This window comes from Canis lupus, chromosome 16 (genome assembly GCF_003254725.2).
Source record: "Canis lupus dingo isolate Sandy chromosome 16, ASM325472v2, whole genome shotgun sequence".
NCBI classification, from domain to species: Eukaryota; Metazoa; Chordata; class Mammalia; order Carnivora; family Canidae; genus Canis; species Canis lupus.
Window position 1 is genome coordinate 44,488,122 of NC_064258.1, and position 144,179 is coordinate 44,632,300.

Consider the following 144,179-nt stretch of genomic DNA (forward strand, 5'->3'; position numbering starts at 1 on the left):
ATCATGCTTAATAGTAAATGTGCAGATGAAATACCTTGTGTGTGGAAAAGAAGAGGTGATTTCTTCTTTGAAGGGGCTAAGAGGTGGTGGGACAGGAGCGGGGGCAGAGCCAGAAGACCTGGGTCAGGATGGCCTATGAAGTGACCAGAGCTGCGGATTTCTACCAGAGACAGACATACAGGAGACAAGCAATTCAAAGTGAGGGAGGGTGATCTTAAGCCATAAGTGCACGGTCAGGATTCAAGATTGGGGGAGGGGAGGTCTCTGAGTTGGGAGTTCAGAGCTGAGCACATCAGACTCAGGACTGAGAGAGGATTAGAACGAGAATGATTTTGGAACAAGTAAAGGTTGATGCCAAAGAGAAAAACCACCAATGCTGAGTGAGTTTTATTGGACACCAGATTTGAGGAGCTTGGCTTGGGCTGGCTCCTTTATGGGGCAGGAGAATCCCATGGTGGAGATGCTATGTGATTAGAGAAAGGTTATACCTAATTTTTTTTCTGGTTGTCTTATGTGCCTGTATGTATATGTGTTGAAGAAGGACTGGATCATTTGTGCTACAGATTATGTGATTACCACCATATTTGTGGGTGGAATATAGCTTTCTGTGATCTAGGAAACAGTTAACAAGTAAATATGTCATTCAGAATCCGAAAATCACGTAAAGCCTAAATTATGCATTTTGGTTAGGTTGAGGTAGTCTACTGGATTACATAATTTTGCAGTCCTAAATTTGACAGTGTAAATGCGATTATAGTGGACATAACTTCTCTAAATATATAAAAGAGACAATGATAAATTTGGCATACATTGGCCCTAGTTCTGTTACTCTATAATTTTTTAAAGAACTTTATTGTGGTATATTTTGTATATTATAAACTTTACCCATTTCAGATATACAATTTGATGATTTTTGGTCACTGACAAGTAGCATTAACATCACCAAAGTCAGTTTTAGGACATTTCTTTATCCCACCTAAAATCCCTCCTGCTAATTTACAGTTAATCCTTCTTCCCACCCTCAACCCCAGGTAATCACTAATATACTATCTATTTTTATAAATTTGCCATTTCTGGACTTTTCATATAAGTGGAATCATAAGTCTTTTAATCTCTTGTCTCTGAGTTCTTTCACATAGCATGTTTTTGAGGTTCATGTATGGGGTAGCATGCATCTGTAGCTCATTCTTTTTTTTATTATTCAGTAATATTCCATCGTGTGGACATTCCGCATTTTGCTTATCCACTCACCAATTGATGGATAGTTAGGTTGTTTCCAGGTTTTGGCAATTATGAATAATGCTACTATGAACCTTTATGTGTAAGTCTTTGTGCGGATATATGTTTCATTTTTCTTGGGTAGATACCTAGAAGTGGAATTAGTGTGTAATATGATAGTTTTATGTTTAATATTTTGAAAAAAAAAAAAAAAAGCCCAACTGCTTTTCAAAGTGGCTGTAGTGATCCTGTTATCTTGATGTTGACGATGAAGACCATATCTGCTATTACTACTTCTACGTGATATTTGTTTCACCAGTGGGTCAAAATCATGTTAAATTACATAGATATAGATATATAGATAATCAGATAATCTATGGATATATATTCATTCTTTCAGTCCTCACAAAAATTCCATGGGTAGGCACCAATATTAATATTTTCATACCTATCTTGAATGCTTTCACTATGTTTATCTATTCAATTGCTCCAATAGTAGTAGCCCAGAATTTAACAGGCACACCTAATACATCACACCTAATACATCAAGAGAAATTAGCTCACACAGTCTAAGAGAGGACAGGGAAGTATCAATATTTGTTGATATTAGGAGGCTAGGTAATTTATGAAGAATCTGAAATCATGTATGGATGAATTGAATGAAATGCAGGAAGAATTGAATGAAATGCATTTCTTTAATAGATGGTCCATTTAAGCAAGAAATGAAAGAGTGTATGTTTGAAGATGAAAAATCACACTGATACCTAAGAAGTATCCCATGATTGACACTGTCCCATGCGGACTGTAACTCACACTTACTTCATGCCAACCCATACATAAGTGGGTGAATTCTTTCAGGGCAGAGACTAGTTCTATTTATTGGTTTATCCTTGATGACTACATCATACTAGAGACACAATGCATCCTTCATTGATCAAATGTGGCAACAAATAAATATATACTTTCCAGAAATATTCTCAGAGGTATTAGAGTTCTACCACAGTGAGCACACAGCAAATAGAAGCAACAATGAGGGGCATCCAAATCACAGGACTTATAGGTTATCATTCCTTATACTAAAGCCATTTCAGCAAGGTGGCTTCATCTCTGAGTTTAAAATTTGCTATTACGAATTTCCTTCCAAGGTCAAGCTAAGACTTTGGGGATACTCTAGTTGTGCATATCACGTGTACTTGGTCTCATAGAAAAAACAATGATAAAGATGGCCCAGTGATGTGGAATTTAGGGTATAGCAAGCTTTTATTGAAGGGAAAAAAGGCTTATCCCTACCTGTGTGTGTTCTATTAACCGAAACAAAATAGTATCTAGATAAAGACAGCAGTTCTCATGCCAGTTAAGATTTAGGCTTAGGTCGAAAGAGCTTCTCCAATATTTATTTATTTATTATATTAAGGAGCTTTAACTTAATAAATACTTAATAATTTTCTCTATTTCTTTCTCTAATTGACTTTGAATGAAGACAGACAAAAGCAGATAAATATTTAAAGCAAAGATGCTGATTAATGCCATTAACTTATTTTGGGATTAAAGCTAGAATAAATCTGATGGTGGTAAGACAGTACATGACTGATATTTTCATACACTGCCTCAGAACTGACTCAGAAAACAATTGGCAGCAACCATCAAAAGCCTTAAAAATGCTTGCCTGTGACTAAGTAATCCCTCTTCTTGAAATTTACCATATGAATTTAAAGATAAATTTAGGAAATATGAAAATATTTCGAAAAAGCTATCTGCAGAAAAATATTAATCACTGGCTCTACTTTCTGTTTTTAGACCCTGGAAACAACTTATATAAACAATTGGGAGTGATTAGGTATTTCTAAAATGACCCATTTAGTGGCTTATAAAGTAGCCATTAATAATATTGGTGATGACAACTTTGTAGCACACGAGAAGATGCTCATGATAAAGCTGTACATAAAACTGATACAAAATCTTACATGCATTTTGATGTATGTATTCATTTATTTTTTAAAATGCATGGAGGAAAAATATTCTGCTGAAAAAATTTTTAATAAAATCAGGCTCCTATGTTAAGCATACTTTGTTTTATTTTTGTTTCTGTACGTGCTTGTGTTATATCCAGGATAAGAAAAAAATGACAACGAAATTACTCATTAAGCTTTTAGTTAAATAATAAATCTTCCCTTTTTTTTTTTTTTTTTTTTTAGTGTAAGTAAAATCTATTGACTGCTAATCCTGGGCTGTATCAGAGGCTTCTATATATCATATTATTTATTTTGATTACTATTTCATAGTATAGACACTAGTCTTCATATCATTGAGTGGGAAATTCTAGCTTATAGAATTAATCGTGTTAAGTGAGGTAAAGTAAGAGTATTAAGTGTAGCATTGAGTGAAATCCTAATCCTGACCATTTCCCTTCAGAGCATAACCTCTTAACCAATACACTGTCTACCTCAAAAAATGGGAACTGGGGATTGGGAGATATACTTGAGACTTTACAGATTAAGTGTCTGAAAAGAAAGGAAAGGTATGCTCCTTCTAGATTTTGATTTTGTATGAAAAGAATTTTCATGTCTGAATTTTTCACTTACGAGTCTGGACAGTTGGCAACATGAGCTCAGATGCGAGGGATCGAAAGTCAGAACAAGCAAAAGGCTTTGGCATGTTTCCTCGCGACAGGTTTTACTACTTTTCCACCTGACTCAACTCCAAACTGCCATCAGAGTCCTGCTTAATCTCAGGGATCACTCAGGTTTTGGGGGGGACAGGAGCAACTGCTGGCCATATTTGGTACTCCTGGACACCTTGTCTTCTAAAAAGGAAAATCTGGGAGGACATGCAGTCTGGACTGAGGAAACAGGAGTAATATTTCCTGCCCAGTAAATGTAAAGACAAAGATCTGCTGTGGCCCCCACCCTGATTCAAGGGCCAGAGAGAGCAACCTTTCATATGAGACTTTCTAGGAGTCAGTGGGTGGTATTTCCTTTCTCTTTTCCTTGAGATTATCTGACTCACCCTGTCTGATCAGCTGAGACAATCCTCTGAGAGCAACTCTGAATGAGAATTACAGTAACAGCCTTTGTCTGACAGCAAAGAGATTTCCCTGAGCCACTGTGTTTGGCCTGGAGATGAGCCCAAAGCAGTTTTACACTAGAGCAGTTGAATGTGTCTCGAAAAAATATTTGTTTGCACTGACTGTTTGGAATTTGAATGGGGAGTGGGAGGATCCAGCTGGTGGCTGCGAAGTGTGACAGTGTTTATTCGAATTAGATGGCTAAAAAGGGAGTATCTATTCAAGGGAAGAACTCCTTTCTCTGTGAAATGTCCCTGCATCCAATCTCTGTGTGACTCTCCCACTCTCGCAGTTAGAATGGATTTGACACTCTTGTTTGGGTTTAAACAAAAACAAAAACAAATGCAGAGAGGAAGCCACTATCACATCTCCCACTCTCCTCCTATCACATCAGCACAGTAGCCAGGAGTGCCTTATGGGATTACAGAAAGGGAACAGCTCAGTTTCTATGTTGTTTGGAACAGTTTATGCAAGAGCCCAAAGGCACATAATTTAGAAAAATTAGGAACTGGGTAGATTTGGGTGATATAATGTCCAGAACTGGTACCATCAGATCACAACATTGGACTGTGTGATGAGTAAAAGCACTGCCTTCGGTTTGTGCCTGTGCCTCACTCAACCTTCTCCTTAAGTTGCTAGAATTTCACCCAGTAAAGGAGATTCAGCCTTAATCTCCAAGTTCATATATCCATGTTCTTCTTGCCCCAAAGTGAGCAATTTGTAATAATTTACCCAGTAATAAATAAATGATCGCATTGTGATGAAACAAATGGCCTTTAATCACAGAATGTTTGTTGTGGCCTTAATAAATATTGATTACCATCTTGATTATAATGATGTGATCTGTTACAATAAATTTTTAAGTAAATACTACTACACCTGCACGCAACCGGAGGAAGGCTTGATATCAGTCCAGCAACAAGAGTTCTCTTTCCAACCTTCCGCATTCTCAACTGCCATTTGTTTTGAAAGGGATTTTAAAGGAACATTAAACATTTCGCAAACTTGCTTTTTGTGCTCAGTGATTTATTTCTTGTTAGAACAGTTTTTCAAGCTAATTAAGATAAATTGTTTGTAATGAACAGAAACCTGGCATTCACCGACTAGCTTGAAGTCTGAGTTCTCAATGAGTGAAAGAAGAGGAACCTTGAAATTAAGTAGTGATTACTTATTCTGTAATTTGCTGGTCAAAAAGAGTACATATTCACCATTCAGTTTACTGTCCACAGGACCTTGTGTTTTCTAAAGCAGTGCCAATATGTAAAACAAGACTTGCTGGCTAATTCATGGGTTAAAAATCTTTTTACAAGGTCAGAAGTCCAATCTGAGTGCAACTGGAAAGAGTAGGACTTTTCTCTGAAATGGGTCAGTTGACTTTCTTCAGAGATGTTTCTTTGTGCTTCCTACTTTCAGATTGTCTTCATTTCCTCGAAATGCCTCAGCTAAATGTCATTTTAGAAGGAAAAGGATGCTCAACAGACTGAACTTTGTGACCCTTATGAAATGACACATTTTTTCCTCTTATATAAAGGTATGGGATTGAACTAGATGATCTTTTCAGACCCTGGCAACCCCGAAATTCCGTAATTCTAACTAGTTTTTCTTCATTTTCACGTATTCTCATTGCATTCTGAGTAACTTCCCATGCCTACATTTGCAGTACAGGAGGATCTAAGCCAGTGGTTCTTGGACCAAATTATAGCCAACAAAGGAGCACAAGTGGTGTTAACATTCAAATTTCTTGCTTCTCTCCCTAGTGCTTAGGTTTAATAGATCTAGGGTGGGCTTAAGAATTAGTGTGTTGAGAGAATACCTATGTCAGTTCTGCAGCATATATCTTGTGGACCCTTCCTTATGAAAAGAAAAATAGTTTGGTAGCTTATTTATCAGTTTTATTTAATACCAAACCATTCAATTGCAGGCTGTGTGAACACCAGCTAACATCATGCTGATCATCATCTATTATAAGCACACAAAGCTTACTACTTAATATCAAGAAAGCCAATTTTTATAGAACTTTGCTGTATTAAGATGTCTCTTTTTCTTTAAATAGCTTTTTATAAAGGGATATAAAAGGGAGAGGATATTGAGACAAAGATAAAAACTTCATTCTAACTACAAGAAAATCATTTCTCAGTCTTTGTGTGGAGAAAAATATGGTTCAAGATCTAGGATTCCATGTAGCTTGGCCAGGTATAAATTAAGACGGCTGATGAATTGAATGCATGGTTATTTTAAGCCATAAAAAAAAAAAAAAGAGCTGGGTTATTTTGTTTACATTTTATCACATTACATTCCAAAGTACTTTAAGACATCTGGAGTGGAGCTCCTTGAGTTTACTGCATGTCAGCACAACCCTTCTTGCTGCCCCTTGGACAACTAAATGAATTTGGCAGCCTGTGAATCAGAGGCTCCCAGCACAGATTCTTCTGTGCCTTGTCCATACAGGTTGTCTCCATGGCCACTTGTGTGTTGGTCTGTCCTTTGCTGTTTTTCTAGGAAACCCACTATCTTCGACATTTTCCTGATTTTAAAGACTTTTACTGAATATTTGAAGATACCAGGGAAAGGCATGTGACATGCATTCATTGACTTCTTTACCCACCTCTCCACTGTTGTCTCTCACCTTTTTAAGTCTGTAAAGTAGAAACTGCCCTGTTTCAGAAATTGCCCTGTTTCAGTAGATACACAATTCACAATTCAGGGATACACAATTTCCTTTTGTCATGACATGTTTTCTAGAAAACTGTGTCAGATGAATATTTCTCCTTGCCTACCCGGTTACCTATGGGACCTCTGCCATGTTAATACATATTTCATATAAAAAGTTTAGAATGCTAGTTTATTATTTGTTTGATTCTAAAACTTTTCAAACCTTTAATGGCCTGTTGGATTCTGTATTTTTCCATGGATGAGGAAGTGAGAACTATAATAATCTACTTGGCCAAACACATGATTATTTTTTCCCCCCATGGAACCCTTAATGACATCTCATAGTGCATTAGTGTCCTGTGGAGCAGTTTTAGAAACTTACTCTCAGGAAAGATGGTGTTGATTTTCCATTGTGTGCTGGTGAGGAATGTGAACCAGGGAGAAGACAGCAGCCTGTTGGGCTGCACTTGAATTTCAGGCAAAGGAACAGGGTATAGCCAGAAGGTAAAATGGCACGTTTTTACACATGTACTTCAAAATATCCAATTTTCCCATCAGGATCCTCTTTTAAGTGGTTCTCAACTCAACCTTTGTGAATATCAGGACCCTTCTTTCATGTCAAAATCTTGAGTTTTCCCACATGATTAAGTTATTATGCTTTGGTTCTATGATTCAGAAAATATATAATATTAAGAGCTACTAAGATAAAGCAAGATAAACCTATTCAGCTATAAGAAAGTTAAAATCCAGAACACTGATGACGCCAAATGCCAGTAGGGATATAGAACAACCAGAACTTTCTCATTGCTGGTGGGAATGCAAAATGGTATAGCCACTCTGGAAGTACTTACAAAATTAAACAATTTCTTACAAAATTAAACAGACTCTTACCATATGACCCAGTTGTCACCCTCCTTGATACTTACCCGAACAAACTTAAAACATATCCACACAAAGACCTGCACACTAATGGCTATAGTAGCTTTATTCATAATTGCCAAAACTTTGAAGGCATCTTGACTGCTTTAGGTGAATGGATACATAAACTGTGGTGAAGGCAGACAATGGGGTATTATTCAGCAATAAAAAGAAAGAGACTGTCAAGCTATGAAACCTTGGCACATAGTCCTAAATTAAAGAAGGCAATCTGTAAAGGCTACATACTACTGTATGATTCCAGCTATATGACATGCTAGAAAAGGCAAATCTATGGAATCAGTGAAAAGGTCAGTGGTTGTCAGGTGTTCAGGGGGAGGCAGAGATGCATAGACAGAGCACGGAGGATTTTTAGGGCAGTAAAACTACTCTGTATGATACTACAAATGGTGGGTACATATCATTATACATCGATCAAAGCTCAAAGACTGTACCAAAGCAAGAGTGAACCCTAATGTAAATTATAGACTTTAGGGGGTAATGCTATGTCAGTGTACATTCATTGTTTGGAACTCTGGTTCAGGATATTGATAGTGAAGAAAACTGTGCATGTGTGGGAGTAGAGGGGAAATGGGAACTCTCCATACTTGTTGTGAACCAAAAACTGCTCCAAAAAAAAAAAAAGTCTATTAAAAATTAAATCATTACAAAATACAGTTACTGTTTGATCTAGCAAATACATCCTTGGGCATTTATCCCAGAGAAATAAAAACTTATGTACACAACATGCACACACACACATAAGCTATAAGCTATAAGTTACTTTACAGTCTATTATTCAGAATAGCAGCTTGCGATTCTTTTGAAAAAGAGTACCTGGTGCAGTGTCGAATGAGGGACGTCTTGAAGGTTGTTGGGGACTGGCAGGTTAGGTACCACTGCCTTCTGGTGAAGTGGCAAAATTTGGAGCTTTTGTGATTCTAGCATCAAAGTCTCCATCTTACACAGGTTATTTGCATCATATAAGCATCATTTTGAGTTTCTGCACACATGTGCTACTTGTATATTGATATTTTCAGCCAAACTCTTCAATGTAGAAGAATGGTCACTGCAGTTCAGCGTAAATGTCAGCACCAAGCACATATTGAACATCTTTCTTGGACTCCCCCTATTGTCATATTCAGGATATGAAGTTGGAACCCAGGCCTCTCTTAGCACATCAGTTGCTGTTCACTTAATCCCATGTGCTCTACAATAGCAAAGCCCTTCACCTAATGGGCAGTTTTTTAAAATGACCTAACAAGTTGTTTGGAATATTTCGTTGAGATATTTATTACTTTGCATTTACATCGTTTGTTTGTGGTCAGACTGTACCTGCTTAACCACTTGGTGGATATTTAATTTAGTGTATATTAGCATGTGTTTATTGGTCTCACTGTCATGCTTATAATATGGATATGCTTTGTAGAGTATCTTCTGTGGGCTGGGAAACTATGTTGGTGGGTTTTCTTTGTAACTAACATATACTGACAATCTCATAATAATCTTGCAAAATAGATGTACCATTTTACAGATTAAAATACTACAAGGCCCAACAAGGTGAAGAAATTTGGGAATGGTGACTGAGCTCATAAGTAGCAGAACTATGATTTGAGCCCAAATTACCTAGAATTTAAATGATAGTAGATTTGATGGTGTGAGGATTAACTTCTATAGCATTAGACAAGGACTAATTTTTCATGGCATGTTTCTTTGTCATAACACCTGGTGGTTAAGAGCCTTGGCTCTAAACTGCCAGGATTAGAATCCTGGTTACATCCTATGATTGTGAGCAAGCTACTAATTTCTTTGTGCTTGCATTACCCATCTTACTATGGAATAACAATAAACTTGTATTATAAAATTGCTATGAAAATCAAATGAACCGACATATGTAAATCTGTTTAAAATAGTGACTAGTACATAGTAAGCAATCAATTTATATTAGTTATTATTATTATTAAATATTTTAAAAATAAACATTTTAGGTGATATTATCACATTATCATTGTAGAGTGTGTACAAGCTTTCAGTGCCAATGACCAATGCGTGAGACTCTGATTACTCAATTTTCTCCTTTCACCATGGAATGCACTGGAACCAACAAGGTCCCTGACCCAAACTGGACTGTTGGATTTGTCCCCGAACATCTCTATTAGCAGCCTCAGATTGTTGGCCTGTCACCATCTCTCTGATTGTAGAAATGGCACATATTTGGAAGATGCTTAAAATGAAGGCTGTGAGACCAGAATTTTCTATTTTGGAAAATGCTATGAAGCATAAACTATATAGCATCCTTTTATTGCAGGGAATATGATATTATTTTTATTTCTTTATTCATAATTTGGTACCTGGGATAACTTAGTGTCAGGGTTGATAAGGACTCAAGGTATTACAAAGTAGGTTTAGAAATGCATTTGCAAGTCCTGATGTTCTGTAAGAAAAATGTCTTAAAACATCAAGGTTGTTCTATGTTAGGTTACATAGTTTAAAATTACATTAGTTGTAGAAACATCAACTTTGCTGACATCAGATACATTTCTCCCTGAGAGGAAGATTGAAAACAGCCTTATGAGACAGTTAACCAGGGCAGGAGGCTGTATTTTTGACACAACTTGATGTTCATTCATTGGGCTAATATGATTATATTCAGCATCTCACACAAAGGAAACACTTATTCATACACATTAAAAATATATATGAACTTGTTTGTCGTAGAATCCAGTACACAAACTCTTTCCTTCACTGGTCTTTTAAGGTCAGAATTCGTATTTCTACGATATGCATTCAAACCATGACTGTTTACCATGGGGTTGACTTTTCTTCGATCTTAAAAAGATTTTTTTTTTCCCAACAGTGACATGAGAACACTCAAATACAATTGAGCTCCAACTCTGTATCCCAAGACGATGATTTTACATAGGCTAGATCTAATGCTACCAGGGTAAATAGTATAAGGAAGTGGTTCTTTTTGTGTCAGGTCATTAGTAACCATGTATATGAAAGAAATTAGGATCTTTTAAGTTAGGACCCAGTATACTATTTTATAATTAACCTATAATTTATTTCAAAAGTAGAAGTTTACAGAGTAATTTGGATAAAACATTCCAGATATTTAGGTAAACAGTTGCCATGAATAGGCGTTAGTTATTTCATCTTCCATATGGTGGACAAAACACATATGCCATGCGAGTTATATTTAATGAGGAAAACAATAACAAAGACCAAGAATCCCTAAAATGAAAAACACTCCACAAGGACTTATCAGGTGAGAACTTGGAAGAGATGCAGACAGAATGCTTTTCCTGTTGCTTCCAAAAGCCTGAGGTGAGGAGAGGTAAGATTTAAGTCAGAAACAGAATGCAGGGGATCCCTGGGTGGCTCAGCGGTTTGGTGCCTGCCTTCGGCCCAGGGTGTGATACTGGAGTCCCCGGGTCGAGTCCCGGTATCAGGCTCCCTGCATGGAGCCTGCTTCTCCCTCTGCCTGTGTCTCTGCCTCTCTCCCTCTCTGTGTCTCTCATGAATAAATAAATAAAAGAAAGAAAGAAAGAAAGAAAGAAAGAAAGAAAGAAAGAAAGAAAGAAACAGAATGCACATCTCATTAAAAAAATGGTCTTAAACAGTTGAAAGTCTTTAATTTCCAGCTTATGAATGTGCTCCTCTTGTAGCTGGCAGAGAAAGAGAAAAGAAACATGGTTTTTCTTCCTTTCTTAAGGTAATTAAAGGTCTGGTGTATCTTTAAACTGTTTTATTCTTACAAAGAAAGAAAATGATGGAAACTGTGTTTAAAAAATGTAATAGATGCTTCTCAAAGAAATGAACATAATACATTTGGGGATAAGATCACAGCAAAATGAATGAAAATTTTAGCTCTCACATTTTAAACTTGCATAGCCAGAGGAGCGTGGCTAGAGAATATGAACTTAAATAATTTTCTGTTAGTACCTGCAGCATTTGTGGAAATTTCTGAATACATTAAGCGAATCATTTAGATAGAGTGTTGAAAAAAATAGAGGGTTGAAGCATAATATTTCTATTTGATTGGACTCTGAGTTGGTTAAATCGAAATGGAGCATTATGATAAAAATGAACCTGAGGACCCTTAGTAGGTATATGTCATCAGTAAAAAATGCCATTTACAGCAACAAAATACTACAAGACAATTACTACAAAATAATGAGTAATGAATTCAGGAAATGGTGGTTGGGCTCCATGAAAAGAATTGATGGACTCAATCTGGTTCTTACTGCTTTTTCTAAGGGTGTCCACCATATGAAAAACTCACAAAGGAAGCACCAAAGAGGCCAGAACAGAACCATTGGTTGATTTATCTACTTTTTTTCTCACTCCCTCTAGAAAATCTGTAAAAGTCTTGCCAATTAGGCCTGAAGGAAACAAACACATGTGTGGTCCAATTGGAGGAGCGAGAAAGCATTGGTGGCAAAGAAGAGCACATTCCACATGTTTGCTAAGTGCCATGTCTGTTAGTAATTATATTACAATCCATTTGGAACATATTAAAAAAAAATCCAGAATAACGCCTAAACTACTTAGTACCAGCCCCCAAAACTCTTTAGTATGTTTTACCACTAGATAAACATAAAAACTAAAAGTAGTCTTGAGAAAATTTCCTTGATTTAACAGGATAATTTTATGTTTATTGATTATAATAATACAGAAATTAGGGGTTGTGTTTTGCGTGTTTTTTAAATTTCAGTTTTCTAGTGATCCAGTTTTTATTCTATTTAACGAAATATTGATTCTGCAACAAACTGGAAAAAAACAAACAAACAAACAAACAAAAAAAAACCCTGATTCTTTACCGTAGATAGTTGAGAAATCCAGGTTTGGATTGTAGCTAAATGAAAGAGCCAAATAGAAAAACTACAATGTGCACTCCTGAGCCTGTCCACTGCCTGTTCTGGATTTTGTTTTGGTTTGTTTTGTATTTAATTGCCCCAAAAACAAACCTGCCTTCATGTATGAAAGTTTGCAATTGATCTGATGATAGGGAGTACTAACTTTGAACCTCAACTGGGCAAAATATTACCAGCTCTTCAAAAAAAAAAAAAATTCCATTCTTCTCATAGTAGGTTTTCTTTTTTTTCCATGAGTGGATTTATATTATAAAAATGTGTACTCAATTTTTATTATATTCTGAATTTCAACAATAAAAATTTGTGGAAATTTGTTTTCTCCCTTATTATATATGTACCTACTTGGTGTCCTTGAATTTTTTCATATTGACCCACAAAGCCTAAAATATTTTACAACCTGGTCTTTTAAGGAAAAACTTTGTCAACCACTGAGATAGAGACAGGTTTCAACTCATAAGCATTCTTGCAAATGCAAAAATGTGCATGTTCTTTAAGCTCAAACAGTAAATATTTTATATATATCTGCATGTGATATAATTCAAATACATACAGATACAATTATAAACAAATTCAAATTAAGTTTTATAAATGTGTAACTTTTTAATTAGGCATTTTATTTTTGTGTATTTATATATACATTTGTATCATAAAGTAATGCATGAAACTTATTTTTTTTTAAAAATAGGGAAGGATATCAAATGAAAGCCAGAAGATTCACTTTGATTTCTTTCCAAACTCAATCTAGCTCTCTAGATAAAGCTTTGAACCATTTCTTTTTAAAAATTCTGCTGAAGGTTAGTACTATAATTATAAATAATATGCTTCTTTACAATTTCTAGTTTTAGATATTACTTCTTAACTCCCTTCCATGGAGGAGGAAGGATTCAGCTTATTTAATATGACTTCTGCTTTCCCTCTTCTTGTAGACTAAGGAAAGCTAATATTTTAGTTCTTCCACTGATATCACTAGACTTTTAAATAATTTACATAAATGTTTCATTTTCTCCCCCAACAAGTTTTAAACCTCTCTTGATGCCCCAATGTATTAAGGCCCCTATCTCTTGCTGCATACCCCCTTCCCCAATTTTTTTTCTCATCTTCTATTAGCTGTGCTTTCATATAGGCAAAACTGGTAACATTTGCTTTCAGATCTGCAAGTATTAGATCTTTTTTTTTTTTAAGCCAGTCTTAATATTTGAAAATAAATACATGGCCTTGTATTTTTTTTTCCTCCATATCCTCAGTTTGGTAATTGCTTCCAAGATTGGCTTAAAATGCAAGTTATTCCAATAATTAAAGGATTTTTGTTTTAACTATTGTACAAGAGATACTTTTCAATAGTCCCACTCCTTTCCTTCAAAAATTCCCATTCGATGTTTACTGGACTATTTTCATCTAGCCTTAATTTCTTTGGCTTTTTCCCTCATGCTCTATCTTTGCCTTTTTATTTTATATTCTGGAAAATTTCCCGTACTTTTTTTTTTTTCCATCTGACTCATGATCTTTAGCTCAGTGCATAATTACCTGACAATCTGAGCTTTAATTTCTAATATCTATGTCTTATTTTCTTATGTTCTTTTCTCATAGCAACCTCTTCTTATTTTATGTCTATACATGTTCTCGAACCCCCTAAGAAATTAGAATTGTTTGAAGTTCTTTCCTTATTTTTTGCAGTATCATTTTTGTTGCCCCCAGGATCAGTTATCCTCATTGTTTATGGTGGTGTTTCTCTTTCATAATCCTATTTTACCACAAATGTGTGGTGTCCTTGCAGCCTGGATATGTGATGTCTCCTACAGTGCCTTCTACCTTCTTCCTGGCCAATGGCACATCATAGATAGGATTTTGGAGCTGGAGTAGAGGCTATATGGGACATGGAGAGATAACAAAGTGAAAGCTCCTTTAAAGCACCCACAAGTCAGAGGGCATTTCTGAGACAGTGGAAATAAAGAAATTCCTCACTCTCACACTTCACCTAGACAGTGGTCTTCATTTGGATGTATTCCAGAAAGAAGAAGGTACATAGAAAATACAAAACTATAATAAACATCCTAATTGCCTAAAATATAATGACCATTTAGACAGACTAACCTTCTAGATAGATAGTTTATAGACCAACATGTTCAGATGCAATGAAATATTTGGGCTCTACTGATCAACTTTACATAATAACAGAATAAGGATACTGGTTATTCTAGATGGGATGCTTTAAATCTACCAAGAGACTCTGTAACCTCAACCCTTAATACAAAATGTCACTTCTTAACACAAAAAGAAAGACCACTCTAGACTTACTGTGCACATTCTAAAACCTGTGGAGTTCCCTGCCTACACTTCCCTGGCTATTTTCATAGGGGGAGAGGTTGGACTGAGACCATTGGACTCTATAGACCACCTTTTATTTCCTCCATTTATAAAATATTTAGAAATACTTCCCTAAGTTCCAGCTTGGCAAGGATTTCACTTGTTCATGCAAGCCAATGTGCATTTAAGCATTCATTGCTCAGAAGAAAACCATGCCAATTTAGGAATGTTGGCAATGACAGACAAAAGGTCAATAATGATTTCAAGTATACGGGGTTTACTTAGTCTTTTGAAATTAATCTAACAATTTCTACCAGCATGCAAGTTTTTAACATCAGTCATGATTTTGATCCTAAGAAGGCATTTAATAACAATTTTATAACCCTTATTCTCAGTCTGCATAACCCTTATTCTCAGGCTACTTCAGCAATATTTGCTGGTTTCTTCTAAAACTATTTTAGTCATTGACTTAATCTTACTCACCAAATATTATATTGAAAGAACAAAATGGTTAATCAGATTACAAATAAAATATGTGAATAATTATATTAATATTGTGTTAATAATAAATATTGGATAAAACTAACATCCATAAAGGTCTAATGACTGACCTGATTAAAGCAGCTGAAATTACTTTACTTCACATGGCAGATAGTGAGAATCTGTTAGAAATGATTAATTTTTATGAACAAAATATTATAGATTCCAAGTCATACTATTAAAAATTGTATTTAATAAAACAAACATTGGAAAGGAACAATATTTTTAAGGCAATATGTATATCATCTAAAATGAAGTTAAAAAGAGTAAGTTGAATAAACCATTCATTGTATTTGTTTTTATTTCTTCACATTTAAAATGATTAGAATTTCAGTTGAGGCCTTAAATACTTACTGTGTTAGTAAACATATGTAACCAAATGACTTTTGGTATGAAAAAGCATGGATGGATATACAACTCAACAAAAATGCATTTTATGCTTCTCATTTCATATATGAACCTGACACTCTTATGGTATCTATTTCCCATGTTCTTCTATATCTCTAGCATCTGTCCCAATTCCAAAACCTTCAGCTTCTCTCTTTTTTTTTTTATTTAAAAGATCTGTGTAAGATAAATTCTCAATACCCTCATTCATTCAACACAATGCCTACTATGTACCAAATACATTGGAATTTGGAATTTCCAAAAAGTTCTAATTTGTGTTGGTTTGTTTGGTTGGTTTGCTTTGTGAAAATTCTCTTTGATATTGCTTAAACTTGTGAGCTTCTAAAAAGAAAAGAAATATATTTTTCATATTGTTTAATGGAATGCTTTGCATGAGGAAGATAAAGTAAAGGTTTACAGATTTAACTAAATATGCTACAGCCATCTATTCAAGACTTGTTTGTGAAACAGATAGATTCTCCATTCCCTGGAATCTTATTTTCTTTCTAATCACCTCTCTTGGGGTCATACTTCTCCAAGTATCACCTTTACCTTTAATTTTACTGAAATCTCCTTCTCTCCTGAGAACTTCTTCCCCTGAAGTCCTTTCAGGCATTTTTTCCACAACCCAATTATATTGGTCCCTGTTGGGGGTGGTTGTTATCCTTCTCCTTTCTTATTGCCATATTCTCACTGGGAGGGTAGTAGGAGATGAGGACAGAGAAGTAACTCCTGGTCTTTTTCTCCAACCCCTGTTATCATTCTTGGAGATTTCAGTATCCATTAATCTTAGCTTCTCAGTTCCATTATTTAGATTTTTTTCCCCAATAATTGCATCCTCCTCTCCACTCCCATGATCCTAATCTAGACCATAACGTTTCCAAATTAAAACATCAAGCTTCAAAGTCTCTGATGACCACCTGGCATCTTTCCAAGTTACTCCATTAATGCTTCAAGCCCACCTCACCAGGACCTCAAATCCATGTCCCCTTTTTATGGTTCATTGTTCTTCTCACATTCTCACTTCCCTTCTTACTTAGCTTAGAATTGATAGCTCAAAAAGACAGGACCACAATCCCTTTTGTAAAATCCTTGGAAACAAATGTGCATCAGAATTCAAGATTTCTTTTACAAAATGTGAGAAAATATGCATAAAATTTATCCTTGTAACCTTATTTAAGTATTCAGTTAATTTGTATTAAATACATTCACATGGTAGCACAATCATTCTCCAGAACTCTTTTCATCTTGCAAAAATCAAATATTATACCCATAAGGCAAGAACTGTCCACCCCTCAGCTCGTCTTAGCCCCTGGCAACAACCCGTATAGTTTCCGTTTATTTGAATTTGATTATTCTAGGTACCTAATATAAGTGGAATCATACAGTATTTGTCTTTTCGTGACTGGTTTATTTTACTTAACATAATGTCCTCAAAATTTATCCATATTGCAGCATGTGTCAGAGTTTTCTATCTTTTTAAGGTTGAATAATTTTCCATTATAGGTGTAAACCACATTTTTTTTTTATCCATTCACCTGTTCATAGACCCTTGGGTTGCTAACAGGTTTTCGCTATTGTGAATAATGCTGCTATGAACAGGAGTATAATATATTTCTTCAATAGTCTGCTTCAGTTCTTTTGGGTGTGTCCTCAAAAATGGAATTGCTGGGTCATATGGTAATTCTAATTTTAATGTTTTGAGGAACTGCAATATTGTTTTCCACAGCAGCTACACCATTTTACATTCCAACTAACAATGCCCCAAGGTTCCAATTTCTTCACATTTTCACAGACATTTGTTTTCTGGGTTTTTGTTTGTTTGTTTTTTTATAGTAATCATCCCATTGTGTGAGGTGGTATCTCCTTGTGTTTTTGATTTGCATTTCCTAATAGTTAGAGATATGGAGCATCTTTTTACATTCTTATCCATTTTCTGTTTAATCATTTCCATGATGCCTTACAATCTCTATAATCACTTAAAACTATACTTGTGAATCCAGCTATTATTGTATACAACTTACTACTCTTATTAAACTAAACCACAATACTATGGATGATTATTTGAAATTACATATGTATAATGTTATCTGGGACTGAATGACTTACTTTCATGGTATTAAAATTGTTGTAATCTAAGTTTTAAAGGAAAGGAAATGTTCTAATGACTAGTTTTATTTATTTTTGACAGATTGTCAAATTTTTAGGAGCCACATGATGACTATAAGTATATAGCAGTCAAGAATTACAGAAATGCTTTCATTTTAAATATGTAATTTGTTTGGTTTCATTACAAAATTTATCTAGACAACTAAAAAAGAAAGTAAAATCAATACAATTTTCAACATTTGTGAACTCTTTAAGTTGAATGAATATTTTCATTTTGTAATGTATAAAATCAAATAAAATATAAAAATAATAAGCTCATGATGCAACATAATCTTAAAATTCCACTAGTGCAAAATTACACAAGTCATATATTTTTCAATGAGAGCTTAAAAACAATAAATCCTTAGTAGGTCAGAAATTTATCCCCAAAGATATTAAAAAGAAAACTATTAATAAAGAACTCTTGTTTAATTAGATTTTAGCTTAATTTGAAATTAGGGAGATACCTAATATGCAATATTTCTGACATAATTTTACTTTGAAAACCAGTATTTTCATTACATTTCCAAAGTCTAAAATGTGACTTCCTATAATGTTTATGTTGAACAAAACAAAGTTGTTTGGGAATTTACATGTAAGGTTGTTTGGGAATTTACATGTAAGTAAGTATATGTAAGATACTTATATTTATTTATTTATTTTTATTTTTAAATTTTTTAGATACTTATATTTATATGTAAGTATAAATAGCCTGAAAGAATTATACAAGATAAAACAGGATGTAAAATGCTCTACATTACCAACTTATTTTTTCACACACCACTTATAAATATAGTTGGACCTTTCTTTTTTTTAAAGATTTTATTTATTTATTCATGAAGACACAAAGAGAGAGAGAGACAGAGACAAAGGCAGAGGGAGAAGCAGGCTCCAAGCAGGCTCCATGCTGATGTGGGACTTGACCCCAGGACTCCAGGTTCACACCCTGGGCTGAAGGCAGGCGCTAAACCGCTGAGCCACCCAGAGATTTCTGAGTTGGGCCTTTTATAAGGAACAAAATTCTCAAACAATACAGCAGTGTTCATGAAGACTTGAATAAAAAGGAGACTCAGTCACATGGTAGGAAGAAATAGACTGACTAAAAATCAAATAACATATTATTATAAGATCTAGGATTATAAAGAGCAGACCTTAAATTTCCAAAGAGTTATTTAGGTCCTGCTCACACTATCCCATATATCTGGAGGTAGCTCTATTAGTAGGCAGGCAACAGATACTGACTCTGATTACATTAAGCAGAAAATAAGAAAGTGGCAGACTATTGGAGAGTTCACAGAATCAAGGTGCAGTCTGGAAATTCAGGCTCTATAACCAGAGAAAAACCAAAGGATTAGCAAACTCAGCAAAGGTCAACACATGAGAACACTGTGGTTAAGACGGCTGTCTAGGACACTTGATGCTCTTGCTTGCCAGTAGACTCAGGACTCCAGGGCTAGTGCTGAAATTTTTTTTTTAATCTACTTTATCGTCTAATGCATGCAATTTTAGATAAGTTTTGATGACTGTGTATACCTCTGAAATTACCATCTTGATCAAGACAGAACATTTTCATGTCCCAGAACGTTCCCTTCATAGTCAACCTCCATTCTCACATCTGAATCAAAAATTGATTTATTTTTATCATTTTTGATTAATTTTGCCTGTTCTAGAAGGTCATTTAAATGCAAGGAATACACTATGCCGTCTTTTGCATGTGGCTCTTTTTCACTTGGCATAGTGTTTTGGGATTTGTCCATATTGTTGTGTTTATTATTGTCAATTGTTTCATTTTAGGGCTTAGTTGTAGTCCTTGTAAATAATAATAATACATAAAAGTTAATCTCATATAAAAATAAAATAAATAAATATATCACTATTAACGTATGCATTCTTCAGTTGATGGGATTTGGGTTGAAATATTATTAACTATGCTGCTATCAACATTCTTGTAAAAGCCTTTGTATAGATATGTTTTCATTTCTCTTGAACAAATATGTAAAAGTAGAATTTCTGCATCATATTGTAAATGTGTGCTTTACATGAAATTGACAAAGTGTTCTCAAAGGCCACTGTATCATTTCACAGTTTTGCTGGCAATGTTTCAAATTCCATTTTCACCAGCATTTCATACCATCACTCTTTTTAAATTTTATCCATCCTAATGACTGCTAAGTAATATATTATTAGGGTTTTAGTTTGTATTTCATTGATAACTGAGATGGAACATATTTTCACATGTTTCATGTGCTCGTGTTCATTGGCCTTTGTCCATCTTTTTTGGTGTGTCTGTTTAAGCCTCTTGGTTATCTTCTATTTGGGTTGGTTGGTTTCATGACTGGGTTGTAAGAGTTTTCTTAGTATTCTGGACACTAACACTTTGTCAGATATATGATTGTAGATATTTCTCCTAGTCTGGCTAGAATTTTTATTCTCTTTATGGTGATTTTTAAAGAGTGGAGTTAATTTGAAGTCCATTTTATCATTAAAAAAATGTTTAGTGTTTTTTGTGTAGTCTCTACAAGAAACTGTTGCCTATGTCAAGGTCACGACATTTTTTTTTCTATTTCCTTTTTAAAATTTTGTTGTTTAGGATTCACACTTAGGTCTATGATCCATTTTGAATTGATGTTTGTATTGGTATGAGATAGTGTCAGGGTTTTATTTTTGTTTTTATTTTTGTTTCTTATTTGGATATTTCATTTTTCCACTATTGCTGAAAATAGCTTATTTTTTGTTCTTACTAAATTACTTTGATATCTTTATTTAAAAAAAATCAGTTGCTCATGTGTATAGGCCCATGTTGGACTCCATGGTGTATTTCAGTGATCGTTATGCCAACACAAAATTCTCTTGCTTACTGTAGCCATCTAATGAGTCCTGAAATCAGGTAGGCTAAATCTTAATTTTATTGTTCTTATTCTTCATCTTCCTTTTTTTCATTTTAATAGGAAATTTGGGTTTACTAGATTCTTTGATTTTATCTGAAATTTAAAATCAGTTTACCAATTTAAAAAATAAATTAATAAGAGCCTGGCTGATTTTTGATTGACATTGCATTGAATTTCTAGACATGAAAGAATGGGCATCTTGTTAATATTAAGTCTCTCCAGTACTTTGCCCTGCAGATACCAGATGCTTCAGCAGTCTCAGACTCTGATCTGCACTTCTCAGTTCAATGAGATGCACTCCTTGCATGGACTCTAGCTACTTGTGTTTTGGTCAGAAAATTGTTCCCGGCTGAAAGCTGGGGCAAGAGGTGGTAACCAGGTTTCATCTCCTGGACATCCCCTTGTCTCAGGGATCACTTTCTTTTGCTCCTGTTATCCAATGCGTGGAAACCATTTTATTGTGTATTCTATCCACTTTTAGAATTGTTCATAGAGACCGTTACTTTAGCATGGCTGGCAGCAGGAATGAACTGATGCTCAAATCTTAGTGCCTAGCTTGTCAGTGGACTTTCAAAGTTGATTGCCAAGGGCACCTGGGTGACTCAGTGGGGGAGCATCAGCTTTTGGCTCAAGTTGTGATCCTTGGGTCTGGGATGGAGTCCCACGTCGGGCTCCCTGCATGGAGCCTGCTTCTCCCTCTGCCTGTGTCTCTGCCTCTTTCTCTGTATCTCTCATGAATAAATAATAAAATGTAAAAAAAAAAAAGTTGACTGCCATTAATACTAAACCAACTGGGCTTTTGTCTTTGGGCTTCCATTTCTGTAGTCTGCAAAATGTGGAAAATAAGTCTCTACTTCATAAAGTTGTAAAGATTAAATGAGTAAAACTTTTAAAACATGGTCTGAAACATAAAAAGTATGTGAATATTAGCTATCTTATTATTTTTGAATCACTCCCTTAAGACTCAAAAGTCTAGAATAGAACCATGCAATTGGCAGACTCTAGTTTATGTGTTCCGCTGGTTCCTTTGATGCTAAGAGGGTAGGATAGCTAGTGCTTTTAACCTCGTAATCAGGAAATCTCTTGAGAAAGAAAGGGCTTGAGATGTTGAGTAGCAGAAAATTTAAAAAAATATCCTCTAGTACATTGAGTCAGGGGTTTGGACATTGAACCATGGAAAGGTAAAATCAATGAAGGTGCCTATGAAGGTTCTATTTAGCATAGTTTATGATCTAGCCATAAAAATATAATGAAACATGTATAGAATACAGTAACATGTATAATAAAAAAACCTCAAAGGCATTTTGCCATAATCTACCAATCTATCTTTTGTATGTCTTGCAAATTCCTTTTAAAAATGATATGTGTGCATGTATGTGTCTGTGTTTTTTTTTAACACAAAGCAGAGTTCTTATGCTTTATAAACAAAAATGTCCCTCATAGAACAAATAATCATGTTAATGTTTACTAAATGAATAAGATTTTTTTAGAATTCATGTAATTCAAAGCACTTTTCTCATTAAATATATATCACATTAATGCATGTATTTATCCATTAATCTTCTCAACCCCAAAATGTTTAAAAGCTATTTTGAAAGAATCCTAAGATACTCAATTTTTCAAAATACTGCAAATTAGTGGAAGATACAGAAGAACAAAGACATGATCAGACACTAGAGATAGCAGACAAGGAAGAAAATATGAAAAAGAATAATCAAAACAATTGAGTAGATTCAGAGGAACCATATTAGTTATTTCTATACTTTTGGTTTGTGATTCTATTATTTGAAGGTGTGTATGTACTGAAAGTGAGGATTGAGTGGGAAAGGAACAGAGAGGGAGAGGAACATGAACTTAGCTTTAAAGATATCAGATTCCTTTATCATTAGTAGATAAAGCTCACCATTCCCTCTCAAGTTCAGGTAGACAGCTTTCTCTGAAAGACCTCAGTCACAGAATTTGCCCTGTTCTAAGTGAGCTCCCAGTGACAATGGCAAAAACCAGGATAAATCCCATTGTCTTTTGCAAAAGTAAAAAAAACCTCCCACAGGCAAATATTTGCCACAATGGATTTCTCAGGATCCTTTCATCTTTCATCTTGTTCACTATATCCCAATTGTTTGTATCCCCTTGTCCATGAAGCACAAGTACTTTGTGGAAACTGACTGCCTTGCCTTCCTCCATTGGAATCAGAACACAATTTGGGCAAATGCAAATTATGACATTTTGTGCAGATTTCTTGGAAAGAAGTTGGATTGTTTTTCTAAGAAATATACTGGAAGAAACTATCTTTTTTCCTACTGAGTATAATTAAGTAAGCATGTCTCTCCTGTTAGCAGCTGGTCTCCATCTTTTGACCAGAAGGAGAGGTTTAGATTAAAGTTAGAGCCAATTTTGAATTGAAATAATACCACTGAAGACAGAGAAAGAAGAGATTGAAGAAGTTTGTCTTTGGTAATATCATTGTGCCACTTGACCAAGTCTTCTGAGCCAGTGATTCAATGATAATTTGAGTTTCATTTATCACTGCATACAAAAGGTTCCTAAATAATACACTCCCGTAGAATGACAACTTCTAGTCATTCTCTACCTGAAAATATTTATCTACAGAGAATTCTTATTCCCTTTTGTCTAACATTAAAAAAAAAAAACACCATAATTTGAAATCATAGCTCTGTCTACTCAGCCATTTTCTCACCAGATAATGTAATTTCAGTTATTTGAACTGGATCCCATATGTCTATTTTTTAATTTAAATTGCCTTCTTTGTTTTTCATATTTCCCTTATATAACCAGATATTTCTGAGTCAACATTGGTCATTCCTTCTCCAATTATCTTAGTACATATGGATTTTCCCTTGCATACTCTTCATTCATCAATGTTACAATCTCAAATACCAGAGGGAATCAGAGAGCTTACCAAAGATACCATTTATCTTAAAAGGATGAGTGACCTAATGTCTAGTGAAAGTAAGTATACATGATGGAGGAAATTAATATTAGAAAATTAACATTAAGGAGTTCTCTTAAGTAGAAAATAAAAATAATCACTTTAATGACATTTATCATAGAGATTGGAGGTACTACTTACTCCCTTTTGGTTACTAAAGAAATTATTTTTGGACTTTTTCTCCAAACCTTTTCAAGTCTTTCTTAATATCTTAGATTTTCATTATCTAAAATTGGGGTATACAATTGGAATACAAAACTTGCTGGTTTTGTGCATTTTCATTAAAAATATGTTTTGAAAAAGTTGTGATTAAAAAGCTAGACTAAAACCTTTGGCATTAGGCAGAGGAATAAACAATGACAAATTAATAGGAAACAAAACTACTAGTAATAGCTTCCATAAGGCAATGATTCATGAATTCATAGGGACTCATGAGAGTCTTCTTGGTTTTAGAAACTGATCACTTAATTTATTAACTTTATAGCAGTTTATCCTTACATTTCTATTGTGAATATTTACTTTGTGATATTATGAAAACAAGCATCTTTATCTATATTTCATCAAAGGTAATTTTATTCCTTATCGAAAGTATCCCTACTCTTCATCTAATTCAGATTTTTTCTTTTCTCAATAGAATCAGAGCTAAGTGGAAATAGGTGGTCTACAGATTCATCTGTTGGAATAAAATATAACACTAGTTGGAGAAAGTTGAAGATCCTTTGTATTAGAGACAGCTAATGCCTGTCCAAATAAATGCAAAGTGAGAACAAAATTAAGGAGGCAGCAGCATGCTTCTATGATTCGGTGTTTATGTGTTTGTGAGTATGAGTTTAAGTATAGCTTCGTTTAGAGAAAGGGATAATTTTTTAAATGCATAAGAAGGTCTTTTTTTTTTTTTTTTTAGAAGGTCTTTTTTTTTAAGATTTTATTTATTTATTCATGAGAGACACACACACACAGAGGCAGAGACACAGGCAGAGGGAGGAAAAGCAGGCTCCATGCAAGGAGCCCCATAAGGGACTTAACCCCAGGACTCTAGGATCAGGCCCTGAGCCAGAAGCTCAAAGGCTGAGCCACCCAGGGGTCCCTCATAAGAAGGTCTTAAATACCTGAGGAAATAAAAGAAAATATTTGCTTTAGGTCTATATTTATGACTTTTTCTCATTATTAAGTTTCCTGGTACATGGAAAAATATTAAAAGATGAGATATATTCTCAAATTTTTTTAGGTATACTTTATGCAGAGCATCAGACATTTTAGCAATAATAATGAAGAGCCATCTATTGTAGATGGAAAAAGTCTAAATTCAATAGAAAATATAGACTAAGTGCTTTTGCAGTCATATGGATGGATTTGTGTTAAACAACTGTAGTTTCTCACCTCTTGGTCCCTGACTGATACATTACACATATTTCAAGTAGATGGTCAGGATGGAAGAAGGCTCTAGAAACAAGTGACCCAAAGACCAACAGAATTACCTTGGTGAGCTGAAGTAAATGAAACACATGGGCACCTCTTTTGGATGCAGGTATAGAAAAATGCATGCAAATACAGTGAGACATTCTCCAGAAAAGAAATGTCTTCTGGGAAGGCATTATTCTTTTCCAATATAGGGTATTGGGTCCCCTTGCTCTCTTTTCTTTCTTCAATTTCTGGATTTTGCAATTAAAATAAAGAGATTAGCCACGACAGATAGGAGTTCTTTTTAATAAGAGTAAGATATATTATTATAAAATCACACAACCCCTCATATACTAGCAGACTTTTGAAAAAAGAACAGTACTTTTTCAATCAAGTCAAAATATTTCTTAATTAAAATATGCTTGTGATAAATGCCCTTTTCCGTTCGTGTGTATGCACCCAATCCTGGTTGATCTTCTATTTATTGCCAGTCGTAAAACTTCCTGCATATTTGGGAGGAATTCTTAATGCTGGCAAGTCTTTGCAAAAGAATGCATTAGTGTTTGACAGGGACAGCCGAGCTGACCTTGGGAGGCCACTGAAAAATGTTTCACTAAACCAAATAGGAGTCCAAAGAGCAATTGAAGGGTAGAGATTGAATGATGAGAAAATGGGGAAAGTAAGTAAGGTGAAAACAGGGAAGAGTTTGGGAGAGAGCCTATTAGCAGAAACAAATTAAAATAAATCATTAGGCACCCAGTGTGATTGTAAAGAAATGAGATAAATGTTCCTGCGTGGCTTATGGAAATGTCTTCTTCCTTCAGAATCACACCATGCTCTTAAATCTGCTCACATTTGTCTCCTGCTGATCCCCATAGCAACGAATTTCCCATTAAGCGAACTTTGAAAATATGAAAAGTCTTAATTTATGAACTTCTCAAGGGCAAAAAATCATGTCCTTCATAATTGCATAGCCAGTCCTTAACACAGTGTGTGGCACGTTGGGTACATACAGGAAATATTTAGTGAGCAAATATATTAATAAAAAGAATTACACTTTAAATAGAAATTTAAATGTAATTAAAGTCTTAATTACACTTAAAACTTAATATTTATAAGTTCTCTCAACTTTCCATTTTTCCCTGAGTTTGAGCTAATTTATTTCACGTAGTTAATTTATCTTTGAAACTGTTTATTAAAGATTAGCAAATTTTAATTAGTTTTTTAGAAAATATAAATAAAACATTTTCTTTTTTAAAAATTAATTAATTTATTTATTCATGAGAGACACAGAGAGAAACGGAGAGGCAGAGACACAGGCAGAGGGAGAAGCAGGCTCCACACAGGAAGCCTGATGTGAGACTCGATCGCGGGTCTCCAGGATCATGCCCTGGGCTGAAGGCAGATGCTAAACCACTGAGCCACCCAGGGATCCCAATAAAACATTTTCAAAAATTATTGAGCACTACTATTTCCCCTAACACTAAATATTGTAGCAAAAAAAGGCCTTGACTTTGAATTCCTCTTTCCAGGTTCAGATTTCCACTCATGTCATCTGGGGCAAATCATTCAACATTTCTGAACCTTTAAATCCATACAAAATTATCTATAATATTGCTATTGTTAGGCTCAAATGAGATCATGGGTGAGATGATATTTAAGTATCAATTCTTCTCTTCTGAATTTTGAGTGAATTGATTGACTTAGAGGTAAGAACTGACCTCATAATATTCTGAACAGGAATTAGTTTATATTTAGGTGAAAGCTATATTTCTTTACTTCCTTGAGGATGTGTCAGAAATGAGTTCTCCTCTCTTCAGTGAATCTCCATTGATCAAATTTCTATTACTATTCTTTTTAAATTCAAATGTGTATTTATTTGAAGAATATAGATTTATCTAGTGGAAAAGAGTGGTTTGGATTTATATTCCTGTGGAAATGTATTTAAATAGCTTTCTAGAAGTAAAAAAGCAAAGTTTTGAAAACCAGATGTTATAATATATTGTCTTTCCTTGTCATTACCTATTTGCCCTTCAACACCCAACTCAAGTACATCATTTCCCACAAAGAAGCCCTCATCTACCTGGCCAAGATTTCCTTGATTTCCCACTCAGTTTGTCTTCAGCCATATGTGATAATATTTTAATTTAATTAACACATGCAAAGACAAACAATGAGGCTAGGAATACAGAGGTAAATAAAACAGGGGAGAGACAAGTCTAACCATTCTAGAATATGATATTTACAAGGAAGCTGCATGTATTTTAGTCCTTCTTTATCATTTACCACCTTACCTTTACTACACACTTTTATGTGTAAGACTTTGATATGCAATTTTCCCTTTATATTTCACAATTTAAAAAAATTTTAATGTTATAGACAATAGTACTTATGATTAAATTTCCTTCTGAATCAGATTTGTTGGCTGTCTAGCAGTTGTATAGAATTGAGGCCAAATTTTCAGTCTTAGAACTTAATCTTACCAAGGTCAAAAGTAAAATGCTCAAAAACACATCAGATGATTATCAACCTTATTCTGTTCTTTTCAGATGCAATTAATTATTCTGTTACTCTTCCTCTCTGTTCATATAGAATGAATTCTCAAATTCAAAATTGAAACCAGTATTATACTGCACGCATTGTATTCTAGCAGAGTCTTTCATTTGCCCTAACAGACTTTGAGAATCTTTTAAAATTCTTTAAATTAGTTTGAAGTCAACCCCCTCCTCATTCCAGCCTGAATCTCAATATTATCCCCTTTAAGTCAAATGCAACAGATTAATGCACATTCTATCCATTCTTCAAAAGTAGATTCTCTACTATATGATTATTCATTTATACTTGTGCTTTTTGTAAACGCAAAATACATCTCTTTCATGTTCATCACTCCCAAAGTCATAATGAATATAGAATGACTGTTAGTAGCTATTGATAATGAAGGGTCCATTAGTTCCTTGGTCATGCTTGCCTGATGTAGTTACTTTAAAATGTTTACTATGTAAATAATGCACTGTCTTCATTTAATATAGCTTTTAAAAAATCCTTTTAAAAATATACTACCAAAAAAAAAATAAAAAAAATAAAAATAAAAATAGACTACCTTAACTCATTACACTCCCAGTCTGGTTCTGCTCTAATAGTAGAAAATGAGTGGCCACTAAATCTTCCTTTCGTGCAAGTTTCCATGCAACTCTCTTTATTTTCTTTAATAATTAAAAATGACAATGTAACTATTAAATGATGCAGTTCAGATAAGCAGATAAAGACACTGGAGATATTAGAAACAAAATTGGAATTTACATGAAGGGACACGACTGACAGTGTCACACATTTCCTCTGGAATTTGTTCCATGATAAAAGAAATGTGGTCAAGAAGCATCATCTTAAGTGAAGTCCAGTGGAAAATGTATTGAAATCAACTATTTTGCGGAACAGTAAATGGAAATCTGATTAATGAATTTATGGATTACTTAAACACAGACCTTAATCCTTTGTCACCAGCTTTTAAGTGAAATTCATATATTAAGTTCTAGGTTATTAGAATATATTGATTATTGATTTGTTCAAGGAGAAGATTTGCAGGCTAATCTACAATATTTGCAATATCCAAATCAATATTAGGGAGAGACAGAAATAGGCAAATATTTTTCTTTTCTTCACAAAGGTAGAGACAAATAGTCAGTGTTGAGCTACTTTCAATGCAAAAGGCCTATGCAATGTTTTCTAGGCCTAAGATAATCTTTTAAGAAAGTTACATGTGGGTACATCTACATCATCATAATAACAGTTTCCTTTTTAATAGACTTGCAGAGACCTGTTGGTGCTTCTGTAATTCACACTCCTCCAAAATGATAAAAAAAAAAGAGAGAAAGTACTAATTTTTGCCTTATTTAAATATATAATTATTATTGCTACTAAAGCTTGATTGTTATAGGCAAAAAAAATCCCAAGTTTATCATTAACAAAGTAGTTATATATGTATGTGTGTGTGAATTGTTTTAGTGCACCAGCATCACCCTCTGTAGAATTTGTGACATTCTTCCAACAGTTGTCACCCTATTACAACAGACTGAGAAAGGAAGAAAATAAGCCTCTGCATTGCAAAACATCAGTACAGAAATATTTAACAAGTGGAAACTAACTGTGGCATAGGGGGATTCTTCAAATGGCTTTCAAAGTGGTGTCCATGCAGAATCTTCCTGGGCATTATCATCTGCCCCGAGTAATTAAACCTTTCTCTTCCAGCAGTAACTGGAAGAGAAACGGTCTAAAGCAGAACACTTTAATTGCTGATTGGTCCCAGGAAAGGTCTGAGCCAGAAAAGTAAAGAGATAAGGAAATTCTGCTCCAGGCTCCTGTTTCTCATCAGTATGTTAAGTGATGCATCTTATTTTCAGGGGTGAATCCTGAGAAAGGATGGAATACTGAAGAGAAGGAGACAGGTCTGATGGAAGAGGCATCCTTTCAGCTCTTCCCAATAAATCTTTCACAGTTTGCTTTTGTCATTTACATAGAATAGCTAAACATCAACCATGCTTACATTCAAATGTAAATATTAAAGTGTATTCCCAAGTGAAATGTAAAATGCATTTTAGTCCATTTGGTAACTTAATTATCTGCTCAATTGCTTCCATCCATTAGTGTGGATAAGACAGAATGGATCAAACATCTCTATGCAAGAACAGTCTTACTAGGCCTTCCATCTACAAAGGTGACTATCACAATTACTGAATGTGCATATTGCCCACCAAAAATCCTTCCTGAAAGTAGGTAAAGAATAAATAATAACTCTTTGAGGAATTTAATAGCTGGGAAAAAGGGAAATGAAATACCATTATTGCTCAAAATTATAAGAAAAAAAAATGTGGTCTACCCAAACTAGGAGAACTACAGGTTTGCTTTACTAAGTAAACCATAGGTTAGAGTTTCCAAACCATAGTAAACTTAACTTTTAAATATTTATAAAATTTTATAAGAGAGTAAGATAAATGTAGTCCACCCCAAACAAATTCTTTACAAAAATTCTACTCTAGAAAACCCTCGTAGCATATTCTCGAAAGATCATCTTTTTATTAGGACCTATAAAGTTTCCATGACCAGTAAAGGCATAGTAATCCAATCTCTACAACACACATGGTTGTACTTGAAGACAACTCCTCTGGGGGTGGGGGGGAAGATTTGAATAAAATTAAAAATTAACTATAGTTTCTGGTTAGCCTTCTCTCTCTCTGTGGGTGTCTAAGATTATATTTGACATCTGTGTTAAAAATACAGCAAGGACTAAGATATGGAGGTGGTTTAAGTATTTCTTTCATATCTACAGATTAATATTTAAAAGACAAGTAAGTTATGTATTAAATATGTCATAGTAAAATTCTCCAATGGCCTGACTTCCACAGTCCTATAGTATATTTGACCCCACTCTTTGTTTTATAAAAGGTGGAGAATTCAAGGTTCATAGAGAAGATTCACTTTGAGTCATTCAAAGTGAATGATAGAAAGCTAGATGATAGAAAAGCCCAGCTTAGAATACAAAGTCTGAGCTCTGTCAAAATTATTTTAGGGAACATCTTAAAACACTGGGAAAACAAATGTCTTGATCAAAAACCTACTTATTCTATTTTGTTGTTTAATCATTTACTGGCTATGCACTTTTTTGGGGGGGGGTGGCGTCCCATCTTGAGTCTCCTAATCAATTGATGCATGTGTAATTTACTTTATATATCCTGACCTTCTACTATATCCGTACCTACCATATCCATCTTATCCTTTCTACCATATTTACCATACCCAAACTCATATGCGATAAGGAACATTATACTTGCCAACTCCACAAACCTCCAGATATCCAGGGCAAAGTGTCAATACCAATGCCCTGGAATGTGATAGTTCAGAGGGTCAAGGTTGCATTTTGTTGCTATTTGTATCCTAGCCACTTAGCCAATTTGGCTATTTAAATATAAGCTTAAGTTAATTAAAATCGAATAGTTAAAATTCATTTTATTAGTGACACAAGCCACATTTGAAGTATTCCATAGCTTGCCAGAGCTCAACAGCTCCAGTGTGGCTAGAGGTTATTGGACTGGATAGGGCAGATATGGAACACTGCTAGCCTTGAAGAAAGTTCTATTGGACATGGACAGTGCTGGTACAGATGAGTACTAAAGATGGCAACAATATGTTAGGGAAAGATTAGAGAGAGATAAACATAGAGGGAGATGGTTGACAGATTAGATAGATGGCAGATAAAGATGGAGGGAAGGAGGGAGGGTGAAAGAAAGAAAGGGAGAGAAGGAAGAAAAGAGGGAGGAAAGGAGGAACATGACAAAGGCAAGAGAGATAACAAGCTGAGATTCTGAAGTATTCTAGATATGTTCTGCTGCCAGGTAATTGTGGAGGAAGTTGGCTCGACAACACTTTTCTAAGCCTTATAAACTGTGAATCAAATCCTCAATACACAGTGCAGAGGACCCATGACTTATTACAGGCACCCTTCACTTCAATTAATTCAGTATACCCACCATGAGGTAGGTGCTTTGAAGCAGAGCAAAACATAGCAGCTTTCAAATTCTTAAGGCAAAAAAGAGACAAAAACAGCAGTAATAATAATTTAGGACATGGAGCCTCTGACATTTATATTAGTGGCATAGGGATGCAAAGATGATAAAAACGTCTGTATATCTGTGGTTTAAATCCATATTTATAATGTTTCCTTGAAGATTGTATACTACATTCCCATTGCACCCATCTTCCTATCATTTTCTACTTGTTTTAAATTCACATTATTATATCATCCATAGAATTAACATCTTACAAGCCATTTACCAGAGCTAATATGCATCTGTCATTAAGTATCACATATTACCAATGAAGATTATGATCCTTGTCTAATGACTACATGCAGGATTTTTTTTATTTCTTAGAAATATGTAAAATGAAAATTTTATATATGAATGAATCGCTCTCCAAAGAATAGTCCCAGTGGTTTATTGTCAGCCCTGTTTTGAATGGCCCATATGTTGGGATGGCTGCTTCTTTCCTGGGGAAGCCATAGTATCTAGAATTCAAGCTCAAGTCACCATAGAATCCTGGGAATTCGAGTGGGGTTTTCCCATTATGCAATAAAAAAGGAACATGAACTACCTACAAGCAAAACACATTTAAAAAGCTTTTATTAAATATTCCACTAGATCTATATTTACTTTTTGCCCTGAACTTATAATTTTTTTTTTATTTTAATTCAAAGTGTTAAGTCATTCGAACAGGAAAGCATCTTACCTTTTCTTCAGGAATGGTGGCACTCACATGAAACTATAGCCAATTTAAGAAAGACATTTTCCATTTAGATAGGTCAGTATACTGAAATATTTTCAAAAGTCAACAATATGACCCACAAAGCAACTTACACCGATATTAATGGGCTACTATCCAGACTCAAGATCAATTTCCCTTCATAGGAAAGGATGCTCTCAATCCAAGGAAAACTTCCAACTGATCTCTTTCTGTAAGTAGGCAAAATTTATTTTAGTTTCCAAAAAACACAAGTTTTTTCTTTTTTTCTGTATGACTTGTATGTTACTTTATTTATTTATTTATTTATTTATTATTTATTTATTTATTTATTTATTTATTTATAGCATATGTGTGTGTAGGGGATGAGGGGCAGAGGGAGAGAAAGAATCTTAAGCAAGCTCCACACTGAGCGTGGAGCCTGACATGTGCTGGATCTCACAACCCTGACAGCATAAGATGAGCTGAAATCAAGAGTTGAATGCTTAACCTACTGATGCCCCTAGAATTTTTTTTGTCTTTCAATTAACAAATATTTTGGCATGCTGACTATATGCTAATTCTGTGGTAGTGAATAAAAATCATAGTTTCTCATTCTATAGAGCTTAGAATTTAGTTGTGAATATAAAGATGAAATATATAATATATCCTACAATATACTATATATGATATAGCCTACTATATACAATATATATTTATATTTTATACATATATATTTTTTTAAATGAGGAAAGATTACCGGCTGCCAGGAGATTATTTAAAGGTGGATCTAAATAAAAATAAATAAATAAAGGTGGATCTAACTAGTTGAGGGGTCAGACGGGGCCTCCTGAGCAAGTAGTGTTTAAGCTGAGTAGATATATCTGTATGAAAGACTAGGGAAGAGCATTCCAAAGAGAAGGAACAACATGCGAAAAAGAGTCTCGAATATTCTAGGAACTGAAAGGACATGTGCCTAGAATGAAAGAGAAAGTGTACATTGTGAGGCTGGAGAGGGAGGCCAAGGCTGGCAATGGAAATTGAGGAGATAGCAGACCTGGGGAGGAAGGAAAGAAGCCTAATGTGCTATGGTGGAGCACGGAGAAAATGCTTCTGAGAGGCTCAGGGGGGAAGGACTCAGAGATGCCATGTGGAAAATGGCATGTGCCATCTGCAGATGCAGTTTTGGTGCAGGTGGATGAACGTGGTGAGCCAAAATGAAATGGATTGTTGGTGAACGGGAGGTAGAGAAGAGGAGATGCAAACTATAATTGAGGCTTTTGAAAAAACTTGGCTTTGAAAAGCAGAGATAAAACAACAGTTGCAGGGAGTAGTTTTGTTTTTATTTTTTAAAATGACAGATAGTAAATTTGACTTACATGATGTTGGAAAAGGTCCAGTAGACAGGGGAGAAAAATGGAGATAGACAAGAGAGGATAGTCACTGGCATAAGGAAATACGGGAACCATGAGATTTTGAATAGTTGTTTCTGTACAATACTATATATATATCAATCTGGGGAAAGTAGTCTACTCTGTGCTAGCCCATGGAAAATCTTTTTGTAGTTATCTCTCTTAAATTAATTAAATTCATTTTAATATTTAATCATTTGTCATTGAATTATTTACTATGCTTTGTCCTGAAACTATTCATTATACTTTTTACTAGTAATCTCTTATATTAAATTAACATTCTCCTATTACTAATAAATTTAAGTCATATCAGCTCGTATGACCAATACAATTTTGACTTCATTGACAACTTTGAATAGTAGGTATCTATCTATTCTCAGCTGGAACCTTGTTCTTGGGACTGAAGGATACACAGTATGCATGCATCTCTTGATCCTCTGAATAGAGAGGAAAAAGAAAGAGTAGAGGCAGAGGGAAGGAAGATATGGCAGGTCAGGCCAATCACCAGGTGTGGCTAGCGGGGCCACAGAGAAACTCGGGAGGGAGCAAGGAGCAGAAAAGGCCAAGGGCTCCTCTGGGTACAGTTGTAACAAGATTTTCCCTTTGAGCTAAAGCAAACCAAAGAAACAGTGTCTAAGAGCTCTGGGTGACAGTCCTAGCGAGAGCTCAACAAGGAGCTTTTCTGATCCATGGGAAGCAAAGATGGTGTCTGCTCATTTGAGGAAGGTCATGTTAATCTTCCAGAAACATGAAGAAGTCACAGGATCAGAAGAGATAATCAGAGTCCTGTCTACCCTTGACATCAGAACATCAGAAGATGTTCAGGATGTTCACCTTTGAATCTGAAATATTAAAGCAAAAAAGAAAAAAAATCAATTGAATTTTTAGGTAACAGCAATGAATATGAATAATATATAACTTAAAAATATCCCATTGGCTAAAGCAGAAGCAAGAGAAGAGCAATGGGAGGAGGAAGGAGAGAAAGGATGTGGGAGGGAATAGGGGAAAAACTTAATTCCATTCTTAATGATGAATTAAACCCCACCACTCAATGGAAGAATCCATAAAACTTGTAGGATCTTATTTGGAATTGACATTCCTTATTGTAATTTCGTTTCTCTTTATTTTCAAATTTTCTTTTTGTTTCCCTGGAAAGGAAAGATGATGTTCACTTTTAAACATGTAAAGTGTACAAGTTGCTTTGTTGAACCAGTACTAAGTATGTACACACACGCAGAAATTTATAACAAATTTATCTTAAAACTTTATTAAAATAGATTAAAGAAGACCCAAATAGATGGTAAGCTAAAATATATCTTGGATAGGAAAACTCTGGTGAATATTTTGAAAAGAAAAGTTGAATTTATACAAATCCTGTGATGCACCAATTCAGTTTCTAGTTATACAGGTCAGAGAAACTCTTATACACATCTACACAAAGAGATACCCTCAATATAATCATCATCATTACTATCAGCACAGTTAACATTACTGAATATTTATTGTATAGTTACAATATAAAACATGTGTATTAACTCATTTATTAGTTTGTACCATATGAAAATGCTGATAGCTGACTGTCTTTGGCCTATAGCAATCACAATTACTTATGCTTCAATCTAATGTTCATCTCAATATTCTTATGAAGTAGATTTTATCTCTATTTTAAAATGGGAAACTGGGACACCTGGGTGGCTCAGCAGTTGGGCGTGTGCCTTCGGCTCAGGGTGTGATCCCAGGATCTGAGATCAAGTCCCATATCAGGCTCCTTGCAGGAAGTCTGCTTCTGCCTCTGCCTGTCTCTGCCTCTCTGTGTCGCTCATGAATAAATAAATAAAAACTTTATAAAAAAAATAAAAAATAAAATAAAATGGGAAACTGAGACATGAAAAGATTAAATAACTTTTTCAAGGCTTTTTAGCTATTAAATGGACTGTCATGTGTCAAATTCATGCAGCCGGAGTCCATGTTCAAACTGCTGTGCTATACTGCCTCTTGACTTGAAAAGAATATTCAGGGCAACGTGTCTCAGGATAGCAAAAAAAAAAAAAAAAAAAAAAAGGCTGAAAATAATACCAATGTCCATTAACAGGGGAATAGATAAACAACAGGCACATTTATAGACTAGAATGCTACAAAATGGCAAACATAAATAAGCTAGAGTTACTCCTATCTAATTGAGTGACAAAAAGAGAAGTTCCAGAAAAATATATATAAAGTATGATCATTTGTATGAAGGTGAAAAAACATATGAAATGGTTACATATTGTTTTTTTGTTTTTTTTTTATAATTTTTATTTATTTATGATAGTCATACAGAGAGAGAGAGAGAGGCAGAGACATAGGCAGAGGGAGAAGCAGGCTCCATGCACCGGGAGCCCGACGTGGGATTCGATCCCGGGTATCCAGGATCGCGCCCTGGGCCAAAGGCAGGCGCTAAACCGCTGCGCCACCCAGGGATCCCAGGTTACATGTTGTTGAGGGACAAAGATGTATATGACCCACGGTTGAAGATATTCATGAGAGGGACAAATACCAAATCATGATGGTGGTTAACACATGGGAGAAGGAGAGGAGGAGATATAAGATGTGTGGTGATATTTTAGTTTTAGTGAGATGTTGGGTACATGGATGTTTGTGGTCTCCTTCTTAAGACAATTCTGCAGTCAGAGAAAGAGAAAGAAATTCAATAAGCAGCTCTAGCCAAACAATATGAACGATAAAAAAAATAAGAGGACTTACAAGGAGCATGATAAAAAAAGTCAACATTAAAAATTTCCAAGATGCAAACAGGAAGTGTGATATGATCCCATTTGTGTAAATATAGTCTGCATTTGCATATATGTTCAAAAGAGGGACATGAAATAGGGATGACAACATCTTAACAGTGGTTGTCTCAGTGTGATAAGATTTCAGAGTGATTTATACATGTGCAATTTTCAAATGTTTTACAGAGTGCTTGCACGCAGTCAGAAAAATATACGGCACTGCAGACAAATGATAAAAACAAGGTCTAGTCCACACTTAACTTCCCTTCTAGCTAAGCAAATGCAGGTTTTGCTCTCATTCAGGGTGATAAAGACGTAATCAGTATCTCCCACCAAGTTCATGCATCAGGTTCAAGTTCTGGGTCTGGCAGGTCAATCTGATTATTTAATATGGCCCCTAGGAATAGTTGGGTGGGATCCCTATCTTCTTCTAAGATATGCTTATATCTTTATCAACAGTGGAAACCATTTTTTTTTTTTTTAACTAGAATGATTGGAGGAGGGAGAAGCAGTTTTGGTAACTGGGAGAAAGAAAGAATTTTAAATTCCAAATTGGTAATATAGTTAAGGAAGATGAATAGCATGAGAAATGGATTATTGGGAAGACAGCATGGGAGAAGAGAATTGACATTCTACATGAGAGCACAATTTAGGGGGACAACAGGAGGCTCTATCCCTCTCTCATGGAAAGGCATCCGTTCCACACATGCCCCTTGAACCATGAGTGAGACTTAGGCTACCCCAGAGAGGACCAGAACATGGCAATGCCCTTTTTCATGAAGAATTGAGATAAGCATAGATGCAAAACCACCCCATTGCCCTGATAATGAAGTAGAGCATTTGTTAGAGAAATAGCCATTGTCCCTACCTTTACTGGGAATCTAGAGATCCTTTTTCACCACAAGGCTGGGATTTCACCAGCATCTGGAGTCAGCGTCTTGCAGGGTCAGCGACCTTCTCTAGAAGGGCAGATGAGAGGCAAAGCTGACCAGATGGCTTCCCGGGGAGCCAGAGCCAAAGTGCAAGTGAAGTGACTGGGAGGCTTGGGGTCTCCTGCTGACAGACCAGGTTGTGAGCAATTGCTTTGAGACCTCCTAAAAATTCCTGGAAGACTTGAGGAAGCTAACTTTTGATAACAGGAAGATGGATCATCTGTTCGTTACTAGCGAATATATCTCATTGTAAAAGACCATGATTCCAAAGAGAATATGGGTTATTCTAACTTTGTTAAGTTCATAACTGTGTATTGTATACTAAAGCCCGGGAGCAGTGCTTTTAATTTTGTGAAGGATGACGTTTTAGACAGTTAGTACAAGTTTCTGATTTGGTTTATTTTATTTAATTTTATTTGTAATCATGGAGTGAGAGAGAGCGAGAGAGCAATAGAATATGAGGGATGACAGCTAGAGAGAGAGGCAGCGGAAGAAGGGGAGAGGGAAAAGACTAACTTGACTTAGACCCAGAAGCAGAGAGGATGGGAAGAGGGACGGAGATCCGTAATAGCTCTTCAATCTGTTTTTATAGAAGTAAACAGTCCTTCACAGTGAAAACACAGAGCTGAAACTTGAAAGCTGAAAGGAACTTTAGATTTCATAAATTCCAGAAAGCTCATTATACTGATTAGGAGACACATCTAAAGACTTCCTCAGAAGAAGTGTATGAGTGAACAGATTCCTGTCGAGTGTCATGTGTTAACGAAAGCCTTAAAATATATATATTGTGAGCATTTTCTGAATTGAGTTTCCAGCAAATTAGTAGCAAATGAATCATCCATAATTACCCGTGTTGGATTAAAGGAGAATGTTTTCCTACTTAAAAGGTAAGCTGGGGTCAGTTTTATGGCAGCATTATTTATGTTTATGCATAAAGACACCTGGTGGCCTGAAATTTCCATTTCCACTTCCATTCCTTTAATGTTTTCACAGGTTTGTACATGTTGAACCGAAATGTCTGCTTCCTGCTAAATCCATTAGAAACTGATACAAGGGTGAGAAGAAAGGATGTAATGGAACAGGTAAGGCATTAGAATTTAAAAGAATGTAGAACAGCAGACCAGACTGTGGCAAACATGGGTGAAGAGAATTCTCATCCTCGGAATGGAAAAACTAAGGCACAGAGAGTTAAATCGGTTACACATTCTACTATTCAGTAAGGCAGACCCCTCAGGTCGATGTGAAATACTGGCTTACTCCACTTCCACCCGGCATTCTTGTGATTGCTGTAGAGGTGCAGCAAGTTTTCATATGTTATGCATCAGTTGTGCTTCATTCACTGATAAATTCCTACTCATATCTTTTGCCAATTGGTATGTAATTTGGTATTTTTTAATTTATTTGTAAGAATTCTTTATATGTGCTTCCTACAAAACCTTTGCTGGTGTACCTTTGTTTTGCAAACACAGTCTTCCTACTTGTCCGCTCATTTTATTTTCTTCTTGAGATGTGAGACCCAAAATTCACATACAAGTTCAGAACTGACTCAAAGTTCTTATTTTTATTATTCATATATTTACATAAATGAAACTACCTATTCCCTCCCATGGATAGAGAGCAGTTCTTCCAGCCTGGGGGGCTGTGGTTGGCTGACCTCGGAGTATGTCCACCAGGTTCCCTGTTCAGTAAGGATGATGAGTAGACACAGGGCTGTGGGCTGTGTGGCGGAGTTGATTGCCCTGAAGGGGTCCCTGCCCAGGTGAATGCAGGGAAGGACAATGCAGTTGGGAAGAGAATTGGACCTTCCCTCACACGGTGGACAAAACCTGAGCTCTCTTATACATCAGACGGGCAGAAAATAAAAGTCAGCCCCCAGTATGATTGCTTGGGAATGGAAAGAGAAAGAGTAGAAGGACTTCAAGCTTATCTTGAGGGGAAAGTTACCACTCCTCTTACTGAAATGGAGTCCAGAACAACTCTGGTGCTCTGAGGGGAAGAGAAAATAAGGGGAGGGAGTGAAAACAGGGCTGAAGTTCTTGGCCTCAAAACCACCTGCTCAGGAACCCTGCATCTAGGTTAAACTAAGTCTTTCTTCCTTGAGCTGATCTGAAATTACCTGCCATACCCAGAGGGTATGACAACATTTGCTAGTTTATATTTGTGTCAGTCCTTCTCATGGCTACTTGTGCAGCAGCCATAACTTTCAGTTTGCATTGTAATCATCGTTACGTGTCTTATCTGCTCTAGTAGAGTGAACATTCTCTAAGGATGTGGTTCATGCCTCATACGTGTTTCTTCCCCTGCACATAAACCACTGCAGTATCTTGTGAAGAACCATGGTCAAAAGTCATATTGACCTCAAAGGGCCCCCTGCACAGAAGTCCACATGCAAGTCTATGGACTAACGCATCCTAATGAAAGTGAGGTTATGGCAAACAAAAACCATATATATATATATTTAGCATCACCATTCTAAAAGAGCAAGGGTAGATATGAGGGTCTAGTTCTGATTGTTCTCCAATTTAGTATACATGAAATTTACAGACAGGATAAGGCTATGGGAAAAATTAAAAAATAAAAATTAACAAAGCAAATGGAACTGAGGTGGACACAAGTATATCTCTGTGGTGTAAAGGGTATAGGATATTCTGTCTGTCATGGAATACTAAGTGCTTTCACCGAAGGGGGTGGTTCAGAGGTTGCAGCATGGTTTCATCCAGCAAATTCAGAGTCCTGGTGCTTCTATGACTGGAGGCACACCAATTATCGGAGAGACCACCATCACCTGAGTCAATACCTTGAGTATAAGGTGACCCCATTCTTGGCACCGATGTCAAATCCATGACCAGTTTCAAATGCTAACTGAACTCAGGAGATGCTTTGTATGTTTTTTTTTTTTTTCTTTGTATGTTCTTATATAGAAATTGCCTCAGGCATTAGAAGAAACTAAGAAAATTACTCATGCACTTACTTGAAACATTTATGCTTCTAGATGTAGGATATTTTAAAGAGATCTCAGGACTGGAGATCCACAGTGGTGGAGGTCTCTGCCTCTCTCTGTGTGTGCCTCTCATGAATAAATAAAATCTTTAAGAGGAAACACTGCCCATGGGATTGTAGTACATGGGTGTAGTAGCTAGAGGAAAACTCGCTTACTTGTGCAAAGTAGAGGCACAACAAATATTTGTTGAATAATAGCCAACCTCCAAAATTTTATTTCTGTAGGAAACCAATTCAGAATTTTCAGAAAAACCATTGAAAAACATAGAGTTATAAAGAAATGGAGAGAGTTTTATTTCTTACATTATGTTTTCTTTACCTCTTGACTGTCTTCATCAGCTTCGAATTTGGATTTCCAGAATTTGATTTATGGAAGCTCATTTTTTCCTTCTGATTTTATAGCTACAATCTATCCAACAAGCATAAACCTTGGATTATGACTCTATGATTCCACTATGTATCTGTGGCTAGAATTGCTAGACCTGAGAACTTTTATCTTGTATTTAATTCAGCTTTTTCTATGAAATATCATTATTTACTAAGGTAGTAAATATGAAATGCTTATCATTCTTAAATTATATGCTATAAACAAGTGCACAGAACATAGGATAAATTTAAGTTAATGACATCTTTTGCAGTGAATACGAAATGATTTCTTTCACTACTTCATCCAACTCTAACATTCCTTAAAAATTAAAGAAAACAGGATGCCTGGGTGGCTCAGTGGTTGAGTGTCTGCCTTTGGCTCAGGTCATGATCCTGGGGTCCTGGGGTCAAGTTCCACATTGGGCTCCCCACAAGGAGCCTGCTTCTCCCTCTGCCTGTGTCTCTGCTTCTCTCTCTGTGTGTCTCTCATGAATAAATAAAATCTTTAAAAAGTTAAAGAACACTATTTAACTTTTTCTCACTCTTCAGGCAACAACAATACCAGAGATTTGGGATATAATAAAACTTCTTGAGTGCTCATGAATTTTGCCTTCTTCAAATAAGTGAGATTTCACAGCAGTTTAATGGTATTTCATGGCCTTGTTAGATTTATCTGAAAGATGATTTTGATTTGCTCAAGTGATATTCCCATTTAGCTCTGGCATGTTCTGTTTACTCCATTTCAGCAAAAAGACCAAAACCTACCCTTTCCTCTTTTCATGCTTATTGCATTATTTGGCTGCTTCCTTTCATCTCAGAACAAAACTAGGAAAATAAAAACAAAAACAAAGCAAACACACACCAAAAAAAACCCCATAAAATCCCAACTGTTCAAGCATATTCCTAAATCATAGACCTTTATTAATTTTTTTTTCATCACAATCAGGAGACTTTTATTCCTGACACCCAAAGTACCTTATTACTTACTCTAATTAAGGGCTTAGGACTTTCTTTCTTTCTTTCTTTTCTTTTCTTTTTTTTTTTTTTTTTTTGGCTTAGGACTTTCATATGCTCCACTTCAATAATTAAGATTATGAAACAACCAGTCTAAGAGATTCATAACATATCTTTAAGCTTCATTCTTAACAGAGCTCTGCATTTTTCTCTCTCTGGCCATTGTAAAATTCAATCAAACAGAAGTATTTGTAAATGTTATACTCGGAAAGTTTCCTCTGCTTTCTCACTATGCTTTAGGACCTCACTTGATATACCTAATTTTGGTCAAAATTGGATAGAAAAAATAGCTAACTTCTGTGTAGGCCAGAAAATATTAATTGTGCTTTTTACAGGTTAAATGATAGCCACACAGAATTATAAATTACAGATAGGTGTTTGTGATGTAACTGAGCAGATTATTTCGAGAAAGGACTTTGGCTTTAACATTATGTCAATTGCTAAAATAGAACAAAATAGTTTTTGGCTTTAGTTGTAGAAAAACAATTATACATGAACCACTATTACTTCTTAAGAAAACATTTGTCTACGACAAATCAACAGCACAAATACAACATATGGAAGCACTATCTCTATTTTAGCAAAATACACATTTCAAAATCTAATGTTTATGTTGCTTTTTTTATTTTAATGATAATGAAGTGGCTCTTAGGCCTTGTAAGAAACTCTCTTTAAATGGTCTATATCTTTAGAAATGCTTTAAAACATCAGTATTCTCTGCAGAAATCTGATCTTTGAAAACTGAAAATTGGAAAGGCATACAAATGTGATGGTCAAACTTTAGGAAACATGAAAATCTTTTTTTTTTAATAATAAATTTATTTTTTAATGGTGTTCAATTTACCAACATACAGAATAACACCCAGTGCTCATCCCGTCAAGTGCCCCCCTCAGGGCCCGTCACCCAGTCACCCCCACCCCCCGCCCTCCTCCGCTTCCACCACCCCTAGTTCGTTTCCCAGAGTTAGGAGTCTTTATGTTCTGTCTCCCTTTCTGATATTTCCCACACATTTCTCATCCCTTCCCTTATATTCCCTTTCACTATTATTTATATTCCCCAAATGAATGAGAACATACACTGTTTGTCCTTCTCCGATTGACTCACTTCACTCAGCATAATACCCTCCAGTTCCATCCACGTTGAAGCAAATGGTGGGTATTTGTCGTTTCTAATGGCTGAGGAATATTCCATTGTACACATAAACCACATCTTCTTTATCCACTCATCTTTTGATGGACACCGAGGCTCCTTCCACAGTGTGGCTATTGTGGACATTGCTGCTATAAACATTGGGGTGCAGGTGTCCCGGCGTTTCATTGCATCTGAATCTTTGGGGTAAATCCCCAACAGTGCAATTGCTGGGTCAGAGGGCAGATCTATTTTTAACTCTTTGAGGAACCTCCACACAGTTTTCCAGAGTGGCTGCACCAGGTCACATTCCCACCAACAGTGTAAGAGGGTTCCCTTTTTCTCTGCATTTGTGGTTTCCTGCCTTGTTAATTTTCCCCATTCTCACTGGTGTGAGGTGGGATCTCATTGTGGTTTTGATTTGTATTTCCCTGATGGCAAGTGATGCAGAGCATTTTCTCATGTGTATGTTGGCCGCGTCTATGTCTTCCTCTGTGAGATTTCTGTTCATGTCTTTTGCCCATTTCATGATTGGATTGTTTGTTTCTTTGATGTTGAGTTTAATAAGTTCTTTATAGATCTTGGAAACTAGCCCTTTATCTGATACATCATTTGCAAATATCTTCTCCCATTCTGTAGGTTGTCTTTTAGTTTTGTTGACTGTATCCTTTGCTGTGCAAAAGCTTCTTATCTTGATGAAGTCCCAAATAGTTCATTTTTGCTTTTGTTTCTTTTGCCTTCGTGGATGTATCCTGCAAGAAGTTACTGTGGCTGAGTTCAAAAAGGGTGTTGCCTGTGTTCTCCTCTAGGATTTTGATGGAATCTTGTCTCACATTGAGATCTTTCATCCATTTTGAGTTTATCTTTGTGTATGGTGCAAGAGAGTGGTCTAGTTTCATTCTTCTGCATGTGGATGTCCAATTTTCCCAGCACCATTTATTGAAGAGACTGTCTTTCTTCCAGTGGATAGTCTTTCCTCCTTTATCGAATATTAGTTGACCATAAAGTTTAGGGTCCACTTCTGGGTTCTCTATTCTGTTCCATTGATCTATGTGTCTGTTTTTGTGCCAGTACCACACTGTCTTGATGACCACAGATTTGTAGTACAACCTGAAATCTGGCATTGTGATGCCCCCAGATATGGTTTTCTTTTTTAAAATTCCCCTGGCTAGTCGGGGTCCTTTCTGATTCTACACAAATCTTAAAATAATTTGTTCTAACTCTCTGAAGAAAGTCCATGGTATTTTGATAGGGATTGCATTAAACGTGTAAAATGCCCTGGGTAACATTGACATTTTCACAATATTAATTCTGCCAATCCATGAGCATGGAATATTTTTCCATCTCTTTGTGTCTTCCTCAATTTCTTTCAGAAGTGTTCTATAGTTTTTAGTGTATATAGATCCTTTACCTCTTTGGTTAGGTTTATTCCTAGGTATCATATGCTTTTTGGGTGCAATTGTAAATGGGATTGGCTCCTTAATTTCTCTTTTTTCAGTCTCATTGTTAGTGTATAGAAATGCCATTGATTTCTGGGCATTGATTTTGTATCCTGCCACGCTACCAAATTGCTGTATGAGTTCTAGCAATCTTGGGGAGGAGGCTTTTGGGTTTTCTATGTAGAGTATCATGTCATCGGCGAAGAGGGAGAGTTTGACTTCTTCTTTGCCAATTTGAATGCCTTTAATGTCTTTTTGTTGTCTGATTGCTGAGGCTAGGGCTTCCAGTACTATGTTGAATAGCAGTGGTGAGAGTGGACATCCCTGTCGTGTTCCTGATCTTAGGGGAAAGGCTCCCAGTGCTTCCCCATTGAGAATGATATTTGCTGTGGGCTTTTCGTAGATGGCTTTTAAGATGTCGAGGAAAGTTCCCTCTATCCCTACACTCTGAAGAGTTTTGATCAGAAATGGATGCTGTATTTTGTCAAATGCTTTCTTTGCATCTAATGAGAGGATCATATGGTTCTTGGTTTTTCTCTTGCTGATATGATGAATCACATTGATTGTTTTACGAGTGTTGAACCAGCCTTGTGTCCCGGGGATAAATCCTACTTGGTCATGGTGAATAATTTTCTTAATGTACTGTTGGATCCTATTGGCTAGTATCTTGTTGAGAATTTTTGCATCCATGTTCATCAGGGATATTGGTCTGTAATTCTCCTTTTTGGTGGGGTCTTAAAAATGAAAATCTTAAGGTAAGTATATTGTAGTACTAATCCAACAGTGATGTTTTTAATCCTTATATTCCATATATACAACTCTTTTTAAAGGCTAAAAGATATATTATTTCGATTAGAAATAAAGTTCTTAGGCAGATATTTATCTTTCCCACAGGGAGATATTGTGGAAATAAGAAAGAAAATATTCATGAATTCAGTCTAGCACTGAACTAAACCCATCACTTGGTCTCAACAGTCAAGAGATATTTAATAGTACAATATCCTTGTTGTTTGTTTTTTCTCATTAGCTGCATCATTGTTTTTTAAAAAGTGAAATCACCTGAGTCCAGAATGTCTTCCCTCAACCCTTTAGAACTCCAACAGTTTCAGCAATTTATGAATGCAGGACACATGATATGCCTTCTTATGACCAATCTTTTCTTTCATATGACCAATCTTTTTGTGATGGCAAAATCGGGAGTTGTCTTTTGTATTTTGGTTTCCTCCTCTAAGTAGCTTCAGTCTGGATGCCTAGAGACCATCATGTTGCCCACCACCTCTACCTGTTATTCTGATCTTTCTAGGGAAGACTGCCTCCCACCATGCCAGTGCTGATGGAGAGTGGGAAAACTGTACTGTCCGGGAAATAGGAGGCTCTTTATTCCACTATTATTCAAGATAAACATTGAGTGCCCTACTATTTCTCATTATATACTTACCTTTTAGAGGGATAATTTTATGGCCCATTCCTAACTCTCTGGAGACCAAACATCTTGGTTTGTCCAGGACTGTTCCAACATAACTATTAATACTGCCCCTTCCACTTTCCGAAGTGTGCCCATTTAGAAGATAATTTATATAGCTGCCTTAGCTATGGATGTATACTTATCTTCAACTTTTGCAAAAGAGCAAGTGGGTTGAGGCCTGAAAAGAGAACATTGGTTTAGTGACTGGAATAATTTTGTCCATTTTTGAAAAAGCCATTTATTTATCTGGGGATTTGTGGGGCTTGAAATTAAAGAGTGTGAAACTGAATAAAGGAAATCTCATTTTAAATGGAGATGGGAAGCCCAAAGGAGGCGGTCTCCTGCACCACCACTCCGGCAGCCCTGGGCAGAACAATAGGAAGGAGCCTATCCTTTACTACCACAGTAGGGGGAAGAAATCTCTTCTCTTTTCCTGTAACAGTCCAGCCAATGAGCCCATCACAACTCAGCCAATGAGAAGTGACTACACTTTGAACTCCCAGTTTACTCTTTTTGTTTGTTTGCAACAGCCCCTCCCAACCCCCTACTCCCCAACCTTCCTCTATAAAACATTGTTCCTCTCCTTTATTCTCTGGACTTTCCTATGGTTTTGCCTTAACTTTCATACACAGAATTGCAGTTCTCCACTATTCCTGAATAAACCCATTTTGCTGGTTTAATAACTGGCAGTTTTATTAAGGTTGACAAGAGTGAATGAGATGTGAGGAGAGGATCATAGCTGAAGAGGAAAGTAGGATCTTTCACAATGAATCAAAGCAATTCAGACTCGACATTTCCAAAATAAACCCCATCATTTCTTCCCCACCATATCCTATCAGGGGCTCAAAACAGTTTTCTTTGTTGAATCTCATTTCTTTTTGCAATCATCCTTTAACCCATCCCCACCAATTTCTACCCAGGCTGTGCCTAGATCTGCAGCATCCTCCTTCATTTTTCCACCACTTATAATTACTCTTCCATTTCTGTCTGTTCCAACACTGTCATAAGATCTGAATCAAAGATTCTCATTGGTTTTGGCACCGTTTGGACTATTATCACAACCTTATAACCAACTGGTTTCTCTTCCCTTCTCATCTTCCACACAATCGATAGACTCCTGGAAAAATATTTATCCTGTCCTAGCCTACTTTAAAACTTCTGTCTGCTTTCTAATGACAATAAGATAAAGATCAAATTGCTTAACATAGCTTGGGAGATCTTTCAAAATCAATCTCAGTGTAAGTTTTCCATTGTAGTCCTTGCCCTTTGTTCATTGAACTGAAATTCTGACAATGCTAACATCTCTTAGTTCCCAAACACACAGATCCTTTCTTTTCTCTGTTTCTCTACTGTTCCCTTTGTTAGAATGTTCTCTTCTTTTTCATTCCACCCCACCCTCTTCTATGCCTCGTAAATATCCCTATATCCTTCAAGGCCCAACTCAAATGCCAACTTCTATCCAAAGCGTTTTCCAACTTTTTTAAAGAAGAAATTTGTGTTACCTTCCTTCTGTCCCATTGCACTTTAAAAAATGCCTCTATTCCACCACTTAGGGCATAGGCCCTCCTGGGTAAGTGACTACCTTACTTTGAGTTGTTAAGCCTTTCAGGGCAGTGGCCAAGCTTTTTATTTGTCACTACAGTGAGAAAACTTAACAATAATTAGCAGTGAGTCTGTGTTTATTGGTAAAGATGAAGACTTGCCATAAATTTCGGACCTGATAGTTCTCTGTATCTATTTTCTACCTTCTGTTGGAAAACATGTATGTTGTCCAGAAATTCTCTGAAAAAAAATATCCATTACAGGAAAAAAACAAACAAACAAAAATCAGACCACGTATTCTGTTTAGTGTTCTACAGAAATTTGTTAGTAAAGACTGATTTCTTTTTTAGCTATCTATAATCTTCAGAGGTATGAGAAATTGAGGCTGTGACCCATAACAACAGCTACAACAAATATAATAATATATAACATTTGTTAGAAGCTTCAGTGCTGTGGGGGGATGTTCTGCTTATTTCACATATATGAAATCACTTAGCCCATAAAATTACCTTATGAATTAGATGCTATTGTAAGTATCATTTTAGAGATGGGGAAACTGCCAAACATCACATCTATTGATTTTGCCATTATATTCATCCAGTCTTCTTTTCAAGAAAGCCTCTGTTTGTGAATAGGGCTAAAAGTGAGGACAAAATGATGCAGAAGAAACACATCTCTACAGTTAGAAGTAAATTTTAAGCAAATGCCCAATGGAATATGAATATTTTTAATCAATTTGATTATAAAAATTTTTGAAAAAAAACATTCATTCAGTGTAAATGTGTTAAGCTCAAACTTATAGGCATGGAGCTGGGAGCTGAGAATAGATGTGATATAAATAAAAATTGAGAAATATATGTGAAGACATCTTATATATGGAAAGCAATCTCTTTTCAGGAGTAAGATTTTATGCATAAAACTTTCAGGACCATGCCATTTGCTAAGCTTTTAGTCTATTCTTTCTAGCCCCACCAAAGAATGTACCAAGCAAAAGCATTTTTACTTCAAAATAGGTTCCTTGTACTCCTTTGTGTCTGAAGAGCAAAATTATTGCCTGCCCTTTAATAGAATTGACCAGAGAATGTTGCACTGTATTTATTTACTTATTAATTTTAAAGAGTTTATTTTATTTATTTGAGAAAGAGTACAAGCATGTGCACCTGTGTGTCCAGGGGAGGGATTGGTGGGGGGGCAGGGGAGGAGCAGAACGAGAGGGAGAGGAATAGAGAGAGAATCTCCAGCAGACTCTACACTGAGCCAGAAGCCTTACACAGGGCTCATCCCTCCACCTGAGCCCAAATCCAAAAGTTGGCTGTTTAACCAACTGAGCCACCCAGGTGCTCCTGCATTATATTTAGATAAGACTTTCACTTTTACACTCGAAAATTTTTGTTGAGCATCTACTCTCTGCTGGGCACTGATAGGTGCTATTTAAGACAGCAGTGAACAAAACAGAAATGGTTCTGAGTCTCATGGACTTTACTGCCTAATGTGGGCTTCGGTGGGCGACAGCTAAGTGAAAAAACATCTGCTATAAATCAACAAAGTTATTTATTCAAATTGCCAGCAGTGGGGTGGCACACCTCCAGTGATTTATTGTGCAGGAATCCCCCTTGCTGTGCATGTTCCTGCAAAGTCTCATTAAGACCTTTAAACTAAAAATATCTGATCCAGCTAAATTTTGGAAAAGGAAACTATTATTTGAGGAATTCATTTTCAGCAGCTGAGTGCCTCAGGAAGTTAGTAATGCCCTATGGAGCTTTATGCCTCTGGTCCTCTCATTTGAAACCAGCAGAGGTTGGAACAGTTCTTAGTTATTAACATCTAATGGCTGTTTTGTGACTTCTCAAGTGCGTTGGGCTCCTCCTTCCAAGTCCCAGGGAATGGAAAGATACTTATTTGAATTTAATTAACTCAGAGGAGATTCAGCCTAAAGGATAGCAATTGAGTATACTTAGTATTGAATGTTCCTACATCTTTCCTAAAACTTTATGATGGATTTGTTGGACTACTAATTGCCAGGAGTTTGTGGAATAAAAACCCCACCTAGAAGTAAAGCCCAGGGTAGGAAGTGACTGTCACCACTGCTCTCCCTTGGTGCCTACATTATGTTCTCACCTCCGGCTCCATGCGTCTTACTGCAGAACTCCTCTTGCAGAAAGCCTCCTTGCGGGCCAGGAAAAAGCTCTGCCAAACACAGGTGAACAGCAACAAATGAGACTTCCAATCTCTGCTTTTACTTTGGTGCAAACTCTCAGTATATCTTTCTCTCTCAAATGTGTGTACACAAATGTCACTCTGTTGACCTGAAAAGAAACTTCCATTTTGATGAGTCTTTGAAAGCTTCCTTCTGCCACCCAAGTTCATAGTTAGACTGAAGAGTTGTTCTAGGTAGACACACTGTAATTTTGGAGATGCTGTGAAAACCCGTAAAAGCAATTCATTTTCATATTAATTCGTTCACAAATATTCTCGAATATTTATTGCCCACATGCTGTGTATCAGATATTGTGTTAGGTATTGTAGACCTAACACAGAGCAAGAAAGATATAATTACAGCTCTTGGGGGTTTTACAAATTCAGACATATATTTATTTACTCAACCTATTTAACTAGTATGTATCATGTTCTAAGTGCTGTTTAAGGGATCATGGAAAATTCCAAAGTAAAGTAGAAATCATTCTAAGGAAGAAGGGCAGGTTCTCCAGACTAGGAGAATAGCAGTGGGATCAGAAAAGGGGAGATGAGTCTGCGGAGATAGTTTGGAGGTAGAATCAGCATGGGATGAATTCTGGGGAACGGAGGAAGTATGAGTGTTTAGTCGGGGGAGGAATTGAAATTATTTCATGTTTTCTACCAAAGATGTTTGGGAGAATTGCTGAGATTGTTAAACCAAGTTAGAAGGAGGATGAGGAGCAGGTGAAGGGTAGGTTTTGGGGGAAGGGGGGAGAAAAGAGTAACAATAGTGGAGAATAAAGAAAGCATTGAGCATGACTGAATTTGAGACAATGTACCCATCATGTCCTTTTACACTCAACAAGAGACTACAAGCTACTCTTATCTCAAGAAAGACCAGAACTATTTCACCAAATACACATGTTAGGTTTATTTGTTTGTTTATTCTAGATCTTGCTTCCCAGGGATTTTTAGTAGCTTAACAAGCCACATAGAATAAAGTAGGATAACATGGAAAAGAGAGCATCAGGGCTGTGGTGGATACTTCTATAAAATAAATCCCCCTGACAAAATAAAAATCTTTAGTTTTTGCTGTTTCAATATCTGGAGCTTCCTAGATCTCATCCTATCCAGAGTTTGGTTGTTTAACTTTTCCTTCAGTTCTGTGAAGTAGTCTAGATCTTTTTTGATTTTTGTCCCCTTCAGCCAGCCAGAGAGGGTTTTTCTGGTTTTCAACCAAGGAACCCTAACCTGATGTTTAAAAAGTTCCTAGAGGGGCAGCTGGGTGGCTCAGTGGTTGAACAGCTGCCTTTGGCTCATGTCATGATCCCAGGGTCCTGGGATCGAGTTCTGCATGGGGCTCCCTGCATGGAGCCTCTTTCTCCCTCTGTCTATTTCTCTGCCTCTCTCCCTCTCTGTCTTTCATGAATAAATAAATAAAATCTTAAAAAATATATATATATTTTTAAAAAGTTCCTAGAAGAGAGCTGAAGTAACATGAAGTGCAATGAGAATTCCTCTCCTGTACTGGAAAGCTGGAAATTCTGTGACATAGCCAAGTGGTTGGTTAACTACCATGTCTTGTACCTTGGCAATTGGCCCATACACTTCCTAGGCAGGAGATTAGTGATGTGGTAGGAAAAGAACAGAGTCTGGCATGCGTTGACTAATTTTCAAAGATTCTATTAATGAGACCACCTTTACTTTAGCTACAACCTGATTGCAGAAAAGTGAAAAGAAAAAGTAAAAATATTTTTGTTTTGTTTTATTTTGTCTATTAATGATCTCTTTCTGGTTAGTGCCTGGAAATCTGTGAGAGCTAAGAGATTAGAGTCTTGGAAGATACAAAGCTCGGCCTGATGAGCTAAACTAGGTCAGTGCCCAAAAAGGAGTAAGATAATAAATAGGGTGGAGGATAGATAGGAAGATAAATATGGCAGGCCCACCCAAGCACCTCCTAGCAAAGGTCTTCCTTGTAAGAAGCCAAGACTAAAAATGAAGCCTGAGGGCAAAGGACACGTCACTTTTTACTCCTTTTCTGAGGCTTCTGCTTTAACATTCTGCTGGAGGCCCAGATGAGCTCCATACTAGCTCATACGGTAGCCCCAATGGAGAATTCTATTCAGGCCATCGCAGATGTGCCAATAGAAATAAATAAAGAACATCCTCACAGAAGGAAGAATTGGAAAAGACAGGTTGGTGAACCAGGAAACTCATTCTGCTTGGAGAGCTCTAGTTCTTATTTGCTATGGATCCATTACCATTCTGCTGTTTTCCATTGGCTTCTTTTCAAAAGAGGAAGAGGAATTTGTTTTGTTTTATAATTATTCTTTTTATTTCCACCACTGTATATTATGTGTATTGGGGATGGCTAAATATATCATTTAAATACATTTAATTTATCATTTAACTATAGATTCCTCCACCAGTAAAAGTTCATCTGGATCTGACCTAGAGACATTCCCATCACTCAAAAATCCTGATCTTGAATCTGGAGGCAGATCCTTGTCTGGAGGACAAGATTTTATGATCTCTTTCCCTGGGGAAGATTGAGTGGATTTCAGATGAATATTTAATATGTGCATTAAATTTGGTGTGGGTATTTTTTTTTAAATTTATATTTGAAAAGAAGAATTGACGTGCATTTTGGAATGAGATGAGTAGTTATTGTGAACATCTGTTGTTTTGCCTATTTCATCAGTCAGTTTAGGCTAAGAATTACTTTTTGTTCAACCCAGTTATCAGTGGCTTAAAACAATAAAGGCTTCTTACATTGCATGTTCTTACACCGAGACCCAAACTGATGGAGCTGCTCTTATTTGGAACACTGCAGTGGGATGAGAGAACATGACAGAGCACACTCAGGTTCTTAAAACTTCCACTTAGAAATGACACATATCACTTCTGCTCACAGGTCATTTGCCAAAGCAAATGCTGACAACAATGAGGTAGGGACGGATAATCTTCTCAAGAGAAAAGGCATTATAAGGAAGGATTCTCAATATTTTTCCTGTTTCTGGTAATAGTCACCCAATTTTCTCATGAAGAATAATCCCTAACTCTCAGCCAATGTGGGTTCGACACAGTTGACCCTGGTCCAGAGAGAGCATGAGAACTTGGGTTAGCTAACCAGAGCTTTCCATTCTTCTGGCCAAAGCAAATCCAATGAAATTCAGTTCCTGGATGGAGACATTCTTTTTGTGTTGGAGTTGCTAAGAAGATAGCCTGTAATCCTAGAGCTACAAGGAATCATCTAAGTGGAGAGAGAATCTACCTAAGAATAAAATTACAGAGGCAAACAAAACTGAGAGAATGGATAAACTGAGGCCTGATGTCAGTGTTTGAGTTCCTATATCCACCCACACCATAGGACAAGGTCTAAATCTGGAATTACTAATTATGTAAGTCTATTTTTTCTTAAGCCAGTCAATTTAGGTTTTTGTTTCTTGTGACTTAAAGATTCCTTACTTACAAAGGAAGGAGGGGAAGTTAGTGCCTAAACTATGTTCCTTGTAAATTGTTCTATATACTTTGTTATGGGAGTGGGGCACAATTTTGCATACAGGCTTCCTGGCTCTCGACTCAAAAAGAAAAATCTGAAGGGGCACCTGGATGACTGAGTCAGTTAGATGTTTGCCTTCAGCTCAGGTCATGATCTCAGGCTCCTGGGATCAAGCCCCATATCGGGCTCCCAGCTCAATGGGGAGTGTGCTTCCCCCCCCCTTTTGCCCCTATTTGTGCTTGTTATCTCTCTCTCAAATAAATAAATGAAACCTTTTTTAAAAAAAGAGAAAAATCTATTATAGAATACCATTTCTATACTATATTATTACAAGAAATTGTCCCATATATGTCAAAAAAAAAAAGATTAAACATTGGTAATTTCATATGGTCCAACCCAGTACAATTCACAGTACTACATAATGAAAAAAAAAAAAAAAACAATATTTGCCAGCAATTGCAGCTTTTCTGAAAGTAAATTTCCACCATGGGACATAGATACAGCTTGCTGTACAAAGTGTGGTCCAAAGACCAGAAACATTGTTATCCATAGGAATTTGCTATAAATCTAGAATCACAGATCCCACACAGACTTACTAAATCAGAATGTGCACCTTTACAATGTCCCCAGGTGATTTTTTGGACATTAAAATCTGAGAAGCATCTATAAATAAAACTCTTTGTGATGTGCTAAATATTTCAAGAGCACCCCTACAATAAATGTACTTAAATATTTATAAGATAGTACAACATTTTTCATTATAACTTAATGGAATAATGTCAAGTAATTCTAGGAGAGTTGAAAAAAAATCATAGGAGAGTGTCTTTGGAAGCAGTTCGGATTATATGATCCAGGTACTTATTATTGTTGCGTTTCCAAAAACCAAAGCTATGATCACCAATTAGTGACCTCTCTAATCTCTCCCATACCCAATGAAGGGAATCCAAAAATTTAATTGATTCAGGTAAAATGTGGGTCACCTAAGGCATGGTCCATTCTCCCCTTCAAATCCATTCCAAATCAGTGGTTGCTGATTTCACCTGATGGATTTATCTACTTGTATTTGAATACAGCTAGATATTCTGGGTTTGTGGCTCACTGGGATTCCCAGGGCAGCAATAGTGACATTAGCTGGTGGCCCTAGTCCATCAGTCTGTAGGTCTTATCCCAGGACAATTCAGCTGGACAGGCAGGGACCGACTCCTCCTACATGCTTCCCTGATAAAGTTACTGGCCATGTCACAGTCCGTCCACTTGGCCCTCCTACATTCCTCCACCATCACAAGATAAGAATTTGTATCTTCCAGGTTAAAGAATCGTCCAGGCAGAGGACAGAGCCAATCGCATTATGTTCAAATTCGGTTATCGCTGGGAAGTATAATTGTTCTTATTTCAATATAGAAAGAATAATTTCACTAAGGAGAAAGCAATTAAGAGAGGGGTAGTTGACTTTATTAGGGCTGAGTTCTCAATATGCAGTGGTCGTTGCTGTGAACATCAGTGTATCAGATTACACACTGCAAATGTTTTGCTTTTCCATTAATCAGAAGTTGGATTATGCTGCTAACCCAAGGAAAGCAGTATATGTGAGACAGCTAACCTGCCTTCATATGGGGTTCCCAGGCACCAGGCACCAAACAGAGGTATAAAGCATCTGGTGAAAATCATTTAAAAAAATAAGTAGATTTTTAAATCTCTCCGCTTCAGCTCCTGGGATAAATTTGCAGTGCAGGGATCTTTATATGCAGACTTAAGCTTCTAATTAGTGAAGGTAACGTTTGGGTGTATTTTATCCAGCATGGGTAAACATTCTGAGCTCTTTCATTTGAAAACAACAAAAATAATATTTCTTCCTTTCTGTTGTTGCTTCTGACTTTTTTTTAAGGGAATTTACTCCAATATCTCTGCCATATGAACAAAAGATGGCACTAGAGAAACTTAGTTTTTGTTTTAAATTAGACTCTGTTTATTTGGAACTAAACAAAAGAATGAAAATTGATAATATAGATATTTTCCTCACCTTCAATATGAATGAGTATTTTGAACACGTACTTAGATTCTTCTACGAATACAGCAGCTTAAAATCAAAAGGACCAAATATCAAGAGCTTGGCAAGTGTATGTGTCTCCTTTTCTATTCCTTCTGTACTTAAATACAGATGTGTTCATGGATGCTAAATCAGGTGATGTGATGCTGTTTATTCCAAAGTATCCCAGGAGCAAATGTGGATGAACATGGTGGCCAAAAATAGATCATATCTGGGTGATATCAATGGAATATTTTAAAATTATATTTTAAAAATAATTTTATCTCTACTTATATAATGAAGTAAGATTTTTCTGTGTGATTAGTTTTAACCAATGTTTCTTCCAAACAACTGTAAATTCTTTGACCAAGGGATTGGTTTGAGGAAAATTTACGCAAATTTTCAACTAATTAATGTAGTCATTTTGGTAAGAATACTGAAAGAAACAAGACTTTATGACTCTAAAAGAAAAGAGGGAATATCGAAATAGGAAGAGAAGCTTATGAGAAACACTTTATTGAAATATAAGTATAGTAATCCTATGTTTTAGAAATCAAATATACATTGATTTTAACAGTATTTATCCTTCTTATTTTTCTTTCTATAAGTTTTGTTCTTTATCATTTTTTTTCCTAGAGAATACTGGTAAATTAGTCTTTTAAAAAAACTTGAAATGTCCAAAACTCAGTGTTCTGGGATATACCCTTAAATTTAAAGAAATAATTATTTTGATGGGACCAATATATTAAAAGAAACAAACAGACACCATTATGAATTCAGTTATACCCATGCTCATTTTTAAAGATGAAGGATACTAATCCTTTGTGGATGTTTTCCTGAGCACTTACTTTGTGTCATATCTCTGCTACACGTACTTCTTCCATTGACTCAGTTACGTTTTATAGTTTTATACCAACCTCTAGGAATTACTTCTCTGAAGTCAGAGGGTCTTGAGACGAAGGTTCCCCTGGGCAGGTAACCATGGCAGTATTCCTTTATTTGCCAGATGGGGTAAGTGAACAAATGTTCTCAAGCAGCAGATTAAGAAAGTGAAATACAGAGTTTTCAAGTAGGAAAGTAGAGATTTAAATGGAGGACTCTCTGCTACTGAAGCCTATATTCCTACTGAGTACCTTTTAGTTTCTTGAAAGCAAAGGATTGTGTGTACTTGACTTTACTAGTTCATGTTAGCACTGTACCTGTAAGTATTCAATAAATCCTGTAAATTCTTTTAACCATATTTCCTTACTATTCCCTCAGCTCCTTTCATACCTGAATTATGACACATTAGATCATTCCTTCATGCGGACAATTGCAATAAACTCTGAAGTAGTTTGCTTGTCTCTTGTTTTTTATCTTCAGTCAATCTTCCATATGATTCAGGCTCTGCCTATTTGCCTAGTACCTCCTCAGATTACCATACACACTCTACAATGGGCTCACGAAGCTATTTATTGTTTTCCAAACATCCACTGCAAATCTTATGACAATATTCCTCCATAACAATACTCCTTTTTCTCTTTGCTGGATGGCCTTGTCTACCTGAAGAAACCTGACTTATTCTTCAAGGCTCATTCTAAAGTTTCCTCTATGGGATTCTTTTGAATCTACCCAAAACTAGCAGCTCTATTCTTTTTGTTTGCTCGGGTCTTGTGCAAACACTGTTACAGCCGATATTATACTGTGTTGCAATGATTTGGCCTATGTTTGTTTCTTCAACCAAACTGGAAATTCTTGGAGTCAAGAACCTCTCATTTTCCACTATATCCTTAGGACACATGCACTTGTATTAAATAAACGTTATTTAATGAGTTTTCATTGACCAAATGGATAGATAATTCTGTGCTTGAGTAATAAGACATTAACATGTGCCATAAGGACATGATTTTCCTTATTAGAGTTAATAATCTCTGACAAAGAAACATATCTATAGACAGAGCATGAATTCACAGAACTCTGAGTCTCTTGGAATGCTGGGAATAACAGTATGACACCAAGTATCTTGGGAAATTTTGAGCAGGATGACATTTTGACCTTGTACACTACCTAGAAATCCACACGGATTACCACTGCATTGTCTAAAATCAACATCAGTCTTCGAGCAAGAGTATTGCTCAGTGGAATGGCATGGTTAGGTCAAGAAAACAGAGTTCACATGGAAAAAGTCTAAAAATAATGGCCTGAGAAGTTAAAGTGCTCCTCTCTAAAATATAATTGATTCGGAAGGATATTTCTTATTATTGGCAAGTTGAATAATTTCAGAATCAACAGATCATAGTTGGGTAAAAACATTTGTACCCATTGATACCAAATTCCTATTTCTGGAAAGATCCTGATCCAGATTCAATTGGAGTACTTCCACTGTGATGGGAATCTCATTGTTTTGGAGGCAACTGTTGAATTTTGCATTATTTGTGTTATTTTGTCCTTTTATAATGTCTTCCACTGATTTTGTTTTTTTTTTTTAATTTTTTTTAAAATTTATTTATGATAGTCACACAGAGAGAGAGAGAGAGAGAGAGAGGCAGAGACATAGGCAGAGGGAGAAGCAGGCTCCATGCACCAGGAGCCCGATGTGGGACTCGATCCCGGGTCTCCAGGATTGTGCCCTGGGCCAAAGGCAGGTGCCAAACCGCCTGCCACCCAGGGATCCCTGATTTTGGTTCTTTTCCTTGAAGCTATATCTAATTATTTTTCCATATGAAAACTTTACACTTATTTGAACACAGCTATTATTTCTTCCAAAGTTTCCTTTCTCCAAGATTAGAAACACTCCATTTTATGTGATAATTTTTTATATGGTATTAGTTTAAAGACTTTTAGTTCTCTTTGGTTATTCTCCAGTAGGCAAACAGCAGTGGGTGCTCAAATATGAAGACGGAACTACAGACTACAGACATAGCCTAAGCACTGCAACCTGTAAGGAGACATTCTTCATTTCCTGTATGTAATATACAACTTTATGGTAATCAAATAATGTGTTAGATTCAATGAATAAATAGATCAAAATACTATTTGCCAAGAACTGTTATTGGAGCTGGATTAAAAAGGTGAGTCAATAGTATCTTTGCTTTGAGAGGGCCTCAGGCTGACACAAACTAAAAATACCCTCTAAATAAATTCTGATATTATCTAAGAACTATGATTGAGGTATTAGCAAGTGACAATATGATTGTCAAGTGAACTCATATATTAGGTTTTTAGACATTGAATATCTGTCTTTGTTTGTTTGTTTCAGATGACTTGATAATCTTCAAGATCACTCTAATTCCAAACTTGTGCTGATGATTTTTTAAAAAATCTAGATGTCAGGGGTGCCTGAGAGGTGCAGTTGGTTAAGTGTCCTACTCTCAGTTTCAGCTCCTGTCATGAAATCAGTGTCCAGGGATCAAGGCCCAAGTAGGGCACTGTACTCAGCATGGAGTTCGCTTGAAATTCTCTCTCTTGCTGTCCCTCTGGGCCTGCTGTGCTGTCTCTCACTCTCTTTCTCTCTCTGAAATAAACGAAAAAAAAATCTTTTTCAAAAAAATCTAAATGTTAGACTTTATACATATCTTTCCTAATTTTATCTTGTTGATTTTGTTAGAATTCCAGCATGTCAAGGTCTTTTGAATCTTTATCCTGTCAACAAGTACATTAGTTTTTCTTTTTAAAATTTGTGTCACCTCTAAGTCTGATAGCAACAGAGAAATTGGCTGCTTTTTACATGAACAGAATGGTTGGTGTTCTATTTTCCCAGCAGAAATATGTGTTTGGGAATTTGGTTAATGGGAAGTGGTAAGGCATATATTTAGAAAAGGCAGTTTATTCACCCTAGACAAATATAGACACTTGGAATTCTATCTGCCATGACTCATTGAAAGCACAGAGGTTTCTCGTCCTCTGACTGTTGCATGGTGTTGGCTGTTGGCATACAGTGAAGTCAGGGCCTGAGAAGCAGACAAAAGAATGGCTGTGGTTGATTGTTTTTCACACCAATTTCTGACCAAAATGCAAGTTGAATGATCACCTCAATTCCAGCCTCAATGTAGCTTACAATGTGCTTATAATAATCAAACTTTCTTTACATCTCCATTGGAATGACATCTTGCTAGGGAGTCCTCTCATGATGATGCTATATAAATTGTAAGGTTTCTGCTTCTGCACTCCTTGTCCCCTGTCCTGCTTCATTGTTTCCCATGTCTCTTAGCACTATCTGGCATACTACGTATGTCTTTCTTGTGTCTTACCTGGTTCTTTTCATTCTCCCTTGCTTGTATGCACTAGAATATAAATTCTATGAATAAATATTCTATGGTTTACTTATTGCAGTGTCTTCACTGCTTTGAACAGTTCCTGGCACTAGCACATGGCCCCTGGTATATGCTCAATAAATATTTGTTGAAGAAATGAATGACTATGGCTGTAAATTGTTCATGTATTTGTCTGGTAAAATAATAAAAAAAAATAATGACTGATAGAAACATGAGAAGGTCAAGTTTACTTGATCCTTGGAAAGAAAAGATGAATTACACAAAGAATTTTGAGCTTCTCTATATAAAAGATCTTCATATATACTTTTAGTGTCAGAAGCAGTGATTTAGTGATATGTACAAAAGGGTTTATGAAATAGTAATAATAGATACTCATTTACCAAATACCAAGCAACATTCATTTTGTGATTAAATATCAAGATATTCTCATAAAGTGCGTTTATTGTGCATTTTGTTTACACAGAAATGGAGGCTCCAAGAAACTTCGTCACTTATCAATGACCCACTTTTCAAAGTGTCAGGGATCCAAACTGTGTCTATTAACACTTCCCCTTCCTTGCAACATTTACTCACAAGTATTAAGCAAAGAAACAAAGTCACTTTCTTTTATGAAACTTCTTATTACAGCTGCGGCAGGAACTGGGGGCTTTATATGCAGGTGAGGTCTTTGTGATACAGCTGATCAGAGTTCTGCAATGAGTATAACCGCATAATCAAGATGGCTATGCTTGGGAAAGTGACCACCAAAATGACACCTGGATATTTTCTACTCCCAGCTTTTCTTACAAATTGAATTTGCCAAGAAAATCAGGTAAAGTAATGTTTTTGAGGCTGTCAGCATTCTTTACATCTGAAACAAGTTATGTGTTTTCTATCACATTCATCACCCCCTCAACAAAGATTTTATAATCCAAATGGGAGAGCTATGTGAAGAAAAGTTCGCACTTCTCTCTTGCTGGCAATTTTGTTAGGTAAGATAAACTACAAAGTTTGCTCTTCAGGCCCTATCTGAATTTTGAAACTCTCAGAGAAGCAATTTTCACCCAGGGGTTACCAGAAGGAGGTAAAAGGGTTGCTCATAAACCAGAGAAATATTACCAGGAAGGGACAGAATACAGGAGAGTGGTGTGACATGGGCCCTTTGCAGAGCTATTCTTTCAGCTTCACCCATGCCAAATTGCCTAATATCAGCAATGACCTTGGATATCTGAGCTTCTGGAAACCATTAAAGGGAGATCCTCCAGATTTTGCACCTCTGGAGCATGGCATAATTATTGATCCCACTCTCCTACACTTTGTTGAAATGTATGTAGTCTGCACTTATATTGAGGTCACATCTTTCCCATTTGGAAAACTCCCTCTTTCCTCACATGTCCAGGTGTCATGTGTTTCCTGTCAGCATCACTTATACAGATAATTAAAATAGATGAGAAGGAAGAAGGGAAACATTGACACTCAGCAAAGACTATACCAAGGTGCAATTCCTAACACAATTTCTTCAGCACTGCTTTGGAGGTCTCTTCTCTATCCACAGTTCTGGGATGGATGAGTGGATTCTCAGAGCAGCTGCTATGCCTTCCTCATCTCTTTCAGCCCACTTAAAACTATCTTATTTAAGAAGTGTTGGGTTTTATTCCAACAGGCACCTGAGGTCTTGGTCTTAATTATGACAGGGAATAGATATAAGCTACCTTCCAACAAGATTCCTAGTTTGAGCTAGTGCATTAGAAGAGTATATAACAAAAGATGGTGAGCTTATTAGCCTATTCCCTATTACCATTACCTATATGGTAGAGCAGAAACAAGAACAAGACCGAGTCCCTTATAAGATGTCATCCTCAGATCTCAGTCTGGTTTGGAAGTAGCCCTTTCAAGGAAATGTAGACCAATCATAGACCCAGTTTTCCTAATCTAGCCAGAAGTATAGAGAAAGGGACCAAGAAACTCTATTTCCTAAACAGACATTGTCTCTTGACAGCTGAGCAGTAGATCACAATCATGCATCAGGACTCCAGAGCTTTGATCACCAGGCAGGGTCATTTCAGAACACTGGATTTCTCTCTTGCAAGGTTGGTGGGAGAGCTATTCATAGTCACCTTTACTAAACACTCCTTTCCTTTCTTCATTGGAAGATTAAAAGTAATAATAATAACAACAGATCTAGTGAACAAATTATTTAAACATAATAACTTAAAAACTCTATTCATAAAGCAAAGCAATATTAAGTATCTCCAATGTATGGGACATTGCATACATTTCTGGAGTGATATAAATACAAAGTAAACACAGTACCGCCATCTTCTTGGAAATCTTGAATTTGGTGGTGGTGGGGGGGTGGTTACAGGTGGTGGTGGTGCATGGAAGGCAGACATTGAAACCAGAATTGCGAAGTTTTCTGTTGTCATGTCATTTCCCATCTATATCTGTGAAAGTTGTCCCTGCATCCACAATTTCCTCTGTGACAAGTCAAATTCTTTGTCTTGGCAAACAAGATCATCCTTTCTAGTCCTGTCTACTTCTCCAGCCTCATCTTTCTCTTCATCCTACTTGGCATCCTCTATTCCAGCATCAATAATCTGCCTGCACTTTCCTCAATTTTTCAAAGTTTTTCATGCCTGTTGCCTCATCCCCCACCTAATTTGCCTTTCCCTCATTAATCTTGAATACCCTCACGTTTTTTTAAAGACTCGATTTTAGCCTCCTTCTAGAAGTCTTTTCTACATTCCTTGCATAGACTTGAACATATCCTATGAGCCATTACTTCTATCAGTTTGCAAGAAACTTATTGCAAGTCACTGTTTTTGTACTAGAATGTTTGCTTCTTTTTTTTAAAGATTTATTTATTTATTCATGAGAGAGAGTAGCAGAGACATAGACAGGGGGAGAAATAGGCTCCCCACAGGGAGCCCGATGTGGGACTCGATCCCGGATCCTGGGATCACGCCCTGAGCCAAAGGTCAACGCTCAACCATTGAGCCACCCAGGCATCCTTAGAATGTTTGCTTCTTGAGAATGAGCAGTGTCTATTGCCTTTGTTTCTCTAGCACAAATCCCAGTGTCAACTACCACATAGCCTTTAAAAATGTTGAATAGATTAATAGTGAAAAAAGTAAAGATGATGCAGATTATTTAACAAAGCAGAAAAAAAAATACTATAAGAGAAGAGCAAAGTTGGTGTTCAAAGTAGGTGGGAAAAAGGAGAGTCCATAATGTGCTGGTGATTAGTGAGGCTTGGGTTCGAGAGGTGGATTTCAATAATGCCTTGAAGAACAAGTAGCATTCAGGAAGGGAGGAAAATTTTTAAAATGAAGATTCAACATGAAAGGAAGCAGAGATGTCTGAAACATTCAGCTGAATAAAAGCCTCTAAAACAAGACAAGAGAAACAAAGTGCGGTTGTTTGTGGAGAGTTAAGCATATGGTATCATTTAGAGGGTAGGGATCCCTGGGTGGCGCAGCGGTTTGGCGCCTGCCTTTGGCCCAGGGCGCGATCCTGGAGACCCAGGATCGAATCCCACATCGGGCTCCCGGGGCATGGAGCCTGCTTCTCCCTCTGCCTGTGTCTCTGCCTCTCTTTCTCTCTCTGTGACTATCATAAATAAATAAAACTTAAAAAAAGAAAAAAAGAAAAAAAATAGAGGGTAACTGGGAGCCACTGATGGTTCATGAGAAAGAGAATCACATGGTATAATATTTGATTTGGGAAAGATGGTTTAAAATTCAGGATCTAAAAAAATCCAGGAGAGCACATATTTCAAGAGGAATGTTGCCTCTGTGAAACCGGATGAGAACTGAGTAAAGGCCACTTGTAGACTTAGGACCAGTCAGGGGTGGAGAAGAAGAAGAAGCTACCACCAGGCGAAACTAGGGAGACCAGGGAGATAGAGATTGCAGGCAAAGTGGAAGAATGAACTTTGGAAATTGGTGTAGATTGTTTCCTCTAAGACAGGAGAGTAAGAGGAGAACATGAGTGAAGACACCGGACTCTGAGGTAAAGCAGGGTAGAAAAGGTTAATACGGATAATTCAATATCAGACAAAGACACCGTTTATATTTTCATTTAGGGAAAGGCGGGTCTTGCGATGATTGTAAGGGGAGTGAAGGATGTGTTTTGAGTTTGAATAGAATAGGAAAGGTCCAGAACAATGGTGTTGGAAATAAGAGGAGTCAATTAGTGTTCAGTAAAGAATGGGCAGCAGCACTGAGTTCTTGCCTGAAATGACAAAGCATGATTTTTGTTCCCTTTCTGAGGACCACCATGGGTCCAGTCACGTACTGCTGACTGACAAACCATCTCACGTGCAGTGGCTGAAGACAATAGTCAGTATATTATGTTCATGATCTCTGGGTGGTAAATTATGGCACCACGTGCTTGGGTAGATCTCCTGTTCCACATGGCATTGACTGGGGTCGCTCAGTTTATTCAGCTGGTGGCTGGGGGGATCTGCCAGGCCCAAGCAGACTTCACTCTCGTGTCTGGCACTTTGGCAGGGATGCCTGGGATCTTGCACACCTGCGTCCCTCTCCATGCACTCTTGATGTATCTTACACATAATCCCATCTGATTATCCAGACTTCTAACACAGTGGCTCAGGACAGGAAGTAGCAAGTCTCTGCAGGTTTGGACTGGAAACCAGCACAGAGCCACTCCCACAATTGTTTCTTGGTCAAAGTGAACAGAGATCTGTCTCTGGGGAGGAGAAGTTTGAGGGGGAGGTCTTGCACCCTACTTGTTGTTGGAAGGAGTGTCAAAGCACTTTGGGCTACCTTTTACCTCTCCACAGCATTAATCATTCTCTAACGTTTATTTTCTGCTGTCATCTCCACTGGAATGTAAGTCACATAGAGCGGGGAGTTTTGTCTGTTTTGTCCCAAGGGTCTGATAAGTAGTAGACACTTAATATTTGTCACATGAATGGTGGCAGACTGTAGACAGAAAAGTGGATAATGAGGGAATGAAATGCTCAGGGCCGTGGTCCTCCAGAAAAATAGGGAAGAATGTCAAGAGACCACAGGTTAATGATTCCTTCCACATATATGAAGGTTACAGCACTTTCCACCAGCAACAGTAGCTCCATAAGGCTGTGGCTTTCACTTCTGGGGAGAAATCGCAGCAGCGTCTTCAGGACACGTGCTCCAGAGTCCTAGTGAATACATTTATGTTTATTCCAACCGGAAGCTCTCCTCCAATTGCATGGACCAGGTACCAATGAATCGTGTGGTTTAAAGGAGTCTTCATCTCAAAATAATAATAATAATAATAATAATAATAATAATAATAATAATAATAAAATAAAGGAGTCTTCATCTCAATAATATAGACTGGCTTTGGGGTTCACGAATCCCTCCAAAATTGTGTGGACAAATGTTTCATCATTGGCTCAAAGGGCGATTTGACCCAAAAAATATTACAAAGCACTGTCAGAATAAACTATATTTGGACTTCAGCTTTTAAATATGAAAGCTGTCCTTCAAATACTATGGAGAAAAAAAAATCACCTGAAATAGAAAAAAAAAAAGTACTTCTAACATTAACTAAGGCCACATATGTAGCAAGCAAATTGATGCAATAATGTTTAATGATTTCCCAGGAGCTATGAAGTTTGATTTGGTCTGTGTTATGTGAACCCACAGGGATTTACGGCTAAAGTTACTCTACCTACAAAGAGAAGCCATAGCATTATGTCAAAAAGTCACTTAAAAAGAAAAAAAAAAGTATTTGAGGAGACTTAGACTATAAAAAGGTATGTTTCCCAATTAGCGCTTAAAAGCCTCTGATAATAATGTGGTATTTTCGTTTTTCTTTAAAAAATCTTCTAAGTATTTTTAACAATTGAACTTGAACTAAAATTATAACTCCATTATTTGAAAATACTTTCACATACTTTTCTTTCCTCCTTTTTACATTACTTACTAAAAGTAAGGTTTTTTTTTTTTTTTTTTAAGTTTATGGTGGTCAAACTTTTAACAACAGACCAATATATGGGGATTTAGATGGTCAAGTATTTTAAAAATTGAGTGGCTTATAAATTGAGGCTATAAAGCTATTAGGTAGATTCCATCCAGAAATATAAAGTCTGTAGATAAGATAGTGTAGTTTTAAAATGGTTCATGAATATTACAATGCAAAGGACTTTTTAAAAGTTTTGTTCATTTCCTTAGTTTTAACTGTTAATTACCTAAAGAGCATCACTGTAGGTTTCTTGTTATGATCCCAGTTTAAGCAGCCTAGAGAGTTAAAGTCTTCTCATCCCCAGGCAGATTCCCTACTCAATGCCTGCATTATGTGAAATGAACAATCACTGCATGGGATCATCCTTCACTTCTCCATCACATCGATCTGGTGCCCTCACCTTCTGAGCTGGAATCTCAGATTCTAGAGCCTTCTGGATCATATAGCCCAAGTGGGAAATGCATAAATATGGTACAAACATACATCTTACATAAACACACATAATATATATTCTGATTCAGTCCTTGTTCCCAATCCATAGCTCAAATCCTATGTTTTTCTTTTTTGCTCACAGTCCACTCCCTTACTCTAGATCCTCATGATTTTACTCCAAGGTAATACCTTTACTTCATCTTCCTGATGCTAAACTATTTTATTTTTTCTTTCAAATGCTGCTGGGACAAAACTCTGTACAACAGTCCACTTTCTCTTCAAGTACCAATAATGGCTTCTTCTCATTGCTCAGTGAAGCAATACTATGCATGCCTCTCCTATCTCTCATACCAACGCATACGTGATATGACCAGTTAGATAAGGGTGAGTGAGAATAAGGTTGCAAATCATGATTGATTAGTTCATAATTAAAGATCCAACAAAAGAATATAAGACAAGTTTATTTTTCCCCCTAGCTTAAGATCCAAGATCCAGGAGTCAGCTATGTCAAGATATAGTATTAGCAAAATGTACATATTGTGAGTCTGAATCTGGCATGGCATGGAAATGAAGTGACGTATTATACTTTCTGGGTCACAGGAATTTGTGTCCAGGTGGTTCTGTATCTAAATATGTGTGTGGGTGTGTGTGTGTGTGTGTGCACATGCACATGCAAATTGTAGAGAGACTTGGAGGGGAAGAAGCACCTTGGTCTTAGTAGATATTTACATAAGAATAAGAATTTTTTGAGAGAGAGAGCACAGGCATAGGAGGTGGGAGGGGCCAGGGGAGAGAGAAACAATCCTAAGCAGATTCATCCCCAGTATGGAGCCCTATGCAGGGCTCGATCTCACCACCCTGAGATCAGGGCCTGAGCTGAAATTAAGAATCCAAGACTTAAATGACAGAGCCACCCAGGTGCCCCAAGAATAAGAATTGCAGGAAGAAGGCGTGCAAACTTTATAATTAACCATGGCCTATTAGTCACCAACATATGCTTGCTCACTTGATTGGGATAGGCTTTTTCCTTGGTCCCTAAAAGAGTGTTTCCCCTCTAGTCTCTGTTAATGCTGTAACCCTTGGTTTGAGATATTACTTCATATCTTCTAGCCAAATCCTTTCATTCTACTTTGGATTTTATTTCAAATGCTGCTGAAATAGTTCCATTTCATTCATGATGTCATCTAAAGCTTCTTCATACTGACCTGTCTCTTCTCAGAACTTCTGCACTAATAGTGAATAGTTGGCCACGTCACATGTGCTTAGTGTCATAAGTGGGGTCGTGTCTTTAACTTGTTTTCTTGTCTTATTTTTGTTTTTGTTTTATTTTGGTTTGGTTTTTGCTTTGGGCAGGTATTTATTTTATTTTGTGTCTTATATGCAGCCTAGCATAGTTCTAAGAGCAGTAAACGACTTTTGGATGATTGTTTTAATCAGAGCTCATTTTTTTCAAAAAACTTATTAAGCTTTGGGGATTATAAATTTTTGAAGGGGGAAGAGATAAATATTACAATCATAAAACCCCAGAATTTAAGACCTGAGAGTGGTGTTAGACATCATCTATTTCAAACTCCACAATTGATGGAAGAAGAAAGGCTATGTAGAATAATTAGGTAATTTGCACAAAGCTAAGCAGTAAACTAGTGACAGTTCCAAGGCCACAACTCAGGACTCTAGCTGCATTCTAATGTTTTTCGCTAGGCTGGACAATGGTATGTAGTACCTTGAAGAAAGGCAAAATTGGCTGAAAATATTTTACCTATGCTTGTCTTTTGAGATCATAGTTAGGCACCACTTCTAACAAGCCACAAAATACATAGTTTGAATATGAGTGTGGCTGACACTGTTGGCTGACTGTCCAATTCCCGTTCTTCCTTTATTATTATTTTAACACGTCCACACAGAAACACATGCAACAGAGAGGCGTGGGTATGTGTCCACTTAAAATCTAAAAGCTCTCAGTGCTCTTGTGTTGAATCACCATATGGTATTTTTTTTTTCTCATCAATAAGATCTAGTTGAGCAGTTTCTCTCTTCTGGCCAGGACAGCTGAATGGCTGGTACCAAGGTGTGGGTGGCAGGGGGAGCAGTGCCTTGGCACCCTGACCATCTCACAGAGGTTGTATAGCACCTGGAAGTGTTTACAGTTGAAGAAATGATGTTTCATATCCAACATTTGAAAGGAGCACAAAGTAAGGACTTATTTCTTAAAGACAAGAAGGAAAACAGGTTATTGGCTGGTGACCATTCTTCATGATAGACAAATTAATTCAAATGATCTTGCCAATCAGTTAGGTGTTGAGAGGGAAATCTTCAGTTTGCTGATGAAACAGCCATGCTAGGAAAACTAAAAGCTGGCTAAGGCTGTGCCACACCTTTGGCATTCTTCTGTGTTAATGGGATCGAAATTTGTTCCCGATTCTGCTTTTTTGGAAGGTGGATGTGAAAAGGTGTACTTTCCTCCAATGACCAACACTACAACCACGGAATTGAACCCTGATGACTTTCTAACATTTGTGAGGAAGACGAAACGTCATCTCATGATACTAAATTTTGATAAAAACAACTAATTGGGGTGATGTGTAGAATACATTTATTTCTGAAAGCTCTTTTTTCTCATTTATAATTTTTAAAAAGCATTAAAAGTGGTGAGACTTTTTTTTTTTTTTTAAAGAAAGATATAATTGAAAGTCTGCTAGGAAGCAACTACCTTTACAAGTAAAAAAGAACAAAATCTCTGCCTGGAGAAGGTTTTTGGATCTTTATCTCTTTGCCCTTTTCGTGTCTGGAATTCAGATATGATACCGGGAGTACAGGAGCAATCTTGTGATCACAAGGATGAAAAGCCACAACCAAGGATTAAGAACAGCGTGAGAGAAGGAATCCAGGTCCTTGATAACATTCATGAGAAGCTGACTCTGTCCTGAATCAACTCCAAACTTCTAAATGAGAACTATAAATCCCTTACTTGTCTAATCCATTAGTTATTAAGTCAGTCATATTATTTGACTAAGCACTTTTGCAGTGACTTTGCTGCAAATGAATCTTTTCAGTACATAAAAGTGTAACTACTTTCTAAAATGGCCTAAATATGCTAAGCAATTATTCTGCGCCCTTTAAGTATGTTGCCTTATGTAATCATCACAACGATTATATGAGGAATGCATTGATATCTTCTTTATAAAGGAGAAAGTTTAAAGCGGTTGATTGTCACATAGTAAGTGATAGATGTCCCCGTGATGCCAGTGATGCTGTTCTGTCCATCTATCACACCATGTGATAAGCCACATGGAATGCAGCTATATTAACTAATGTACTAGTTTAAAATTTAATATAGTTGACCAGCAACCTTGTTTTCTTCCCCAGAAATGAAACACTAAAATTGTCGTAAAAACACAGAACCTGGACAAATCTAAATGTAACCTAGACAGAGAATAAGTTTAAGTTGTATAATTCTGGAACTATAACTCGATAATTTCTTAAAGAATCTGTCATAGAACTGATTGCATTTTTTTGCTCTGGCTCCTGAGCTTGGTCATACATTGTGTTGGTAATTATTCTAGGTATAGAGGCCTGAAACAAACAAACAAAAATGACAATTCACAGCTTTTCAGCATTTTCAGACCAGCTCTACTTAACTGGAATACCTTCTAGACTTGCTTTCCTCTTACAGAAACATCATTTAAGTTTATATTTCAAATGGCATAAATCCCTAAATCTTTCAGGTAATTTATGGTTTCTAATCCTTTATTCTCTAGGGATTATTTTATTCACTATTCATTCAGAAAACAAAGGCGAGCTGGAAACATGATATAGGATGCTTCTGGATAAAAGGATTAAATGTCTATGACAATCAAACAATATAATTGAGTACTCACATCACAAAAATTGCCACTAATTAGAACAACTTTATAAAAAGGTAATTGTAAATTGAGTTTTATCTGCCTAACTGAGAAAAGTGGTATTTTGAAGTCAATTGTAAATGTACTTCAAGGTTAAAAAAAAAAAAATCCGTTTTCTCATTACCACTAGATAATTGAGACAAAATATTTTTTGATTTGAACTTTTTGCTCATTTTCTACAGTAAATTGGAGAAACTTTATTATGGCTTTATAGATAGTAGATTCAGATTCTTTAGCCAATGTTCAGTGTTTTGGATGAGAGTCATAGTAAAAATTCCCAAATTTATAGTTTTACACAAAAACTTCTGGAAAACTTAGACTATGAACTGAATCTAATACCAATCAGACTAATTGCTGATGAGGTTGTTAATGTGGTATGAGAAACTCCATTGAGATCCCTTCTATAAGAACTTCAATACCTTCCCTGGGTTTTCATATATTCCCCATAATACAATTTCATTTAGCTGAACACATAACTGTGTTTTGTGGAGGTTCTAGTGCAATTGTTTGAGAGGTAATTCCTGCAGAGGAAAGAATCTGTTCACTAAGAACCTGCATCACCATAGCAGGTTAGGAAGATGTGAGCTGTAAGACTTCCATGAGTTAACAGCTCAGTGGAAAGACAATATTTTCAAACAAAGGGGGGAAAAAGAGTAAGATAGGAAAACGACTCTATCCACAAGTTAAACTGAGACACAAATGAGAAGTAAGGTCAGACATCAGTGAGAGAAAAAGTCACTGCAGTCACAAATCCTGAAACTGGACATGCTGCCTTTTGAATTTTTCACTCATGCATTCTGTACTCACTAGGTGACTATTGTGTGCTAGGCACGGTGTTAGACTCTGAAAATATAGCATAGACTGGGACCTCGAGGAGTTTGCAATGTAGTCAAGATCAGAGGAGAAACAATGTAGATGAGTAGGTGTGCTGGAAAGGGAGCAAGGCCACTCTAGAGAAATGTCCTGCTTCCATGTATTAGGGAGGGGGGCACTTCTAATGCATTGGCAATATGGTGAAGAAAGTGCTGGGAATAAAAGATAAGTAATTCATTAACTAAAGAAATATTGCCCTTGGATAAATGCCCAGAAGTGGAATTATTGGATCATAGGGTAGTTCTATTTTTAATTTTTTGAAGAAATGCCATACTGTTCTCCATGGTGGCTATACCAATTTACATTTGTACCAACAGTGCATGAGGGCTCCCTTTTCTCCACATCATTGCCACTTGTTATTCCTTGTCTTTTTGATGACAGCCATTCAAATGAGGGTAAGGTGATATCTCATTGTGGTTCCAATTTATATTTCCTTGATGATAAGTGATATCCAGCACCTTTTCATGTATCTATTGACAATTTGTATATCTTCTTTATAGATATACAACAATTTCATTTGGTTGAACACATAACTGTTTTGTGGACGTTCTAGTGTCTATACAATCTGTTGACAGTTTGTATGTCTTCTTTATATCTTCTTTGGAAAAATATGTATTCAAGTACTCTGCCCATTTTTAATCAGATTTTTTTGTTTCTTTGTTTTGCTATTGAGGAGCATAAGGAAGTGCAAATAGAATCTCAAAGAGATATCTGCTTTTCCATTGCAGCATTATTATGATAACCAAGATATGGAAACAAAGTAATTATTCATTGAAGTATGAATGGATAAAGAAGATATGGTATGCATATGCAACAGAATGCTACTCAGTCATGAGAAAGAAGGAGATCCTGACATTTGAGAAAACTTTGGATGAACTTTGAGGGCGTTAGACCGTGTGAAATGTCAGAAAGACTAATACTCTACACTATCATTTATATGTAGAATTTAAAAAAGCCTGACTCAGAGACAGGGAGTAGTAGAGTGGTTACCATGGACTAGGGAGTGGAAGGAATGGGAGATGCTGGTCAAAGAATACAAACTTCCAGTTATAAGATGAATCCTTTCTGGGGATCCCACATCCAGCATGGTGATCATAGTTAATCATATTGGATTATATATTTGAAATTTGCTGAAAGAGTAAGTCTAAAATGTTCTCACTACAGAGAGAACAGTGTAGTTATGGGATGTGGCGGAGGTGTTAGCTGACACTATGGTGGTAATTTTCTAAAATATCAAACAACACATCTTAAACTTATTCAGTATTTTGTGTCAGCTATATCTCAATAAAGCTAGAAAAAAAGAAATATTTATTGAGCATCTACTCTATATGAATTCCTGCATAGTTTTTTTTTTAAAGATTTTATTTATTTATTTATTTTAGAGAGAGAAAAAGAACGTGCGTGGGGGAAGAACAGAAGGAGAGCAAGAGAGAGAATCTCAGACTCCTCACTGAGCATGGAGCTCAATATGAGGCTTGATCTCACAACCCTGAGATCACACCTGAGTCGAAATCAAGAGTCAGACGGTTAGGTGACTGAGCCACTTAGGCGCCCCCAATTCTTACATAGTTTTGAAGAAATATGCTAAATGTTAGAATAGAGTTAAGTGCTTTAGAAGTTAAAAAAAAAAAAAAAAAGAAAGAAAATTTACTATGCCTCTGGAAAAGAGGATTTGAAGCGAAGACTCCACCAGGAAGAAAGCTACTGAGCTACTGAGTGCATTTTTTGATAGACAAAGATCATTAGAATAACAAGCACACAGCAAGGTAAAAGGGCGTCAGCGTGGAGAACAGAGGCAAGGAGGCAGGAGGGAAGGAGGAGAAAGGGAAAGGAAACAGATGAGGCCAGAAAATTAGATTGAGGTCGGATAACTGAGGCTTGGTTGGCAGCTTATGAGGGCACTAAGTCAGCCTCCAAGACGTTGATATGAAATCCATGAAAATGAATGATGTCTTCATGGAAGAAAGTAGACATTAAAAGTAGAAGAGCCAAGAGTAGAGAAAGACTAATCCACTTCCTTCCATAAATTTACTTAGGAAGGGCAGGAAGATTGCCTACATTAAGTGCTAATTTTACTAGTCTTCACCTATGACACAAAGATTGTTGATGCACCATTAGCGGGCCCCAGCTTTAGTGGTTTTCCCAGCAGTGGGGATGAATTTGCACTAAATGTCAAGACTGCCTTGTTATCACCTTTTCAAAAAGGCTGAGAGTATTTAACAGTTGTAGGCCAGGGTGTAGACACAGACAAAATTCGGAAGTAGGGAAATTGTTTTTTTTTAGTTCCTACCAAATTTGCAAATGGGGAGAGACAAAGAAAGAGAGGGAGGGAGGGAAGGAAAGAGTCAGAGGTTGAGAAGAGAAAGGGCACAAAACAACATTCCTTTGGGTTACAAATCTGTATATATTTCAAGGAAAATGGGACCTATTTCTAATTGAAGCAATTATAACTCAGCAAAATTTGATTTGGCAAGAAATAATGGAACACTAACTAATTCTGTACAACTTCTTTTCTAAACCTCCTGAAATCTCTTTCGTCTGCAGTAAGACTTCATGACTTGCCAGCTCAGAATCTTGAGAGACTGGAGTTTTGTCTCTGGCAGAGGAATGGCAAACTACATTTTACCACTTTCAATTGTAAGAGAGAGAAGATTCTTGTCAGATCATTCTGAATATAAGGCAATTATGCAGGAACAGTGATTTCTAAGAATACAAATGCACGACTGTGAGCTAATTTCATTCTTCTCAGATGTGCGTCAGAGGGAACCACGGAACATGGAAAGAGTTTGCTAAAATAACAATGAACGAAACCCTGTAAAACAGCTACTTTGATTCTTTTAGACTGGCTGGCTGCCTAGGAGGTGACCTTGGGCAATTTCAGAAGCAAAGAAACAGAGATTGGAGCCAAGAGTTGGTGAAGAGGATGTGAAGAGAGAGGGCAAGTAGTTAACACATTTCTCAGGAGAAATTGTGAGCACTCCTCAGTGACCAAGAACTGGTTGCATGATATTCATGTGTAATTCTCATATGCAAGACTGAGACAATTGTTCATCATAACATATGTGACATCTCAATTTAATTTTTATTTCCCATTGATGATCTTTGCCATATAATGTTATTTGTACCCACACTAATGAATATTGACGATCTATCAGTTCTAAGAATGAAAATAAAAATATTTTGGCCTATATGAATCCTTAAATGAATTTATTAAAAAGCTCTTGATGTACCCTAGATATTCATGTCAGGCACAACTTATTTTAATTTGTCTTTTTGAAGTCTTCTCAGAACATTCATTAAGAAAGGCAAGACTGCAAGAATTCATACATCAAGGATTTTATGCATGACAAGCTTCTCGAAAAAGACTTAAGTACTGCATGATTCTTGACAACATTTACCACCAGATGATTGCAATCTGCTTACATTAAAAAAAAGTATATGCATTTGATTCAAATTTAAAACAATGTTGAAATCTTCAACTTGCCAAGACATAAAGTCAGAAATGTAGTCTATAGGAAAAAGAAAAAAAAATCACCTAAAAATGCAATGTTTATCATTTCAGGGGAAAACAAAAAGTTAATTCAATTTAATATAAATAAAAATATCTACGCTGTGTAGATAGTGCTGATTATTTCCATTATCCGGTCAATAGTAGAAAGAGAATCATGATGAGAAATGGATGGGAGAGTTGCCGTTTTCAGCAAATTTATAGTTCTATTGCATCTTTGCAGATGAACTTTAAATGAGAGGTTGTGTTGCTTACTTGGAAGTTTTTAAAAATAGATTCATTATAAATAATGCTATGGCATGCAGGCTCCACACTGCGTCCGGTACTTCTTCCCATTCCACTGCTAGGACCCTAACTCAGGCTCCAGTTATTTATTGAGGGGGTACTGCAAATTCTCCTGTCCTGCTCAAGCTTGCAACAGTTCAGTATTTCCCGTCCTTACTTGCCCTCTTCCAGTCTGTTATGGGGTGAACTGTGGCTCCCCCAAAGATGCTGAAGTTCTAAGCCCATACATGTGAATGTGACCTTATTGGAAATAGAGTATTTAAGGCAAATTAAGTTCAGATGAGGCCATCGAGATGAACCCCAATTATATATGGTTTTGTCCTTAGAGAAACAGGGAATTTGGACATAGAAATAGAGGCAGGCACACAGAGAGAATAGTACAAGAAGACTGGAATTACATGACCCGAGGAGCTACGAGCAGCCAGGAGAGAGGCCTGAAACAGATCCTCTTCTTCTACCTTCAGAGGGAGTATATCCTGATTTCAACTTCTAGCCTCCAGAACTATGACCGTGAATTTCCGTCATTATAAAGCCACTTAGTTTATGGCACTTTGTTAGGGCAGCCCTAGCAAACCAAAGTAGTACCCCATTCATTCTATTCACTTACTTTTTAAAACTCCACGTTTTTTTTTTTTTGGTTTTTTTTTTTTTTTTTTTTTTTTTACCACTTCCTCAGTGATGACATGGTTACATTACCTCCTGCACCTAGAGAGCATCAGACATGGATTAGGTGCTTATAATCATTTGTTGAAAAAAATGATAAATGACCAAATTAATTACCTACCAAGTTAAGAAAAATTACCTCATTCTAAAACATTAAGAAAATACACCATCTGTCTTCAACCTGCTTTTCCAATCTTTTACACGTCTCGTGCATTACAATCCAACTTGGCTCTCAGCTGCACTTTCAAAACACTGAGTTTATGCATTTCTCCAAAATGTTTTCATGCTCTGTGTATCAGGCTCTGTGGTGTTCATTTTGCACTGATTTTTCTATCCCCTGCTAGCCTCTTCTTCACATTTTAACCAGTCACAGTCTGCATAGTTAAGACCCATTTCCCCACCTACTTTGTGAGCCCCACTGTGATTCCCCAGTTGTGCTCTCTGAATCCTCAGTCATTTCTGTGACTTGTTTTAGGCCACTTACAATCTTCCTTGAGATGTGGACATCTGGGAACCTGGTGTATACCTATAGTTAAGTGATAAATGATTTGAGGGCTGGGACTGTGTTTAACAGAGAAGCATTTCACAGAGTATGACTGAAAGTAACACACAGAGTAGATGCTCAATACGTATTTTGAGTTAAAGTATTATAAATTAATGAGACATATTTAAATGTGATTCTAGGACGGTCCTGGATGATTTTTCAGGGAAAAGGGAGAAGTGGCAACAGTAACAGAAGTTGCGTGAGGCAGCCCCTGGAGACCAGAGGTGGCAAGGAGGATTCTCACCCGAAGACTCTGGGAAGCAGCTCTGCCCCCATCTCAATGTTAGTCTGGTAAAACTCATCTCAGAATTATGGCCTCTGGAACTACTGAGCATTAATCCGTGTTGTTTTAAGCCACTAGTTTTGTGGAAATTTGTTAACAACAGCAATAGGAAATTAATATAGAACTGAAAGTATTACTCCTGGATACACCAACATTTCCCTGAGAAATACTATGGAGAAAAGGCTTTTGGAATCAAATATACTGACCACCATGGCGCAACACTCTTGGAGATTCAAGACTCCAATCAGCATATTTGGCTCTGAGGAGACATAAAGTAAAGAATCTGTTTAACCCAGCACTTAGCAAAAGTATTTGACCATATAGCCACCTCCCCACCCCCAACACACACACACACACACACACACACACACACACACAGGCAAACACACATACAGACCACACACCACCTATTAACATCCTACAAGAACACGTTTGGGAAATGCTAATGCAAGCTAATTAGATCATTAGGCAAATGTTGCTCACCACTGCAGTACCATAGAGGAATTTCTTTAGTATACACTCAAATATTACCATCTGACATAGAAACTTCTAGTTCCCCAAAGTTAAGCTCATCTAGCTTCATGCCATATTCAGTGTGAATGTTGCTACCAAATTTAATAAAGGGCATGTGATATTCCAAATAATAAAAGGATTTTGACATTTGAAACATCAGTGCTTTAGGTATTTAGGCATTTAAAGTAGTGAAATTTTAAATGGTCCCACTCTAGTAACAGCATCAAGAATTCCTTCTTTGATTTAGCCACTTATTTAAGGATCTTTATAGGTACTCATAAAGTGATTTCTTACACAGTTTCTCCTTTGATTTTCTAGTATATAGTGGGCACAGACAAATGGAGATTAGCTAGGAGCAACCTGTTCCCCTAGCAAGAGAAATTAAATGCTCTAGATGTATATTTAGTCTAAGCTTTTTGGCCACCTGCAGTGAGTTCTTCCATTTCTTTTCCCCCTAAAGCTGAATTTTCTGATTCTAAATCATCACAAACCACATCATGAAAGCCGAAAACTCTGCATCAACCAGTGAGATTGTTGTCCTATTTTCCTTAAACCTTGTTAGCAAGAGATGTGTTATCTAAAATCTGTGGTTCTTATACTATATGGCTCTTGACCAACTCATTTACTTTATTCAACCCATATTTATTGATTGCCTAATATCTGCAAGTTTGGGGGGCTACAGTTGTGAGGGAAAACAAAAATTCAAAAACCCCCTGTCCTTGCCTTCATGAATTTTGCAATCTAGGGGGTGGACAGGCAGACATTAGTCTTAAAATTAAACAAATAAATCTACTGGGCAAGCCAAAGAATCGATTGTTGCTGGTAACTCAATTACAAAAGCTTTCATTCAAATACACGGTGTCTGTAGAAATCAGATCATAGTCAGGGCGCCTGGGTGGCTCAGTTGGGCTGGGCAGTGATCCTGGGATCCTGGGATCCTGGAATCCTGGGATGGAACCCTGTATTGGGCTCCATTCTCAGGGGAAGTCTGCTTTTCCCTCTACCTCCCAGTGCCCCTCCCTCTATTCTGCTTGTGCTCTCTCTCAAATAAATAAATAAAAGAAAAGAAAATCAGATCATACTCAGAATCAAAGATAAGCAGCTTTCTTTCAGAGAAAGTTTACTAGTAGATATAACCTCGCTTATTTCAAAACAAGGGAACTCCTTAGATTTTATGTCATAAATGTGTCACTTCTGCTCACATTTTTTCAGAACTTAAGTTATAAAACAATCACTCACAAACATAACAAAGCCCACAATACACTTCCAGGTAATCACCAAAAAGCAAAACACAGAATGTTGCCCCCCATCACCTGGAGATCCAGGCAATAGCTAAGGTACAAAACGTAAGGAGTCATCAGAAAACTCAGTACTCAAGGTAAGTTAATATAAGAGAATTAATTTTGATAAAAAATCAAAATGAGTACAAAAATACATGAAGAGCAAAATATAAAGATTTGAAATAAAGCTGGAATCATTATCACAGATATTTGGCTCAGCACGGCACTCACTGGTCATTCTGCTTCTTTAGCTAATCTGCTGTGTGACTGTTGTCTGTTTGTCCATCAGTCTCCCCCACACCCGTTTTTCTGTTTTGCACCTCGGGAGATCTCAGTGGTTTGCATCAAAGGTCTCTCTTGCTCTCTGCCTTCTGATTAGGCTCAACCAATGGAAAATTATGCAGACTAGCAGAGGACACAAGAGTAATGAGATTAGTATATTTATTCCCTGATTCCTTTTCCACTGGGTGGTGGCAATGACTATGTTCCCTCCCATACCAAAGGTCAGAGCTCAAGCCTCCATCCCCTGCAGCTTACAGCCCCCTACCTTTGCTGGGGGTGAGGGTGGGAGGAGTAGTGATGGCTTTGTCCTCCTGCGAAGATGCTTCTATATCTTTCCTGGGTCCTCATAGCCCTATCTGCATCTCTGTAAATAGATTCTTTATTAAACTCTCCAACAATATCCTGTTTGAATAGGCTAAATATTCCCTGCTGGGACCAACAACCTTGTACCAAGCCAGGTCATCTGTATGCAGTGCCAAAATACAAACCATGACTAAGCAGTATCTTAATTTACATTCTGTGATTACGAACTTAGTATAATTGGACCTTGTTCCCAAACCAATGCCTCCTTATGATTCTGCAAATGTTGGCTTGGATCCTTTGGCCTTACAGGATATGCCCCAGTCCAAATCTGGCACTTGTTTGTTGCATGCATGATGATGACACTGGACAAAATACTTGCATGATTAATGCAGTTGAGAAAGTTTTGCAAATACATATTGGACTTAGATGATATGGTGTGTTCATTTCATCATTCAAGCATTCAATCAAAATTTCTCTTAATTACTAGGCCAACTTGAACAATAACTGTTTGGTTGTTTTGTTTTGTTGTTAAACCTGATTAGGTAATTAGAAATATGATGTAATTCTAGAATGAGCCCTGGGCTGAACTGAACTCAAAGGAATGATTTGGATGACTGCATCGGTTCTCATCTTACAAACCATGTACTTTTTACATTAATATCAACAAAAAACAGTATTTAGAACAGCCTTGTAGACTGACAAAGTATTTACCTAAAAGCATAATTCCTTCTCATGAGGATCATAACATTTTGGTAACTTAATTTTTTCATTGTCAGGTGTGTGGCAATAATTCAGACAATATTACGCTATTTTTTCTTGTTTCCTGAATTTTAGTCAATGTTTTGAGCTTTAAAATTTAGGTATGCATTTATAATTGCCATCTTTTGTCATAAAGAAATAGGCTATTTTATTTTGTAATTGTATTATGACAGGAAGTGACAGAAAACAGATATTTACAAAAGTATTAATTTTCATGACAACTTAAGGATACTGTTATACAAATGGAAATTAGTAAAAAAAATCTATAATGTCCTGCCTGTAAAATATATCATATTCTAGTTACTCATATCCCACCACACTTCCCTTCTTCCTTTCTCATGTAATACAAGCTATAATGTATTTGTGTTCACTTGAGGGTATGAGGGGGCACATAACTTACTGAAATCTTTCTTACATTCTTCAGCTCTTTACTGGATGTTTCAGAACCTCATGAAAGACCCTAGTGTTGACATTAACTTCTGTGTATTTTATAAATATCCTCTATATCCTTGGGTAGCTCGGTGGTTGAGCACCTGCCTTCGGCTCAGGGTGTGATCCTGGGGTCCCGGAATCAAGTCCCGCATCGGTCTCCCGGCATGGAGCCTGCTTCTCCCTCTGCCTGTGTCTCTGCCTCTCTCTCTCTGTGTCTCTCATGAATAAATAAATAAAATCTTTAGAAAAAAATCCTCTATAAAATCAAATGTTCTAGGTCTTCTAAGTTGATCAAAATTTTATTTACTCACATTATTTATTATTGCTAGAATTTTGCAAGGTTATAAATCTGAGTGCTGAGCCTTCAAAAGTATTCAAACAACTCAAATTCTACAAATTCTTCTCAAATAAAATAAGTCAGAGGCCACAGGCAAAAATGGAAAAAGAAAAAAAAAAGGTTTTTCCTGTTGTGATAGATCAGTCAGGATGCAGTGAAATCAGTCTAATTCTGGTAGCCACAGAAGCATTGCACTAAAAGCGAACAGTGGTGTGTGTGTGTGTGTGTGTGTGTGTGTGTGTGTGTGTGTATTCCTGAGCTTTTCATTTGAAAAAGCAAAGGAGTTTAATTAAATGTGGATTGAGACTCCCAGCCACCAAATCATCCCAGTGCGATGATAGATGTAAGTAGCTTTATAGCTCAGGACTATACACTTAATCCAACTATGTTTTTCAGCTGCCAAAAATTAAATAAATAAGTAAATCCCTGCACTTAACATTTACTTGACGCCTTGCTTTTTTAAGGATTGAAATGGCAAGTCAGATGAAGGAAAACATGGCTAAATACAGTCATGGTTGAGAGGGTTTCATCTCTTCTGGGCCCCCTTGCCAACCCCTCCCTGAGAGATTACCCAACACAACATGCACATGCTCATACTTACTGGTATCAGTGTAATAGAGTCTCTCAAGGCTATCACTTCACTGCCCAGATATTTTAAATGTAAATTAGAACACCTACTGAAATGTATTGAAAAGAAAATTCATAAGATCAATTTCACAGGCCAGGGGAGAGCAAACTAATAATATGGATATTCAAACAATAGAGCACATAAAATAGCAAGGGTATCAGGCAAATTGCCCAAAAATTACATATTCTGGTGACCTAAATCCATTTGCATATGCCACTGTACTACTCTTACAGTGTTTTGTTTTTTCCTCCGGTGGTTTTAGGGCTCTGGTAAAATTCAACCTGCACAGTTGATGAAAGGCGTCTACTGGATGCCTTCAGTTAAAAATTGCATTAGCAGAACAAGTGCAATAGTAATCACCTCAGCGTCATGCACTTATTGCAATCATTGGCAAACTCTGGGGCCCAGAATCCCCAGGCTCCATGGCAGGAGTTCCCAGTGTGCCTCTGGAGAGAACGCAAGATGTGTAATGAGAATGACCAAGATACTAATACCTTGTTTCCTTTTGGTTTTGTTTTTTATCCCCTCTGATCCTTTCATTTTTTATATATATCCTCTGTTATTCCCAGTAATATCCATTTAAAAAATTAGGTATAAGGCATAGATTTTAGTGATTCTGTGCATGTACTTTGGAGTTAGAAGCATCTGGATTTGAATCCTGATGGTACCATTTGCCTGTCTCATATTTGGGCAAGTGATTTAACATCAGTAAGCCTTTCTCATCTGTAAATGAAAATGGTACCTAACCCATGGGGCTGTCACAGGGATTAAATAGCGCCATAGATAGCCTTGTAAACTGCCTAGTGCTACTGATGTATAAGTAGCTTCAAAGTGTGTTTTTTGCTTGCAACTCTCCTTTGCTTCTAATCAGCCCAACACACTGTTCATTTCTCCGTCCTGCTTTTCCATCTACATCTACATCTACATCCATTCCATCTACATTTTGCCATCCACCGAACAAAGATGCACCAAAACTCCACATCTACTCAGTCCTCCTGTCCAGTATCAGCTCCCATCAGGGCCACCCACAAACTGTACCACTGGACCCACTGAACTTCTCCCAGTCTACATCTTTGAGGGCCTTACGGATCCTCACCTTGTATGTGCTCTCTCCTCACTGAGAACAAACCTTGGGTCACTTTTTAGGACTATACTCAAGTGTCCCCTTCTCCATCTCCACACTTGGTTCTTTCTTTCTCTGTATCCCCATTGCCCCAGTGCATTGACCCAGACTACACTGATCTCTTTGTATTGTAATTAATTATCTATGTATTTGTGTCTTTCCCCAGATGACACTACTGGAGATTAACCACAAACATCTCTGGATTTTTGTTTCATTTTCCTGCTCTTGCCTAATATGCTGACAATCATATCACAGGAGTTCAATGCAGTTTTGTTGAGTAGAAGCCTGGGTATTTGTGAAATAGAAATGGGCAACAGATATATCATTCTACAAAACTCAAAGTTTCATATTTTGATAAAACTCATATTATTCAATGAAACTCAAACAGCATGGCAACTGTCCTTAATAATATGTATTGTGTTTCTGAAAGTCACTAAGAGTAGATCTTTAAAATCACAAGTAGATCTTTAAAATCACAAGAATTGTAATATGTGTAGTGATGGATGTTAACTAGGCTTATTGTGATGATCATTTTACAATATATACATATCTTGATCATTATGGCATACATGATGCCATGAAATGTGATATTACATGTCAATTATATCTCAATACCTTGTTAATAAAAACCGTGTTTGCTAACTTCCCCCCATATGTAATAAGACAGTCCTTGTCCTCAGGATACTGAATATCTTTGAGAAGAGATGAATATGTAAACAGCTAATTGCCATATAATATGCAGTACAAGGGGCTATGGGCCATTGGGAGAGGATCACTTATTTAAATATGAAAGAGCTAAAAAAGGCATTCTGGGTATCCCACTGGGTAACTCACTTAGTTAACTTTTGCCCTCTGCTCAGGTCATGATCCCAGGGTCCTGGGATTGAGTTCCACATCAAGCTCCTCACAGGGAGCCTGCTTCTCCCTCTGCCTACATATCTGCCTTTCTCTGTGAGTCTCTCGTGAATAAATAAATAAAATGTTTTAAAAAAAGAACATTTCTAAAGCATTATCAACACTGTTTATTGTTATCATTTATTTTCAAATTTTATAAGGACAGAAAATTCCAAACATGTGACCAATGTGAATATCTATGAACTTAAAATTCTGGTTAACATAAGCAACTATATAGAGAGATTATTAGGCCTGTGCAAAAATTTCAAAAAATTCATACTAATATATTCTTATCACTAAAATTAAATCAACTATAATTGCATCTTTGATGATTCAGAAGGCACTTCAGTATGCCTCAGTGACTCAAGATCTGTGTGACATTAACTCCTACTACATGAAGTAACTGTTTATTTGAACATTGTTTGGAATATCTTTAACCATTTGCTAAAACATTTAGAATTTTGCCATTCAATATGTAGGACTACATAGTTGATACTCAAAAGGCTGTTGGCTGTCATAAATAATGTAATAGCATACCCTTATTCCTTCTTTTCATTCCTCTTCTCCAAATCTAAGAATACAACTCTGGGGCACCTGGGTGGCTCTGTCGGTTAAGGGTCCGATCTCACAGGGTTGAGACTGAGCCCCACATGGGGCTCTGTGCTGAACTGAGCATGGAGTCAGCCTGGGATTTTTTCTCTCCTCTCCCTCTGCCCCTTCCTCCCTGCTCATGTTCTGTCTCTCTCTGTCTCTCTTTCTCTCTCTAAAATAGATAAATAAACTTTAAAAACAAGAATACAACCCTGTAGGACTAGATGTGTAGACATGAGGAATTTATGCAAAATTAGAGAGATGGCCATTTTGCTAAAGTTCATCAAGTTATTTTAAAATTTTATTTAATTGGCACAGAATAAGTGACTGAAAGATATCAAAGTAAGCACTAGGGTGGTAAGTCAACTGGAATAAACATCCATTAAGAACTGCACTTCAGTCTTTGTTAATATAACTCTTGATGGGTTGGTAATTCTGTGAGAAATCTTTCCTATTGAAATGTCATTCATTTTCAGAGAAGACAGTTCCTAACCATTCTTCTAAGCATTTTTTTCCTGTCTACTTAATCCATTCAACAAATTTTAACAAATTATCTTGATACTTATACTTTGTCCTAAAAATTCTGGAGCAGATTATACAGAAACTCTTAGGCTCTAACCCCATTACCAATATCCGTTAAGAATATTTAGAGTCAACAAGTCATGAAACACAAAGTCAAAAAATAGCAGTAACAATAGCTTTTATAGTTTTTGATGTATGGATTATGGATTATATATTTTATTTTTGGATACATGTATTAGCCATAAGTATTATGGATAAATTATTCCCCTAAATAAGAGTGAGGTATATGAAAAATTAACTCAGAAAATTATATAGATCACTGTAAAAAGTTAACTAATATCCAGCTTGCTGCTTTTCACCTGCATTGTATAGGATTAGCATTGTTATATCTTCCTGTTGTACAATAAATGTGGACATTCTTATGAGCTCGCTCCAGGATTCATTAGGAATAGGAATTATGGCTGAGTGAAGTAAGTCAGTCGGAGAAGGACAAACATTATATGTTCTCATTCATTTGGGGAATATAAATAATAGTGAAAGGGAAAATAAGGGAAGGGAGAAGAAATGTGTGGGAAATATCAGAAAGGGAGACAGAACATAAAGACTGCTAACTCTGGGAAACGAACTAGGGGTGGTAGAAGGGGAGGAGGGCGGGGGGTGGGAGTGAATGGGTGACGGGCACTGGGTGTTATTCTGTATGTTAGTAAATTGAACACCAATAAAAAAAAAAAAAAAAAAAAGAAAAAAAAAAAAAAAAAAAAAAAAAAAAAAGGAATAGGAATTATGCATATGATTACACAGCAAATGAAAACATTTAGTGTCACACAAAATAGATTTATTTCACTGCATTAACGTCACCCCTTCTGAAAACCACAGCAGCCCAAGTAAAGCATGATCATGAACAAGCAGAGGGTACCTTTGCTGCTTTGTTTCTGGGACTCCTGGAAGACATAGGCATCTGCAGCCCTTCAATTATAGCTGAAGTTTCCAATGGAAAGAAGTTTTAATTCTGAATAAATACAAAAAAGACTCTTCTAAAAACAGTCATTTTATAGCACACAGTAGCCTGGCTAAAAGAGCAGCTCTCTTTTTATTCCCTCATTCTCATAAAAATGAAGACAATAATTGGACAATACACAGCAACAAGCTGAGATTCTCCCTTTCTATCTGAATCTACTTCATGAGACGAAAGATGAAAAAAATAGCTCCCCTTTTGCAGTGTTTATGTTTTGTTCTGCTTTTATCCAATAAGATAAAAATAATTCAAGTTTTGTGAAGTTTTTTGTATAGGCAATGCAGTCATATGGTTTAAAAATCAAAATGACATACAAATGATATAATGGAAAATGACCATGATTTTGAGTTTCTTTTGTATCCTTCAATGTTTCTTCATATATACAGATATGTTATTTCTCCAGTTTCTTAGTAAAAGATTTCATGCTACAAAAATGGTTCTACACCTTTTTTTTTTTTTGCTTATAGTGTATCCTGAAAATTTCTTCCATAGTAATATAAAAAAAGTTTGCATCTTTTTTTAAAGGAGCATAGTATTCCATTGTGTAGAAGTACAACTGTTTATGCATTTAGAACTTTAAAGTTTAGGAAAGTGTGAGCTGTAAATTTCATGCCCTCCTTTAGAAATATGTTCTTAAATGACAGAAAAATTAAGACAATGGCAAAAAAGAGTTTACCAGTGCTCTAAGATCTTCAATGGGAACGCCTGGTTGGCTCAGCGGTTAAGCATCTGCCTTCGGCTCAGGGTGCGATCCTGGAGTCCCTGGCTGGAGTCCTGCATCAGGCGCCCCTCGTGGAGCCTGCTTCTCCCTCTGCCTATGTCTCTGCCTCTCTCTCTCTGTGTCTCTCATGAATAAATAAATAAATCTTTAAAAAAAAGATCTTCATTGAATGTTACATTCACAAATAGAGAGATGATAGTTTCATGCTCATATTGTAAAATAGTCTTGATTCTGGACAGACAAGATAGGTACACATTATATAACACTACATGTAGTTTATATTTCCATGCAACAATTGCTCTCTAAATACAAATATCCTTCAAAAAATTGTCCACAAAAGCAGTTATTTAAAGATTTATTGAGATTATACTTTGCCTCATAATACTCTATTATTTTCAATGACTTGTTATGTATGTTAATAGTTGTTTCTTCCTTTTAAGTAAATAAGCTCCTTCCCCTCTCTTCCCTGTCTATTGTAAATATAAGACAGAGCTGAGGGTGTTGGGGATTTGCAAATGAGTTTCGTCTATTGTAGCAATGAATGTTTGTTCTCAATATTTTTAAAGCTACACTATGTTATTTTCATGATATTCTTTTGGATTATCTGAACCACTAGTTCTCCCTATTGAGCAGGTAAATTAAAACCAATGATATCCACATAATTCTCACAGAGATTTGATATTCATCCAAAAACAGAGAAACACAAATGAGAAAAGGACCTTCTGGAATTCCTACCATTTTGCTGGAATCTCTTACTCATTTAACCAAGTGCACAGGACTTAGGCAAAGTTGTCCATGATTGTATAGTTGAGCCAGAATTTGATTTCAAGAAAGTTGATTATGACTGGTTCTCTTCATCCTAAGAGTTACCATTTTATCAACAAACAAGCCTGCGTGTTTGCAATGTATTATGTACAAAAGAGATGAAAAGAAAAGGATCTCTTTTTGTATGGCTATCAAGTATAAACCCCAAGTGTCAAACTTAGCAGAAAGTTAACTTTAATGCAAAATCAATTTTATATTTTCAAGGCATTTTAGGAGTGAATTATCAAGTTCCTGGCAATGGTTGTTCCTAGAACGAAGTCAAAAATTTTCTGGGTAGTTTCAGATTTGGTAGAGCCACAGAAGGAGCTAGGCAGCCAAGTCAGACATTTTTGGCCTTTGAGTCTGATGACTGAAAGGGTACTTAGTTACTGTCCCAAAGAAAATCATTTCTGGATGAAGAAGATATAATGGATTCAGATAGGTGAAGTTATTTAATTAATAATTATCGAGGACCTACTATAAACTATGGACTATTCTATGTTCTGAGGACATAGTGGTCCTATCTTCCTGGGGATGAGGATATACTTTTATAGTATACTGTAAAATGATAGGTGCCATTAGAAGGATGATAAAGAGTGAATGGGGTTGTAATTTGAAGCAGGTGGTCAGTGAAGGTGTTACGAGTTGAACTGTGTCTCCTCCCAAATGCGTATATTAAAGTCCTAACCTTCGGCACCTCCCATGTTACTTTATTTGTATATAGAGTCTTTACAGAGATTTAAAATGAGGTTGTTAGGGTGGATCCTAATCCAATATGATTTAAAGAAAGGGGAACTTTGCACACAGAGATACACACAGAGGGAAGATGATGTGAAGATACAGGGAAATGCTCCATGAACATGAAGATGGCCATCTCTAAGCCAAGGAGAAGGGCCTGGGATATAATCCACCCTCACAGCCCTCAGAAAGAACCAATACTGCTGACTTGGGGCTTCTAGCCTCCAGAACAGCCAGGCCATAAATTCCTGCTGTTTAAGCCATACGTTTTGTGATACTTTGTCACGGCAGCTCTAGCAAACTAATTCAAAAAGTCCCACTGGGAAGGCAGCTTGTGAGTGAAGACTTGAAAGTGATGAGACAGTTGGCTCTGAAGCTATTTGAGGGAACAGTGTTCCAGGCAGAGAGCAAAGAACTCAGGCCAGAAGCACCTTAGGCCTATTGGCAGAGCAGCAGGAGGTCGGTGTGGCTGGAGGGAGGGAGCTGATGGGAGCAGCACCCGGTGAGGTCAGAGAATGGAGGGCTTAGGAGAGACACAGATACTGTAGTGCCTTGTAAACCATCAACTGGGATTTTCGCTTTTACTCCCAGGGAGGTGGGAAGCTGCCGGAGGGTTTTGAGCAGAGGAGGGATATGGTTTTTACTTAACAAGATCATTTTGCTACAGTGTTGAGCCCAAACTCTGTAAGTGCTGGGGCAGATAGTAGCAGGGAGACTAGGTGGCCTGCATCCAGCATATTCTGAGTTTGAGAGGATGGTACCTTGCACCAGATTAATGAGCTTGAGGAGCAATTGCATTGCAGAAATAATTGAAGGTAGAACAAATTGGATTGTCTGATGGTTTGGATGTGGATTGTGAGAAAAAGAAAAGGAGTCAAGAATAACTTCTCTTTGGTAGCACTGATGAGAGTGGTCAAGCAAACTGACTAAAGAGAATTTAGGAGAGAATAAGAGAGAAGGATCTGATACAACGAATACAAACATTTTCAAAGCAATTCACTATAAAGAGGAGCCCCTTGTGAGGTGGGCTAAGAGATATTTAAGGGGAAGAATAAAATATGTCTACATAGCGATGGGAATGATCCAATAAAGAGGGAAATTGCTGAGGCTGGTGCTACAGTAAAGTGCAGAGGGGAGAATTGAGGAAGCAATGACCTTGAACAGAGGGCTGGAATGTAATGCTCCCTCAGAAGGGCTTTAGGGAGAGCAGTATTTGTAGAGAGAGCCAAAATTCCCTAGAACCCTGGGGCAAATGCACTTTTCTTCCAGCTCCATTTAGAAAAGTCTCAAAAAAGAACTTTAAATTGGCCTAGGTAGGGTCACATGTCCACCCCTGGCCAACTGTGTCCAGGAGGGTAAGATACTGAAATTGGCAATATTTACTAGCACTTCCTTTCCCTTGAAAGACTTAACTACTAAAACCATTAAAAAGAAAAGAAAAAGAAAGAGTGAAATTAAAGCAGGCAAAATAACAGGACACAAAAGAGCTGCTTTTTAAAGAAAGTATTTAAAATAACATAGTCTGTAATACTATAATGAATGTAAAAATACTGTATGTATCAAACGGGTAACAATGCAGCATTATGTTGGTTGGGAGTCTGGGGACAGGAAAGGGAGAAAAAAGTGAGCCAACATAGCAAGAACAGTAAAAACCTTGAATATAAAATTCATAAATCCTAAGAGTTCCTCACTTTCTTTTTTTTTTTTTTTCCTCCTTTTCTCATTGACACTGCTGTACTCTCTTTTAAATTGGTAGAGTTCATCACTGTAGAAATTCTCTGAAAGTTGGCTCCTTTTAGATTATGGAAGCAGTAGGTTCAGAGGAAGTACTTTTATAAAGTAGGCAGTCATAGCTTGTTTCAAATCTGTATCACTTAAGTGAAGCAGAGAGTTGCATAGAAATGCTCAGTGGATATTTTGAAAAAAAAAATTGGTTGGTCAGGTTAGATTATTATCGACCTCCCCAAAGAATCGGGGTTCTAATTCCAATGCATAATTATTCAACTTCCCAGTGCACTTGAATATATACACACAGCTAAAGTGATCAGCTTCTGGATAAGAGAGGGGCAAATTGGAAGAGATAGAAAATCAAAGTGGATGTCTATTAATGCAATTCACAATTCAAACACCTAGAGTGAAAGACCGAGAGGGGAAAGAAGAAAGTTAACAAAGGATTCCAGCTCCTTGACCTGAAACAGAAATCTCGGTATTCATCAGGTGTAGGGAGTTATACTATAGGAATCCCCTGACATATTTTTAAATACCTTTTCAGCAGAAGCCTTAAATTTGAGTGTAGTCTTGTTTCTACTCAAACTACCTTATTAACTTGGACCAAGCCACTTACCGTCTTTGAGCCCTGGTGAACAAAGTTCAAAAAGTCTAAACTGATGTGAAATGTTAACTGCTGTTTATTATGATACTCAACTATAAACAGTTATAGTATATATGATATATGCATAATATACATATATATAGTATGCATATATGTATTTTATATGTATTACATATATGCACATGAGCTGGGTTGATTTATTTTATTTTGGGTGTATGAATTGCTTGTTAACTGCAGAGACTTAGGCATCATGCTTAGCCTCTCTGGGTTTTGGTTTCTTCATTCATACCTTTGCCCAGTTGCTTTGAGAGTCACATGTAATTTTACATAGTTTCTGCCACATGTGGGCACCTAAAACTATAAATAACTAAAGTAATTATTTTATCTATATTCATATTCCTTGGCTTTAGATGTTACCGCACACTTTGAAGATTCATAATTACCTCCATTTCTCATTTTTAATCCCAAAGACCAAAAGAGGAATGATATCATATACATTTCTACTATTGTGTATCATTATTTCTATACTTCTAGCACTGGATGCAACAGAGGTTAGATTATTGGGGGAAAAAATGGGACTCAGAAGTAGAAATGAGTCATACCAAGTACTTTTCAGGCAGGTGTGCTATGAGAATGATTGGTTGGTTACACTTCTACAGCAATAGATCACTAGGCTTGAGGGAGCATGCTCTTGCAACATCAGTGATTTTTCTAAGTAGATCAGAATCTCCTGTCTATTGTGAAAGAGATCATCTTTAACTCTGCTTACCATCATGTCTGGCAGAAAAATGTGGAAGGACTCAGTGATTTCATTTTAGGTTCTTTTAAAACTTAAATGACACTGGGCAAGTTATGGAAATTGGATCAGTAAGCAATTGCCACGCTCATGATTGTACATTTAAATAAATAGTAGTAGATCTAAAACACACATAAATATTACTATGTATAATTCAAGTATTTTATTGTGATGTAATTTTAATACAACACTATGCGTTCATACTTTAATTTCCACTGCATTTTTGGGTAACTTTTCTTTTATCATCTTCATTGTTATATAATTGACACACAGTAAGAGTAACCATTTGAAATTTACAATTCAATGTTTTTTAGTATATTCACAGAGTTTTACAGTCATCACCACAATCTGACTTTGGAACATTTTTATCAACACAAAAATAACCCATATCTAATAGCATTCACTCTATAATCCTTCCTCCCTCACATCTCCCAGCCCTAGGCAGTAGGCTAATATACTTTCTGTCTTTATAGATTCATCTATTCTGATCATTTTTTGTAAGTGGAATATTGGAAGGGCGCCTGGGTGATTCAGTCAGTTATGCATCCAACTCTTGGTTTCAGCTCAGGTCATGATCTCAGGGTCCTGGGATTGAGCCCCGCCTCAGGCTCCCTGCTCAGTGCAGAGTCTGCTTCTCCCTCTCCCTCTGCTCCTCCCCCTGCTTGTGCTCTCTCTCTTTCTCTCTAAAAATAAATAAATAAATAAAATCTTTTAAAAAAAGAAAATCATGGAATATGTGGCCCTTCATAACTGGCTCCTTTCACTTGCCATAATGTTTTCATCCATATTGTAGCATGTATTGGTACCTTATTCCTTTTTATTGTAAAATAACATTCTACTATATAGGTACACCACATTATTTATCCATTCATTAGTTAAAGAACATCTAAGAGCTTTCCATTCTTTTTTTCTATTTTGGATGATGCTACTATGAATACTCACCTGCACATTTTTGTGTGGACATATATTTTACTTATACTTTACTTACTGATACACCTAGAATGGAAATGTCAGATCATATGGTAACTACTAAACATTTTGAGGAACTGCCAAAATATTTCCAAAGTGACTGTGCCAGTTTATATTCTTACCAGCAGTGAATAAGGAGGATTCAAACTTCTTCACATCATTGTCAATACCCATTACTGCCCATCTCTTTGATTATAACCACCCTATTGGGTACAAATTAGTATCTCATGTGGTTTTAAGTTGCATTTTCCTAACTGTTACTGATGATAAACAATTCTTTGTGTTTATTGTCCATTTGTGTATCTTCTTTAGAGGAATGTCTAGTCAAGTTCTTTGCCCATGTTTAAATTCAGTTATATTTTTATTATTGAGTTGTAAAGGATCTTTATATATTATAGATATATCAAAGTCCATTATCAGATATGTAATTTTCAAATATTTTCTCTTATTTTCCAAGTCGTCCTTTAACTTACTTGTCATTATCATTTGCAAATTAAGTTTTTATTTTTAATATAGTCTATCTTTTTGTTACTGTTGTTGCTGTTGCTTGTGCTTTAGGTATTATTTCTAAGAAACCACTGTTTAAACCAAGGCATAGACATTTACACCTATGTTTTCCTCTAAGCCTTTTATACTTTTGCTCTTACATTCAAGTCTATAATATATTAGGAGTGGATTTTTGTGAATAATGTGAGGTAGAGGGTCCAAATTTATTCTTTTGCATACAGATATTCAGTTGTCTAAGACCATTTGCTGAAAATTATGCTTTACCCACTGATTGGTCTTGACATCCTTCTCAGAAATCAACTGACTATATATGTATAGGTTATTTCTTAATTCTCAGTTCTGTTTGTTGATCTGTAAATTTATCTTCACACCAAGATTACTGTAGCTTCATAGTAAGATTTTAATTCAGGATTTATTCTTGTTTTTGAAAGTTATTTTGGCATCCTGGGTCCCTTGCATTTCCATATAGATGTTTGAATTAGCTTATAAATTTCTGTAAGAAGTCTGGAGGCCCTCTGGTGATTCACTGTGGCCCTTCCAGAGTGGCCACCTCTTCTTGGCCAAGCTGCCTCTGCCACTTGGGCTACTCTGAGGAAAACACAGTGTCTGCCCTCAATTTGTGAACAGTGTTAGTTCTCAGCTCAAAGGCAAATGATTCAACCTCATGAACTGATAAACAAGAATAAGGAACTTTTTTGAAATTTTTTGTAACTCATTGTAGCTGAGCACTATATTTGGGACTCTGGATATCCTAGAACTTTTCATGGGTGTCCTTGCCTTTTTGTTTGCAAAGTTTTCTATGCCCAGTGTTCCTGGTTTCCAAATATGATTCTTAAAGGCATAACTTTTCTTTTATTTTCTTTAAGTATTTTTGTGAAGATTTTATTTATTCATGAGAGACACACACAAAGAGGCAGAGACACAGGGAGAGGGAGAAGTGGGCCCCTGCAGGAAGCCCGTTGCAGGACTTGATCCCAGGACCCTGGGATCATGACCTGAGCAAAGGTAGAAGCTCAACCACTGAGACACTCAGGTGTCCCTTAAAGGCATAGCTTTTCATTAGTACTTGTAATGGGGAACATATCAATATGCAACAAATAATTTCACTGGGCTTTCAAGCCAGTTAATAAATGCAGTTGTGGAAGCAAACAGCCCCTGGGAAGAATTGGCATCCGTAAGGCTGCAATAGACAAGCTTCAGATGAATATAAACTAACTTCAATACATACTTATCTCTGCCAGCTTTGCCTGCAAGCAAAATGCTTTCGTGTGCCCCTCCATATCTTGACATAGATATTATGGGTATCTGTAAAAAGAATAGAGCTCTACTAGTCCTGCATTTTGTTTTCTGTATTTTATGATGTTTTGACCATTTAAGGGGTCCCATGGACTGGGGGAGGGGTTAGCTAATTCCTAGAGGCAGCTAACAGCTTGCCTGTGAACATGCATCTGATATGCAAACCAAACAATCCCTCCAGCTATACCTCTGTCTCATTTTCAGATTCCTGCAGTCAGGAACACTATACCCTGACCTAAATCACCCCAGATCCAGGTACAGGACAACTAGGCATCACTGCTATAGTCCGGAGTCTACCAAAATTATTCAAACTATCTATTCCTAAGCTTGCTTAGCTTGCCTGCTTTATTTTGCTTGTTTCTTCCTCCAAGAACCAGAAAAAAGGCTTTGAGCAACCATGGTGCTTCTCCATGTGTCTCCTCCTCTTGGGAGCTATTTAGCAATAATATTTTCAATGGCAATTATCCCCTGATCTATTGGCCTCTCCATATTTGAAAAAAATAAAAATCTCAATGTGCACTCTAGAACAGGAACCTATATAATGCAAAGAACTTTTTACTATACTGTTGTATGAAAGGATAATCTACACCAGGCTAAAGACCATTTTAGTTCTCCAAACAGGCTAACCTCACCTCTGCCATGGTGATCAGTCACGTCATGTTGGAGTCATGTAAAAAAATGTATTCTAGCTTTTCTGATACAACTTGGCAGAGTACAATAGCTACCAAAAAATACATCTCAGATTATGGGTAAATTCATTAAGTCCCTTAGCAGTGCTTGCCATGAGTTAGCACAAATGTATTCAAACAATTAACCTTTCAGAATTTTGAAACCTAGTCAACATTTGCAATGAAATTTTTACTTAGGATAACATCATAGGACTGGAGAAGGAAAGTGTTTCATCCCTTTAAAAGAATACTGAAAGGCTCAGAAAGACTTTTTAAACATTACTTTAGTAATAAGGCAAGTTGTGTGCAATCTGGACCTCAAGAGATGGAAAAATATCCATTACACATGATAGAAGATGGTGAAATTTTTGCCAGTGTTAATCAAAAGAATATTATAATCCATTTTTTAAGGATTTTATTTATTTATTCATGAGAGACATACAGAGAGAGACAGAGACACAGACAGAGGGAGAAGCAAGCTCCATGCAGGGAGCCCGATGTGGGACTTGATCCCAGACCAGGATCACCCCCTGAGCCAAAGGCAGATAGATGCTCAACGCTGAGCCACCCAGGCACCCCTATGATCAGTTTTTATAATGACCCCCTCCAGAATATAATATAGAGTCCAACCATGCTTCATAACATTGAAATACATAGACCTCGATAAGCGACTGAAAACCATGGACGAAGAGATTGCAGTGAGTACCCAAACTGTGCAAAAGAGGATCACAGAAGGTTAAATCAGTAAACAAGCCATCCAGTTACTCTTGAAACTAACATGCATCCCAAGTTAAACAAAGGTAAAACCATCACCTTTGGCCAATAGTGAGTGTTAGAAGACTGGCAAGGGAGGATCAACAGTATTTCAAATCCTGGATGTTGGACAATTTTTTTTTTTTTTTGACATCTTCAGTCCTATGCTTTCAGATACCATTCTTTCTACAAAGAAAGGAAAAAAATCAAACTTTAAATTATGTTGTGGATTTATTTATCCTCAGGTTCATTCTATTCTTGCATTAAATCTACCTTTTTTGTTTTAGAGTAAAAATATGCTTTCAATTTTGATACTGATTGCATTGAATCTGTGGACGAATTTGAGGAGTATATTAGTTTCTAATTGCTGCTCTAACAAATCACCACAAACATAGTGGTTGACCACAGCACTAGTTTATTCCCTTGCAGTACTCGAGGTCAGAAATCCAAAATAAGTTTCGCTTAGCTAATGTCATGATATCCACAGGGCCGGCTCCTGCTAGAAACAGTGAGGGGAGAGTTTGTTTCCTTGCCTGTTCATTGTCTGGTAGTTGCCTCTATTCCTTGTCTGTGGCCTCTTCTTCAATTGTCAAAGTTCATTCCTCCAATCTCTGCTTCAACAATTTCATTATCTTTTGATTCTGACTCCTCCTGTGCCCTTCTTATAAGGTCCATACAGTTATACTATGTATATCTTGATAATCCACTATAATCTCTTTCCGTCAAAATCTTTAATTAAATCATATCTATAAAGTCTCTTTTTCTATATAAGGAGACATTCACAGTTTCAGAGATTAGCACGTGGACATATTTGAGGCAGGGCATTATTGCCACTTGGAGTATTGCCATTTTAACAGTACGAACTCTTCTGACTCATGACCATTGGATGGATCTTCATTTATTTAGATGTCTTTAATTTCTTTCAACAGTGCTTTGTCATTTTCAGTGTATAAATTTTTCACTTCTGTTAAATTGATACCTAAGTATTTTATTCTTACTGATCTATTACGCATTGAATTGCTTGCTTAACTTCATTTTACAAGTGATTAATCTAGTATACAGAAATGCAATTGATTATTGTATATTGATATTGTATATACTGTAATCTTATTGACTCCTATATTAGTTCTAATGGCTTTATAGTGGGTTACTTAGGATATTCTAAAATGGAGATTATTTTATTTCTTCTTTTCCAATCTGGATGACTTTTATTTCATTTTCTTGCCTACATGCCCTGGATAGAACTTTCAGTAAAATATTAAATAGAAATGGTGAGAGCAGACATCCTTGTTTCCATTGCATATTTATTCTAAAGAAATCTCAAATTAAATTTAGAAAAATCAGAATTTACAGGCAGGTTAAATGTCAGAAAATAAAATAATCTGTACTTCTGCATTTGGTTGGAATAGTTTGTGACAGATCAAGCTACTACTAAGAACAAGTGGGGGGAAAAAGCCAAATAAAATGTATAATAAAATGATAATTTTTAATTACATGGGAAAATTGTGGAAGCAACATACACTAGAGGAACTATGGTCCAGGATAGTCTTTAATCTTGGAAGGTGAGATGATTATCTGCAAGTACATTTTTTGGAAATTATCCGCAATTTTGGATGTGGCCTAACATACAAGAACATGAGCTAGGCCTGTGTCAAAAGCCTTAGAGGCAAGGAGCCAACATAAGAAATGAACCAGACGCAAACTAGGTCCTAATAAAATGGAAACCTAAGCTTAATTCAGCTCAGTTTTAAGGTGATCAGCCCCCTTCTCTATTTGTCTACATTTTAAAATTTATAGTATTTCGGTTATAAAAATATTGTTTATTTGCCAACATAAAGGATCATATAATTGAATACTGAAGGAGAATAAAAATGCACCTGGAGAAACTGAAGTGTTAAAAATCATCAGACTGGGACAAAATAACTTTAATTAATATATTCAAGAAAAAAAAATAAAAAGATGAGAAAGATTAAAAGTTGAAAAATTTGCCAGATAATTGGATTCTATAAAATGAATAAATGGAAATATTAAGATGGACAATTTTATACCAAATTTTATACTGAGAATCCTATGAATGAATTTAACACAATAATACAAAATCAAATGCCAAATGTACAACTAAAATTTTTCCATACTCTTGGATGTTAGAGCACATATTTCTAAAAATTCCAAGGGTCAAAAGAAGAAATTAAACAATATTTATATTGAATATCATAGAATACATAACCCATTAAACTTGCAAGCTGCAGTCAATGCAGAGTTTAGAAAGAAATTTAACACTTAATTGCATATATTATAAAATAAATGCCTAAAAAAAAAAAAAAAAAAAAAAAAAACCGTGATCTAAACTTGATCTTGCTAAACTAGGAAAGGAAATCTAGCCTGAAAATGTAGAATAATGCTTGTAAATAAGAACATAGGTCAACAAAATAGAAGATAAAATATGCAATACAGAAAAATTAACAAAGCCACAATTTGGTTCATTGGGAAAGTTAATAAAAGTGATAAACTGCTATCAAGACAAACCAAAGGAAAAAAAAGAAAACACACATTACCAATATCAAGAAAGAAAAAGAGGATTTTTCTTTTCTTTCTTTATTTCTTTTTTTTTTTTTTTTTTTTTTTTTTTTAGAGAGAGAGAGAGAGAAAGCATGCATGAGTGGGGGAAGCAGAGGGAAAAGAAGATAGAGAATTCTAAACAGGCTGCATGATCAGTGTTAAGCCCCACGAGGAACTCTGTCTCACAACCCTGAGATCATGACCTGAGTTGACATCAAAAGTCAGATAATCAACCAACTGAGCCACCTAGGTGCCCTAGAGAAAAAGAATATTTTAATGTAGAAATTATATTCAGAAAAAAAGAAAATGAGAGCATGTTTATAAAGAATTAAAGTCAATGTTCTAATTAGTCATGTCATTTTTCTTTCCAAGTCTTTCAAAATCTTCCTGTGGCCCTGATGATGAACAGGGCAAGTATGATCTGCTGCTTGTCCATATATTGAGAAGTTCATCTGCTGATACTGGACCTGCTCAACCCTCTCTAAGCTAAGCTCTCCTGGCTACTGGCTTCTTTCAATCCTTCATACCTAAAGAGTTCTAACCAGTACAAGGATTTTTTACAAATGCTGTTTCCTCTGCCTTAGACTAGGCAAGCCAAAGAATCTTTTAATAGAGCCCCTTACTCTGAAGAGTCCTTGAAAGCAGACTTTGCAATCATGGTTTTCATGACATAATTTCTTGGACCGTGAAAAAGTCCAGAGCATAACTCCAAATAGATTATTGTAGTGAACTCTGTAATTTATTTTTCTTGAATTTAAAAAAATAGTGATTAAAAGATAGTCCATGAATACACAAAAATAGAAAAGAGAAAAAAGCAACTCATATTTCAATCTGTCAAAAGAAATGTATTATAACATTGTTGAGTAGAGTTTTACAGTTTATTTTCATATAATGTAATTTTAAGTATTTTTCCACATTATAGTTTTTTTTGAGTTTATAATATTCCACTGTATGGAAACATCAAAAATAATCATTTCCTTTTGATGGAAAATTAACTTGATTCTTTTCTATTATAAATAACACTTTCATAAACATGTTTTTTAATAAAGCATTTTTTGAATTTAGGGTTATTTCCTTAGACCTTATTTCCTAATTGTGTCTCTATTAGGTCAAAAAGTATGCATGATTTTAGAATGATTATTACTACATAAAGCCAAAGTACTACCTAATGCAAAATGCTACTGTTCAATTCATTAGCAGAATATGACAGTGCCTACTTTCCTTTAAGATTTTCTCAATTTTTAAAATATTTTCTTTTTTTAATAATAAATTTATTTTTTATTGGTGTTCAATTTGCCAAATACAGAATAACACCCAGTGCTCATCCCGTCAAGTGCCACCCTCAGTGCCCGTCACCCATTCACCCCCACCCCCCGCCCTCCTCCCCTTCTACCACCCCTAGTTCATTTCCCAGAGTTAGGAGTCTTTACGTTCTGTCTCCCTTTCTGATATTTCCTACCCATTTCTTCTCCCTTCCCTCTATTCCCTTTCGCTATTATTTATATTCCCCAAATGAATGAGAACATATAATGTTTGTCCTTCTCCGATTGACTTACTTCACTCAGCATAATACCCTCCAGTTCCATCCACATTGAAGTAAATGGTGGGTATTTGTCATTTCTAATGGCTGAGTAATATTCCATTGTATACATAAACCACATCTTCTTTATCCACTTATCTTTTGATGGACACCGAGGTTCTTTCCACAGTTTGGCTATTGTGGACATTGCTGCTATAAACATCGGGGTGCAGGTATCCCGGCGTTTCATTGCATCTGTATCTTTGGGGTAAATCCCCAACAGTGCAATTGCTGGATCTTAAGGCAGGTCTATTTTTAACTCTTTGAGGAACCTCCACAGTTTTCCAGAGTGGCTGCACCAGTTCACATTCCCACCAACAGTGTAAGAGGGTTCCCTTGTCTCCGCATCCTCTCCAACATTTGTGGTTTCCTGCCTTGTTAATTTTCCCCTTTCTCACTGGTGTGAGGTGGGATCTCATTGTGGTTTTGATTTGTATTTCCCTGATGGCAAGTGATGCAGAGCATTTTCTCATGTGCGTGTTGGCCATGTCTATGTCTTCCTCTGTGAGATTTCTGTTCATGTCTTTTGCCCATTTCATGATTGGATTGTTTGTTTCTTTGGTGTTGAGTTTAATAAGTTCTTTATAGATCTTGGAAACTAGCCCTTTATCTGATACGTCATTTGCAAATATCTTCTCCCATTCTGTAGGTTGTCTTTTAGTTTTGTTGACTGTATCCTTTGCTGTGCAAAAGCTTCTTATCTTGATGAAGTCCCAATAGTTCATTTTTGCTTTTGTTTCTTTTGCCTTCGGGGATGTATCTTGCAAGAAGTTACTGTGGCTGAGTTCAAAAAGGGTGTTGCCTGTGTTCTCCTCTAGGATTTTGATGGAATTTTGTCTCACATTGAGATCTTTCATCCATTTTGAGTTTATCTTTGTGTATGGTGCAAGAGAGTGGTCTAGTTTCATTCTTCTGCATGTGGATGTCCAATTTTCCCAGCACCATTTATTGAAGAGACTGTCTTTCTTCCAGTGGATAGTCTTTCCTCCTTTATCGAATATTAGTTGACCATAAAGTTGAGGGTCCACTTCTGGGTTCTCTATTCTGTTCCATTGATCTATGTGTCTGTTTTTGTGCCAGTACCACACTGTCTTGATGACCACAGCTTTGTAGTACAACCTGAAATCTAGCATTGTGATGCCCCCAGCTATGGTTTTCTTTTTTAAAATTCCCCTGGCTAGTCGGGGTCTTTTCTGATTCTACACTAATCTTAAAATAATTTGTTCTAACTCTCTGAAGAAAGTCCATGGTATTTTGATAGGGATTGCATTGAACGTGTAAAATGCCCTGGGTAACATTGACATTTTCACAATATTAATTCTGCCAATCCATGAGCATGGAATATTTTTCCATCTCTTTGTGTCTTCCTCAATTTCTTTCAGAAGTGTTCTATAGTTTTGAGGGTATAGATCCTTTACCTCTTTGGTTAGGTTTATTCCTAGGTATCTTATGCTTTTGGGTGCAATTGTAAATGGGATTGACTCCTTAATTTCTCTTTCTTCAGTCTCACTGTTAGTCTATAGAAATGCCACTGACTTCTGGGCATTGATTTTGTATCCTGCCACGCTGCAAATTTCTGTATGAGTTCTAGCAATCTTGGGGTGGAGGCCTTTGGGTTCTCTATGTAGAGTATCATGTCATCGGCGAAGAGGGAGAGTTTGACTTCTTCTTTGTCAACTTGAATGCCTTTAATGTCTTTGTGTTGTCTGATTGCTGAGGCTAGGATTTCCAGTACTATGTTGAATAGCAGTGGTGAGAGTGGACATCCCTGATCAATTTTTAAAATATTTTCTAACTGGGTAATAGATACCACACTTATTTTAAAGACAAATTTCTATTTTATTACAAGTACTTCCTATAGACATTTGTGCTTCAGTTGCATTTTCCTCTGTTTGTACATGTTTTTACTCCTTTTTTTATTGTAAGAATATTGTCTTTAGATTGATAACTTTTCAGACCACTTGAAATCATCAGCAGTAAAGTTATACAGCCCACATGTATGGAATAGAAAACAATGCATTAATGTCTTTAAGAAGAAAAGGGGGTATTTGTTTTCTTGGAAAGTATTTGAATTGACCTTCAAACCATTCATCATGTAGTTTATAGAAACCTACCATTTCTCAATTTACTTTTCTTCACTACTCTCTGCAAAAATAGTTAAAAGCACAAAGTTCCTAAGGCACATCTACTCTGCATTGGAGAGAGTTTGCTGATAAAATTGTTAATTAGCAATTTATCAAGATATCCATGTCATTGTGTATTGTAAAATGCCCATGGGCCAAATGTAAATTATTCATAAATTAACATAGGAAAAGCAAAAGCTAGATCAGCAAGTTGAAGGTCATATCTACCTGATACACTGAAATGCTAATCAAACCATAATTATTAAAGATGAATATAGATAGATATAAGCATTTCTGAATAAAAACTACACATAATGTACCTTAATTCACTTAATAACACTTTCCAAATTAAATTTATGAAATTGTTAAATGTCAGTCTCAATTCCTCTTTAATAAGTGTTATTTATTTATTTATTTATTTATTTATTTATTTATTTAATTTTGTGAAACCTATACAATACAGCTTTAAAAAAAAGAGAATTCCAGTTATTTGTGAAAAAGACCACAAGGAAAAATCAAGAAAAGCTGGATAGTTGTCTTCCACCTCTAATTCCTATGAACTCTTTCTAAATTGTTTGTACTATTTTTTTAGATTATTTATTTATTTGACAGAGAGAGAGAGAGATTACAAGCAGGAGGAGCAGTAGAGAGAAAGGGAGCAGCAGACTCCCCACCCAGCAGGGAACCCAATGCAGAGCTCAATCCCAGGACCCTGAGATCATGACCTGAGCCAAAAGCAAATGCTCAACCGACTGAGCCACCCAGGGGCCCCTGTTTGTACCATTTCTAAATACAATAACAATATTCAAAAAAATCATGTCAGACAGCTAGAGTGCCATAAACAGCATTAGGGGAAAACTAACAGGATTTATTTTCCACTAATAACAAACAGAGCAAAAACATTTTTTTTCTGATTTATAAAAGCTAACTTATACCTACTCGGCAAGCAACTAAATGTGTCTGTACAGCAATATAGACAATCTGTCATTCTTGGTTACTTGCTTTCAGTTTCCATTAAGAATTTATCTTAATGGTACATGATAAAAAACAATGTTTGTGTGCACCTCATATTTTCTACTATCGTAAACAATTTTATTATCAAGCATGTCAGATCATTTCAAGTTAGTAGATATCCATTGAGCCCTATGTGTTTATAGCATTTTTAGCTGCTAGAATTATCATGATGAAGACAACCCAGGTCCTGCTTTCAATGACATTGTAGTAATGGATATATTTCTGAGAGTACTGGGATTTTGGTTTGTCAAACATTTTGTTGATTAACAGCTTATCACAGCCAGAATTAGCCACTTAACTCAGTTCCAGGGAATTGACCAAGGTATCTATGAAAGTACAAAATACCCTAAATGGGTGTAAATTAAGATCTAACAAAAAATATTGTTTTATTTTTGAGCATCTTTATGTGATATATCTAATGAGAAACTTTTTAATATACCTCCTGGGGAATTCTTTATATATATGTGATAGAGAGAGAGATGATAGATGATAGATAGATGATAAATAGATAGATAGATACATAGATAATTTTTTTTTGCTTTCTCCATTACAAGAATGTATAAAAAGGCTGTTGTTACAAAAACCACTTTACAAATGAGAAAACTAAGGCTTAGGAGAGGTTAATAATTTCACTGAGATCCCATAACTAGTGGCAAGTGTCACTGAGCCAGTTCTGATCCTATAGCCTGTGGTTTTTACCATCACGCTGTATCTGAAGTGTTCAAGAGCATGATCTTCAAAGCCAAGCCACTGACTCCAGAGCCATTTTACTCTTACAACAAGATACAACATGTTTTGTGTATTGCTGTCTATAAAGAGAGTAAAGAAAGAACCTCTGGGAACCTCCTGACTCCATTTCTGGTCTACAAAGCTATAGGGATCTTTCCACTGCTTTGCACTCTGATTACCATTTCCTTTCTATTGCACAATCAACTTCGATCTGGTGCCCTTTAGAGAACGAGGAAGAAGCTCTGTGTTAAAATTTGTAAATACTTTTAATCGAATGCAAATAAAATGATCAAACTCTGAGAAAATGAAATCCAAAGTAATAATGCCAATGTAACACTTCCACGCAGAGCAGATGCTCAATGTTCAAAGATTCCTATAACCTATTGATGCAATCATACTTCTAAAGGAACGAGCCTGTGCTCCTGAGTATTTTTTTCCAAGTTTTAATGAGGATTCACAATGTTAAAGCAATTTGCTTATTCCTCCTTAATTTATTTGTGTTGAATAAAGCTTATTCAGCCACCAGGAAATGTGCTCAGCCTTGTGATAGCTAAAACATAGAGATGTTTGTGAACACTTTTGAGAAAATGAAGGTTGTTTGGAGAAAAAACAGAAGAGGAAGAAATCATGGGCTTTGAGGATATTACAAAGTAAGCAAGTCTGGTAACCAAGAAACACAGACAGAAAGGAGGCGTTGAGAGAAACCAGCCTTTCCAGAGAAACACTTGGCTCAGGATCATCAGGAGGGTCAGCTGGGGAGAACACATCACTCCTGAGGCCTCTTGTGGTGTACAAAAATCCCCTGGCCCAAGACCGCTGACCCATGCCTTCACAACTGTTTTAAATAGACCAACCCTAACTGGACACTTCACAGGCAAGTCAGCAAAGCCTTATGCTCAATTGTTCATCTTCAGGTATCAGCTGCCAAATGAGTAACTGCTTCCTGGCAAGCTTGGGCAGCCCCAGAAACCCCTGCCTGGTCCCTCCACATTATCAGACCAAAATGAGTGTTATAAAGGTGAAAAGCAAGAGATTATGTTTTTAATGCTTTATAAAAATATAGCAGTTATTCTTTTTCAAAGTGTTATAAATTCTATTTTTTAAACTTTTACAGATATGTCACCAATTATTCTAGAATGCTGTTCCTCCCGTTCTTGGCTGTAAAAGAAAAAAATGTTGCCTCTCACTCCCAGATCACAGAGTGAACTGATTTATATAAGTAATTCGTGTGCCTTTGATAAACCAATCTTTCGTTTTTGGGTGAAGATTTTGGTAATTTTTTCAATTATTTTTAAAATATTTGATGTTCCAGTTAAGTTTTATAATCCATTTTTATTGAAATCCCAAAATGGGTCTATGATGGAGATGATTTGCTGGTATCTTTGGTGGTGATGGGCCGTTGAGAGTTTCAAATGAGATCGTGACAATTGCTTTGGAAACTGTAATGCTCTATGCAATGTGAAAGTGTAGTTTTTATTTGGTACTAATAAAAAGAATAGCAACAGCAAATACTTGCATTTTGGTTTTATCTAATGGAATATACAGCTTCACTGGGTTGTGTTGAAAATTAGGAGTAAAGAAACACCCAAATGAGTAAAAATCTAAAGCCAGGCTTTTCTTTCAACATCAAGAATATATCATGCTTTCTCTTGTTTCTCCTGCTTGGACACCCCAACCCACAACCTCTTTGCTTGGTTAACCTCTTTAGGCTCAGCTTAGGCATGACTTGGGAATATGGGTTGATGATTTTCTTGCACAACTCGAAAAAGAAGCTGTGTTTCATGTCTGGTTTGTCATGTGTATGGCAGAAAGAGGCCATGGGTGAAACTCTTCACAGAATAAAATGACTCAAAGGAAGGAATAGTTCGAGACAGAAAGGACCATAAAAAGGTCATCCTTGCCTCCTTGCTCAAATTGCCCTTCCCATCCTGAAATTTAGAAAACTTTGGTAGAGGGCTTGGTCATGTCCAGTGTTTGGGAGGGAGCTTGAGCCAATCATATGTGGATTCCAGGGGGCTGCAAAGCCTCACCTGAAATCTGGAAGATAGGAGCACAACCAGAAGAGTGTGGCCTGTTGTCAGGAGGTTATTTGGTAGACAGATGGGGGCAAAAGAGGGAAGAGAGTGATCACTTTCATTTATGCTACTTTTCAGTATGTGCAGAGATGCCTGCATCTTGTTTAGGTGATTCACTGATGTATCTCATCCATCTACCTCTCTGGATCATAGATTTACAACATTTTATGTTTGTCAGGTCTGCTGGGCTCCAAGCAGAAGCCTCTTTTATGGATGAAAGACAAATTTATAGACAAAAGGACAAATAGTATGCCTGAAGATAGCATCTTATAGCCCTAGTAATCTTCCCAGAAAAATCAAATCTATAAAAACCTTTTCACAATGTACCAACAACACAGAACAGATGATATTATATCCAGATTATTGAAGGGCTCACAGAATAAAACTGTGGCACATATGATCCAGTAAAAGTGTTTGGATCTTGAAAAAAAAAGTGTTTGGATCTGTTGGTGCCCTTATTAGCTTTTGTTTTAGAAGAGGCTCTACCAATGTTTGTGGAAGAAAACTGTCAGTAAATGAATGCATTTGGTAGATTTGCTCTCTCCTGGATGATCTCTAAACATGGCCTATGCCTTTACAAGTAATTTAATAGTCCATAAGAGACCTTTTTAAAAATAATTTTAAGAAATGCCATTTATTTAAACTACAATTTTTATAAAACCTTGAAGAAACAATGGAGAAGGCAAAATATCATGATGTGTAGATACTTATACCAAATAGTTCAGCAAAGTTCATTTTGTAAAATCTATCAAACTACCTTAGTAGGTTCTGGTTGGGCACTCTTCCTCTGTTTGTGGACAGTTAGAAAAGAGTTTGGGGTAAGGACTGTGAGGATGAGGAAGTGCCCATTGCTATTGCATCATGAGTGAGAATCATCCGCTGGCAATATATTACTATTTTATGAAATTTGAGACAATTCCAGAATTTAAAAAATTACAACATTAAAAGTTGGCCAAGGACTCTTACTGTCAACAGGTGGAGAGAAATCATGGTCTAGACCATCACATTTATCCCTTAAATCCTACAGTGAAGGGAATCTTTGTAACGGTTAAATTAACACATGGCACACTTATGTTAGCAGAATTCAACTAGAATCCTGAGAAACACCCCTTTTGAAATACCAGTATTGACCTTTGCAAATAATCCTCACAATAACCATTTTGTGTATGAGCTTTGAAGTCACAAGAGCAGAGTTTCAATGCTGGCTCCACTCCTTAGTAATTGAGTGACTCTGGGCATCAATTAACCTCTCTGTGTCTCTGTTACTTCACCTATAATGTGGAGATAATTATAGTATCGACCTCATCTATATGTGCAAGGATAATAATAGTATCTACCTCAGAGGTGTTTTGAGACTTAAGATAATAAATGTAAAGCATTTAGAACAGTATATACTTATCAAGGTCTCCATAATAGGAGCTATTAATATCTCTTCAATATCCTAAATCTACAAACGAGCAAGCTGAAGCTCAAAGAGCCTATGTGCATACTGCAAATTATGTCTCCAGAAAGTGACAGAGCAGGGAATAAAGTCCAGTTGTACCTGATTACAAAGCACATATTCCTTCCCACATCATCATATTAGAGATCTGCATACAGACAAAAAGAAAAGAGAAAAGACAAGCAGGTCATCAGTTTGGTCAGGTAAGGGAGAGAGCCAAAGGGAGCCTGATTGTGGTAGAAAGGTGAGTCTGTAAATCTTTGACTCAGTGACCCAATCAGCCTCAGTTTTTGTCTGTTCTAAACTTACATCTTTCACATTTTAAATGAACCTTTTAAGCGAACTCTATCTTATCACGAGTAAATATTTGTTGAATCCTCCCTAAGCATATAAAGCCATGGCAACTGTTCCAAGAGTTAAAGACAGACGTTAGTGTTCATCCTGCCACTTGGGCAGGAAGAGCAGGACACGCACAGAGCATTCATTATAAGCAGGAAGCAAGTATTTCTCTCTCAGACACTAAAGTAAAATGCTACTGACATTCATACCTCAGAAGGTGTGGGGTTTGAGCAGGGCCTAGAATTTGAAAGTGCTGAATAGAAGAGAAAAGAGATAGTCTAAGTTTAGGGAACATGAAATACATGAACCAAAACAGTCTTTGCCAGAGTATAGTGAATGTGAATGAAGAAATGGAAGGTGAGGTACAACTTTTTTCTTATTTTGTATGTATGTATTTATTTGAGAGAGAGAGAGAGAGAGAGCATGTGTGAGCAGAAGGAGCAGAGAGAGAGAGAGAGAGAGAGAAAGAATCCTAAGCAGACTCCATGCCCAGCACAGAGCCTTAGATGGGACTCGATCTCAGGACCCAAGATTAGGACCTGAGCCAGAATCAGGAATCAGAGACTGAGCCACCCAGGCACCCTGGGGTACAACTTCTTAATAGGTACAAGCTCCATAACCAGGAGCCATGAGATCAGGGTGTTTGACAGTAGCCTGATGGGGCTGGGGGCCAACATTAAAAGTTTTAAGAGTAAGATGACTAGATTAGAGCCATAGGATTTTGGAGAGGTTGTGACAGCATATGATTGGGCAGAGAGAGGACACTGAAGAAAGGTCAACCAGTAAGGAATTGCCCTTATTAATCTTACATCGCGGATCGCACAAATGTGTGTCTGATTGGAGGACCTGGTTTAGCCCATTGGTAACCCATTGATATGCTCTTTGAGTGAATAAATAATGTTTAAGTTTAGACAAAAGATGAGAAAATGCTCTGCTGACCCATAATGAGATCCAATAGACTTGAGCTGACAAGGATTAAGGTAATCCTGACAAAAATATAATAGCATTATAGAAAGCAGATTAAAGAACAGGAGTGTTTTTGTGCACACGACCAAGAACACAATCTAATACATTAAAATGTCTGTGTTATTTGCAGAATGGCTTGGTTTGATATTTTATTTTCACTCATTACCATATATGCAATCAAAACTCCAATATATTTCACACTGAAGCTTGTGCTATGAAATAGGATAGTCTGGTCAAACAATGGTGTAATTATACAGCCTCAAAAAATATACACAAAATCTTTCAAAGAAAGAGTTTTCTTCACAATCTGACCGTCGTACACTCAGTTGGTGAGTTCCCTTGCAATATTTTTCCCCTGCCTCCGTGTAGTTTTGGGAGTATGTGTGGGGGGCCCAAACAAAATAAAACGGGGTGAGGTGAATCACTTAAATTCTAATTGGCACAGGTGTTCATCGATGGCTATACAGAAGTCTAGAAAGTATAAGGACTATATTGAACAGGCCCTCTCCTTAAACAGTGTTCTGATATTATTAACGCATAAAATATCTTATTTTCTATTTATCCCGGCAACGTGGCAAATATAACTTGCAAATTTACAGTGGAGCTTACAAAAGTATCAGCTCAGAACGCCTGGGTGGCTCAGTGGTTAGGTGCCTGCCTTCAGCTCAGGGTGTGACCCTGGAGTTTCCAGATCGAGTCCCACATCGGGCTCCCTGCATGGAGCCTGCTTCTCCCTCTGCCTATGTCTCTGCCTCTATGTGTGTGTCTTTCTCTCATGAATAAATACATAAAATCTTTTTAAAACAAAACCAAAACCCCCACAAAATTATCAGCTCTTATAGATGATGATTGCTATTGAAATTTTTTTGTCTGCCTAGATGTCCGTATCTTTTCTTATATGACCAGCTATCTTGGAAGGAGGAGGTGATATGTACCCCAGCCTCCCCCTTCATACCAAAGAGACATAGCCTCTCTTAGAGAAATGGTTCTCCTGTCCCACTTTGGCTTTTTCTTTTTTCTTCTGAGTCATAGCCCTTAAGCAAAAGAAGGGGAAGGTGAGTTAAGGAAGTGGTTATGGTGGAATGTCTCGTACACTGTGGGTCTGGAAGTAAATGCTGGTGTTGTACAACTTTCTCATTGTGCTTCTCTGTGGCCATTTAAATGCATAGGCAGACCTAGAAGGACTCCGGTAAAAGTAGAGGCAGACTATGCTCTCTTACCTGATTCAATTTAGTCTTTTGCTAACTGGTAATTTGAAAAAGTTAGTAAGTGGGAGTCATAAAATGTGATACTTACATACCTCAATATTTTATCCATCTATCTATTTAATTGGTAATTTTTCATAGGAGGCGAGACCCATTTTTAAATACAGGTTTACAGATTGGGAGTGTGATTTTATTTATTTATTATTATTTATTTATTTATTTATTTATTTATCACACTCATAATGCATCTCTGCAATTTTAGAATTATGGCTTCTTTATTTTATTTAAAGATTTTATTTATTTATTTGACACACACACAGGGAGAGATAAAGAGCATAAGCAGGGGAAGCAGCAGGTAGAGGGAGAAGCAGGCTCCCCACTGAGCAGGGAGCCCAACATGGGGCTCCATCCCAGGACCCTGAGATCTTGACCAGAGCTCAAGGCAGACACCTTGAATTATGGCTTCTTTAGAATGAATTAGAATTTAATGACAATCAGACAGCAATATGGGTGCAGAATCGAGACTTTCTCCTCCATATCAGCCTGTTTTGGTTGTCTTGCTCATGCATGGATAATAGCATATTTAACAGTTAGTGTTGATAAACCTTCAAACGAAGTTTTATTAGTTTGACAACTCTTCTTGTTTGTACTATTTCATGACTTTATTAAGCAGCTAATTAAAATATATCATTATAATGAGAGTAAGCCTGCCCTAAACAGGTTTGGGGAAAAATACAAGTAGCACTTGCTAAAAGTAGGGTTCATCAAATGGCAGTAGAATTGCATGGGGGCCAGTGGCCTGGAACTGGCCAGCCGTAGGACCTCGGTGCTCTGTGGCAAGGGGTTCAGTGTAAGAAACGGAGATCAGCTAACTCTTGCCTTAGTTAGGAGGGGATTGATTAAACATGCTTTTCCTCCCTGCTTTGTCAACACCTGGGTTCTTACTGAATCTCTAAGTAGTTGCTTATTTCAACCACATGTAATACAGATGAGCTAGCTTGATCCTGTATAATTTCCCAAAATGCAGTTTCTTTTGCCTTTAAGTAGTTGGCACATTTCATAATAAACTAAGCTGAAGCTGAGAACTACCAATCATTATGAAGCACTCAAAATTTAATAGGTACCATGCTCAGTATTTTTAATCAATTATTTTTATTTAATCTTTTTAACAGCCCTGCAAATATGAAGCCAAAGTTATCAGCGTTAGCAGATGAGAAAACAATGGAGACTCAAAAATATAAAGTAATCTCTCAGGGATCTCACAGGTAATAGGTACAGTTTGCAGATTGAAATTTGTATCCCTCTGAGCATAAAGCTGAAGCATTTAACCATTAAGCAATCTTTTAATATTGACCCATTTCTTTATTTATTTTAATAAAAACACATTTTGGGGATCCATTGATTGGATTATGGAGGTTTCTCAACCTTGATTGCTTCGTTATTAGTCTTTACCTAAGGGGCATCTATATGGCTCTGTCGGTTAAGCATCTGACTCTTGATTTGAGCTCAGGGTCATGAGATCGAGCCATGCATTGGGCTCTGGGCTCAGCACAGAGCCTGCTTGAGATTCTCTCTCCCTCTCCCTCTGCCCACTTTCTGCTTGTGCATGCATGTGTGTGTGCTCTCTCTCTTAAATAAAGAAATCTTTTAAGAAAGTTATTAATCTTTAACTTCTCTATTGTCAATATTAATTTCCAAATTTAAGTGATCAAAACTCATTTGAACTTCTTATGACATTATTTTCATCATTTTTCTTTTTTAAGGATCTGAGAGTCCTTTCATCTCTATTCTTCCTCCTCTCTTTCTTTTTTCTTAGAAATAGTACGTATTCTGATATTCATTAATGTCATAACTGGTCTCTCCTGCTTCCACCTTAACTCCCAGCAGTCTATTCACAGCTCAGTAGCCAGAGTGATTCTACTAAAACATAAGTCAGATCACATCAGTTCTCTGCTCGGACAGACCTTCCAGTAGCTTCTTTACTTACCAAGCATGCAAACCAAAGTCCCTAAGGAGATTCAAGACCTTAAGGGATTTGTGTCTTCATCTCCTCACTTTTCAGACTTCATCTCATTTCATTCCTCTCACTCTTTGTTCTAGCCACCAACCTCTTTGCTTTCTCCGAATGTGCCTGCCTCAGAGTTTCCACATTTCTTGGTCCTTTTCCTGGAACCCATTTCTCTCAGATGTCCACTCCCTGGCTACATTTATATTTTTGTCAAAAATGTTATGCTTTCATTGAGATCTTTTGTTTGCCCATCCCATTTAATATCATACATCCCAGCATCTCCTGTTCCCCTTTCTCACTTACTATACTTTTCTCCACAATATTCATTACCTTCCAACAGCATATTTATTTTTTTACTCATTTACATTGTGTTGCAATGCCTGCTATCCATCTGAGTGAAATGTCTGCTTTGTTCAGCTGCTGGATCCTCAGAGCCGAGATCAGTGCTCAGCACAGGATAATATTCTACATTTTGTTGGATGAATGTCTGAAAGAATGAGTGAAAATTTCAATAAAAATATTTTATAAATCATAATGTATGTGGGTAGGACTGTGAACATGTTTAAAAGCATTAGTGAAACTGTAGGCAGTTTGAAGATCAGCTATTTAGACTTAACATGTAAGGTAGGAGGAAGAACAAATTCACAAGATACAATAGTATTTTATTTTGACAATGCAAAATTGTTATTTAATCATAGGAAAGATTTTAAAATGCTGAAATTTCATCACCTGGTGAGAGCATGAAGGAAAATGTGACTGTATACGTAGATAGATAAATGACACATATGCATTTTACACAGGAACATCTCTATATTAGAATCTGAGGAAGTGTACTCTCAGGGTTTATTCAGCAAAAAAACCCCACGGGACTCTGTCTTGTTGCATTTTATAATCTGCCAAGCCAACTTCATCTAAGTCTGTTACAATTAAGGCACAAAGAACAGTTACAAATGGACTGTATCAAGTAGTTCTTCAACTTAAAAGCTTGACTAGCAGGGAATTACATCAACCTGTCCGTAAGGTCTTGAGAGGCTTAACAGTTCAGGTTGATTAAATTACACCATGGAAAGAAGCATTTTCAAATCATGTTTGCTGTATGAGTTTCCATGAGAAATTCAGAGACCAAAAATAAATAACCAAAGTCTTCACTTGGTGCAGAACAATGTCACGTGCCTGCTAGGTGAGCAGACATGGAAAGATTATGCCCATTGTGGCTATTCAGAAGAAATATTCTGGCTTTCTGTTCTATGTTTTTGCCATAATAACTCCTACTCATTTGGCAGGACAGATACATCAAGTGTAACCTTAAGATCAATATTAAAGTGAGGCGTTTTTACTCACAGAACAACCCAACTGCATCCACATCTGTCATAGCCACACAAGGGTTTGAACCAGGAAGCCTGGATGTTTCTTTCCAATTTTGTTGTGGTACGATGCTAACAAATCTCCAAATTCACAATTCGTCGAATATTGCACATCTTTTTGAGGCCCAAATCGCATCCTCTGGCTCCAGCCACAAGACAGCCTAGTCATCATTTTCCACAATTGTTAGTTATTCGATAACATCATCTTTAGAAAATGACTACACAGATAACACCAGCTAGGTCGTTCTCCTTCTTTACCAGTTCTATGCCGAGGAACTCCTTAAAACTCATTCTTCCAAGGCTGACATGTGAACAAAATGAAGCTGGAGGATACATTTCTAGCAGGTCTAACCCACAAGAAAACTGCACTCAGTTGAAAATCCCACTTTTTTCATGTTCAATTCTGAGTTGCTTCTGGATTGGCAGAGAGAATACCATTTAATTCAGTAAAAGAAAGAGAGTCGAGGTCACTTAAGTTTTGTTACTGGCGATACGGAATAGGACTATTTAGACTGAGCACATTTCAATTAGACTGTGTCAGCTTCTAAAGCTTTATGAGCAATTATTGGGAAAAAAAAACTTGAGAATGAGTCAACAAATTTAATACATTTGGGGGAGACATACAGATGTTTTAAAATGAGGTCTACTACATCATTGGCTCTGTTTCTGTTCCTGCAGTTAGCCCTGTGTGGGGCCCCTATAGGATGCTTTGGGAGGGAAATCAGGTTGCATGCTGTCCTCATCCTCCCCTTTTTGACCAAGAAAGATCTTTATTAGCCATGCTGAGCCAGTTATTTCTCTGGGTAGCATTACCTATGCTTGCATCTAACACCTTACTACATAAGGGACAAAGAATTTCAAGCAACCCTTAACTCAAGTTATCTTTTACTATACAGAGTTGAGTTGGGGTGGGAGATTAATGTTTCTGTGTCTAAGATCTCTTGCCTACCAGCATCATGCAAAGGCATAGACGTCCAAGTCTAGATGCTTAGATGTTCTCCTGGAAATTCTCTGGCTGTCATGCAGACCTCCTCTGTTTTCCTCCTCCACACTTTCTCCTCTGAAATTCCAGTCTTCCCCCACATGCCAGCTGCTCGATCACATTTCTCAACATCTGTGGAGTCACCCCTCCATCCTTATATTTTGTAAACTGTTGCTTCTTCTATCACTGGTTGTAAGTCAAAACTATTCTACTTTCTCATTCTGCCCAGAAGGGGTGTCACTTCTGAGTGTGGAAGGGACAAAAATGAACATTCTAGTATTCCTCCAAGTTCTACTTGGAATCCATTCAAGTTTACTGTTATTTCCATTCATCACATCCTTCAGGATACAGTTAGAGTATACATGGTCCAAAAAGCATTCTTGGGGCCCCTAGGTGGCACAATCAGTTAAACATCTGACTCTTGGTTTCTGCTCAGATCACAATCTCAGGGTTGTGAGGTAGAGTCTGGCCCTGGGCTCCCTGCTCAGTGTGGAGTCTGCTTGAGACTCACTCTCTCCCTTCCCCTCCCCAAAATAAATAAAAATAAATCTTTAAAAATAATAATAAATGAAAAATAAAAAGCACTGTTTACTGATCCACCTCAAATTACATTTCATCAGCACTTCTTTGCATTGCTTAAGTATGTGCTCATATTTTAAATATTTTTACATACAAATATTGTATTTCCCAAGCATAAGGTTAAATCAAAGAAAGAGGCTTTGTTTTCTCATTTAGAAATTTATGTTCAGAATCATAGAGTATGAGACTCACAATTCACCTTAGAAATCATCCAGTTCAATGGCCTCATTGTAACAATAAGTAAATGGAATCACTTTACAGCCTCCCATTAACATATAACATACTGTACAGAGTAAATATGCAACAAGCACTTGGTGAATAAATGGAGTTCAGCTGCTCATTTAACTGTTCTCATTACTTTTACATGGTTGGCAGCATTTATTAAGTGCCCACTTCTCTGTGAAACAGTGGTAGATGCTGAGCGCAGGGAATTGAATCACAGTATGAGATGTAACATTGACGTGGTCAACTCTGTTGAAGGTATAGATGGCAGAAGGGTTGGGGTTGGTGTGACGTGCCAGTAATGAAGTGATGACTAATGACCAAGTTTCTAGCAGGGAGTGCACATTTCAAGGAGTCTTCCAGTCCTCCGCAAATTCATAAAAACTGATTTAATTGGAAGAGCAAGATTTTAGAAGTTGAATGACATGCCCGAAGCATCCAGAAAGATGGAGCATACATTCATTTTGTTGTATGCTGTGCTGATAACTGGTCGGGCATCAATCCTCTTGAGAGAATGTATTCTAAATTATATTTACATTTTTAATTAGTTCTTTTCTCTCCTATCACATGATTCTTTGAGGACAGTTCTAGTTGTTGAATTTTTAATGTGTATTCATGGCTGTTAGAGAAACAGTCTTTATTTCAAGTCATGTGCTTCATGTTGGAAGCATTTAATTTGAATATCTAAGTTAAAATGCAGTTAATTGGTCTCTGGCTTAAGAGAAAATATGCTTTAAGCCATGCTCAGGAGATGAGAATGATTGCCCAAATCTATTTAATCAGTTTCTTTCTTGGGAGAGATAAACTTTAAAGCTCAAAAAAGGGAAGAAGGACAGAATCAAAGTAGGAAGCTGCTTCAGACCAAGGACAATGAGTACGTATAAGTAATGTGTCTAAGTTGGAAAACAGATGACTGAGTAAAATAAAAGCATCTCAGAAATGAGATACACAAAATATCTGGAATGCAAAGTAAATGCTAGATACTATAGAAACACATAATCTTTTAAAGTAGGATACACATTGGTGAAAAAATTCAGACACTCTGTAAAGCTGTTTGGAGGAAAGTAAAGGTCTGATTTCCCACATTTCATTTGAACTCTGTTGGGGGGGAGGTAAACAAACACAACACTCGTTATCAGTGTCTGTTGATTCCCTCTTAAAACCTCCACCTCTATTTCCATGTCTACCTGCCTATCGACCTATTTCTCTTTTAATTTATCTATAGCTATAGATATTAATCTCTTTATATTTCTCTATAGCTGTATGGGATTACTATATATATATTATATGCAATGTATAATATATATATATAATACATAATAAATGAACTTATTACACAGTCCATTCTGCAACTTTCTCTTTTATTTTAAAAGTTAAGAACATGTCTGGACATCTTTTCAAACCAGCAATCATGTCTCACCTCCTATTTTCCCCATTGCAAAATTCCCATGATAGGAGCATATAATTTTTAAACTTAATCACTTCCTTATTTATAGCCATTTAGGTTACTTTGAGGTTTGTTGCATTTAACTTTCCTGGGCATATATTTCTGTGACAGATCCAGAGCACTTTAAAGGCTTCTAAGAGGAGAAGTGAGCAAAGTTTTCAAGAAGGGTACAGAGTTAGAGGAGAAATGAGTAAACATGGTTTGAACCAGATGGAATATTGAATGCAATCAGAGTCAGAGCCACACTGCATAGTAATACATACATATGAAAATCTTCACCATGTTCAAATTATTTTTAGTTAAAGCTAAGAAAGTTAGTGAAATTTTCCATATTTAAAAATCCACTTAACACTGATTACATAATCCAAATGATCATTCTGGATATTACCAGCTTTTTATGTTTAAGTTTGAATGAAAGACATTTGTACAGAATAGAAGTAGCAATTTTTTTCTTGGCAACTTTTTTTCTTTTTTAAATCAGAGTCAACAGAGAGTCTTTCCAGGAACTGAGCTTTGTACTAACTCATTCTCTACTTAAATGTGGGAAATGAGATCTTTACTTAATTGTTTCCCAAACTACCAATGATTCTTTTCCTCAAGCTTTCTAATTCCTGCAGACTCTAGAACAGGAAAATAACTCCAGGTTGGAAAAGCTAATTTATGATACCTTCAAAATATATCTAGAATCCACTTCAAATCTGAAAAAAAAAAAATCCTCTCTAAATCCATAAGGCAGAATGAAGCTATAAAACTAGTAATCTCTCTCACAAGGATGACATAAAGAAAATGGTTAAATTGTAATATTTGCAGGAAAAATGTTATATTACAAATGCTTAATAATGAATTTTAACTACTTTAGTTTTGTGTAAAGTGAGGAGGGTTAAAATGAAAAAAGAGATGACTTTTTTTTTTTTTTTTAAAGATCTTTAGAGCAATCCTTAACTATCTTTAGCCTTGTGATGTGGACCCTGCAGTGGGCACATGGTACTATGAGTGGTGAGTGTCCCTCCCTAGTTACGGTATATGGGTACATGTTAACTGTACCTTTTTGCCCTGCCCAGATAAGGGAGGAGTTTGAACAGAGGAGAGGAACTGAAAAGATGAGAAAGAGGTCATTTGGACAAGAAATCATTCACACAAGGCCAGACAAGGGCTTTTGAAGCACTCAAAAGAGAGCTAAGGATTGGGAACAGCAATTGCTTTATTGTTGAGGACCGTGGATTCCATCAGTGCTTCCTGGTTCCTCCATCTGCACCTGGCGATGGACAGTGGGGGTGAACAGTTTCATTTCTTTAGAGAGGCGAATGTTCTTGCGTGGCTTCAAAGGATTGCAAACACAGTTCTGGGAAAGTTGGTGAAATATTTAGTAATGTCTGTTACTGTTGGAATGTTAAACTTCAGTTGCTGAAGAAAATGTTTTTGGCAACTAGTGTCAGAAAATGAACTGTAGGTGGGCACCCAGTTCTTAGAAAGCTATTTTGGTTGAGAGTTATGATTTCACTTGACTCCAGAGCACATAGGGGAAGTGAGCTGAAAGGAACCAAAAGGATAAAGTTCAAGGGAGCAGAGAGAATTGGAAGAAAGTGACCCCAAAACATCTGTAATCCACTGACCAATCAACAGAAATGTTAGCAGCTCTTCATGGGTCAAGATTAGTAACTTGTTAGCAAACATATATTCCCTGCATCAGCATACACAAACCAGTTTCATGGAATTCAAAAATAATTCATTTGCTTATATAACCATTGTCCTCAAGACTAATGCCAGATCACTAACTCATTGCAATCTTTCATTTTTAAAGTCGTCTTCCATCTCATTTGGTAAAGCCACATACTTTTAAGTTTAGATGCTTTCAAACAAGGAAGGTGATAGAAATCATATCAACATGGAGATATAATTCCTGCATATTTTGTTATGTTTCCATCAGTGCTATAGCTAAATATGCAACTTGCATCTAAACATTATTTGACCATTTAATCTGAATTATTACAAATCTTTAAGCCATTTGTATAAATACAACATGTACATTGCAGTCATGTTAAAGTAGATTTTAAGTAGAAGAATGAAAATCATTAGACACTACAGAGAACCTTTTAAGTTCTGAAGAAAGGGGAAATAAAATTTTAAAAGTGTAATATAAACATATTTCCCGAGTATTTGCAATTTTAAATTTGAATAAAGGAAGAACATGTTAACATATAGGGTAAAATTGGAATAAAATACTTATATCTACGATCAATACTCATGAGCTATTCTTTTGTCCTTTTTTATTTATCAATACTATCATTTTCAAGAAGCATAGGCAAGGACTAGTGTTTTACAACTGTTCAGAAAGCACATTTTTTTATTACTTGAATAATAAGGAGGTTTTTAAATGATTACATTTTGTTGAACAGAGTAGAAAAGTAATGTATTCACTTCACAATATCCTATTTCAAAACTTTCTCATGCCATATTTCTCTTTTATTCACATACATTTTAAAATTAACTTTCATTTTGAATAAAGAATGGTATGTCCTTCAGCCCAACCCCTGCTATTGTTACACATGATTACACTTGGTGCTTTCCATATGTAATCACATTTTAAAATTAGATTTAATGCCTTCAACTTGGTCAAAATGTTGATAGAGAAACACCGGGTAATTTGACTTTAATGCTGTGCTGTTTCTCTTTTTCTTTTCTTTTTTTATACTTTCTGGTCTATCTCTAAATAAATTTATTTTTCTCCGACACTTCTGGTAACAAAATTGAAGTGGCTTACAGCATTTCTAACCACATTTAGCTCCTCTGAGAAATTAAAATATTGAAGCTGGGAAGTATACCAAAAAATATGTTTAATTTTTATCCCCATTTCTAACTAGATAGGAAGCAGTCAGTCAACAACATTTATTGGCTTCTCACTGGGTGCTGTGCGCAGTGGAGTAGATTATATGCAGAAGTGTTGAAAACTGGGCAATGTACTCATCTGATTTAGGAAGGATTCCCTGGTTCACTAATGCTCCTATAAAAGGAAGTCCTTCTGATGTCGGTACAGAGTATTCAGATGAGATAGCAGAGGGGTGAGAAGCTGATCCAGAATCAATAGCTAATAAAAATTTCAACAGATAATCCAACACTCAATGATAATAAGGTTGAATAGTAAAAAGTTAAAGGAAAAAATAGAGAAATAAAATTTGCTCTCGGTATCTAGAAATCTGAGTCAAGGAAGAAATAAAGACAGCAACTATGTGAAAGACATGCAAATTTTTGCTGAGGATTTTGTCTGTTTTTCTATCTACCTTTTACTTTCAAAATCAGAACTTATGTAAAATGTTGACTTCCGGGGATCCCTGGGTGGCTCAGCAATTTGGCGCCTGCCTTTGGCCCAGGGCGCGATCCTGGAGTCCCGGGATCGAGTCCCGCCTCGGCCTCCCGGCATGGAGCCTGCTTCTCCCTCCTCCTGTGTCTCTGCCTCTCTCTCTCTCTCTCTCTCATGAATAAATAAATAAATAAATAAATAAATAAATAAATAAATAAATCTTTTAAAAAAATGTTGACTTCCTCCTAACCTGATAGCTGTTTTGTGATCTATCTCAATATGATAACAATATAATCATAAAGACAGTATTGATCATCAGTGCCAGAGAAGGGACAGAGCAAGACTACAAGCCTGTGCCATCACCACACTCAAATGTTGCTATTTGTCTGAGTCATCATATTGGCTTGATAAAAAAATAGAGAATGTTTATTTTCTTTTTTGTGCATTTTTCAAATGCAAATTTCCACAGTTGTATTTGATTCAGTTTATTTGATTCAGTAAAAAAACCAACAAATAAAAATTAAGCAATGCAATATGTCTTGATTTAAAAATCACAAATGAAAAGCTATTTATACTATAACAAACCATACCAGAAAATGCACAAAGTAGTAACACTCGACAAATATTCTATATACCCTTTGTAAATGGCTTATTGGCTTCTTTGACTAAATAAATCACATCATTGCAATATTAGACAGCAAATGTCATAATCCATTATCTTCCATCTTTCCAGTCTATGGTCATATCTAAGTTTTTCACCACATTAACATTCCAAATGTGATCAGTACTAGATGGTTAAGAACAACACAGCAAATGGGGTCTGTGTAGTAATGTCAATTCTAAAATTGCTCTTGTACATTTTCAGATTAAAATATAAACAGTAGCATTACCAATTACCTTTCTAAAGAAGGAGTTGTATCCTCATAGGTAGGATGTTGACCTAAGCCAGAGATGTCACTTTCTTTCTCGAAAGTAGCAAGTACTCATCATAGGCCATGTAATTGCTAAAAACCCTTGGAAAAAATAGTAAAGCACAAAAAAATATTCATAGTTTCCAGTTCTGTTGTATTTGTTTTCTAGGTTTGCCTTGATTTGCTTAAAACAAACGCTTCAAATTTTCGAAGAATTGGTCTCCAGATTCTGTTTTTATTCACTTCTTATTCTTGAATTTGTACCATGGTATCTGTGAAAGGAACAAAACATGACTTAAATGTATCTTTCTTGGGGCACCTGGGTAGCTTAGTCAGTTAAATGTCTGATTCTTGATTTTAGTTCAGGTCATGATCTCAAGGTCTTGGGATTGAGAACCCCATTCAGAGTCCACACTCAGCAGGGAGTCTGCTGGGAGATTTTCACCCTCTGCCCCTCTCCCAGTGCTCTCTCTCTCTCTCTTTATTAAATAAATAAATAATTCTTTAAAAAAATGTATCTTTCTTAATTTAATATCTGACTTGAGGATTTCTACTTACTGGGTCATGTTACACTCTTCATCTCACTTGTCCCCTCTCTGTCTCTGTTCTTCTTTTTCCTCTTTTTATGAATATTTATTGAAAGATTTCCTCTTCTCTGTTTGGAGAGGAGCAAGAATTAAAATGAAAAGTTACAGTGAAATTCTGTTTTGTTTATTTACCTACTTTATCAAGGAATGAGAGAAGATCCTAAAGTAGATCAATACTTTTTTTTTTCTTTTAAATATGATGAACAAAGCATTTTGATTTATTATTTTCCTTTAAAGGACAGGTGACATTTCCTGCAACATTGACTTTAGTTTATAATCCCCTTTTGGCGAGCCAAAAAGAATTACAATTGGAAAGATTTTCACAGTCAGACGCTCCACTAGAATGAAATGCTGTAGAGCACTTCACTTCAGCCAAACCAGCAAAATCCTTCCATTGCCAATTTTTCTTTTATATTTTGAAGTTGGCCTCTCAGCACAGATTTGATTCACACCATTTAAAAATAAATCTGGCATCTGCAAAGCAGAAAATTTAGGCTGTGTTGTCATAGTATCAGTATTTCCATTCTTAGGCCTTAGGAGACAACCTACACTTCTACAGAGAGCCACAGTTCCTAAATCTATGCTAAAAGTAAAGACTGATTTTATTAACGTTGTACATATGATTTTTATATTTACTAAAGAATAAAAGTACCATATTCACACATGGCACATGAAACGTTTTTATGAATGATTTAATTCCATGAAAAATATATATTTGTGTTAAGATGTGCTATTCCTAGGGCAACAGCTTGAGATATATACCTTAGAGAAGAATTTAAATTCAACATCAATATGCAGTTCTGTTCTCACTTTGTCATAATGATTTCATCATTACCTGCTTAAAATCAACTAAACAACTGAGGACATTCGCCTGGCATACATGTGGTAGCTTGCCTCTAAAGATGTTATGTGACAATCCTGACCATGATCTCTGATCACACACATGCTGCTTTGCCCATGGAGAGGTGGGACTTTTTCCTCTACTTGAATTCTGTGATGCTTTGAGCAAGGGGATACAGAGAAAGTAATGCTCTGGGACTTTTGAATTCAGACCTTAGAGTGTGATAACTTTCACTTCCTTGGTCTTAGAGTCTTGAGCCACTATGTATGAAACTCAAGTTCTCTTGCTTGCAAGGTTTGGGGTTGGAGAGGACCTGGAAGACAAGATACCAGCAAAAAAACAAAAACAAAAACGAAAACAAAACAAAAAGCAAGACCACAATACACTCAGCCAGGAGGAGCCTAAGAGACATGACAACTACACGTAATGTGACATCCTTGATGAGATACTGGAACAGAGAAAAACATTATCTAGAAACTAAGGAAATCAGAAAAAAAAATATTAACTTCAGTTAATAATTATGCATCATTATTGATTCATTAGTTCTAACGAAGTATCATACTAATGTAAGATATTAGTAATACGGAAGACTAAGTGTGGAAACTTTCTATATTATCTCTTCAAATTTTCTGTATATGTAAAGCTGTTCTAAAAAAATAAACTCTCCTGGTGGGGGGCACCTCGGTGGCTCATTGGTTGTGCATCTGTCTTCGACTCAGGTCATGATCCCAGGGTCCTGGGATCGAGTCCCCCATCAGACTCCCTGTAGGAAGCCTGCTTCTCCCTCCTCCTGTGTCTCTGCCTCTGTCTCTCTGTGTCTCTCATGAATAAATAAATAAAATCTAAAAATAAAAAAATAAAAAATAAACTCTCCTGGGGAGACAGAAAACATGAAGCTGCTGAGAGGAGCATGAGGGAGCTAGACATGGAGCCCCATTCATCTATCTGGGGGTCTGAGAAGCTCTGGGTGAAGCAGGAGGAGCACCTACTGAGCTCCAGCCCCACAGAACCAACAGCTAATAAAGCAGCTGCTTAAGCTATATGTTTTGGGGTTGTTTGTTATGCTGCAATAGGTTACAGATACAACGTTCCACTCTCATTTGCTTATGTCAGGGTATATGCATATTTTATTCTATTTACCCTAAAAAAAGAAATCACTAAGAATTTCACATGATTGGAAAGGCCAGAGGTGTCTGGAGAAGGGGTTGCTTTGTGAGAAAGCTGATAGTTTGGTCTGAAATATTAACACACAGTTTCTGGGGTCAGAAACCTGGGTTTGTATATTCTGTTTATACCTCCAATTGGCAGTGCGTAATAGAAGTTGCTTCTCCTTATTAACTTGGAGATTCCCCCCACCCTATTAAATGTGTTACCATGAAAAAAAAAAAAAGGCAGCCTGGGTGACTCAGTGGATTAGAGTCGCCTTTGGCCCAGGGCGTGATCCTGGAGTCCTGGGATCGAGTCCAACATCAGGCTTCCTGCATGGAGTCTGCTTCTACCTTTGCCTGTGTTTCTGCCTCTCTCTCTCTCTCTCTCTCTCAACCTGTCCCTCATGAATAAATAAAATCTTAAAATAAAATGTGTTTCCATGCTTGTATCATACTGTTAATGTGATGATTTAAGGAGATAATGCATTTAGGGTCTTAATATGATTCCAGGCAGAAAGAATATATGCATTAAGTGTTACCTGTTAGTGGATCCACTAAAAAGATCACACTGTCAGGTGGCGCCTCCCCAACCTGTCCACCAAGGCTGCATGAGGGGTCCTCTTCCCTGTTGTTTGGCTGGCTGCAGACCTAGGTCTAGTCCTGTTAAAAGCATGCCGCAGCAAATATTAAATTCCCAGCTTTTGAGTAATTACTGTATGTCAAATATTTATGGATATTATCTCATTTAATTTTCATGACTACATCTAAGGAGGATATTTTTATTTTCTTCTATTCAATGAGAAATCTTGAGCTCTGAAGCTGTTTAAATTACCTGCCCAAGCTCAAACAGATGATAAGTGATAGAGGTGGGATCCCAGCCCTGGCTGTCTGATTTCAGTTTAGGCTCTCAAACATGCTATTCTTTATTTCTTCTATGTGCATGATTTAGTCTTTCTTTGTCCTTATTAATTAAATACTGCTCTAAAATGTACTATTTAACTTGAGCCTAGAAATATTGGGCTTCTATGGTGTTATGTCAAAGGAAGTGTGTTATGTCTTTAGGTCACTCGGTTAGCACTTCATAAGCTGTTAAAATTATTTTACTTATATGAAACAAGCTAGATATCAACCAGTATGATCTAGTTCAGGTTTTACAGTTGATTTTCTGTGAAATCCTATCATTAAAAAATATATATATCACATGTATATCTCATGTATATCTCATACACACACATATGTGTGTGTGTGTATATATATATGTGTATATATATATGTATATATGTATACATAGTTTAAATTGAGGAGGCCTAAAAGTGGAGTACTATACTCAAGTGGTGGAAGGAAATATTTTTATACCTAAAAAAAGAAAAACTCAGTACAGCTACATAAAGGTCAAGAAAAAAAATTCCCCATAATTCTGTAGTGACAGAGCTGAAGAAAAGAATTAGGTTTTGATCAAGGGCAACAGATGATAATGATAGAGATATGAAAAGGGAAAATAAACAAGGTAGGATAAATACAGTATGGTCTGCTAATATTGGCAATGTTCCCGAGAATTTAGCCACGGGGACGAGAACCAAAGTCACATAACTAACCGCTGATCACAATCTCTTAAGGAAGGAACAGGACAATTTCTATACAAATATTCCACAAAATAACATTTTTTTAAGGTCTTAAAGTTGATTATCTGCACAATACCCAGGATGCCAAGCCCATAAATTTAGGAGCAGTGTTTCTTGCGGGTGGGAAATGGTTTGCCTCTTGATAAAAATGGCATTTCCATTTCCTCTTTAGGGCTCTTTAACTGCTGCACTAGGAAGCGTAGAGGAGGCAAAAGGAGATCAGGGTAACAGAAAACATCCCATAAAAAAGAAAAGCTGGTTTTAAAGTTTGTATTTTGTTATTTATTTATGTATGTATTTTACATTTCTGAGCAAATTACTTCCTTACTGAATTGACTACCCTGCATTGACTGTCATATGTGTGGTTTCCTGTAGTAAGATGTACATTACCTTATGTGACTGCTGTGTATGTACTTGTTTTATTTAATTGTTTATATTGACTTTTATTAATGTCTTTAAAGTTTTATTCATTTATTCATGAGAGACACAGAGAGAGAGGCAGAGAAATAGGCAGAGGGAGAAGCAGGCTCCCTGTTTCTGAGCCATCACAACCTGAGCCAAAAGCAGAAGCTCAACCACTGAGCCATCCAGGTGCCCTTCACTTTTATAAATTTTATAAAATTATGTATACATAAACTTTATACATATATATATAAAGAATATTACTCAACCATAAAAAATGAAATATTGCCATTTGCAACAACATGGATGGAACTAGAGAGTATTATGCTAAGCAAAATAACTCAATCAGAGAAAGACAATTATATGATCTCACTCATGTGGAATTTAAAAAACAAAACAGAGGATCGTAGGGAAAGGAAGGGAAAAATAAGGTGAAATGAGAGAGGGAGACACACTATAAGAAACTCAATTATAGGTAACAAACTGAGGGTTGCTGGAGGGGAAGGGGTTTGGGGATGAGGTAACAGGATGATGTAATGAACACTGGGTTTTATGAAAGACTGATGAATCACTAAATAATTCTACCTCTGGAACTAATAATACACTATACGTTAATTGAATTTAAATTAAAAAAAATAAATTATAAAATATGTAAAATATATATATATCTACATCTGAAAAAACATATTAGGACTATACAAATATTTCATATATAAATGTAAAACAGAGCTATTTATATTTCAGGTCATTGTATATGCACATATACATATCAAGGCTATATATATTCAGATATGATTGATAGATTGATGTAAGGGATATTTGAATTTCAACAGTTAAGTTCTCAATCAATTCATATTTTCAAGATCCTTTTTATTCTACCTCAAAGAGGCCCTGAAATAATGGAGGAGGGTATAAATAGAAATAGTTGTTCCCAAAAGTTTTATCTGAGAAAACTATGTTTAATATTTTCACTGTCTTAAAATTCAGGATCTCTACTGATCAATAATTTAATCACTGCATTTACTCATCTTTCTCATTAATGTAATTAATTCTTTTGAAGATTTCTTTTTTAAAAAACATGGGTTTTTTTTTAGAATATTAGTATGCTACTCCAACAAAAATAATCACATAGGAAGCAAAGTGTATTTATGAAAACTACATTCAACTCAATTTTACCTCTTAATTATGTAACTTGATTTGGGAAAATAATTATACCCTCTTTAACACACATAAATCTAAGTTCCAAGATAAAATTTTGAATTCCAAGGTGCCAGAAATTACTTTAATTCTAAGTGATTAAGATTTTGAAACAAGTTCTTTGTATTTGTCTATAAAAACCTAAAATTATTTTTAAATCATGACATAATATATGGATGATCCTGTATTTTGTATAGGTATGAAAATATTCCAGGATTTTTGATGAAATAAATGCAACTAGAGGGACACCTAAGAACTTAGATATTTAAAGCAGAGGAAAATGTTTTACCCAGCATTTTAAGACACATAAAATTTTAAAAGACACAACTCCACATTTGCAATATAATAAAAAAGTTTAATCTTTAATTTTTTCCAATCATCACATATTGATCACTAAAATTTGTTAATAGGATATACTATACAAAGATAAGAAAATCTTGTCTTCAGGCAGCATTTTGATGGTGTGATCCATTTATTTTATTAAGACCTCTCAGTGCTCCTCAGAGTTCCATTATTCTATGTCCTGCTCCACCTTATAGAATTCTTTCCCATTTTATTAGTTTTCTAGGGTGCCCTAACAAGTTACCACAAACTTGATTTATAGATGCATTACTCTGATCTCTGGCTCTCTGCTCATATTACCCTATGTTTGTGTCTTCTCTTCTTATATAGACACTTACCATTGGATTTTGGGTTCACCCTAAATCTAGAATGATCTCAAGATCAACAACTTCATTACATCTCAAAGGCCCTTTTGCCAAATAATGTCATCTTATGGATTCTGGGCATTAGGATTTAGACATTATTTTTTAAAGGTATTACACTCATCTTTAAAATTGTATGGCTTTTTGTTCTATAGTACACCCAGTCATTGGCCATCTTGTTATATGGGTCTGCTTTAAGGGAGCAAGACATACAGGTTAAAAGCAAAGACTCTTGAATCAAACTGCCTTCAAATCCTGTTCAGTTCCCAGCTCTACTATTTTACTAGCAATATAATATTAGATGAGTTGCTTAATTCCCTCCATCTTGTTTTCCTTATCTGTAAGATGTGCATAATAATTAACCCATAACATTTTTGTGTTAAATAACAATACTATGTCTAAGCACATACACTTGAGTGTTGGCTATTACCGTAAAGAAACAATTGTTTTCTTTAGCAGAAGATATTAGTTTGAAGTGTGGTCTTACAAGAACAGTCCATGAAATTGCTGGTTCTGCAGAACTGCATTTTCTGTGGAAGAGATAAAATCTGGGATCTTAGGTGAACAACATGACAAAATGGTAGGAATCCATTTAAGATTTAAGTATAGAGCAGGCTCAGGGAAAGGAGGCTTCTTATGTCAGCCCTGCTCCTAGATAGAACTTCTGGGTTTGGGGGGCAACAGAGTGGGAGGAGCCAAATCACGGAAGAGAAGGGGAAGAAAATAGTCATTTCTATTTATGTATGTTGAATTTAGAATAACACTAGACAGGATAGCCAGAAATAAGAAAGTAGATTATAAGCGTGGGAGTGAAAGTTTGTTAGGTATTCACAGAGAAGTGAATGAGAAGACCGAGTGAGAAAGCCTAGAAAGAAAACTAACAGCCTCAGAGAGAAACAAGACTTCAGGAAACATCCAAGTGAGGAACACAGAGAGGAAGAGTTCCCACTAAGATAAGAACAGGTTTTTGGGGATATAAGTTAGAAGACAGAATATGCAACCTTCCAGAAGCTTGGGGAAAGAATATCATGAAATATATCAGAAACTACATCAAATTCTTCAGCAAGGTCAAGGGTGCAGAAAAGACAATGGCTTTCTCTCAGTTTGCAATTAGAAAGCCATTATTGAATTTTAGATGAGCAGTGTTTGTAGAGATTTGGGAAATCCACTGAGATTGCAAAAGGTTACACACTATATGTGTTGAGGAATTGGAGCCAGTAATTATTCCAGAAGCTTAACAATGAAAGAAATGCATTTTTCAAAGATTGATAGCAGGATTTATTGTAAAAGCAAGATTTTGGAGCCTATCTGAAGATAGTGATGATGAAGCTAACAGAGTGTAATAATTTAGAGATAATTTTTGCAAAGGTCTAGAGAATATAGGAGGGGAAGGGCTGCAGGAGAAGGATAGAGACGTCAGGACTGGAAAGGACTTGGATCAGCCACATACAACAAATATTTCCTCGGCCCAGAGAAATAATATTTCCATTTTCCTTTGCTTCAGCAAATATTTAATGAACACCTACTATGAGGGAAGCACAAAACAATAGACACCAAATAATAAAATGGAGCAGAAACTCTTTCAGAGACCTCCCCTTCTAGGTTTTATGTGAGATGAGATCTGTTTTGTAGAATCATCAAAAGGCATCAAATAACATTTAAATAGATACTGAATGACATTTAGTGGCACCGTTTTAACCACTGACGAAAGATGGAGATGGTATCACCGAGGGTTCAACAGCTGATTACAGCAGATGCTGGAAAGATCTTGAGTTGTTAATGTTGAGTTTTAGTTGGAGCAGATTTTCTCAACTTTGGCACTGACATTTGGGGTCGGATGATTTTTTGTGTGAGGGACTGGCCTGTGCATTGTAGGATGTTTACCAGCATCTCTGGTCTCTACCACTAGGTGCCAATAGCATTCCCTTCCATTATGTGGTGACAACCAAAAATGTCTCCAGATATTGCCAAATGTTGCCTAGAGGACATAATCACCCCAAAAGAGAAGCAATGAGCCAAAGAAATATCATGGATATGGCTTACAGAGACTCAGTGTAGAGGAAAGAAGAAGCTAACTGGAATTATGTGGGGATGGAGAGGAATCCAGGCAGAAGAGGCCATAAAGATGGTGAGCAGAAGATTGTATATGAGTGAGGGGGCAGGAGAGTTGAAATGATAGGGGTGTGTGATTAATGTTACATGTCAACCTGATTGGCTTAGAGATGCTGAGATAACTGGTAAAATATTGTTACCTAGGTGTGTTTGGGAGGGCATTTCTAGAAGATATTAGCATTTGAATCAGTAAATCAATTAAAAATAATAGTTCTTACCAACGTGGATAGGACTCATCCAAACTGTTGAGGACCTAAACAGAACAAAAGGTTAGAGAAAGGAGAATTTGTTCTCTCTGCTTAAGATGATATACCCAACTTCTTCTTTTTAATTTTTAAGACTTTATTTATTTATTCATGAGAGAGACAGAGACATAGGCAGAGGGAGAAACAGGCTCCCCACTGAGCCTGATGTGGGTCCCAATCTCAGGACTTCAAGATCATGACCTGGGTCAAACGCAGACACTCAACCACTGAACCACCCAGGAGTCCTGGTGCATCCATCTTCTGCCCTTGGATAATTGGCTCCTGTTTCTCAAGCCTTTGGATTGGCACTAAATTAAGTCACTGGCTTTTCTGATCCTCCAGCCAGTAGATGGCAGATCGTAACTGTGAGCCAATTCCTATCTACCTACCTACCTACCTACTTACCTATTATCCATCCATCCATCTATCCATCCATCCATCCATCTACCCAATCAATCTATCCTGTCTATTCTATTGATTCCGTTTTTCTAAGACAAAACATTGTCAACAGCATTAAATAGAACATGGTATTCAAAAGACCTGAGTTTGAATTTTGATTTCCTTTTCAATACCTTGAGTAAAACAGTTACCTGCTGAGTCTGAACTAATTCCTCTCTAAAATGAAGGTAATATTACCAATTAGTTAGTTTTGTTGTAGAGTTTAATGAAATACTGCATATTAAATTACTTTATACAATGAAAACGTATTTATAAAAATAGCACTTTTATTAAATCCGAGAATATGAGAAAAAAAATAGTTAAGGGTAAAACAAAGACCTCTCAGCTATTTCTCATGACTGCCTTGGAACATAAGCCACACTTCAAAGATGAGCAGTTTATAAAACCTCAACTTTTTTAGGTTTGTTTCTAAAACTTTCTAACGCTTTCAACGCTCTCTGCGTAATCCTGATGGAAGGCAGATTTTGAACAACATCAGACTAGAACGTTTGGACAGTAGCCTAAAATTATGTGTTCTTTTTGTGTCCTGTGAATTTAGAAATAGGACATTTCTGGTTTATTTTGATGTGTTTAAATGTGTGTAATGTACAGCTATATTTGAGCCTGAAAACTCTGTGTTCTTACCACCCTTGTAGTCTACAAGAACTAAAAATATAACACTTTTCCAAAAAGGTTTCAATGCCTAGATCCTGCTTGACTTTTATAGCCAACCTATAAACTCCAGATAATACAGGTTTATGATGGAAATGCTGACAGGCTCTTAGGTCTAGCGTTCTAACTTGTTGGCCTTGACTTAATGCCCTTCATGACGCCACTGCTAACAGGTATTCAGGAGGAGTCGACAGGCACTGAGGGGGGCACCTGATGGGATGAGCACTGGGTGTTACGCTATATGTTGGCAAATTGAACTCCAATTAAAAATAATAAAATTTATATGTAAAAAGAAAAAAAGGAAGGACTCTGAGAAGGTGAGTTCTGGTGAATTCACACAAGATGTTTTGACATTCAAATTATTTAATGTGGTACTTTCTAGGTCCTAATTCTGCATGGCTGTCAGACTGTTCTACTTTTAAATCAGTCACCTTATCCAAAGAAATGCTTAGGAAAATCCTTTTTTTTTAAAGGTGTAAAAATTATTACAACTGTTCCTTTTGACGAAATCAGCTTTGAACACCTGCATATTCCTTTTCCCTGCGGTCCACTGGAATCCTGATACTCTTTCTGCTCTCCTGACCTATTTGTGTTTGCATTTCACGGGTAGAGAAAAAGCTTCATTCTGGCTTATACCTCACATTATAGATCATACATACTTCTCTATGTGTAATTGCCCTGAACAGACCTCCATGTGTTAACAAAACCATCAGAATGGCAAGACCAAGATAAATAATTTCATGCATATATTAGAAAAATATTTTCTGTTGCTTTCTTTTCTAGTGTTTTTTAAATATGAAAACTGGCTGTAAGTACATACTGAAGGGTAACAGATGCAACAAATTCTCCATTTCACACTATTTCTATTAATATAAAATTTTATTTGCTCTTTGAACCTCAGAGCTGGTACCAAACTATAGTGGCTACCAACTTTTAATCTTCTGGAGCTTTGCATGTGTGGCAGAAATGAGCATTAGAAGATAATAAGTCAATATAGAATGTCTTCTAATATAGCTTCTAAAACTAATCACTAAGATATTTATATGTAAAATACAAAAGATATTATTTCTATATATCAATAAAGGATGCCATAATAATTTTTCTAGTTTGTCTTTCTTGCCTATAAGGTTGTAAAGTAATGCACTTGTTTGTCTTTGACTGAAAAGATGCCATATTAAAATAAACCAGGAACATTGAAATGATTTTTTTCAGTTGAATACATATTCCTGCCATTTGAAGACGGTCACATGAAAAGAGGAAGATTTTAAATATCCTTCATACAATATTTTTACTTTTCTAAAGTCCCATCTTCATGTACTAAGTCTTCTCTCATCAAATAAAATTTGGTAGAGCATCAATGTAGAGTTTCCTTTTCAATTACTTTTTGAAGTCTTTATGTTAGGATTTTGGCATTCTAAACACGAAAGCCTTTTTATAGACTCTCTTCCTTTTTAAAATCTGCTATATTATTCTGAACATTGTGTATATTGCCCATTGTTTGTTTGCAGACCTTCTGGGCATTTTCTCCAATACCATACAAATTAGATCCCAAGAGACTTTTCTATTGAGTACCTCTTTCATTACTGTTTCTTCTATTTATTTCTAAAAACGTGTTAATATTGGATAGTACCAAGAGATTGAGTGTATGCCAGGATTACATCGCATGAATAAATTTTAAAGAAAAGAGATTCACTGCAATTTTTAAGCCAACTGTATGCAAGCCAGGATTGGGGATGCAGTGAAGTAAGGAAAGAATGTATCATGACTTTGATTTTTATGGAAATTCTGTGTTGTTGTTTTTTTTTTTTTTATGTTGTGCTTTGTTTGAGTGCACAGTCCTGTAGTTGCCAGCCTTACTTGGAAATGATCTGTTCTATTTTAAACTGCCATTTCTATTAATTCTAGAATCATTGCATGTGCAAGTGTGTGTGTGTGCATGTGCACACATGCACACATGTGTGTATATACATCTACATATGGAAAGACAGAGGTAGAACAAGCCAGAGAAAGTTAACTCAGTCAGAGGTGAGACACGAGAAATCTCCTCTATTTTCTGCAACATTTTCTCTACTTTTGTTAGTTGTCCCTTTGGCTCAATCTTTGCCATCCTATCTATAAGGGTCTTCTGTTATTTTTATTGGCAAGACTTGCAACATTTTAAGCTTTGGCTGATTATGATCTGCAACTTACACATTTAACATAATTTATCTCATCACCTAAATTTCAGCATTATGAACTAGCTTAAGACTCACCATTATTAACATTAACAAGCCAAAACAGAGTTAAATATTGTTTTGTACATTGCAACATCTTTGTCCATTATATTGCTTCTTTTTTAAAAAAAAATGTGTTTGAGAGAAAATGTGTGTGTTACAGAGAGAGCATGAATAAGGGAGAGAGGCAGAGAGAAGGGGAGAGAGAGACTCTCAAGCTGACTCCATGCTGAACGTAGAGCTTATGGTAAGGTTCGATCCATGACCCTGAGATCATAACCTGAGCTAAACCCAAGAGTCCAACGCGTAACTGACTGAGCCACCCAGGCACCCCTGTATTATGTTGCTTCTAAAAGTTTGACAATCAGGTAGTTTTTCAACAGTTCTGATCCAACTCCTCTTCAATGTTTTTTTCTGATTAAAACTAATTTTTCTGGTTGTGCATCTGTCCCCATTTTCCTATAACTGTATCTATTCTCTTTCTACCCATATTCTCTCTCTCCTAATTGATTCTATATTTTTTGCATTATTTTCAGCATTCATATTTAATCCCATTTACACTCCACTATCGTTCACTTTATCATCTAAAGTTAGTTTAGTGGGAAGTGATAGAAATTTAACTGAAAATAACAGATAGAAAAGTGACTTCATTTGTTTCTGTAACCAACACACCCCACCAGGGAAGTGTCTTTGGGTGGAGATTTATGCTGGGGTTCTAACTAGTTACATACCAGAGGGTATATGTGTGTGGGGGGGGTACAGTGCAGGCAGAGAATTAGGGGACCTCATCAAGGAGAAACAGTTTATCACTTATATTGTTTAGAATCATTGGCATGTAATAGCAAAAAGCACAACTTGGTTTATTTTCTTTTAGGGATTCTTTCCTTCTGGATGTAATTTGCTTTTATTAATTATGTAAATATTTATGTGGATTTAAAGTAAAGTATAAAATAAGGTGCATTTGGAGAAGTAGAGCTTCCATGCATGTCCTGAATACCCTATTCCATCTGTCTCCCTTTAAGTAATCATTTTTTAAAAAACACAAGTGGGTATATATATAAATTATATATATATATATATATATATATATTTAACACCCACATACATACACATAGACATATATAGAATAGATAGATATTGTAGACTCTTTCATCTTTCCTACAATAAAGCATGCATGCTATGAGTACTGTGCTGCATCTTGTTTCATTCTGTTTTTACATGATTTTTCTGGTGATGTTACTATACCAGCTAATAGAGAGCATCTTCATTCCTTTTGTACAATTGTATTGCATTGTACTTTATTATGCAATGGTGACTTACAAAATAAGTCATTTTCTTTTAATTAAACAAAATTTAATTGATTAAATTTGATTATTATTTAAGGACACCTTTATTTTTTAAGTTTTTAGAAGATTTTATTTATGAGAGAGAGAGAGAAAGGCAGACACATAGGCAGAGGGAAAAGCAGGCTCCATGCAGAGAGCCCAATGTGGGAGTCCATCCCAGCTCTCAGGATCATGCCCTGAGCAGAAGGCAGACACCCAAACGCTGAGCCACCCAGGCATCCCTAAGGACACTTTACTTTAAATATTATGGTAATATATATATAGATATAGTCCTTGAGCCCCACAACTCCCTCTTTGCAAGTTCATATTTAGAGAATATATTTACTCAACTGTGCTAAGTATTAGGATTTTTTTTTAACCACTTCCATCTAAGGATTTAGCTTGGAAATTCTATCAGTATAAAATAATTTGGGAAAGTTTTTCTTTTCTCCTACCAGCAAGCATTTTCCCTATTAACTAGTGTTGCCATGTCCAAAAGAAATTACACCACGGTTTTCTTTTCTAAATCAAAAACTACTGAAGGCTATATTTAGTTATTTGACAACTTCTGATTTTGTTTAAGAAGTCTGATGAATTAATTAATGTCCAACGTCATGGGTCCTTCTTCTATAAAATCATGTGTGGTTCTCTGAACATGCTGTTATCCTTTGCCTAGGATGGCCACCTCCCACTGGTTAATTCACCCTTTAACACTTAACTCCCACTTTCCTTCTCTAAATAACATACTCTGATATACTCCCCTCACAGACAAAATTAGGGGCTTCTCTTTTACACTCAAAAAAACATTGTGTTCATAGGCCAGTCTTAGCACCTACCACATGGAGTTACTCGTTTGTCTGTTTCTGTCCTGTCTAATTGAAGACACGCTTTAGGACACACTTGTGCCGCTCCTTTCAGTATGTTCAATAACCAAACACAATCAGTACCTGACAGTAGGTGCACTAAAAAGTTGTTTTATGGACGGATTACTAATTGTGTCACGTTTGTTTTTATGCTCTGATATGCCTAACAAATATGCAACCGAAGATAGGATATCAGGTATCTTTCCTGAACTGAAAGGTTTAAACACTATAAGGGACATTAGCATCTATTTAGTTTCGCTTAGCATTGATACCTCTGTTTTTACTTAATATATATATATATATTTTATATAATATATATATATATATATATATAATCTTTTTAAAGACCTTACCAAAATTGTTCAGTTATAGAAAATGGATATGGAACAGACTCTGTGGGTTTGGAAATACAACAGTAATAGCACATTACCCAGAGATAATAAGATTGTGTTTATGTCTTTTTTATAGCCTGCAGTTAAAGTATTCTTTCTAGGTCATTCTGCCATGAATTCTGAAGCGTTCTTGCTTGTTGAGTTGAATAGAATGTAGAACTTTCCCTTGGATTATAGGAACAAATTTTTTTCTTAAAAAAACAGTGATCATAGAAGGGTGTCTATGCTCTCGTATATTTAGAAAGAACATTGAGAAAATAAATACAAATTGTTCTTGGTAGACTGAACTCTTCTGGATTTTGGACATTTTAAATGTGATTTTCTTTGATCATTTTAACAAGATTTTCTCTTTTTTTCTGCCTAAGTATTATATTACCCACTCTGAAATACCCTCATGAAGTTTATAAAATTCTTGCATTAATTACTTGAACTTCAGAAAATAACATCTGGTCTGTAAACTATGAATAGTAGAAACATATTGTCAAGAGCAGAATGTAGACTTTTTCTATTTTAAAATTGGACTGAATATGAATATGCTGTAAAAGAAAATATAATACTACATGTAATAACTTTATGGAGAAGTGAGCTATATATTTCTTTTTAGAAGGATATAGGTAAAGTCATTTGCCAAAAAAATAACAAAGATGACATTTTCCCACCATAGGACCACTGTATCACTTTGGCTTATACCTAAACCTTCTTCAAAAATTCTCTATTAACAATGAGCTATCAAAATAATAATTCTTTGAATTTGAGAAAAGTCAATCTGTTGAATCTAGTGTTTTCTTACACTTTATAGATAATAAAAGAGTAATCCTAACTCTTCACCTTACATGAAATATTAACATCAGCAACACATTTAGTTGTGTGATTTTTCCTGAGACTGTTTCTGAGTTGTAGAGATAATTTACTTTCAGGAAACTCAAAAGAGATGATATGTACAATAATTACATTAGACATTTTTATAACAGTAATGTAAAAACAGTATTATTCCAGTTACTACATGTAATATTTTAATATGCTGTTCTTTGCTGGAATTGTTCAGATTTTCTTATAAATATGCTGGATATCTTCTGGTTGTCCCTCCATACCCACATCCAGTTCTACCAGTTTTCTGCCTCCAAGAGTGCCAGTGTACAAATTAAATCAATGGGTTTGCTTTCTGACTTCTGGTTGGCCTTGTCTGATGGGAGCCATCTGAAGGAAATGAGAGTGGAAGGAAACTGAGATGTGGCTCTTAATTCCTTTGGTTTTGTCCCTGTCAGGTGTGTATAGGCTGACTTCGTCTGTCCAGGAAGGATGACGGCTCCTCTCAGGCAGCCCTCTCAATACAAGGATGTGTCCAGATTTTAGGAAACAACGTCCCTTATTTGCTCTTTCAGGCTTAGACCAGAAACCACTCCCTGTTACTAGCCTCAGCTATTACAAGATCCTTCATTGCTTTTCCTAAACCCTGCCTGCAGCTCTGTAAATTCTCCTCTATTAAACTCTTCCCAAAATGCCTAATCTGAGTGAGCTGTTTCCAGACAGAACTAAGACTCATTTATCCATTACTTTTGCCTATCATCCATTGAGATGAAGTCCCTTAATTTCTATGGAGATTTACTGGTGTTCATACATATGGCATCTGAATACAATATCAATAGAAAAATAATCAATAATAGAATAAAATAGAATACCTGAGTATTCGTGGCACAAGAAAAATGAGAAATAGCCGTACAAGATGGACTACCTGTTCATAGGCTTTGTCATCTATAAACTTTCTTCAGAAGCAGAGTATCTCATCAGAGTCACATCTCTCATTTTTAGAACACAATTATAATTAGCTTGTGTCTGTGTTTGCCCTAAGACATTTTATAAACTACAAATTGGAATGCAAGAGCTTAAAAGCACACCAACAGCAAAATTTAGTGACAGATGACAGCCGAACACCAAGAAAGGTGACAGTACACATAAATAGAAAACACAAGCCTTAAAAAACACAGCTGTCTAGAGCAAAAGGAAAAGCAAACATTTCTAGACACCTTGACAGACACTGGGATCAGTGGGTATCATTGCTCTCTAACCCAAAGGGTGCACCCATGTCCATATTTATAATCCCAGGTTACATTGTATGGTGCCTAAGAACACGGGCACACAATATATGTTAGAAAAAACCATGATGTCTTGTTGGACTTTTCTCTTTAAGTAGAATTGTTTCATTACCTGGGAAGTAATAAATTTACATCAGAATTTACAGACACCTATACATCCCTCACATAAAGAATATTGTAAACTTCTATGCTATTTTCACTTATTCTTTGCTTCACAACTTCTATGTATTAATTCTATTTACTTCTATCTCAAGTTTTGACCATTTCAGCATATCTAAGTGTGATCTTTCCAACTATTTGGTTTCTCAATTTCTTAATTTGTTGCTCAATAATCACGTCCGCCATTCTCCAACAGTCATGTGCTAGACCTTGCAATTACCATTATGTACAAACTTCATTATTTCTATTTCATGAACTAATGTTCCATGACCATCATCTCTTATTTTTCCAGCTCACTCAATCTATAACAGCAATTATAATGAAGCAAAATTCCATGACCAGTCATTATAATCTCTCCCTGGATTACAGGTCCCACCCTTTCCTACTTCTCAGTGTTGTAAGGCTGAATGATGGCTCCAAAAAAAAAAAAAAAAACCCATCTCCTGATCCCTGAACCTGTGAATGGTACTCCAAATGACATAAGTAAATAGACAGACAGACAGACTTTGGATACTGATTAAATTAAGCATCTTCAGATGAAGAGATTATTCTGGCATTTCCATGTGGATTCTAAATGCAATTACAGGTATCTTTATAAGAGGAAGCAGAGAGAGATTTGACACACTCAAGAGGAAAAGGCAATGTGACCACATGGCAGAGATTGGAGTGATGCAGCCACAAGAAGCCAAGGAATGCTGGCAGCCTCCAGAAGCTGGAAGAAGCAAGAAATGGATTTGCCTCTAGGAAAAATGTGGCTCTATTGACACTGATTTCAGCTCAGTGATACTGATCTGGACTTTAATACTGTGAGAGGAGAGATTCCTGTTTTTTCACATCACCATATTGGTGGTAATTGGTTGAAACTACAGTCATGGTTAAATTCAATGTTTGTTTATTCCACATCTACATCCATGATAGAATGTGATTGGGTAAAAATTGCAACCGCATTGACTGGTGACACTTTAAATTCACACACATTCTAATTCTGTCCACAATTATCAAGGGAGTCCTCAATGTTCCAACAATTCTATTAAACTTGCTCGTCTATCCAAACATCTAGATGACTTGCATGCCTTCTGATTCCTCAGTCTTTCATACTGCCACCCCAATCTGCGCTCTCAGCTGACCATCTTCTTACTTCATTTAGAAATTTCAAACTAGAAGAAACTTTCTACAGAAACTTATTATAACATTGTAGTGTAAGTCTTGATGGCTTTTTTTTTTTCTTTCTTTTTTTTTTTTTTTTTTGTGACGCAAGTACCAGGCTAAAGTTTTGATTGTGGAGGCATTCATTTCAAAGCAACATCTACTTCAAAGACATCGATCTCAAATAAATGTTTTGTGAGCCATGTAACTAGGTAAAGAGCCAGGTCACCTCCTTGCACTGAGGCTCCTTTGACTTACAAATCTTGGTTGATTTCCATAACTGATTATTTTGACCTCTTGTCTTTTTCTTGCCTTTAAGTTTCCATTCTTATGTTTTAAATTCACCAAAAAGGAAGAGCTTGCAAATGCTTAAGTCCTTACGCTCTGCTGCACTAAAATCCAGGTGCATGCACTCTCTTGCGTGCTCTCTCTCTCTACCTGTGACCTCATGTGTGGCTCCAGGTGTTTCTGTGTAATTTCTAGTTCTTGTAAATAATAACCACCCCTCCCCAAAGTTCCCTGATTGCATCAAAGTTTTCCTGAGGGTATCTTGCAGTCATAATAAGAACCATTTGGATTACTAATAGGCCTGCCAAACTCAACACTTCCCAATCTCCACCTCTCTCAATCTAATCAAACTATGTCCTTCCTTATCAAGGTTGATGAAAACTCCATCTATCACTTGTTCAAGTCCAGAACGTTGGAATTGCTGATTTCTCTCCTGCTTTCATATCCTACATCTATTATATCAGATTGGCTTCAGAATATACCCTGAATTTAGATCTTTACCACCTCCTTTCATCCTCCTTTAAGCTATCATTTTATTTCCTTGACTTTGGTGGCCTCCTAACAGGCCTCCCTATGTCTATGGTTCTTCTATTAGCATGGCATCTGTTCTCAACACATGAGCCAGTGTTCCTTTTGAATATAGGTCAGAAAATGTCATTCTATTCAAAACACTCCTAATTTCACTTGGAGTAAAAGCTTAAACCTTGCAATAGCCTACAAGGTCCTACATGATGAGCTTTCTGTTACCTCTTAGAGCACATCCCTTATAACTTCCATTTCACACATTCTTCCAGACATACTGCCCCTTGCTGTTTTTCAAATATACCATGCACATTCCTGCCCCAGGGCCGTTGCATTTATCATCCCTTCTGGATATAACTCTACCTAATTAACTCTCATGGCTAAGTTCCTCACACCCTTTAAGTAATTTCACTTAAAATCCTTCTCAATAATGCCTACTCTGACCACCTCTTAAAAAGCATACCATCTTAAACTCTTATTTCCCCTTGCCCTGTTATATTTTTCTTTCTGTTTCCTAAGAATTCACCACCTTCAAATGTACTACACAGTTTGCTTATTTTTATGTATATAATTTATTGTCTGTCTCCCCCTTCTGAAATGTAAACTCTTCAAAGGTGATATCTTAGTTTTGCTCAACAATGTATTATAAGCACTTAATTGTCTGGCACATAGTAGGTGCTAAGGCGGTTATTATATCTTAAGAATCAAGAGCTGCTTAGGAGGTATCATGTTTTTATCATGAGAGATATTATGAGTATAAATTAATATCATAATTTTAATCATGTTAATCTGTGAAGCTAATATTAAGAATGCTCATCTCTTCAATTATTTTAATTTTGAGAAAAAGCACACTATTATCATAGTTTGATATTTTATTTGGCCTGGAGATTCACTGGTTTTACTTTAGGATTTCTGTCTTAAAAATTCCATTGAAAAATGGACCACACTCCCCTCTTAATCACATCTCTAATTGCCATACTCTAATGATTACATAATATTACTCAATTTGGTCCTATATATACTTGGATTTATACATATAACCTACATAACCCATAGTGTTAGAATGTCAGAGAAGCAGAATAAAAAACTAATGTTTTTTAGTATCTAGCTAATAGTAGTAGTAGTAGTAGTATCTGCACCCTAATTCCACTATTCCAGTTTGTTTCTCAGCACTGTGATGAGTAATTTACATATGCTGCTTCAATGAATTACCGCAACAATTCTACCAACTAAATAAAATAATATGCATTTTACAGGTGAAAACACTAAGGTCAGGAAAATTGGAGTCATTGGCTTCAAGTGGCACTAATAAAAGATGCCAGAACGAAGCTAGACTCAGAGGTCCATGATCTCAAAGTCCATGTGGTATCCACCACCATACTGGGAGACATAAGTGTGCTAATTTGTGTAGGAGGCTGGATTCAAATACCATTTTTAACTTAGGAGTACTCCTCTTCAAAAATGCAAGTTCCCGCAATGAATGGAATGGCAGTTCCCTAGCAGCTGTTTCTAATATCCATTCTAGAAACTCATGCATTCTGAGCATAACTTGTTCTCAGCTTTTAAGACACCTTTGGCTGCTCTTCATCCAAGACTTTGCCTTAACTTTTATCACATGACATAATAAATTGCAGATGTAAGAGACATGTTCTTCATCAGGGGATATGAGACCAACCAAGGTCCTGGCCCTTCCAAGGGGACTCAAATATACACATAAACACAAAAACACTTTTCCAAAAGGAGAGAAAAATTCATGTTATCTGCATGAATATAAGGTTATAAAGACAGTAAGGAAGAAATCTAGTTATATTCAAATACTCTGAGACCACCCCTAGGAATGAAACATTTAAATAATAGAAATCTATAATTTACTCTCACTATTGTGAAATGTTGCTGAAGAGGTGTCTCCAAACAAATATGCTTTGTGGTTGATGAATTGTGATGAAAAATATAAAGGGATAATTCTTACGTTTTAAGATGTCGAGAATAACAGGATATATAACCACTGGCTGCAATTTCAGAGCTTAGAAGACCTACAGGATGATAATCTGGTTCTCCTCAAATGGAGTTCCTGGATTTTATTTGTAGTTATTTAAATGTGAGTCATTCCTTGTACATATTTACTCTGAAGTCAACAAAGAAGAATTGCATTTCAGAGAAAGAAAACATTATCTTTTCCCCAGTGTATTTGGTAACACTAAAAAAAAAAAAATCTATCTAAAACTAGTCTTTAAAGTTTAGTAATTCTCAGCAATAAGTGAAAGAAATGAAAATTAAATGCGAAAGGGAATTAATAAGTTGAATAATAATAAAAAGAAATATAAGATTATACATGAGGGACTATTTATACAATTCAAATCTAGCAAAATAGGCCTCAGAATTTTTTGAAATTTATGTGATTTTTGAGACTTAATATTCCCTAATTGTTTAAAAAATCTGATGATCCATGAATTTCTGAATTTTTGAGATTTCTGTTGAGAGAATTGCTTTCATCTCCAAGAATTCCTCTGTTCTATTTTTTAATCTTATTAGTTTTCGAGTTTTCAGTGGTAATTTCAGATGTACATTAAAGAGATTCAATGTTCTGTACATTATTCAGTGTACTCTTAATCCCCTTCAGCTGTTTCACTCATCCTCCCAGCCCCCTCTTCTCTGTAGCCAGCAGTTTGTTCTCAATATGAGTCTGATTTTTTGGCTTGTCCCTTTTTCTCTTCATTTGTTTTATGTCTTACATTCCACATATGAGTGGGACGCCTCGGTGGCTCAGTGGTTGAGCATCTGCCTTTCACTCAGGGCGTGATCTGGGGGATGAAGTCCCACATTGAGCTCCCCACAGGGAGCCTGCTTCTCCCTCTGCCTATGTCTCTGGCTTTCTCTCTATGTCTCTCATGAATAAATAAATAAACAATCTTTTTTAAAAATTCCACATATGAGTAAAATCCTATGGCATTTTTCTTTCTCTGACTTATTTCACTTTGCATGTTACTTGCTAGATCCATACATGTTGTTGCAACTGGCAAGTTTTCATTCTTTTCTTGTGACTGAGTAATATCCCATTGTATATATGCATATACACTACATCTCAGATATTCATCTATCAATAAACACTTGAGATGTTTCCATAATTTGGTTATTACAGATAATGCTGCAGTAAACATATGGGTGCATATATCTCATTAAATTATTGTTTTCATAGTTGTCGGGTAAATATCCAATAGTACAATTAATGGAATATATGATAATTCTATTTTTAAGTTGTTAAAGAACTTCTATACTGTCTTCCACAGTAGCTGTACCAGTTTGCATTCCCATCAACAGTGTAAAAGTTTTCCTTCTCTAATCCTCACCAATACTTTTTTCTTATGTTTTTGATTTTAGTCATTCTGACAGGTGGGAGTTGATATTTCATTGTGGTTTTGATTTGCCTTTACCTAATGTTGAGGGATGTTGAGCATCTTTTCATATATCTGTTGGCCATATGCATGTCTTCTTTGGAGAAATGTCTGTTCAGGTCTTCAGCCTATTTTTAAATTGTGTTATTTCTTTTTTGTGTGTGTTGAGTTGTATAAATTCTTTATATATTTTGGCTACTAACCCCTTATTAGAAACGTCATTTACAAATGTCTTCTTCCATTCTATAGGTTGCCTTTTAGTTTTGTTGATTATCTCCTTCACTGTACAGAAACTTTTTACTTTGATGTAGTACCAAAGGTTTATTTTTGCTTTTGTTTCACTTGCCTCAGGAGACTTATCTAGAAAAATGTTGCTAAGGCCATTGTCAGATTAATTACTGCTTATGATATCTTCTAGGATTTTTATGATTTAAGGTCTAACATTTAGGCCCTTAATCCAATTTGAGTTTATTTTTGTGCATGGCATAAGAAAGTGACCTTGTTCATTCTTTTGCATATAACTATCCAATTTTTGCATTTTTGAAGAGACTGTTTCCCTTTATCTTTTTTCCTCTTGCATCCTTTGTTGAAGATTAATTTACCGTATAATTGGGGGTTTATTTCTGGGCTCTCTATCCTTTTCAATTGACCTGTGTGCCTATTTTTGTGCCATTACAGTGCTATTTTGATTACTACAGTTTTATAGTTTGTCTTGAAATCTGAGATTGTGATACTTTTGTTCTTATTTTTCAGGATTGCTTTGGCTATTCTGGGTCTTTTGTGGTTCCATACAAATTTTAGGATTATCTAGTCTAGTTTTGTGAAAAATTCTTGTTGATATTTTGATAGAGATTGCATTAAATCTGTAGATCGCTTTGGGTAGTATAAACATTTTAACAATATTGTTATCTCAGTCCATGAGCATGGAATACCTTTTTATTTGTGTCTTCAATTTCTTTCATCAATGTTTTATAGTTTTCAGAGTACAGGTCTTTCACCATGGTTAAGTTTGTTTCTAGGTGTCTTACTAGTTTTGGTGTAATTGTAAATAGGGTTGTATTCTTCATTTTCCTTCCTGCTATTTCATTATTATAGTACAGAAGCAAAATGGATTTCCATGCATTGATTTTTGTATCATATGACCTTACTGAATTCATTTATCAGTTCTAGTAGTTTTTGGTGGAGTCCTAGGGTTTTCTGTATATAGTATCATGCCATCTGCAAATAGTGAAAGTTTTCTTCCTTACTAGTTTGAATGCCTTTTGTTCCTTTTTCTTGCCTGATTACTGTGGCTGGGACTTCCAGTCTAGGTTGAATGAAAGTTGTATGAGTAGAAATCATTGTATTGTTCCTGATCTTAATGAAGGAAAGCTTTCAGTTTATCACCATTGAATGTGATGTTAGCTGTGGGTTTTTCAGAGATGGCCTTTATTATATTGAGGTATTTTCCCTCTAACCATACTCTGTTGAGGGTTTTTATCATGAATGGATATTGTATTTTGTCAAATACTTTTTTTTTCATCTATTACAACGTTTATATTGTTTTTATCCTTTCTCTTGTTGATGTGACATATCACATTGCTTGATTTGCAAATATCGAACCACCCTTGCATTCCAGGAATAAATTCCACTTAACTTCATTGAATGACTTTTAAAAAATGTCTTGTTGGATTCATTTACTTATTTTCGCTGAGGATTTTTACATCTGTGTTCATTAGAGATATTGGGCTGTAGTTCTCTTTTTTTGTAGTGTCTTCATCTGGCTTTGGTATCCCGGTAATGCAGGTTTTGTTGAATGAAACTGGGATTTCTTTCCTGTTCTGTTTTTGGGATAGCTTAAGAAGAATAGATATTAAATTTAAATGTTTGGTAGGGGGCACCCTGGTGTCTCAGTCATTGGAATGCTTGCCTTTGGCTCAGGTCATGATTCCCAGGTCCTGGGGTCAAGTCCTATGTAGAGCTCCCTGCTCAGTAGGATGCCTGCTTCTCCCTCTCCCTCTGCTACTCCCCCTGCTTATGCATTCTCTCATAAATAAATAAATAAATAAATAAATAAATAAATAAATAAATAAAAATTGGTAGTATTCACCTATGAAACCATCTGGTCCTGGACTTTTGTTCACTGGGAGTTGACTGGCGATTCAATTTCTTTGTTGGTAATCAGTTCAATTTTTTTTTCTTCCTGCTTCACTTTTGGGAGGTTGTATCTATTTCTTCTGGGTTGTCCAATTTATTGGCATATAATTTTTCATAATACTCTCTTAAATTGTATCTCTTTGCTCTTGGTTATATCTCTTCTGTCATTTGTGATTTTAATTGAGACTTTTTCCCTCCCTCCTGCTCTTTGGTTGAATCTTGCTAGAGAATTAACAATTTTGTTGATCTTTTCAAAGAACTTGCTCCTGGTTTCACTGATCAGTTTTTGGTTTTTGGTTTTGTGGATTTTTTTGTTTTTTTTGTTTTTTTTTTTTTTCTATTTATCTATTTGAGAAAGAGAGAGCACAAGAGTACGATCAGGAGGAGAGGGAGAGGGAGAAGCAGAATCCCCACTGAGCAGGGAGCCCAATGTAGAGCTCAATCCCAGGACTCTAGGATCATGACCTGAGCCAAAAGCAGATGCTAAACCAACTGTAACA

General features: G+C 36.3%; 1 long non-coding RNA gene and 1 pseudogene across 1 annotated transcript; both read left to right on the forward strand.

Moving 5' to 3' along the window:
• The first annotated feature begins 5,131 nt into the window (after positions 1-5,131).
• On the forward strand, positions 5,132-24,711 carry LOC125752690 (uncharacterized). The gene is made up of 4 exons (XR_007402799.1): positions 5,132-5,439; positions 5,696-5,813; positions 23,790-23,963; positions 24,578-24,711. It is a non-coding gene; the product is annotated as an uncharacterized LOC125752690 (long non-coding RNA).
• Positions 24,712-38,861: 14,150 nt separating this feature from the next.
• On the forward strand, positions 38,862-94,359 carry LOC112675165 (COP9 signalosome complex subunit 3-like; annotated as a pseudogene).
• The last annotated feature ends 49,820 nt before the right edge of the window (positions 94,360-144,179 follow it).